Source organism: Miscanthus floridulus, chromosome 6 (assembly GCF_019320115.1).
Source record: "Miscanthus floridulus cultivar M001 chromosome 6, ASM1932011v1, whole genome shotgun sequence".
NCBI classification, from domain to species: Eukaryota; Viridiplantae; Streptophyta; class Magnoliopsida; order Poales; family Poaceae; genus Miscanthus; species Miscanthus floridulus.
In genome coordinates, this window is record NC_089585.1 from 132111721 (window position 1) to 132230698 (window position 118978).

A 118978-nucleotide genomic window follows, 5' to 3' on the forward strand; every position below is an offset into this window, starting at 1 on the left:
AATCTTGCGATACGTGCATAAAGCATTAAATGTAGACGAAAAAAAATTAATTGCACAGTTTGGTTGAAAATTGCGAGACGAACGTTTTGAGCCTAATTAGTCCATGATTGAACACTAATTGCCAAATAAAAACAAAAGTGCTACAGTAGCCAAATTTCCAAAATTCGCGAACTAAACACGCACTGAACTTCTTAGCCAAGGAGAGAGTTTGGCCAAGGTAAGTCACTCAAAGCACAAAAACTTGACAAAAAAAATTGGATCATCTCCGGAGCTAAAAGATTTTTTTTATTTAGTTCAGGAACAACAGGCCGATTGCTACTTGGGTGGTTACATGAGTGAACGAGTAGATAGGATAGGGTAGGATAGAATAGTGTCGTTGTACTCGCGGCTCATCAACAAGAACATCTGGATAGACGGAAGCTCTACAGGAAGTATTGCATACAGAAAATTGAGTGGCGGCTTGTAGTTGTAGCCCTTGCTAGAGGCCATTGTTCTGTTTTAACTACAACTACTTGTGGGGTTCATATGCAGGTAATTGTTTCTAATTAGAATATTTTTAGCATAAAATAGCTAATTTAAGCATTCAGCTGATGGTGGGTGTGGCAGGCGTGAAACATAAAAAGTGCAGCAACGAAAATCCATTTGTACAGAGAGCGCCCTACACCTATGTTTGCAGCAGTGAATTCAATCCGACTTAAGTACGGATATCAGCATGTAGTTACCAAGCAAAGCGACAATCGGCTCACAAGTTGCCACTTAGCATGTGAGATGAGAATATATACTTGCGTCTCAGCCTGCACCGCATGATGTGACGACATCCTAAGAATATTATTCTAACAGGACATGCAAAAGCATCCGCATGCTCCAATCACCTTTCGGCCAGCCATGGCTAAAGAGCCACCGTTGGTTTTACAGCGTTGAAGAACTCTAGACTGTTGCGCTGTATTGCTTGTCTTGTTGTACACACTAGTAAAGTAGTAATCGGCTAGGTATATTACACATGCATGGTCCAACACTCCCCATCAAGATGGTCAATAGCTATTTTACCATACATTTTTACTCTTAATTACATATTTTGTTAACTAGAAAGTCAGAAATTTTACAACCCAAGCTGGCCATGGCTTCAACATGCCAACATCTAATCTCATCTTGATAAAGAAACGACCTATCTCCACATATTTGCTCTATCCAGGGGAGGATTTAGGGGGTGGGGGAGGGATAGTGGAGCCCAAGTTTAAGTCATAGGAGAAGAAGAAGAAAACGGAGAAGGAGATCAATACGAAGAGGAGGAAGAAAAAGAGCAGGGAGAGAGGTGGATGGATCTCTCTCCTATCCATCTGTATTGCATTCATCGCCGACACTATCTAGAATCGGATTATTCGCATTGATATATGGCTGACTTCTTGTTGCACCCTTAAGGGGCTCTCTCTAAGCACATTCAACTTTGGGAAAAGATTTCATACCCATAATGTGCATTTCCTCATTCTAAGTGCATATCGCGGTTGAACAGGAGACTACTCATTCCTTCCTTGCTCCTTCATGACACTAAGTTTCCATAAGAAAACACACAATAGCCTGAAGTTGATCTCCTATCGTCAAGCCAATTCCCTCAATCAACATTCTAGTTTCTTGCTACATCGTTTGTAGATCAAACCATGCTCAAGGAGATTGCTTAAGACCAAACAAAGACTTCTTTAGTATACCTCCTTTTCAGCCACCTCGGTTTTAGAATAAGCAAGAGGAATCTCCATGTACACAAATTCTTGGAGACCACCATGCAAGAAAGCACCTTTTACATCCGACTGATGCAAAGGCCCTCTATTTTTTTGCATGAGAAATAAAAGCTCTCATTGTACCCATCTCCATTACCAATGCAAACATCTCTTTGTATGCTTTAAAAAAAATATGTTTGTAGTTTAGTTAATGACATATGTCTGCTGGCTATATACCCTTGCATTGATATTTGTATCAAGTCACAGTAAATCTCTAAATTACATAGGAAAGAATCTAAAAAAATAACAATATTCTATCAAGTCATTGCAACATTTTCTTCTCTAGTGGCTTTGGTCGACGTAGTCGGTGCTACATATGAAAAGAATTTTCAAATACCAAAGCCAGAATAAAGTCCTTATGCCGAATACACTAACCAACTCCAAAACCTTGGACATGACATAAGAACCAACATTCCGGGACCATAACGAAACACATCCAAATCGATGAAAGAACATCAGTGGTTAAATCACCGAGTACAGCACAGGCTGCAGATTCAACACTTCCAAGGCTCCAACCCTTGATCCATCAAGTTAGATGTATGATTCTCTCTGTGCCTATCTACGGTGAGGTCAACGCCCCGGAGTTAATCCCCACAAAGAGTGCTCCTGAGCACCCTTTTCCTTTCAGATAGTAACAACAAATTGATCTCTTGTTGATGAAATCGACTCCTGTAATGGTGACCACGTTGTGGCCATTGTTGAAGTCATATCCTGGCAAAACATTAGTGATGATTTCGCCGGTAGATTTATTTGGACTAGATCTAAAGAACATTAATTATACATGAGGTATTATATGGAGCCTCTCCTTGCCACCAGCGGCCTCGCTCATTTATAATCACTAGTAATTAGCTAAGCAACCGCTGACAAAGCCCAATTAGAAGAAAACCTAGCCCAGTAATCAAACGTCGGACTCTACCAGGGCGGCGACGCTTTCCCTTCAAGTGGTGATCGGCCATTGGCGTGAATGCGAATCGATCCTGCTCAGACTCGCGGACTTCTCGAGCACCGTTAAACGTCGTTAGTAGACCATGTGCTCGTAGTTGTGGAGCAAGGGAGAGCGCACTAGTTAATGCATTGGTCTTCATCATTGATATTTTTGGCCACATCGATGACCTACACTTCACCGAATTGAAAATACGAGAAAGTCAACTTCATTAGGTAGTAGTGGTGACATACTATGTTTGCATGAACTTTGAGGAGTACTTGGACATGTAGTGTATAATGACTTGTTTAAATTTATTATGGTTTGCATGAAATTTGATTGTGGGATGGATGATCATTGTAATATACAACATCTTACTTAATTAGTTTCACTCTTAATATGTGCATACAATATTCAATGCAAAGAAACTATAAAAGAAAAGAAAAAAAGAGACATTCCGTCCCGGTTGGTATGACAGCGCCTGGGGCCCGGGCTGGAGCCGCCTTTACTCCCGGTTGGTATTACCAGCCAAGACTAGAAGTCCCAAATCAATCCCGGTTGAGGGGACTGGGACTAAAGCCAGGTCTTTAATCTTGGATTGGCAGTCCCGGTTGGGAAACCGGGACTAGAAGGGGTTTCCCAACCGGGACTGAAACCCACTCCTACACTAGTGTAAGTTGTGTCTGGACTGCTCCTTCAGCCTACAGTGTCGGTCACCTCCCCCGACCACTCCCTCCTCTATTGACCACTTTGCCACCGATTCCCCCACAGGCCCGCCTCCGCCTCATGAATCATGACCCGGTAACATAATGCTCTCATCAAGGCGTTTGACTCTCCAGACAATGTGCTTCCTAGTCCACATCGCTCGCTCCTACTCATCACGCGCCCCAACAGCGACGCTCGCTCTCGTCCGCGCCCACGACGTAGCGCCCCGCCTGTGACACTCGCTCCCACCGGCGACGCCCAATGCCCTTCCTCTGTGGCCTTTCTCCAGCGTAGGGGAGTCGCACCGTGGGCACCGCACCTGACCGCCCGACCACCGTGGCCTTCTCCCGCGTGGGGGTCGCTCATCACAGGCACTACACTTGCCCACCCGTTGCACCCCACTTCGCACCGGCGTCGATCTCCATACCGACATCGAGCTCTATGAGATGACTAGCCTTAATTCATCCAAGCAGCAAGGTAACATTGTGCTAAAAGCACATGTTGTAAACGTATGTTTAAAGTGTTTCAGATATTTCAAAGGTATATTGTAAGTGCTTTATATCGATGTTGCAAAAATAGATCGGGATGTAGCATATGTTGCAATGGCTATACACGTATGTTTCAAATGTATGTTCCAAACATTTTATCTATTTCAGATGTATGTTGCAGGTGTTTCATTTGGATGTTGCAAAAGTAGATCTGGATGTTGCATATATATGCAAGTGTTTCAGGTGTTTTCATACGTATGTTGCAAATGTTTCATCTGGATGTTTGCATATGTTCACAATGGCTACACATGTGTTTTCAAGTTCTTTTAGTGTTTTTGCAAGTGTTTCTGATGTATGTTGCAAGTGTTTTTGCTGTTTCTGACGTATGTTATAAGTGTTTCATCTGGATATTGCAAACGTTGATCGGGTGTTGCACATGTTGCAATGGGAGCCACCTGCTGCAACTGTCATGCAGGGGCACCACCATGGGTCACCGTGCAGGCGCCTGAGGCTGGCAGACGCATCCTCGACGCGGCATGCACAGGTGGGGGCAGGTGCTCAGGCGAAATAGTTGCGTGGGGTCCACATGGTGGAGCGCGCAAAAACAGACGGTGTGGGCTTCTTTTTGCGTGCGACGGCCTCCCACGGGAAGGACGAAGGCGTCTGATATTTTGGACGGCTCCGGATGTCCGTCGCCAATAACACCCATCATGACCTCTTCAGCGCCGATTCCTCATAGGCCGTAGCCTCCCTCTCCCGTCGTCTCCCCTCCCAGCCTCTTCGTCTACGGTGCCGATTCCCCTCAAGCCGTAGCCACACCCTTCTGCCCCCTCCCTCCTTTCCTCAGCTTCGTCCTCCTCTGTCTCCCCTTCATGGTTAGGAAGCTTCCGGTTTAATGTGAATCAAAAAACCAAAGAATACCAAAGATGCTAGTTAGTCTAACAAGTCCAAACAATCTAAAAGTACCAGAAAAAGGTAATAATAAACACGCGGGCCCCTTTCCTTTATTCACGTCACGGTCTTATTCTCGTATACATAAGGTGCATCAGCATGGCATGCACACGCTACCACAAGTACATGCGTACGTGTACAAACGCATACATACTAGGACCGTGCGCAGTCGTGCACACACTCACACATACTATATGAGATGATGCATGCATTCAGCCATATATATAGCGACCTGTCAGGCAGGCAGAGCCAGTACGTGATGCGTGCTCAAGCGTAGTATTGGCCGGTGCACGAGTCGTAGCGCTTGCTCTCGCAGGCGTCGTACAGGCGGCCACCGTGGCCGTGCCCGTGAACGTGGTGCTGCTCACGGTGTTCCCCGAGGTAGCCACCATGGCAAGATCCCTCGTGCCCGCCATGGACGTGCGGTTGCTGCCGCTGTGGACGAGGTGGCCGTGGCCGTGGCCGTGGCCGTCGTGTCCCCTGCCGGCGCGTGCCACCTCGTCCCCTGCTTTTATAGCGTGCAAGCTAGCTCCCCGGCCATGCATTGTTGCTTTGCTAAATGACGGCGAGCGGCGTGCATGCATATTAGTGGAGACTAGAAAACTCAGCGCGGCTTTGCCGCGCCTCTTTGGAGTTCGCCGGTGTAGTTTTTTTATACCATTATTAGTGCAAAAGGTTGAGCTACGAGATCACCCACATTAGTAATATATAAGGATTTTGATGTTGAGCTAAGTTGTCATGGAGTCATGATTAATATTTACAGCAGTAGCACTATCAGGAGTTCAAATATTTCCTCAAAATATCACTCTGTGCCTTGCTCGATCCAACTGTGTTATACTACCTAAATTTGCATGCACATATATACGTTGTTGTGAGGTGTGAAAAATCTGTACTACTAATTCTCAGAGTTGAATAAGGCACTTGAACGGGACTGAAGCACCAAATAACTGACATAGGTCATACATTATACGACTGATTTCAGATACAAAATTAAAATAGAAACAAGGTATTGTTGAAAGAATCAATGTTTATAAAATCTAGTATTAGTTTGCTGGTAAAAAAAGCAATGCAACAGTACCGTTTCCTATCATTAATTAGAATGTGAGGCACTGAAAGACCATGCTAAGAACGCCGAATGGCCTTACAAGATTCCCAATGCACTTCAACATTGTACTAGCAGCCCCAAAAGATGATGTACTATTCCTGTGAGACAAATAATGTCGTGTTTGTACAGTAATTAACAAACTTGACTTGCAATTAGCAGAGCAAGTATTTTCAGACTAAGAAAGCAGTAGGAAAGGCAGTACATCAAAACTGAAACTACACATGAGAGAACGGCGAGGATGTCATCTTTTGTGTAATGCTCTGAATTCTGAACTATCTAAGGATTTTGAGTTATAGCATGTTCATATGATAGTGCTGCCTCATAGTTTTGGATGAACAGGCTCCGCACTGAGGAGCAGTCGTGGATCTAAGACAGGAATAGTATGATAGAACACATACTAAGTTAAATGGGATGCTTCAATTGTCGTAATTGAGAATAGTATGATATATACTAAGACAGGAATGGATGAAGAACATATTAAACCCCAACATGAATAGGTAATCTCGTGCATAGCTAGTCATTCACAAAGCATATCAGATGATCTATGTATCAATTGTCCACTAATATTTCTGCCAATGCAAAATCAAGCATGCTGAGTTGAATTTTACAACTCAAAACCCATAGAGTTGCAAACAAATTAAGCAGCATTTTCCACCTTTAACTCAAACACATTCAGACATAAGAAATCAACTGCGTGTATTCTCTGATTCAGGTCTGGAGTTTCATTTACCCATACTGAACTACAGTTTTACGTTTTATCAGAGAGTTTAAGATGGGATATTTTGGCGCACCTTTCCGGGATTGAAGTTTGCAGCTGCAATTGGAGCTGCGGGTACAGTGAATATCACCAGGCACAGGCCGCCGAGCCGGAGGAAGAAGGAGCCTAGGGTCTTTGCTCGAAGGGGACTTGGATCTCCAGCCCGAGGTCCCAACTCGGCCCGCCGACGACGAAGTCGCTGCGGCTGCCCTCCGCCTCCTCCTTCGCCCTACGCCGACGCAGCCTCCTCCTGCGTCGTCTACACCATCCTCACCTCCTGACCTAACCAAATCAGCGCCATGAGAAACAAAGTACGCCAACCCAACCCAATGTCGGGCAAAACGAATCAGTGCAAGGAGCATCTCTTACCTGCGTCTTGCTCGCGAATCGCTACACTGGCTGCTGGAGAGTCGAGGGCGGGAGAGACAGCGGCGCACGCGATAGGGCTGCGGGAGAGAGGCGGCTGCGGGGCTGTGGGAGTTTGCACGATAGGGTTACAGACAGGAGAGGGAAGAGGGATGCGGGGTTGATTTCGAAATAATTTGAGACGGTTTTTTGCAAAATATTTTGAGAAGGCCTCTAGAGCACGGGTTGATTTCCGAAAAGTTGAAGGGGTTTTTCGTAAAATGACCGCGGATCGCCCGATCTGACCTGTCCGCGCGTCCGATCGAACGGCCGCGAAAAGCCGGTGACGTGGCACGCTGTCTGGTCGCGGTTTGGGCGCAGGTTTCATATAGAAAGATGGGAATTTGTTCTGAAAGAGATACGTGCTCGCTCATGCTTTCTGCCAAGCCGTGCCACCTGCCCGTTCGGATCGAGGATGGAAGAAAACTCCAGACGCATGCATCATATTACAGAGACCCGTGTCTAGGAATTTTTTTTGATTGAAATCACAGGTAGAGAAACGACTTTTGATTCACTTCGAAATTTGGCTGTAGTCTCAGTATTTTTCGTGTCCGGGACTAAAGAAACCTTTAGTCTCGGTTGGTAGCTTCAACCAAGACTAAATATCCCTGCCCAACGGCTACTGTGTCAGGCTTTTGCTAGAGGGGACCTTTAGTCCCGGTTGGAGCTACCAACCGGGATTAAAGGTTCACTTTTACTCCCGGTTTGTATCTCCAACCGGGAGTAAAAGTCTACTCCCGGCTGGAGGCTCTGTCCGAGACTAGAAAGGGACATTTAATCCCCTCCTATATACCCCTTGTTCCTCCCCGAACCTGAGCCACTTCGAGCTCAGTGTTCTTGCTTCATCGTCGGCCTCTCTTCTTCGATCACAAGATTTTTTTCATTCCTCCATCGATTCTTCGGATCTAAAGGTTATCAACTTTATACTCTCATATTTCATCAGTAGCTTATTTCATTTTGTGGACTAGATATATGTGGTTTTTTTATGGTAGTTTTTTTTATTTGTAAGCCATTTAAGCTCAAAATCATTTTAAAGTTTGCATATTTGGATGAAGGAAGGTTAAAATAGTTATTCAAGACTAGTATTGAGCTTTCATTTCTAGCATGCATAGCGCACTTCATGTTTTAGAGATATAGAGAATTTTAGAATTTTTTTTAATTTTATTTGTTTATAAAATAAGAAATTTATATTATATTAAAAATGAGTATAGAGAGTAGATGGCAACTGCTTCCGGGTCCTCGGCCTCTCATCGGGTTACAAAGCGACTGAGGCTGGACCTCCCTCTCATTGCATGCGGCAAGTGTGAGGAGAAGATTGTGATGGAGTACCGGGTGAGGAAGGAGTGTCCCAACAAGGGCCGTATCTTCTATAAGTGTCCAGATCGCAATGTGAGTTATTTTGTCGCATTTGATGATTATGGTTAATTTATACTTATTTTTATGATGATTGTGATTAAAGTTCTAATTTTTTATTTTAATTTCAGTGAGATGGAACTGGATGTTCAGGCTGGTACTGGGAGGAAGGGTATGTTGAACACGTGCAAAACTCTCTTGCACAGGCGATTACGGTGGCTGATGAGGCAGTGATCCTGCGGAAGAAGCCCATAGATGTTGAACAAACGTATGATCTGTCTGTTTTAGTTGGGATTGGTCATGAAATCTTTATGCTGCTGAAGTGTATTTTAGCTTTAGTTTTTTTTAGTGGTAGTTGGAATTGTCTACATTGTAGCGAGACTTTCATAAATTAATACCTTATGTGGTGGCATGCATGTCGTATAATTAACTAATTATGTTCTAGGTTTTAATATGGTATGTATGTCATGTAATGCAGGTGAGACGGTATTGGATGTACAATGCTGATCGCAGCTCCCAAGAGTTCATTAAGGGTGTGCATTCTTTCTTACGTGTGGCCGAGACAAACAAACATGATGGTTTCATGTGCTGCCCATGTGCCATATGTAAGAATTTGAAGGAATATGCTAACTCAAGGAGTCTTCATTCACACTTGTTAAAGTCGGGTTTCATGCCAAACTATATTTGTTAGACGAAGCACGGAGAAACCGGGGTTATAATGAAAGAAGGTGAAGAAGAACAATGGAACGATGATGACATTATTGCTGAATATGGGGCCTTCAATGATACTGCAATGGAGGAAGCTAAAGAAGAGGTAGGGGCAGAAGATGAGCCCGCTGATGATCTTGGTCAGGTCATTCGTGACGCACAAAGAGAATACAAAAGTGAAAAGGAGAAGATCAAGTTCGAGTGCATGCTAGAGGATCATAAGAAATTACTATACCCAACTTGTGATGCGGGGCAGAAAAAGTTGGGTACCACACTGGAATTACTGCAATGAAAGGCAAAGAATGGTGTATCTGACAAGGGATTTGGGGAGTTACTGAAAATCCAAAAGATGCTTTCGAAGGATAACGAATTGCCCGCCACTACGTACGAAGCAAAATAGGTAGTCTGCCCTTTGGGATTAGAAATCTAGAAGATATATACATGTCCTAATGACTGCATCCTCTACCGTGGCGAGGAGTACGAGAAGTTAGATGCATGCCCGGTTTGTCATGCATCGCGGTATAAGATCAGGCGAGATGACCCTGGAGATATTGAGGGCGAACGTCCCACGAAGAAAATCCCTGCCAAGATTATGTGGTATGCTCCTATAATACCATGCTTGAAACGTCTGTTCAGAAACAAAGACCATACAAAGTTGTTGCTGCAATGGCACAAAGAAGACCATAAGGTAGACAATATGTTGAGACACCCTGCTGATGGGTCCTAGTGGAGAGCAATCGATAGAGAATTTCTGGAGTTTGCAAATAACGCAAGAAACTTAAGGTTTGCTTTAAGTACGGATGGTATGAATCCTTTCGGGGAGCAGAGCAGTAGTCATAGCACTTGGCCTGTTACTCTATGTATCTACAACCTTTTTTCCTGGTTATGCATGAAGCGTAAGTTTATTATGATGCTAGTGTTCATCCAAGGCCCAAGGCAACAAGGCAATGACATCGATGTGTACCTGAGGCCACTAGTTGGAGAACTTCTACTTTTGTGGAATAGACCAGGTGTACGTGTGTGGGATGAGCACAAAATGAGCACTTTGACCTACGAGCATTGTTGTTTGTAACAATCAATGATTGGCCTGCTCTAAGTAATCTTTCAGGACAATCAAACAAGGGATATAATGCGTGCACGCACTGTTTCGATGACATTAAAGGTATATTCTTGAAAAAATATCGAAAGGTCGTGTACCTTTGTCATCGTCGATTTCTTCCTATGAATCACCCCCTAAGAAAGAAAGGTAAGCATTTTAAAGGTAAGGCAGACCACCAGACCAAGCCGGGCAACCGAACTAGTGAGGATGTACTCAATATGGTCAAGAATGTGAAAGTAGTATTTGAAAAGGCACATGGCAGCGAACCTATTCCAAACGACACCGACGGTCACGCACCCATGTGGAAGAAGTCTATATTTTGGGAGCTATCCTATTGGCAAGTCCTAGAGGTCCGTAGCGCGATCGACGTGATGCACCTGACGAAGAATCTTTGTGTGAACCTGCTAGGCTTCATGGGTGTGTATGGGAAGCCTAAGGACACACTTGAAGCACGACAGGACCTACGGTGTTTGAAAGAACGAGACAACATGCATCCAGAGAAGACATATGATGGATGCCATTACTTAAGTCCTGCCAGCTACACTCTTAGCAAAGAAGAGAAGGAAAGCATGTTTGAATGCCTAGCAAGCATCAAGGTACCATCTGAATTCTCCTCGAATATAAAGGGTATAATAAATGTGCCAGAGAAGAAATTCCTAAACTTAAAGTCACATGACTGCCAAGTGCTCATGACATAATTGCTTCTCGTTGCATTAAGAGGAATTCTACCTCCAAATGTATGTCTAGCCACCGTGAAGCTATGTGCATTCCTAAATGCTATTTCTCATAAGGCAATCGATCCAATGGATCCAGCTAAACTATAGAATGATGTGGTTCAATGTCTTGTCAGCTTTGAGTTGGTGTTCCCTCCTTCCTTCTTTAATATCATGACACACCTCCTAGTTCACTTGGTCAAGGAGATTAGTATTCTCGGTCCTGTGTTCCTGCACAACATGTTCCTCTTTGAGAGGTTCATGGGAGTCCTAAAGAAATATGTTCACAACTGTGCTCGGCTAGAAGAAAGCATCGCCAAGGGCTATGGAACAGAGGAGGTCATTGAGTTTTGTGTTGACTGTATTCCCGACCTTGATTCGATTTGTGTTCCTGAATCACGACACGAGGGGAGACTAAGTGGAAAGGGGACACTAGGGAAGAAACCATATATTGGTATGCAGGACAATTATTTTAATAAAGCACACTACACAGTTCTGCAAAACTCCTCTTGGTGGATCCGTATATCGAGACACATAAAAAGTTGCTCCGATCCGAGTTTCAAGGGAAGTCTGAAGCTTGGATTACGCGTTAGCATATGGAAACTTTCAGCGACTGATTGCGAAAAGAATGTTAGGGTGATGAGAGTATTGATGAGCAACTTTATTTGTTGGCTAGACAGCCATTGTGGTATATCCTCACATACAAAGGGTACGAGATAAATAGGAATACATTTTACACAGTAGCCCAAGATAAAAGGAGCACTAACCAAAACAGTGGTGTCCGCATAGATGCCACCGACCCTAATGGAAATAAGCAAACACATTATGGCCGCATAGAGGAGATATGGGAACTAAACTATGCACCTACTTTTAAGGTACCTTTGTTCAAGTGCCAATGGGTAAAGGCGACTGGAGGCGGGGTAGCAGTCGACAACCAGTATGGAATGACAACCGTGGACCTCAACAATATTGGATACAAAGACGAACCGTTTCTCCTTACCAAGGATGTGAATCAGGTGTTCTATGTCAAGGACATGGCTACAAAACCGAAGAGAGAGAAAAACAACAACGACCCAAACAATGAGCCAAAGCGCCACATAGTTCTTTCAGGGAGAAGAAACATCGTCGGAATTGAAGACAAGTCAGACATATCATAAGATTATGAAAAGGATGACCGCATTCCACCCTTCACAGTGAATAAAGACCCAAGCATCCAGCTAAATGATGAAGACACTCTATGGTTACGGCATGATCATAACCAAGGGATATATGTTAAGAAGAAGTTCACTACTGTGCCCGCTTGATATATATAGTGATGTATTAAACCTATTATGTAATAATTGTGACTTTAGATTTTATTGTCGTGTTTTCATATTTTCTATGGTTTAAATGAATTTTCTGCTAGACGGTGGATTTCCCATGGAGAATGTGTGATGAAAAACCAAATGATGAACGTTAATAAGATGTGAAAACTAATTTCCTGTCGAAAAACAATAGTTTTAATAATTTTAATTAAGTAGTATATTTTTGCATGGTGTAAATTGTAATTATTATTTACACTATATCAAATATTTATACACTAAAACAAAAGAGTTTAGTTTATAAATTTCTATTGCGTATAATAATGCAAAACCAAGTCCAAGAATTTTTTTTATAATTTTTTGGATAATATTTTATTTATTAGGCAATTAATAACTCTCTACATATTTATATAAAAGAAATATATAAAAAAAGGAAAAAAACTTATGGTAATTGGAGAAAGACAACTGCAGCTCCACCTTTACTCCCGGGTGGATCAACCACCCGGGACTAAAGGTGGAGCTTTAGTCCCGGGTGTATCCACTAGTCGGGACAGATCCCCCTTTACTCCCGGGTGGATCAACCACCCGGGACTAAAGGTAGAGCTGCAGTTTTTGCAGCCCGCCCAAATGCCCTTTACTCCCGGGTCATGGGTACACCCGGGACTAAAGCTCAGACCTTTAGTCCTGGTTCTAATAATAGCCCGGGACTAAAGATTCTTTAGTCCTGGTTGGTAGCTCCAACCGGGACTAAAGGTATCCCTTTATAAACCACGCCCTAGTTCTCTTCTTCTCTGTTTCCGCCACGCCGTCGCCTCATCTTCTCCACCAGATCGATCCAGTAGTGCCGCCGCTCCCAGGCGACCACCCTAGCCTCGCCTCGTCAGCGCGCCTCTTCTCCGGCCAGCCAGCGCGCCTCGCTCGTCCTCGCTGGAGAGCACCATCCTTGTCTCCGGCCCCCACCTCACTCGTGCTCATTGGAGCGCGCCGAGCCTTCACCGCGCTGCCTCATCGGAGCTCGCCCGAGCCTTCCCCATGCGTGCTGCCTCACCGAAGGGCGGCCGAGCCTTCCCCGCGCTGCCTCACCGGAGCTCACCCGAGCCTTCCCCGCGCGTGCTGCCTCACCAGAGCATGGCCGAGCCTAGCTTGTAATTAGTTTATCTTGTATGTGCCTGTCAGTAGCATTGTATGTTTGAGCGTGTTTGAGTTTCTGTAAAACGCGACATGCGCTGCCTCACCGGAGGGCGGCCGAGCCTTCCCCGCGCTGCCTCACCGGAGCTCACCCGAGCCTTCCCCACGCGTGCTGCCTCACCAGAGCGTGGCCGAGCCTAGCTTGTAATTAGTTTCTCTTGTATGTGCCTGTTAGTAGCATTGTATGTTTGAGCATGTTTGAGTTTCTGCAAAACGCGACGTGCGGGACGGCGAAGAATTCGTGCTACCGACTCCACGTGGCTGCGGTGCCCAGCGGTGCGGCTCGTTTCCATCGGGAGCGCCAGGCAGGCGTCAGTCGTCATTCAACTCTACCGGTCATGGTTTTGCGGTTGTGTTGCTGTCTTGTGCACTTCGTTCGTACAATCGGAGCCCGAACAGCCGCCCTGACAGTTTTCGTTGCGTTGCTGCGGTCCGGGGTGCAATGCAACGCAATGACAATTGACAATGTGTTGCTAGGTCAAACTATGGTCGTTTCTATGGACTCCGCAACTAAACATTTTATTTTAACTTTTTATAAAATGAAAAACTTAGAAAATAGTTAGAAAATTGTAGAAAATCCGTACTAGTTGAACTTGCGGACCATGATCAGCTCGGCGAGCAAGTTCTCTGCCGGGCGGTAATGAACGTTAAGGAGGATCTTTGATTCTACGAGGGAGAGCGGCAACGGTCGTGGAAGACCGTGTTCCCTTCGTCATAGAATCGGAGCTCTTCCTTGGCCAAGTACGGTGCCGTCCGGTGGAGAAATGCTCGTCGAGATGATCACGTAAGCAAGGTCAACTAGTACGGATGGTTTTTTATTGAAACATGTTTTTGAGCTATAATTTGATGGATATTTGATAACTTTTGACCTATAAATGTTATCTACAAATGTTACTATCCTCGGCAACCTAAACGCCCGCGAGCTCGCCGATATCGAGCAGGTCACTTAGAATTATTTTTTTCATGAAATGAAATACTTAGAAATCATGCCTTTTATTTTTTTGAATTAATTTTTCCATGAAATGAAAAACTTAGAAAATAGTTAGAAAATTATAGAAAATCCGTATTAGTTGAATTTGCAGACCATGTTCATCTTGGCGAGCATGTTCTCTGTCGAGCGGTAACGGACGTCAAGGAGGAGCTTTGATTCTATGAGGGAGAGCGGCAACGGTCGTGGAAGACCGTGTTCCCTTCCTCGTAGAATCAGAGCTCTTCCTTGGCCAAGTACGGTGCCGTCTGGTGGAGAAATGCTCGCCGAGATGATCACGTAAGCAAGGTCAACTAGTACGGATGGTTATTTATTGAAACATGTTTTATTTTTTATAGATATATCTAGTGGAGTAAAAGCTAGATGGCTGCCCTGTGAGACAACATGGATGAAGAAATGATGAATATTATCAACACCGGCACTCAATTTGCCGATGGTGACCAGCAGGATGTAGATGACGGGAGTCAATACCTGGCTCTTGAAGAAAACCAAGAAAATATTGTGTAAGAAAATACTGGCGAGGTATATATATTTATATATATATTTGAATATTGTATATATATTTGAATATCTATCATCTATTATGTGTACACATGATATTTATTTATTCTTTTTTATACGTAGCCCTCTGGATCGATGACCACAACGGCGAAAAGCAAAAATATTCGAGGCCCGAAAAAGCCATTGGAGAGGCGCTACATAATATTGGAATTCAATATCGAGACAGGCGAACCACTTGGTCCACATGTAAGGAAATTCGTGCAACACTGTGGGTACCTTGTAAGGGACAGACTTCTGATCAGTGCCCATGAATGGAAGCAAAAGATCAATGAGCCTCATGTTAGTTTTGTCTCAGATCTTGATAAGAATTTAATTTGGGATGATATCCTTCAATATTTCACGTTGCAAGCGGATGATTATGATGATATCAATGATGATAAATTCAAGGAGCTAGTTCGAAAGTGGGCTATGAAGAAGATGGCCACATAATTCTAGACTTGAAAGAAATCCCTATACACGAAATACGTCAAGAAGAACCTAACGCCCAATTTGAATACTAGGGGCCCGCTCGTGAAGTTGAGGTTCTACTGAAATGATTTTGTATAATACAAGACATCGGAAGAGGGTGAGGAATGGGTGAGAAGGAACCAAGAGAATGCCCGACATAAGGTATACCACCATGGCATGGGATCTGGTAGCTACGCGACTGCCATTCCCAAGTGGAAAAAAATAGAAGCGGACATTCTTGCCAAGGGTATCACACCAGAATCACTCAATTGGCCCAAACGCGTGAAGAATTGTTTTTTTTGCTCATGGGAGAAGACTGGACCTAGAGACCGGGAAGCTGGTTCATGGCCCAAAACTCGAAAGAGCAACACAAATATTATCTTATGCTCTACAAGCTAAAGCTGTTGGTGCGTTCAGGCCCAATAGAGAGAAGGATGAACTGACGTATGCCATCGGGACTACCGAATACAGTGGCCGAACAAGAGGTTTAGGACAGAACATTTCTTGGGAGCATGGTTTCCCTATCGATAGAGATACCTACTAATAGGAACGGGGATCTCGATCTTCTGTCAGGTTCAAGATAAACAACAATTTGTTCGGAAAGCGACACACGGATTCGGCTTCAGATCACAAAGACCCAAACCCTGCAACCTTAGCACCACGTCTCCTCTGGTTATCAACAGTGTCACAATCCGGTTGACCTCACCAAGAAGGCTAATCCCTGCTATGAATCGAAGAACACAAGCAAGAACAAGATAAAAAGCAACTCAATTAAAGTGACAATTGCAGATGAATGATTAAGCACTCGAAGTTGGGGTCTTGCAAACCAATAATGGCGACTGTTCAATGATAGATTGATGTAAAACAAAACCAAAACCTAAAGTAGGTGGTAGCTACTGATTATATAGTCTAAGGGACGTCCAAGGATCCCTCTTCATGTCCTAAAGGTGTCCCAACACGTTACAAGGCCCAACGGCCCAAAAGACGACGATGCAGCACCGTGGCAGATTTTGGATGTCAACTTATTTCGACAATTTCCATTGATTCTGATGGAATTTTGATATGGGACCACTTCCATTGGTTTCCTTATGAAATTATCTTTCCATCCATATGTGGATCATAAAAAACGGAGTCCGTATGCGACCTGGACGTCCGTTTTACTACACGCTGGTCCTAAAGCCTGAGATGGACTCGAACTCAAGTTGGACTGGGCCTCCGGCTTGGCTTGGACGTCCTTGCTGGCCTCCTAAGGTGGTGGCACACAAGTCAGTGACAGACAGCAATATTGAATAAATGTCTAGAGCACTTGTCCTAGTTGCTGGCCTATACGTGTTTCTATCACCAGTTGTGATAAACAAGAGAGAAAACAAGGATGAAAGGAAACAAGTATTAAAGGTAGCAACGGATATAAACAAGGCAAAAGATACCACAAACAATAGAGCTATTGAGTATTCCTTATGTGCTCTATTTCGATATCTTCTATTCTCTTTTACTATTTTTTTTTATTTTTTTGTCCAATCTTCTTTTTTCTTGCTTTTGCTCTTTTGATATTTTTTTCTCAGCAAGGAGCACACAAGAATAAACCACAAAAAATTTGAGCTCAATTGAATAAAAGATGTAGCCTATAGAAAATTAGGATTGTGCTCTAAAAAGCATACCAAAACTTGTGGGCTCAGAAACTCAATTTTTCTAATCGAATTTCACAAATCTAATTTTTGCAAACCTAGCAACGCTGGGATGAAATAGATCTAAAATTTTCTGGCATTCTCCGTAGATATAAAATTTTCCCCGTTTCGAGTTCGGATGCAAAAGTTATGACTGTTTTAAAGAAGCTGCTCGAATCAGGGTTTTAGTAGACACAAGATGCAAACCGATGGTGATACGGAATAGCGATGGGTGAAGGGATCAACACAAACTAGAAAAGAACACAATCTAAACCAGCAACAAAACTTTGACCTAGGACACAAACTCAACAAAGCGGACTCTGAAATTGAATCATGCAAAGGCTATGGCGCGGATGGTTATAGGACAGGAAACAAATATGGCATTGGACTATGGGATAAAAGAAAAAACACTCGAACTAAGGGTAAGATGCGAACTTGACGGTATACCTGAAGCTCTGATTACCACATAATTGGAACAGGGATCCCAATCTTCCATTAGGTTCAAGATAAACAACGATTTGTTCGGAGAGCGACACACCGATCCGGCTTCAGATCATAAAGACCCAAACCCTGCAACCTTAGCACCATGTCTCCTCTGATTATCAACCGTGTCACAATCCGGTTGACCTCGCCAAGAAGGCTAATCCCTGCTACGAATCGAAGAACACAAGCAAGAACAAGATAAAAAGCAACTCAATTAAAGTGACAATTGCAGATGAATGATTAAGCACTCGAAGTTGGGGTCTTACAAACCGATAACGGCGACTGTTCAATGACAGATTGATCTAAAACAAAACCCAAAACCTAAAGTAGGTGATGACTACTGATTATATAGCCTAAGGGACGTCCAAGGATCCCTCTTCACGTCCTAAAGGTGTCCCAACACGTTACAAGGCCCAACGGCCCAAAAGACGACGATGCAGCGCCGTGACACATTCTGGATGTCAACTTGTTTCGACGATTCCCATTGATTCTGATGGAATTTTGATGTGGGACCACTTCCATTGGTTTCCTTATGAAATTATCTTTCTATCCATATGTGGATCATAAAAACGGAGTCCGTATGCGACTTGGACGTCCATTTTACTACACTCTAGTCCTGAAGCCCGAGATGGACTCGAACTCAAGTTGGACTGGGCCTCCGGCTTGGCTTGGACGTCCTTGCTGGCCTCCTAAGCTGGTGGCCAAGGAGGAGGACGTCCAAGGGCTTTCTTGGTGGGTTCTCCAAGTCCTTGGGGTGTGCTCCCACTTGGGCCAGGGTCCCAAGGATGAATAACAAGCCCATAACGACAGTATAGCTCCTAGCAGAAACAATGATAGAATATTTTAATGGTTTGGAGGCCTTGCTGATGTGATATTGAGATGAGACCAGATCTATTTGAGATCTTATCAAACAAGCTTTCCATCAAGTGCTCATTGACCTCGATCGCACTCCAGATGGCTAAGTTATGGCCTTCCCAATGATGCACTGTCGAGCTACCGATGAACCGAAAATTTAACTTTGATGAACTTGCACGTTGAGACATATTTATACCTACATTCAAATAACGACATGTACATGTAGAACCAAGTGAATTGTACCAAAAATCACTATGCAAATGTAGGAACGAGCTCACCTTATAAACAATGGTCGTATCCAATGGTGTCATGTCCTCATCACCTACAGAAGCCGGCAGAGAAGGAAGGATGAGTAAGCAGCGCGGATCAGCAGGTTGGAGGAATATGTTCGTGAGCCACGAGAGGTGTTGCTTCAAGCACAAGAGCGCAAAAAAAACATGCAAGCTAGAATGCAAGACGAAATCATAAAGCAAGTGCAAATAGCAATGAGTGCCCAAAGGCAGGCATCAGATGCAGGAATCAACATTAATATTAGCCCCCTGATCAGTTGAAAAGCAGTTGCGCTTCCACGGAGTTGCCAAATCAAGATGACGCAATGCTACGTTTCCCTATGGATGACATCACTGCACCATTTACATCATGTGAGCTACATATTCCAAAAGATAATGCCACAATCATGGTGGCTCTCGGTATTTTTTCTCCTCCAGATCCTACCAAGACACCAAGAATCCATAGGGCAATAATACCACCTGGATATGTTAGCATCTCAGTGGATAGAGTTAACAAAGGTTTTAGTGATATGGCTCTTGACATTCCAGGAGGTGATGGGGAGAAGACTCTAGGAGAAGCAGAGAAGACATTCATACTATGGCGCAAGCGCTACATCATTATTCCCGGGGTCTCTAGTCCACCTCCGCTTTCTCAATTGCCAGACAATAGGTGCGGACAAAAGTGACAAAAAAAATTTCACTAATTTTCTATTGACATGCATGATTAAAAATAACAATTTCTTATACCTAACTATTCTTTTTTGTACTCACAGAGCAGGGTCTCCGCCAACCTAAGTCCAATTATCTAATCTCCAGATCATCATAATGCTCCGGGAAAAATGCCGCCACCACCGCCACCTCCAAGGAGGTCTCCAACGCCTCTAAAGAGGTCTCCAACGGCTTCCCCGCCTCCCTTGATGACTAAGAAGAAGCCAGCTCCTAAGAGGTCCGCCCCGCAAACAAAGTCGTTGGCCCACCAGCCGGCAAAGAAGAAAGCTACATCTAATCCAGTTATTCCCCAAAAACTATCTTACGAGAAAAGTGAAAATGAATTAAATGCTACAGTACAAAAAGATATGGACAGTTTCTTCAAAAAAGTGAAAAAGCAACGAGGAGCGAGGGAGAACCCGGAGAAACTGTACTTCTACCTACCTCTAGATCTTCTAAGAAAGAAGGTGGACCAGAAAAAGTGGGAATCTCAAAAGACCCTGCCAAAATCGGACTACGACTGCTCTCTCACCAAGTCATTTGAGGCGGCGCAGAAAAAAACTAGACCAGGGAAAGGTGTTGCACAACTCGGACAACAATCACAACAATCAGTCCCCCCTCTTGTCGTTCGTAATGAATATGGTTCGAACTTAGACTTAGACGTCAATTTTGAGGAGCTGGCTTGGTTTTACGAGGAAACTGGTTTGGACCTTGCCCAAGTACTCGCTGAAGGACCATCTGCTCCAAAAGTAGATCCTTGGAAGAAATTTGAACATGAAAAGAGTCTATACAACCCTGAGGCCTTAGGTGAACTGGGTACGCAAATATACCTGCTAAACAAGTGGTACATGGCGGCGTGTGAACAGGGAGAGACCTTTGTTCCTGTCAGAGTTAGAAATCAACATTACTTCCGTGGCGATAACGTTATATATGTCGAGTTTGTAGAATTACATCAACTATGCCACCTGGACTCTCTCGACAAAAGTCTCATTAGCTGCTATTGTCTGTAAGTGTGATTATTTTCTACTATTAAAGTCTATATATATAAAGCTACATGTATATATATAAATTATATATCCTCACACTATATTTTTATATATGCAGATATGAGATGACAGAACTCAGAAAGAGAAAGGATAATGATGTTGGTTTTATTTATTCAAATGTCGTATTCAAACACCCTAACCCCCCGCCTCAATGGAAAGCTGAACTCGAGAAAAATCTTATGAGGTTCTTAGTGAACCAACAAAACAAGAACATACTCTTCCCCTACAGCTTCAAGTAAGTGTTAAATAATTAATATCGATCATATGGACATTTGTTCAATTATTTGCTTACTAGCTAAGTTATCTCCCATATATATATATATATATATATATATATATATATATATATATGTGTGTGTGTGTGTGTGTGTGTGTGTGTGTGTGTGTGTGTGTTGACTCTAGTTAATGTCGATTATATTTATGTATAAAAACATATGCAGCAATCACTGGATATTGATGATCATCGATATGGCCAATAGTCGGTTGAGCATCTTAGACTTGTTAAGAAAAGAGCAAACAGAGTACCAAGACATGATAGATATTATCGAAGGGTAATTTGGTCTCTCTAGCAACTATATATACCCCGATCTCTTAACTGCAATAATTATTAAAGACCAAATTAATTTTTTATTTTATTGGGCGTAGTGTTTGGAAAAGTTTCATTGAAGAACACCACATGAAACATTGCAAAGCGCCACTGGATATAATCGCACATAAAGTAAGTACTAGCTACATATATATATATATATATATATATATATATATATATATATATATATATATATATATAATTCAATTAACACCATGTATGCTTTCAATTCACCGGATCTTTTTTCTCGTAAAAGTGGGTTCTGAGGCAAGAACAGGGGAACAACTACTACGGATACTATGTTTGCGAGTTCATCATGGCGTACGCAAAAAGAACTCCTGAAGAGATCCTCAAAGTACGTTATATAAATATATTCATATATTCACAATTTCTTTTGTTGCTCATATATATAAGTAATCACGTGACCAACACATATATATATATATATATATTAATACTTTTCCTTTAACTTTTATTAAAGACTCTATGGTTGAAGGAAAAAGTCATACGACGTGACCAACTGAAAGCAATTCAAGAGACCATAGCAGGATTTCTTAATGACCCGGTCCTCAACCCCGCCGGCGAGTTCTACAATGACGTCAATGAAACATGGAAGCCAAACCAGATGGAGTGAATTTGTTATCCCAAGGATATGATAGAATATACAATGCAAGCTTTATTTGTAATATATATATATATAAACATATTATATGTACATAAAATAACATACATTATATGTATATGCATGTAATATATAAGTTAGTTTCATACTTTAGTTTGTACAAAATGTTCGAACATTATAAACGTGTAGAATACATATATTACTAGCAGTGTAAAATGCATATTCGAAAACATATTCGAAAACTAAAACGAATCATCAATTGAAAATAGAAACAAAAAAAGAAAACCTTTACCAACCGGGACTAAAGAGCCGCCCCACGTGGCCAGGCCGGGAAGCCTCTTTAGTCCCGGTTGGTCTTACCAACCGGGACTAAAGGTGCACCTTTAGTCCCGGGCGAGAAACTGGGACTAAAAGAGGAGCCTTTTAGTCCTGGATTCGTGCTCCCGGTTGGAAAACTAGGACTGAAGGGGTTTCCTAACCGAGAGTAAAGCCCGTTTCTGTACCAATGGATATAAAGCTTGATCAGGCTATATCTATGGATTGAAGCAAACTAGAGTGTAAATGGAATACCAAAAGGGCTTGAATGAAATGATAGACGGGTACCAGTGAAGATATGTCCAAGGCAAGTGCAAATGTGTGTGTGTGTACTCTCTTCAAGAAGTTACATGTTTACTATATATACTTCAAGAAAAATGATAGAAAAGCCAAGTGTTTATACGGTTTATTTACATTTGTTAATTTGTCACTGTAAAACAGTACGGTTTTTTCTGTTTATATGTGCTAGTAATTCTACACTTTATGTTGTAGGATATATGTTTTATATGATTAGAACCAACGCTAAACAAAAAATTCCCAATATTGATATTTTTGCTGAAGAACAAGAACAAATTGACGTATATAAGAGTCAACTATATATAACTTGGTTAAATTGAATGTGGGGGAGCGAGTCCAGCTGCAAAACTACTGAAATCGAATTTTTGGAACAAGAATTATATTAAATTTTACAGAAAACATACAGCGTCATTAGTGCTTTAATCAATGTAGTGCAGGTTCAAGTGATTTTGCTGCAACTTTTTGTCCACTGGACCTTTTTTCCCTTTGTACAAGATTGTTTAGATGAATTTGAATTTGGTTATATCCTAATATTTCATCCATGAACTACCGACAGGTACACACACTGCAGAGACGACCGAGAGGATACGAATAAGCGCGCCATTTGTTTGTGTATATGATGAGAGATATTGCGATAACCAACTTTGTGTTAAATAAAATGCACACCATCTAGAATCTTATAAATATAACTCAATATTAATTTAGAGCGAATCAAAGCAAGATTGACCCTGGATTCGTGTTCTTTTCACTTGGCAAGGGCTTGAATTTCAGAGTTTTTAATAATGGTCGCTTGTTGGATATATTGTAAGCATAATAAAACATGCAGTAGTTCGGGCGGACGTTGACTGCTGTATCAGCTTGCATTCATATGCATAAGACTTCTCGACCGTTCGACATATATACGGTGTAAAGTTTACAATACCAATCTTGATCATATAGACGATGGTCCGCGAGATTCACATCAAAACGCATATTGTTCATCTCATGTTGCGCCCTGTGTCAAAACAGCTTTTTACAGCACGGAGAACCTGCTTTATTCAGATCACGAGCTTATTTTTACGTCGTTCGTACAGGGGCTAGCTGCATGCGTGCGTGCACCCACGCTCGCGAAGTGAGTACATACATACGTATGAAGATCGACACGTACATACGTACGTGATACATACACACACATATATACGTGGCTCAGGGTCCAGTCCTGGTTCAGATCATGAAACGTGCGTCGATCGAGCCCGGCCGCGTGAAGAAGCTGGTCATCAGTTGTCGGCCTTGAGGACGAAGTTCTCCTTGCGCTCGTGGAACTCGCCGGTGCAGGTGTTGACGTCCTCCTCGAACTTGGACTCGCGGGCCTCCAAGTGGCCGTGGCGGCCGCCGGCGCGTGAGACGCTGTCGACCTCCTCGAACTTCTCCTTGACGACGTGCTGCTGGACACCGCCGTGGCCGCCATGATGGCGACCAAAGCCGGCAGGGCGGCCGGCCACCGACTTCACCTCCTCCGAGCAGTAGTCCACCTCCTGGTAGTGAGCCATTGGTGATGCTTGGTGTTTGTGTGCAGTGCCTGTGCCTGTGCTTCGAGAAGCGGTTGTGATTTGTGAATGTGTGTGAGACTTGTGTGCTGTGGATGCTAGGGTTGGGTGGGCTTTTATAATGTAAAAGAAGAAGTGTATGAGTGGAGTAGTGAGGAATAATCTGATCACGACTCATAGGGGAAAACATAGCTGTCATCAACTGCTTTATTCATGCAAGCTTTCTTGCGCTTTTTAGCACCTCTAGAACAATTTGGACTATATTGGCCAAGATTCGATATTTTTTATATTTTTTTTTCCAAAACCGACGGCTGGACTCTGCACGGCCTGTATTATGATATAGAAGGGGTTTTCAAAACAAAGTAGAGATGCTAATTTACAGGTGCCTGAAAAGTAGTCAGGAAATCAGGCGATGCTTCACAGTCGTCGGATTTGATTGAATGGCTGGATCATCGTCTTCAATCTCTAGCGTTAGCTGCTGCAAGGTCATTAACCACCGATGGGGCAGTCTAATGCAGCAAGCCAGCAAGGTGAGGCTCCACCGCAGGACACACGTACGGCCACTCGTCCACTAGTCTATGCGACTCAGCGCCTGTGGTCCGCAGGGTGGGCGAAAGCAGGAAGCAAGTAGCAGAGCTGCATCGCCTGAACATGACTAAAAACTCAGTCGGAAGCAAGTAGCAGAGCTGCATCGCCTGAACATGACTAAAAACTCAGTCGCTGATAGATAGGAATTCTGATAAACCTATTTAGGCCACATTTAGTTTCAAAAAGTTTTCCCAAAAAGTGCTACAGTAGTTATCACATCGAATCTTGCGATAGTGAATGGAGCATTAAATGTAGACGAAAAAAACTAATTGCACAGTTTGGTTGGAAATTACGAGACGAACGTTTTGAGCCTAATTAGTCCATGATTGAATACTAATTGTCAAATAAAAACGAAAGTGCTACAATAGCCAAATTTCCAAATTTTGGCCAACTAAACAAGGCCTTAACAGAAAAATAAATGAATGCATCGCCTGAACAGGATCAAAAACTCAGTCGCTGATAGATAGGAACTGTGATAAACCTATTTAAGAGAAAAATAAATGAGTGCTTGTTTAGTTTCCAACCAAATTCTCAAAAAGTGCTACAGTAGTCATCACACCGAATCTTGCGATACGTGCATGAAGCATTAAATGTAGACGAAAAAAAACTAATTGCACAGTTTGGTTGAAAATTGCGAGACGAACGTTTTAAGCATAATTAGTCCATGATGGAACACTAATTGCTAAATAAAAACGAAAGTGCTACAGTAACCAAATTTCAAAAATTCACGAACTAAACACGCACTGAACTTCTTAGCCAAGGAGAGAGTTTGGCCAAGGTAAGTCACTCAAAGCACAAAAACTTGACAAAAAAAATTGGATCATCTCCGGAAGTAAAAGATTTTTTTTATTTAGTTCAGGAACAACAGGCCGATTGCTACATGGGTGGCTACGGGCCCTTCTAAGCGGCCTAGCCCGAAAAAAGAACCCCAGCCTGCTACTATATATGTGTGAGCATTTATAACTTCGCTATAAATATTTTTTGGCGTGGTTAGCACTCGGACGTTAACCTCTATCCAGACATCCAGGCCTATACTTGGCCAAACCGGCCGTCCGGCACGGTATGGGCACGGCTAGGCACGACACTACGCGGCATAATAGGTTAGCCATGCCGTGCCTGTTAGTGCCACAGTGCCGGAGTACCGGCCCTGGCACGGCACTATAAGTGCTTAGGCGTGCCGTGCCATGACACTGAGCCGTGCCATGAAACGAGTGGACGAGCAGATAGGATAGGATGGAGAAATGAGTGAACGAGTAGATAGAATAGGGTAGGAAAGAATAGTGTCGTTGGACTCGCGGCTCATCAACAAGAACGTCTGGATAGACGGAAGCCCTACCGGAAGTATTGCATACAGAAAATTGAGTGGCGGCTTGTAGTTGTAGCCCTTGCTAGAGGCCACTGTTTTGTTTTAACTACAACTACTTGTGGGGTTCATATGCAGTTAATCGTTTCTAATTAGAATATTTTTAGCATAAAATAGCTAATTTAAGCATTCAGCTGATGGTGGGTGTGGCAGGCGTGAAACATAAAAAGTGCAGCAACGAAAATCCATTTGTACAGAGAGCGCCCTACACCTATGTTTGCAGCAGTGAATTCAATCCGACTTAAGTACGGATATCAGCATGTAGTTACCAAGCAAAGCGACAATCGGCTCACAAGTTGCCACTTAGCATGTGAGAATATATACTTCCGTCTCAGCCTGCACCGCATCTCACCTCAGATCAGTAGGGATCGACACCACTAGTCGCCATGATGTGACGACATCCTAAGAATATTATTCTAACAGGACATGCAAAAAGCATCCGCATGCTCCAATCACCTTTCGGCCAGCCATGGCTAAAGAGCCACCGTTGGTTTTACGGCGTTGAAGAACTCTAGACTGTTGTGCTGTATTGCTTGTCTTGTTGTACACACTAGTAAAGTAGTAATCGGCTAGGCATATTACACATGCATGGTCCAACACTCCCCATCAAGATGGTCAATAGCTATTTTACCATACATTTTTACTCTTAATTACATATTTTGTTAACTAGAAAGTCAGAAATTTTACCACCCAAGCTTGCCATGGCTTCAACATGCCAACATCTAATCTTATCTTGATAAAGAAACGACCTATCTCCACATATTTGCTCTATCCAGGGGAGGATTTAGGGGGTGGGGGAGGGATAGTGGAGCCCAAGTTTAAGCCATAGGAGAAGAAGAAGAAAACGGAGAAGGAGATCAATAAGAAGAGGAGGAAGAAAAAGAGGAGGGAGAGAGGTGGATGGATCTCTCTCCTATCCATCTGTATTGCATTCATCGCCGACACTATCTAGAATCGGATTATTCGAATTGATATATGGCTGACTTCTTGTTGCACCCTTAAGGGGCTCTCTCTAAGCACATTCAACTTTGGGAAAAGATTTCATACCCATAATGTGCATTTCCTCATTCTAAGTGCATATCGCGGTTGAACAGGACACTACTCATTCCTTCCTTGCTCCTTCATGACACTAAGTTTCTATAAGAAAACACACAATAGCCTGAAGTTGATCTCCTATCGTCAAGCCAATTCCCTCAATCAACATTCTAGTTTCTTGCTACATCGTTTGTAGATCAAACCATGCTCAAGGAGATTGCTTAAGACCAAACAAAGACTTCTTTAGTATACCTCCTTTTCAGCCACCTCAGTTTTAGAATAAGCAAGAGGAATCTCCATGTACACAAATTCTTGGAGACCACCATGCAAGAAAGCACCTTTTACATCCAACTGATGCAAAGGCCCTCTATTTTTTTTTGCATGAGAAATAAAAGCTCTCATTGTACTCATCTCCATTACCAATGCAAACATCTCTTTGTATGCTTTAAAAAAATATGTTTGTAGTTTAGTTAATGACATATGTCTGCTGGCTATACCCTTGCATTGATATTTGTATCAAGTCACAGTAAATCTCCAAATTACATAGGAAAGAATCTAAAAAATAACAATATTCTATCAAGTCATTGCAACATTTTCTTCTCTAGTGGCTTTGGTCGACGTAGTCGGTGCTACATATGAAAAGAGTCTTCAAATACCGAAGCCAGAGTAAAGTCCTTATGCCGAATACACTGACCAACTCCAAAACCTTGGACATGACATAAGAACCAACATTCCGGGACCATAACGAAACACATCCAAATCGATGAAAGAACATCAGTGGTTAAATCATCGAGTACAGCACAGGCTGCAGATTCAACACTTCCAAGGCTCCAACCCTTGATCCATCAAGTTAGATGTATGATTCTCTATGTGCCTATCTACGGTGAGGTCAACGCCCCGGAGTTAATCCCCACAAAGAGTGCTCCTGAGCACCCTTTTCCTTTCAGATAGTAACAACAAATTGATCTCTTGTTGATGAAATCGACTCCTGTAATGGTGACCACATTGTGGCCATTGTTGAAGTCATATCCTGGCAAAACATTAGTGATGATTTCGCTAGTAGATTTATTTGGACTAGATCTAAAGAACATTAATTATACATGAGGTATTATATGGAGCCTCTCCTTGCCACCAGCGGCCTCGCTCATTTATAATCACCAGTAATTAGCTAAGCAGCCGCTGACAAAGCCCAATTAGAAGAAAACCTAGCCCAGTAATCAAACATCAGACTCTACCAGGGCGGCGACGCTTTCCCTTCAAGTGGTGATCGGCCATTGGCGTGAATGCGAATCAATCCTGCTCAGACTCACGGACTTCTCGAGCACCGTTAAACATCGTTAGTAGACCCTGTGCTCGTAGTTGTGAAGCAAGGGAGAGCGCACTAGTTAATGCGTTGGTCTTCATCATTGATATTTTTGGCCACATCGATGACCTACACTTCACCGAATTGAAAATACGAGAAAGTCAACTTCATTAGGTAGTAGTGGTGACATACTATGTTTGCATGAACTTTGAGGAGTACTTGGACATGTAGTGTATAATGACTTGTTTAAATTTATTATGGTTTGCATGAAATTTGATTGTGGGATGGATGATCATTGTAATATACAACATCTTACTTAATTAGTTTTAATCTCAATATGTGCATACAATATTCAAAGCAAAGAAACTATAAAAGAAAAGAAAAAAAGAGACATTCCGTCCCGGTTGGTATGACAGCGCCTGGGGCTCGGGCTGGAACCGCCTTTACTCCCGGTTGGTATTACCTACCGAGACTAGAAGTCCCAAATCAATCCCAGTTGAGGGGACTGGGACTAAAGTCAGGTCTTTAATCCCGGATTGGCAGTCCCGGTTGGGAAACTGGGACTAGAAGGGGTTTCCCAACCGGGACTGAAACCCACTCCTACACTAGTGTAAGTTGTGTTTGGACCGCTCCTTCAGCCTACAGTGTCGGTCACCTCCCCCGACCACTCCCTCCTCTACTGACCACTTTGCCACCGATTCCCCCACAGGCCCGCCTCCTCCTCATGAATCATGACCCGGTAACATAATGCTCTCATCAAGGCGTCTGACTCTCCAGACGATGTGCTTCCTAGTCCACATCGCTCGTTCCTACTCATCATGCACCCCTACAGCGACGCTCGCTCCCGTCCGCGCCCACGACGTAGCGCCCCACCCGTGATAATCGCTCCCACCGGCGACGCCCAATGCCCTTCCTCTGTGGCCTTTCTCCAGCGCAGGGGAGTCGCACCGCGGGCACCGCACCTGACCGCCCGACCACCGCGGCCTTCTCCCGCGTGGGGGTCACTCATCACAGGCACTACACTCGCCCACCCGTTGCACCCCACTTCGCACCGGTGTCGATCTCCATACCGACATCGAGCTCTATGAGATGACTAGCCTTAATTCGTCCAAGCAGCAAGGTAACATTGTGCTAAAAGCACATGTTGCAAGCGTATGTTTAAAGTGTTTCAGATGTTTCAAAGGTATATTGTAAGTGCTTTATATCGATGTTGCAAAAATAGATCGGGATGTTGCATATGTTGCAATGGCTATACACGTATGTTTCAAATGTATGTTCCAAACATTTTATCTGTTTCAGACGTATGTTGCAGGTGTTTCATTTGGATGTTGCAAAAGTAGATCTGGATGTTGCATATATTTGCAAGTGTTTCAGGTGTTTTCATACGTATGTTGCAAATGTTTCATCTGGATGTTTGCATATGTTCACAATGGCTACACATGTGTTTTCAAGTTCTTTTAGTGTTTTTGCAAGTGTTTCTGATGTATGTTGCAAGTGTTTTAGTTGTTTCTGATGTATGTTGCAAGTGTTTCATCTGGATATTGCAAATGTTGATCGGGTGTTGCACATGTTGCAATGGGAGCCACCTGCTGCAACTGTCTGCTGGGGCGCCACCATGGGTCACCGTGCTGGCGCCTGAGGCTGGCAGACGCATCCTCGACGCGGCATGCACAGGCGGGGCAGGTGACTGGGATCCACATGGGTTCCTACGTGTGGGCACGGTGCTCAGGCGAAATAGTTGCGTGGGGTCCACATGGTGGAGCGCGCAAAAACAGATGGTGTGGGCTTCTTTTTGCGTGTGGCGGCCTCCCACGGGAAGGACGAAGGCATCTGATATTTTGGACGGCTCCGGATGTCCGTCGCCAATAACACCCATCATGACCTCTTCAGCGCTGATTCCTCATAGGCCGTAGCCTCCCTCTCCCGTCGTCTCCCCTCCCAGCCTCTTCGTCTACGGTGCCGATTCCCCTCAAGCCGTAGCCACACCCTTCTGCCCCCTCCCTCCCTTCCTCAGCTTCGTCCTCCTCTGTCTCCCCTTCATGATTAGGAAGCTTCCGGTTTAATGTGAATCAAAAACCAAAGAATACCAAAGATGCTAGTTAGTCTAACAAGTCCAAACAATCTAAAAGTACCAGAAAAAAGGTAATAATAAACACGCGGGCCCCTTTCCTTTATTCACGTCACGGTCTTATTCTCGTATACATAAGGTGCATCAGCATGGCATGCACACGCAACCACAAGTACATGCGTACGTGTACAAACGCATACATACTAGGACCGTGCGCAGTCGTGCACACACTCACACATACTATATGAGATGATGCATGCATTCAGCCATATATATAGCGACCTGTCAGGCAGGCAGAGCCAGTACGTGATGCGAGCTCAAGCGTAGTATTGGCCGGTGCACGAGTCGTAGCGCTTGCTCTCGCAGGCGTCGTACACGCGGCCACCGTGGCCGTGCCCGTGAACGTGGTGCTGCTCACGGTGTTCCCCGAGGTAGCCACCATGGCAAGATCCCTCGTGCCCGCCATGGACGTGGCGGTTGCTGCCGCTATGGACGAGGTGGCCGTGGCCGTGGCCGTCGTGTCCCCTGCCGGCGCGTGCCACCTCGTCCACCTCCTCGTACTCCTTGCGGATGACGGCGTAGCGCTCGCCGCCCTCGCCGTGGCAGAACCCCGGCTCGGCGTACGGCCTCCTCGCCTCCTCGGCGCAGTAGCTGGACTCCGAGTAGTACGCCATAGTGCTGCTCTACTCAGTGGCCTTTGTTTGCTGCCTCGCTCGTGTGCAGTGATCTGCAATGCTGAGACCTAGCCTGACCGATGAAGGATACATGGACGGCCCCCTGCTTTTATAGCGTGCAAGCTAGCTCCCCGGCCATGCATTGTTGCTTTGCTAAATGACGGCGAGCGGCGTGCATGCATATTAGTGGAGATGGGAATTTGTTCTGAAAGAGATACGTGCTCGCTCATGCTTTCTGCCAAGCCGTGCCACCTGCCCGTTCGGATCGAGGATGGAAGAAAACTCCAGATGCATGCATCATATTACAGAGACCCGTGTCTAGCAATTTTTTTTTGATTGAGATCACTGGTAGAGAAACGACCTTTGATCCACTTTGAAATTTGGCTGTAGTCTCGGTATTTTTCGCGTCCGGGACTAGAGAAACCTTTAGTCCCGGTTGGTAGCTCCAACCGGGACTAAACGTCTTTGCCCAACGGCTACTGTGTCAGGCTTTTGCTGGAGGGGACCTTTAGTCCTGGTTAAAGCTACCAACCGGGGTTAAAGGTTCACTTTTACACCCGGTTTGTACCTTCAACCGGGAGTAAAAGTCTACTCCCGGCTGGTGGCTCCGTCCGGGACTAGAAAGAGACATTTAGTCCCGGTTTCTGTCTACAATCAGGACTAAAGGTCCCCTCCTATATACCCCTTGTTTCTCCCCGAGCCACTTCGAGCTCAGTGTTCTAGCTTCATCGCTGGCCTCTCTTCATCGATCACAAGATTTTTTTCATTCCTCCATCGATTCTTCGGATCTAAAGGTTACCAACTTTATACTCTCATGTTTCATCAGTAGCTTATTTCATTTTGTGGACTAGATATATGTGGTTTTTTTATGGTAGATCTTTTTTATTTGTAAGCCATTTAAGCTCAAAATCATTTTAAAGTTTGCATATTTGGATGAAGGATGGTTAAAATAGTTATTCAAGACTAGTATTGAGCTTTCATTTCTAGCATGCATAGCCCACTTCATGCTTTAGAGATATAGAGAATTTTAGAGTTTTTTTTAATTTTATTTGTTTATAAAATGAGAAATTTATATTATATTAAAAATGAGTATAGAGAGTAGATGGCAACTGCTTTCGGGTCCTCGGCCTCTCATCGGGTTACAAAGCGACTGAGGCCGGACCTCTCTCTCATTGCATACGGCAAGTGTGAGGAGAAGATTGTGATGGAGTACCGGGTGAGGAAGGAGTGTCCCAACAATGGCCGTATCTTCTACAAGTGTCCGGATCGCAATGTGAGTTATTTTATCGCATTTGTTGATTATGGTTAATTTATACTTATTTTCATGATGATTGTGATTAAAGTTCTAATTTTTTATTTTAATTTCAGTGGATGGAACTGGATGTTCAGGCTGGTACTGGGAGGAAGGGTATGTTGAACACGTGCAAAACTCTCTTGCACAGGCGATTACGGCGGCTGATGAGGCAGTGATCCTGCGGAAGAAGCCCATAGATGTTGAACAAACGTATGATCTATCTGTTTTAGTTGGGATTGGTCGTGAAATCCTTATGCTGCTGAAGTGCATTTTAGCTTTAGTTTTTTTTAGTGATAGTTGGAATTGTCTACATTATAGCGAGACTTTTATAAATTAATACCTTGTGTGGTGGCATGCATGTCGTATAATTAACTAATTATGTTCTACGTTTTAATATGGTATGTATGTCATGTAATGCAGATGAGACGGTATTGGATGTACAATGCTGATCGCCGCTCCCAAGAGTTCATTGAGGGCGTGCATTCTTTCTTACTTGTGGCCGAGACAAACAAACGCGATGGTTTCATGTGCTGCCCATGTTCCATATGTAAGAATTTAAAGGAATATGCTAGCTCAAGGAGTCTTCATTCACACTTGTTGAACTCGGGTTTCATGCCAAACTATATTTGTTGGACGAAGCACGAAGAAACTGGGGTTGTAATGGAAGAAGGTGAAGAAGAACAATGGGACGATGATGACATTATTGCTGAATATGGGGCCTCCAATGATACTACAATGGGGGAAGCTGAAGAAGAGGTAGGGGTATAAGATGAGCCCGCTGATGATCTTGGTCAGGTTATTCGTGACGCACAAAGAGAATGCGAAAGTGAAAAGGAGAAGATCAAGTTCGAGCGTATGCTAGAGGATCACAAGAAATTGCTATACCCAACTTGTGATACGGGGCAGAAAAAGTTGGGTACCACACTGAAATTGCTGCAATGGAAGGCAAAGAATGGTGTATCTGATAAGGGATTTGGGGAGTTACTGAAAATCCAAAAGAAGATGCTTCTGAAGGATAACGAATTGATCGCCACTACGTACGAAGCAAAACAGGTAGTTTGCCCTTTGGGATTAGAAATCCAGAAGATACATGCATGTCCTAATGACTGCGTCCTCTACCATGGCGAGGAGTACGAGAAGTTAGATGCATGCCCGGTATGTCATGCATCGCGGTATAAGATCAGGCGAGATGACCCTAATGATGTTGAGGGCGAACGTCCCATGAAAAAAATCCCTGCCAAGATTATGTGGTATGCTCCTATAATACCACGCTTGAAACGTCTATTCAGAAACAAAGACCATGCAAAGTTGTTGCGATGGCACAAAGAAGACCGTAAGGTAGACAATATGTTGAGACACCCTACTGATGGGTCCCAGTGGAGAGCAATCGATAGAGAATTCCCGGAGTTTGCAAATAACGCAAGAAACTTAAGGTTTGCTTTTAAGTACGGATGGTATGAATCCTTTCGGGGAGCAGAGCAGTAGTCATAGCACTTGGCCTGTTACTCAACCTTCCTCCCTGGTTATGCATGAAGCGTAAGTTTATTATGATGTCAGTGCTCATCCAAGGCCCAAGGCAACCTGGCAACGACATCGATGTGTACCTGAGGCCACTAGTTGAAGAACTTCTACTTTTGTGGAACAAACCAGGTGTAGTGTGTGGGATGAGCACAAACAGAAGCACTTTGACCTGTGAGCATTGTTGTTTATAACAATCAATGATTGGCCTGCTCTAAGTAATCTTTCAGGACAATCAAACAAGAGATATAATGCGTGCACGCACTGTTTCGATGACATTAAAGGTATATTCTTGAAAAAATATCGAAAGGTCGTGTACCTTGGCCATCGTCGATTTCTTCCTGCGAATCAGCCCCTAAGAAAGAAAGGCAAGCATTTTAAAGGTAAGGTAGACCACCAGACTAAGCCGAGCAACCGAACTGGTGAGGATGTACTCAATATGGTCAAGGATGTGAAAGTAGTATTTAGAAAGGCACATGGCAGCGAACCTGTTCCGAACGACGCCGATGGTCACGCACCCATGTGGAAGAAGAAGTCCATATTTTGGGAGTTACCCTATTGGCAAGTCCTTGAGGTTCGTAGCGCGATCGACGTGATGCACCTGATGAAGAATCTTTGTGTGAACCTGCTAGGCTTCATGGGTGTGTATGGGAAGCCTAAGGACACACTTGAAGCACGACAGGACCTGCGATGTTTGAAAGAATGAGACAACCTGCATCCAGAGAAGACAGATGATGGACGCCATTACTTAAGTCCTGCTAGCTACACTCTTAGCAAATAAGAGAAGGAAAGCATGTTTAAATGCCTAGCAAGCATCAAGGTACCATCTGGATTCTCCTCGAATATAAAGGGTATAATAAATGTGCCACAGAACAAATTCCTAAACTTAAAGTCCCATGACTGCCACGTGCTCATGACATAATTGCTTCCCGTTGCATTAAGATGAATTCTACCTCCAAATGTACGTCTAGCCACCGTGAAGCTATGTGAATTCCTAAATGCAATTTCTCAAAAGGCAATCGATCCAATGGATCTAGCTAAACTACAGAATAATGTGGTTCAATGTCTTGTCAGGTTTGAGTTGGTGTTCCCTCCTTCCTTCTTTAATATGGGGCGATGATGACATTATTGCTGAATATGGGGCCTTCAATGATACTGCAATGGAGGAAGCTGAAGAAGAGGTAGGGGCAGAAGATGAGCCCGCTGATGATCTTGGTCAGGTCATTCGTGACGCACAAAGAGAATACAAAAGTGAAAAGGAAAAGATCAAGTTCGAGTGCATGCTAGAGGATCACAAGAAATTGCTATACCCAACTTGTGATGCGGGGCAGAAAAAATTGGGTACCACACTGGAATTGCTGCAATGGAAGACAAAGAATGGTGTATCTGACAAGGGATTTGGGGAGTTACTAAAAATCCAAAAGAAGATGCTTCCGAAGGATAACGAATTGCCCGCCACTACGTACGAAGCAAAACAGGTAGTCTGCCCTTTGGGATTAGAAATCCAGAAGATATATGCGTGTCCTAATGACTGCATCCTCTACTATGGTGAGGAGTACGAGAAATTAGATGCATGCCCGATATGTCATGCATCGTGGTATAAGATCAGGTGAGATGACCTTGGTGATGTTGAGGGCAAACGTCCCACGAAGAAAATCCCTGCCAAGATTATATGGTATGCTCCTATAATACCACGCTTGAAATGTCTATTTAGAAATAAAGACCATGCAAAGTTGTTGCGATGACACAAAGAAGACCGTAAGGTAGACAATATGTTGAGACACCCTGCTGATGGGTCCCAGTGGAGAGCAATCGATAGAGAATTCCTAAAATTTGCAAATAACGCAAGAAACTTAAGGTTTGCTTTAAGTACGGATGGTATGAATCCTTTCAGGGAGCAGAGCAGTAGTCATAGCACTTGGCCTGTTACTCTATGTATCTATAACCTTCCTCCCTGGATATGCATGAAGCGTAAGTTTATTATGATGCTAGTGCTCATCTAAGGCCCAAGGCAACCTGGCAATGACATTGATGTGTACCTGAGGTCACTAGTTGAAGAACTTCTACTTTTGTGGAACAGACCAGGTGTACGTGTGTGGGATGAGCACAAACAGGAGCACTTTGACCTACGAGCATTGTTGTTTGTAACAGTCAATGATTGGCCTGCTCTAAGTAATCTTTTAGGACAATCAAATAAGGGATATAATGCGTGCACGTACTGTTTCGATGACATTAAATGTATATTCTTGAAAAAATATCGAAAGGTCATGTACCTTGGCCATCGTTGATTTCTTCCTACGAATCACCCCCTAAGAAAGAAAGGCAAGCATTTTAAAGGTAAGGCAGACCACCAGACCAAGCCGGGCAACCGAACTGGTGAGGATGTACTCAATATGGTCAAAGATGTGAAAGTAGTATTTGGAAAGGCACATGGCAGCGAACCTATTCTGAACGACACCGATGGTCACGCACCCATGTGGAAGAAGTCCATATTTTGGGAGCTACCCTATTGGCAAGTCCTAGAGGTCTGTAGCGCGATCGACGTGATGCACCTGATAAAGAATCTTTGTGTGAACCTGCTAGGCTTCATGGGTGTGTATAGGAAGCCCTTACACACTTGAAGCATGACAGGACCTACGGTGTTTGAAAGAACGAGACAACCTACATCCAGAGAAGACAGATGATGGACGCTATTACTTAAGTCCTGCCAGCTACACTCTTAGCAAAGAAGAGAAGGAAAGCATATTTGAATGCCTAGCAAGCATCAAGGTACCATTTGGATTCTCCTCAAATATAAAGGGTATAAAAAATGTGCCAGAGAAGAAATTCCTAAACTTAAAGTCCCATGACTGCCACGTGCTCATGACACAATTGCTTCCCGTTGCATTAAGAGGAATTCTACCTCCAAATGTACGTCTAGCCACCGTGAAGCTATGTGCATTCCTAAATACAATTTCTCATAAGGCAATCGATCCAATGGATCTAGCTAAACTATAGAATGATGTGGTTCAATGTCTTGTCAGCTTTGAGTTGGTGTTCCCTCCTTCCTTCTTTAATATCATGACACACCTCCTAGTTCACCTGGTCAAGGAGATTAGTATTCTCGGTCCTGTATTCCTGCACAACATGTTCCCCTTTGAGAGGTTCATGGGAGTCCTAAAGAAATATGTTCACAACCGTGCTCGATCAGAAGGAAGCATCGCCAAGGGCTATAGAACAGAGGAGGTCATTGAGTTTTGTGTTGACTTTATTCCCGACCTTGACCCGATTGGTGTTCCTGAATCGCGACACGAGGGGAGACTAAGTGGAAAGGGGACACTAGGGAAGAAACCATATATTGGTATGTAGGACAATTATTTTAATAAAGCACACTACATAGTTCTGCAAAACTCCTCTTTGGTGGATTCATATATCAAGACACATAAAGAGTTGCTCCGATCTGAGTTTTAAGGAAAGTCTGAAGCTTGGATTACGCGTCAGCACATGGAAACTTTCAGCGACTGGTTGCGAAAAGAATGTCAGGGTGATGAGAGTATTGATGAGCAACTTTATTTGTTGGCTAGGCAGCCATTGTGGCATATCCTCACATACAAAGGGTACGAGATAAATGGAAATACATTTTACACAGTAGCCCAAGATAAAAGGAGCACCAACCAAAACAGTGGTGTCCACATAGATACCACCGACCCTAATGGAAATAAGCAAACATATTATGGCCGCATAGAGGAGATATGGGAACTAAACTATGCACCTACTTTTAAGGTACCTTTGTTCAAGTGCCAATGGGTAAAGGCGACTGGAGGCGGGGTAGCAGTTGACAACCAGTATAGAATGACAACCGTGGACCTCAACAATATTGGATACAAAGACGAACCGTTCCTCCTTGCCAAGGATGTGAATCAGGTGTTCTATGTCAAGGACATGGCTACAAAACCGAAGAGAGGGAAAAACAACAACGACCCAATCAATGAGCCAAAGCACCACATAGTTCTTTTAGGGAGAAGAAACATTATCGAAATTGAAGACAAGTCAGACATATTAGAAGATTATGAAAAGGATGACCGAATTCCACCCTTCATAGTGAACAAAGACCTAAGCATCTAGCTAAATGATGAGGACACTACATGGTTACAGCGCGATCATAACCAAGGGATATATGTTAAGAAGAAGTTTACTACTATGCCCGCTTGATATATATAGTGATGTATTAGACCTATTACGTAATAATTGTGACTTCAGATTTTATTGTCGTGTTTTTATATTTTCTACGGTTTAAATGAATTTTCTGCTAGACGGTGGATTTCCCGTGGAGAATGTGTGATGAAAAACCAAATGATGAACGTTAATAAGATGTGAAAACTAATTTCCTGTCGAAAAACAATAGTTTTAATGATTTTAATTAAGTAGTATATTTTTGCATGGTGTAAATTGTAATTATTATTTACACTATGTTAAATATTTATATAGTAAAACAAAAGAGTTTAGTTTACAAATTTCTGTTGCGTATAATAATGCAAAACCAAGTCCAAGAATTTTTATAATAATTTTTTTGGATAATATTTTATTTATTAGGCAATTAATAACTCTCTGCATATTTATATAAAAGAAATATATAAAAAAAGGAAAAAACTTATGGTAATTGGAGAAAGCCAACTGCGGCTCCCCCTTTACTCCCGGGTGGATCAACCACCCAGGACTAAAGGTGGAGCTTTAGTCCCGGGTGTATCCACTAGCCGGGACAGATCCCCCTTTACTCCCGGGTGGATCAACCACCCGGAACTAAAGATAGAGCTGCAGTTTTCGCGGCCCGCCCAAATGCCCTTTACTCCCGGGTTGTGGGTACACCTAGGACTAAAGCTCAGACCTTTAGCCCGGTTCTAATAATAGCCCGAGACTAAAGATTCTTTAGACCCGGTTGGTAGCTCCAACCAGGACTAAAGGTATCCCTTTACAAACCACGCCCTAGTTCTCTTCCTCTCTGTCTCCGCCACGCCATCGCCTCATCTTCTCCACCAGATCGATCCAGCAGTGCCGCCGCTCCTAGGAGACCATCCTAGCAGCCTTGCCTCGTCAGCGCGCCTCTTCTCCGGCTGGCCAGCGCGCTTCTTCCCCGGCCGGCCAGCACGCCTCGCTCATCCTCACTGGAGCGCGCGTCGTCCTCGTCCTCGGCCCCCTCCTCGCTCGTGCTCACCGGAGCGCGCCGAACCTTCACCGCGCTGCCTCACCGGAGCTCGCCCGAGCCTTCCCTGCGTGCGCTGCCTCACCGGAGGGCGGCCGAGCCTTCCCCGCACTGCCTCACCGGAGCTCGCCCGAGCCTTCCCCACGCGCGCTGCCTCACTGGAGCGTGGCTGAGCCTAGCTTGTAATTAGTTTCTCTTGTATGTGCCTGTTAGTAGCATTGTATGTTTGAGCGTGTTTGAGTTTCTATAAAACGCGACGTGCGGGACGGCGGAGAACTCATGCTGCCGACTCCATGTGGCTGCGGTGCCCAGTGGTGCGGCTCGTTTCCATCAGGAGCGCCAGGTAGGCGTCAGTCGTCGTTCAGCTCTGCCGGTCATGGTTTTGCGGTTGCGTTGCCGTCTTGTGCACTTCGTTCGTAGAATCGGAGCCCGAACAGCCGGCCTGACAGTTTTTGTTGCGTTGCTACGGTCTAGGGTGCAATGCAACGCAATGACAATTGACAATGCATTGCTAGGTCAAAATATGGTCGTTTCTATGGACTCCGTGACTAAACATTTTATTTTAACTTTTTATGAAATGAAAAACTTAGAAAATTGTAGAAAATCCGTACTAGCTGAACTTGCGGTCCGTGATCAGCTCGGCGAGTATGTTCTCTGCCGAGCGGTAACGGACGTTAAGGAGGAGCTTTGATTCTAGAGGGAGAGCGGCAACGGTCGTGGAAGACTGTGTTCCCTTCCTCGTATAATCGGAGCTCTTCCTTGGCCAAGTACGGTGCCGTCCAGTGGAGAAATGCTCGCCGAGATGATCACGTAAGCAAGGTCAACTAGTATGGATGGTTTTTTATTGAAACATGTTTTTGAGCTATAATTTGATGGATATTTGATAATTTTTGACCTACAAATGTCATCTACAAATGTTACTATCATCGGCAACCTAAACGCCCGCGAGCTCACCGATATCGAGCAGGTCACTTAGAATTATTTTTTCCATGAAAAGAAATACTTAGAAATCATGCCTTTTATTTTTTAGAATTAATTTTTCCATGAAATGAAAAACTTAGAAAATAGTTAGAAAATTGTAGAAAATCCGTATTAGTTGAATTTGTGGACCGTGTTCATCTCGGCGAGCATGTTCTCTGCCGAGCGGTAACGGACGTCAAGGAGGAGCTTTGATTCTATGAGGGAGAGCGGCAACGGTCGTGGAAGACCGTGTTCCCTTCCTCATAGAATCAGAGCTCTTCCTTGGCCAAGTACGGTGTCGTCCGGTGGAGAAATGCTCACCGAGATGATCACGTAAGCAAGGTCAACTAGTACGGATGGTTATTTATTGAAACATGTTTTATTTTTTATAGATATATCTAGTGGAGTAAAAGCTAGATGGCTGCCCTGAGATACAATATGGATGAAGAAATGATGAATATTATCAACACCGGCACTCAATTTGCCGATGGTGACCAACAGGATGTAGATGACGGGAGTCAATACCTGGCTCTTGAAGAAAACCAAGAAAATATTGTGTAAGAAAATACTGGCGAGGTATATATATTTATATATATATTTGAATATTGTATATATATTTGAATATCTATCATCCATTATGTGTACACATGATATTTATTTATTCTTTTTTATACGTAGCCCTCTAGATCGACGACCACGACGGCGAAAAGCAAAAATATTCGAGGCCCGAAAAAGCCATTGGAGGGGCGCTACATAATATCAGAATTCAATATCGAGACAGGCGAACCACTTGGTCCACATGTAAGGAAATTCATGCAACACTATAGGTACCTTGTAAGGGACAGACTTCCGATCAGTGCCCGTGAATGGAAGCAAAAGATCAACGAGCCTCATGTTAGTTTTGTCTCAGATCTTGATAAGAATTTAATTTGGGATGATATCCTTCAACATTTTACGTTGCAAGCGGATGATTATGATGATATCAATGATGATGAATTCAAGGAGCTAGTTCAAAAGTGGGCTATGAAGAAGATGGCCACATAATTCCAAACTTGGAAGAAATCCCTATACACGAAATATGTCAAGAAGAACCTAACGCCCAATTTCAATACTAGGGGCCTGCTCGCGAAGTTGAGGCCCTACTGGAATGATTTTGCATAGTACAAGACATCGGAAGAGGGTGAGGAACGGGTGAGAAGGAACCAAGAGAATTTCCGATAGACGGTATACCACCATGGCATGGGATCTGGTGGCTACGCGACTGCCATTCCCAAGTGGGAAAAAAGGAAGCGGGCATTCTTGCCAAGGGTATCACACCAGAATCACTCAATTGGCCCAAACGCGCGAAGAATTGGTTTTTCGCTCATGGGGGAAGACTGGACCTAGAGACTAGGAAGCTGGTTCATGGCCCAAAACTCGAAAGAGCAACACAAAGATTATCTTATGCTCTACAAGCTAAAGCTATTGGTGCGTTCAGGCCCAATAGAGAGAAGGATGAACTGACGTATGCCATCGGGACTGCCGAACACAGTGCCCGAACAAGAGGTTTAGGACGGAACATTTCTTGGGAGCATGGTTTCCCTAACAACAGAGATACCTACTAATGGTAACAGGGATCTCGATCTTCCGTCAGGTTCAAGATAAACAATGATTTGTTCGGAGAGCGACACAACGATCCGGCTTCAGATCATAAAGACCCAAACCCTGCAACCTTAGCACCACGTCTCCTCTTGTTATCAACCATGTCACAATACGGTTGACCTCGCCAAGAAGGCTAATCCCTGCTGCGAATCGAAGAACACAAGCAAGAACAAGATAAAAAGCAACTCAATTAAAGTGACAATTGCAGATGAATGATTAAGCACTCGAAGTTGGGGTCTTGCAAACCGATAACGGCAACTGTTCAATGACAGATTGATCTAAAATAAACCCAAAACCTAAAGTAGGTGGTGGCTACTGATTATATAGCCTAAGGGACGTCCAAGGATACCTCTTCACGTCCTAAAGATGTCCCAACATGTTACAAGGCCCAACGGCCCAAAAGACGACGACGCAGCGCCGTGATAGATTTTAGACATCAACTTGTTTCGACGATTTCCATTGATTCTGATGGAATTTTGATGTGGGACCACTTCCATTGGTTTCTTTATGAAATTATCTTTCCATCCATATGTGGATCATCAAAAACGGAGTCTGTATGCGACCTGGACGTCCGTTTTACTACACGCTGGTCCTGAAGCTCGAGATGGACTCGAACTCAAGTTGGACTGGGCCTCCGGCTTGGCTTGGACGTCCTTGCTGGCCTCCTAAGGTGGTGGCACACAAGTCAGTGACAGACAACAATATTGAATAAATATCCAGAGTACTTGTCCTAGTTGCTGGCCTATACATGTTTCTATCACCAGTTGTGATAAACAAGAGAGGAAACAAGTATTAAAGGTAGCAACGGATATGAACAAGGCAAAAGATACCACAAACAATAGAGCTATTGAGTGTTCCTTATGTGCTCCTTTTCGATATCTTCTATTCTCTTTTACTATTTTTTTCTTTTATTTTTTGTCTAATCTTTTTTTTCTTGCTTTTGCTCTTTTGATATTTTTTTCTCAGCAAGGAGCACACAAGAATAAACCACAAAAAATTTGCGCTCAATTGAATAAAAGATGTGGCCTATAGAAAATTATGACTGTGCTCTAAAAAGCATACCAAAACTTGTGGGCTCAGAAACTTAATTTTCCTAATCGAATTTCACAAATCTAATTTTTGCAAACCCAGCTATGCTGGGATGAAATAGATCTAAAATTTTCTGGCATTCTCCGTAGATATAAAATTTTCCCCGTTTCGAGTTCGGATGCAAAAGTTATGACTGTTTTAAAGAAGCTGCTCGAATCAGGGTTTTAGTAGACACAAGATGCAAACCGATGGTGATACGGAATAGCGGCGGGTGAAGGGATCAACACAAACTAGAAAAGAACACAATCTAAACCAGCAACAAGACTTTGACCTAGGACACAAACTTAACAAAGCGGACTCTGAAACTAAATCATGCAAAGGCTATGGCGCGGATGGTTATAGGACAGGAAACAAATATGGCATTGGACTATGGGATAAAAGAAAAAATACTCTAACTAAGGGTAAGATGCGAACTTGACGGTATACCTGAAGCTCTGATTACCACTTAATGGGAATAGGGATCCCGATCTTCCGTCAGGTTCAAGATAAACAACGATTTGTTCGAAGAGCGACACACCGATCCGGCTTCAGATCACAAAGATCCAAACCCTGCAACCTTAGCACCACGTCTCCTCTGGTTATCAACCGTGTCACAATCCGGTTGACCTTGCCAAGAAGGCTAATCGCTGCTGCGAATCGAAGAACACAAGCAAGAACAAGATAAAAAGCAACTCAATTAAAGTGACAATTGTAGATAAATGATTAAGCACTCGAAGTTGGGGTCTTACAAACCGATAACGGCGACTGTTCAATGACAGATTGATCTAAAACAAAACCCAAAACCTAAAGTAGGTGGTGGCTACTGATTATATAGCCTAAGGGACGTCCAAGGATCCCTCTTCACGTCCTAAAGGTGTCCCAACACGTTACAAGGCCCAACGGCCTAACAGACGACGACGCAGCGCCGTGACAGATTCTGGACATCAACTTGTTTCGATGATTCCCATTGATTCTGATAGAATTTTGATGTGGGACCACTTCCATTGGTTTCCTTATGAAATTATCTTTCCATCCATATGTGGATCATCAAAACGGAGTCCGTATGTGACCTGGACGTCTATTTTACTACACGCTGGTCCTGAAGCCCGAGATGGACTCAAACTCAAGTTGGACTGGGCCTCCGGCTTGGCTTGGACGTCCTTGCTGGCCTCCAAGGTGGTGGCCAAGGAGGAGGACGTCCAAGGGCTTTCTTGGTGGGTTCTCCAAGTCCTTGGGGTGTGCTCCCACTTGGGCCAGGGTCCCAAGGATGAATAACAAGCCCATAACGATAGTGTAGCTCCCAGCAGAAACAGCGATAGAATATCTTGATGGTTTGGAGGCCTTGCTGATGTGATATTGAGATGAGACTAGATGTATTTGAAATCTTATCAAACAAGCTTTCCATCAAGTGCTCATTGACCTCGATCGCACTCCAGATGGCTGAGTTATGGTCTTCCCAATGATGCACTGTCGAGCTACCGATGAACCGAAAATTCAACTTTGATGAACTTGCACGTTGAGACATATTTGTACCTACATTCAAATAATGACATGTACATGTGAAACCAAGTGAATTGTACCAAAAATCACTATACTAATGTAGGAACGAGCTCACCTTATAAACAATGGTCGTATCCGATGGTGTCATGTCCTCATCATCCTCCCCTTCTTGACAACAAACCGTCCTCGGTTTGGGATTAGCTGAAGTAAACGTTGTTGGTAGTAGCCAACATTGCTCCCCTTCTTGAAATTTAACATGTTTCTTTATAACAAAATTAGGGGAACTCGACATGCCAAGATTATAGCAATTGCAATCCTTTGGTTGATCATACTTTTGCACAATATAAGGAGATTTCAGATTTGAACAAATATAGACACGATGCACCATATACTCTCCTTTACAATTATATTTTCCAATAAAATGATATGTACAAGTAGACAACCATGACAATTCAACACATTTAAGTTTCTCTTCTAAACTACTAAGAGCATATAAAGTATCAAACTCAATATAACCCAAAGTATTTGAAGAATACAATAATTTCTTTTCATCTTTTTCGGTAGCAATGGGAAGCAATTTTTTATGTTCAGCATAAGTAATTGGTTCCAAAGCCAAAGCATCATACTCATTCACTAGTTGTGGCATACGTATAATAAAAGCATTTTCACACAGCTCTTCTTTATCACTAGCATTATTAGAATAATTATTTTTTGACAAAGGCAATTTAGATTTAACATCCAATTCTTTCCTTCCATTAGCAGCTCTATCTCTATTAGTTTGTGCATTTTCAGCATGGTTTAAAGTTTTACCAGACTCCAAAGTATGTGTGGGAGGAGGTGGTGGTGAAGATGTTGTTGTAGTGGTGAAAGTAACCACTCGCCTTTTTATCACAGTCTCAACCTTCGCAAATGGTTGCTCCACCCTTACTAAAATCTGGTTGAGGTTGTCACCAATGTTGGTATGGTTCTTTTGCTGACATTCCTGCAATTCTTTTTCTGCAAGCATAGCAAGCTGGAACAAACGTTTGAGAGTATGAAATTCTATATGGAAAACAATATCTTGTATTTCATGCCTCAAACCACCAAAAAAATGAACAATGGTATCTTCCATGTCCTCTACTATCCCACAACATATTGCACACTTTTGAAACTCTGTATAATATTCTTGGACAAATATATTGCCCTGCTCTAAGCACTGTAATTTGTTATGCCATTCATGTTTATAAGAAGGAGGAATAAAACGATCACGCATAGCTATCTTAAGTTCTTTCCATGTACCAGGTAAAACATCCTCTGCAACTAGCCCATACCACCAAATAATGGCAAAGTCCTTAAACTCACTAGTAGCTTGTCGAACTCTATATTGCTCAGGTATAAGGTGGGCACTAAACTTTTGTTCTACCATTATCTCCCAATTAAGGTATCCTTCAGCATCATAATGACCCGAAAAGGATGGTATGGTCAATTTACCTCTCATACCTTGATGATTATAGTCTATGTGAGGGCTCATTGTTCTTTATCCGGTCCATCCTTGCAAACTTCTAGTCCATGATTTCCTATAATTCACTCTTAAACAGAAACTCGTTGTTTGATATTGTTAGAAATTAATATAAATCCCCTATCAACTATTTATGGGTAAGTGGAATCACACTCTCACACATCTTACCAAGTTCTTACAAGGTTCTTACCAACGCAAAGCAGTGAACGGTACAACCGGTGGCTAGTTCGTGATACCTGTGAGGGTGTGACACCAAGATTACAAGGGTCTTTTTCTGTACCGATCTGAAGTATATGTGGAGCTTGGGAGGCACAAAAAAGAACAAATATATATATATATGTGGCACACAAGTCAGTGACAGACAACAATATTGAATAAATGTCCAGAGCACTTGTCCTAGTTGCTAGCCTATACGTGTTTCTATCACCAGTTGTGATAAACAAGAGAGGAAAAAAGGATGAAAGGAAACAAGTATTAAAGGTAGCAACGGATATGAACAAGGCAAAAGATACCACAAACAATAGAGCTATTGAGTGTTCCTTATTATCTCCTTTTCGATATCTTCTATTCTCTTTTACTATTTTTTTCTTTTATTTTTTGTCCAATTTTTTTTCTTGCTTTTGCTCTTTTGATATTCTTTTCTCAGCAAGGAGCACACAAGAATAAACCATAAAAAATTTGAGCTCAATTGAATAAAAGATGTGGCCTATAGAAATTAGGACTGTGCTCTAAAAAGCATACTAAAACTTGTGGGCTCAGAAACTCAATTTTCCTAATCGAATTTCACAAATCTAATTTTTGCAAATACAGCAACGCTGGGATGAAATAGATCTAAAATTTTCTGGCATTCTCTGTAGATATAAAATTTTCCCCGTTTCGAGTTCGGATGCAAAAGTTATGACTGTTTTAAGGAAGCTGCTCGAATCAGGGTTTTAGTGGACACAAGATGCAAACCGATGGTGATACGAAATAGCGGCGGGTGAAGGGATCAACACAAACTAGAAAAGAACACAATCTAAACCAGCAACAAGACTTTGACCTAGGATACAAACTCAACAAAGCGGACTCTGAAACTAAATCATGCAAAGGCTATGGCGCGGATGGTTATAGGACAGGAAACAAATATGGCATTGGACTATGGGATAAAAGAAAAAACACTCGAACTAAGGGTAAGATGTGAACTTGATGGTATACCTGAAGCTCTGATTACCACTTAATGGGAACAGGGATCTCGATCTTCCGTCAGGTTCAAGATAAACAACGATTTGTTCAGAGAGCGACACATCGATCTGGCTTCAGATCACAAAGACCCAAACCCTACAACCTTAGCACTACGTCTCCTCTGGTTATCAACCATGTCACAATCCGGTTGACCTCGCCAAGAAGGCTAATCCCTGCCACGAATCGAAGAACACAAGCAAGAACAAGATAAAAAGTAACTCAATTAAAGTGACAATTGTAGATGAATGATTAAGCACTCGAAGTTGGGGTCTTGCAAACCGATAACGGCGACTGTTTAATGACAGATTGATCTAAAACAAAACCCAAAACCTAAAGTAGGTGGTGGCTACTGATTATATAGCCTAAGGGACGTCCAAGGATCCCTCTTCACGTCCTAAAGGTGTCCCAACACGTTACAAGGCCCAACGGCCCAAAAGACGACGACGCAGCGCCGTGACAGATTCTGGACGTCCGTTTTACTACACGCTGGTCCTAAAGCCTGAGATGGACTCGAACTCAAGTTGGACTGGGCCTCTGACTTGGCTTGGACATCCTTGCTGGCCTCCTAAGGTGGAGGCCAAGGAGGAGGACGTCCAAGGGCTTTCTTGGTGGGTTCTCCAAGTCCTTGGGGTGTGCTCCCACTTGGGCCAGGGTCCCAAGGATGAATAACAAGCCCATAACGATAGTGTAGTTCCCAGCAGAAACAACGATAGAATATCTTAATGGTTTGGAGGCCTTGCTGATGTGATATTGAGATGAGACCAGATCTATTTGAAATCTTATCAAACAAGCTTTCCATCAAGTGCTCATTGACCTCGATCGCACTCTAGATGGCTGAGTTATGGCCTTCCCAATGATGCACTGTCAAGCTGCCGATGAACCAAAAATTCAACTTTGATGAACTTGCACGTTGAGACATATTTGTACCTACATTCAAATAACGACATGTACATGTGGAACCAAGTGAATTGTACCAAAAATCACTATGCAAATGTTGGAACGATCTCACCTTATAAACAATGGTCGTATCCATTGGTGTCATGTCCTCATCACCTACAGAAGCCGGCAGAGAAGGAAGGATGAGTAAGCAGCGCGGATCAGCAGGTTGAAGGAATATGTTCGTGAGTCACGGGAGGCGTTGCTTCAAGCACAAGAGCGCAAAAAAAACATGCAAGCTAGAATGCAAGACGAAATCATAAAGCAAGTGCAAATAGCAATGAGTGCCCAAAGGCAAGCATCAGATGTAGGAATCAACATTAATATTAGCCCCCTGATTAGTTGAAAAGCAGCTGCGCTTCCACGGAGTTGCCAAATCAAGATGACGCAATGCTACGTTTCCCTGTGGATGACATCACTGCACCGTTTACATCATGTGACCTACATATTCTAAAAGAGAATGCCACAATCATGGTGGCTCTCGGTGTTTTTTCTCCTCCAGATCCTACCAAGACACCAAGAATCCATGGGGCAATAATACCACCTGGATATGTTAGCGTCTCAGTGGATAGAGTTAACAAAGGTTTTAGTGATCTAGCTCTTGACATTCCAGGAGGTGATGGGGAGAAGACTCTAGGAGAAGCAGAGAAGACATTCATACTATGGCGCAAGCGCTACATCATTATTCCCAGGGTCTCTAGTCCACCGTCGCTTCCTCAATTGCCAGACAATAGGTGCGGACAAAAGTGAACAAAAAAATTTCACTAATTTTCTATTGACATGCATGATTAAAAATAACAATTTCTTATACCTAATTATTCTTTTTTGTACTCACACAGCAGGGTCTCCATCAACCTAAGTTCAATTATCCAATCTCCAGATCATCATAGTGCTCCGGGAAATCAGGTGGCAACGCCGCCACCGCCGCCACCTCCAAGGAGGTCTCCAACGCCTCCAAAGAGGTCTCCAATGGCTTCCCCGCCTCCCTTGATGACTAAGAAGAAGCCAGCTCCTAAGAGGTCTGCCCCGCAAACGAAGCCGTTGGCCCACCAGCCGGCAAAGAAGAAAGCCACATCTAATCCAGTTATTCCCCAAAAACTATCTTACGAGAAAAGTGAAAAGGAATTAAATGCTGCAGTACAAAAAGATGTGGACAGTTTCTTCGAAAAAGTAAAAAAGCAACGAGAAGCGAGGGAGAACCCAGAGAAATCGTACTTCTACCTACCTCCAGATCTTCTAAGAAAGAAGGTGGACCAGAAAAAGCGGGAATCTCAAAAGACCCTGCCAAAATCGGACTACAACCGCTCTCTCACCAAGTCATTTGAGGCGGCACAGAAAAAGACTAGACCAGGGAAAGGTGTTGCACAACTCGGACAACAATCGCAACAATCAGTCCCCCCTCTTATCGTTCGTAATGAATATGGTTCGAACTTAGACTTAGACGTTGATTTTGAGGAGCTGGCTCGGTTTTACGAGGAAACTGGTTTGGACCTTGCCCAAGTGCTCGTTGAAGGACCATCTGCTCCAAAAGTGGATCCTTGAAAGAAATTTGAACATGAAAAGAGTCTATACAACCCTGAGGCCTTAGGTGAACTGGGTATGCAAATGTACCTGCTAAACAAGTGGTACATGACGGCGTGTGAACGGGGAGAGGCCTTTGTTCCTATCAGAGTTAGAAATCAACATTACTTCCGTGGCGATGACGTTATATATGTCGAGTTTGTAGAATTACACCAACTATGCCACCTGGACTCTCTCGACAAAAGTCTCATTAGCTGCTATTGTTTGTAAGTGTGATTATTTTCTACTATTAAAGTCTATATATATAAAGCTACATGTATATATATAAATTATATATCCTCACACTATATTTTTATATATGCAGATATGAGATGACAGAACTCAGAAAGAGAAAGGATAATGATGTTGGTTTCATTTATCCAAATGTCGTATTCAAACACCCTAACCCCCCGCCTCAATGAAAAGCTGAACTCGAGAAAAATCTCATGAGGTTCTTAGTGAACCAACAAAACAAGGACATACTCTTCCTCTACAACTTCAAGTGAGTGTTAAATAATTAATGTCGATCATATGGACATTTGTTCAATTATTTGCTTACTAGCTAAGTTATATATATATATATATATATATATATACTCTAGTTAATGTCGATCATAATTGTGTATAAAAACATATGCAGCAATCACTGGATATTGATGGTCATCGATATGGCCAATAATCGGTTGAGCATCTTAGACTCGTTAAGAAAAGAGCAAACAAAGTACCAAGACATGATAGATATTATCCAAGTGTAATTTGGTCTCTCTAGCAACTATATATAACCCGATATCTTAACTGCAATAATTATTAAAGGCCAAATTAATTTTTTATTTTATTGGGCGCAGTGTTTGGAAAAGTTTCATTGAAGAACACCACATGAAACATAGCAAAGCGCCACTGGATGTAATCGCACACAAAGTAAGTACTAGATATATATATATATATATATATATATATATATATATATATATATATATATATATATATATATATATATATATATATATATATATATATATATATATATATATAATTCAATTAACACCATGTATGCTTTCAATTCACCGGATCTTTTTTCTCGTAAAAGTGGGTTCTAAGGCAAGAACAGGGGAACAACTACTGCGGATACTATGTTTGCGAGTTCATCATGGCGTACGCAAAAAGAACTCCTGAAGAGATCCTCAAAGTACATTATATAAATATATTCATATATTCACAATTTCTTTTGTTGCTCATATATATAAGTAATCACATGACCAACACATATATATTAATATTTTTCCTTTAACTTTTATTGAAGACTCTATGGTTGAAGAAAAAAGTCATACGACGTGACCAACTGAAAGCAATTCAAGAGACCATAGCAGGATTTCTTAATGACCAGGTCCTCAACCCCGCCGGCGAGTTCTACAATGACGTCAATGAAACATGGAAACCAAACCAGATGGAGTGAATTTGTTATCCCAAGGATATGATAGAATATACAATGCAAGCTTTATTTGTAATATATATATATATATATATATATATATATATATATTATATGTACATAAAATAACGTACAATATATGTATATGCATGTAATATATACGTTAGTTTCATACTTTAGTTTGTACAAAATGTTCGAACATTATAAACGTGTAGAATACGTATATTACTAGCAGTGTAAAATGCGTATTCGAAAACCAAAACGAATCATTAATTGAAAATAGAAAAAAAAAAAACCTTTAATCCCGGTTGGTAATACCAACCGGGACTAAAGGGCCGCCCCACGTGGCCAGGCCAGGGGGCCTCTTTAGTCCCGGTTGGTCTTACCAACCGGGACTAAAGGTGCACCTTTAGTCCCGGGCGAGAAATCAGGACTAAAGGAGAAGCCCTTTAGTCCCGAATTCGTGCTCCCGGTTGGGAAACTGGGACTGAAGGGGTTTCCCAACCGGGAGTAAAGCCCGTTTCTGTACTAGTGGATATAAAGCTTGATCAGGCTATAGCTATGGATTGAAGCAAAGTAGAGTGTAAATGGAATACCAGAAGGGCTTGAATGAAATGATAGACAGGTACCAGAGAAGATATGTCCAAGGCAAGTGCAAAAAAAGGGGTCACACACACACATATATATATATATATATATATATATATATATATATATATATATATATATATATATATATATATATATATAGGAAGTGTATATTCGGTAGTCAGCTATAAAATAAGTTATTCTGTAGCCACCTCCATTTATGATAATTTTATATACTAATTTACGATAGTTGGGTTACTATAACACATGGGGATATTTACCATAACATTATAGTAAACCACTTAATAAGGAGTTACTATAATCTCGTAAATTAACATAGTAATTATCGTAACTCAAAGTGGCTACAAAATAAGTTATTTTATAGCCAGCTACAGAGTAGTAGTTCTCTCTCTCTCTCTCTCTCTATATATATATATATATATAAATATATATATATATATATATATATATATATATATATATATATATATATAGAGAGAGAGAGAGAGAGAACTACATGTTTACTATATATACTTCAAGAAAAATGATAGAAAAGCCAAGTGTTTATACGGTTTATTATTACATTTGTTAATTTGTCACTGTAAAACAGTACGGTTTTTTCTGTTTATATGTGCTAGTAATTCTACACTTTATGTTGTAGGATATATGTTTTATATGATTAGAACCAACGCTAAACAAAAAATCCCCAATATTGATATTTTTGCTGAAGAACAAGAACAAATTGACATATATAAGAGTCAACTATATATAACTTGGTTAAATTGAATGTGGGGGAGCGAGTCCAGCTGCAAAACTACTGAAATCGAATTTTTGGAAGAAGAATTATATTAAATTTTACAAAAAAACATACATCGTCATTAGTGCTTTAATCAATGTAGTGCAGGTTCAAGTGATTTTGCTGCAACTTTTTGTCCACTGGACCTTTTTTCCCTTTGTACAAGGTTGTTTAGATGAATTTGAATTTGGTTATATCCTAATATTTCATCCATGAACTACCGACAGGCACACACACTGCAGAGACGACCGAGAGGATACGAATAATCGCGCCATTTGTTTGTGTATATGATGAGAGATATTGCGATAACCAACTTTGTGTTACATAAAATGCACACCATCTAGAATCTTATAAATATAACTCAATATTAATTTAGAGCGAATCAAAGCAAGATTGAACCTAGATTCGTGTTCTTTTCACTTGGCAAGGGCATGAATTTCAGAGTTTTTAACAATGGTCGCTTGTTGGATATATTGTAAGCATAATAAAACATGCAGCAGTTCGGGCGGACGGTGACTGCTGTATCAGCTTTCATTCATATGCATAATACTTCTCGACCGTTCGACATATATACGGTGTAAATCTTGATCATATAGACGATGGTCCGCGAGATTCACATCAAAACGCATATTGTTCATCTCATGTTGCGCCCTGTGTCAACACAGCTTTTTACAGCACGGAGAACCTGCTTTATTCAGATCACGAGCTTATTTTTACGTCGTTCGTACAGGGCTAGCTGCATGCGTGCGTGCACCCACGCTCGCGAAGTGAGTACACACATACAGTCATACATACGTATGAAGATCGACACGTACATACGTACGTGATACATACACACACATATATACGTGGCTCAGGGTCCAGTCCTGGTTCAGATCATGAAACGTGCGTCGATCGAGCCCGGCCGCGTGAAGAAGCTGGTCATCAGTTGTCGGCCTTGAGGACGAAGTTCTCCTTGCGCTCGTGGAACTCGCCGGTGCAGGTGTTGACGTCCTCCTCGAACTTGGACTCGCGGGCCTCCAAGTGGCCGTGGCGGCCGCCGGCGCGTGAGACGCTGTCGACCTCCTCGAACTTCTCCTTGACGACGTGCTGCTGGACGCCGCCGTGGCCGCCATGATGGCGACCAAAGCCGGCAGGGCCGCCGGCCACCGACTTCACCTCCTCCGAGCAGTAGTCCACCTCCTGGTAGTGAGCCATTGGTGATGCTTGGTGTTTGTGTGCAGTGCCTGTGCCTGTGCTTCGAGAAGCGGTTGTGATTTGTGAATGTGTGTGAGACTTGTGTGCTGTGGATGCTAGGGTTGGGTGGGCTTTTATAATGTAGAAGAAGAAGTGCATGAGTGGAGTAGTGAGGAATAATCTGATCACAAGTCACGACTCATAGGGGAAAACATAGCTGTCATCAACTGCTTTATTCATGCAAGCTTTCTTGCACTTTTTAGCACCACTAGAACAATTTGGACTATATTGACCAAGATTCGATATTTTTTATCTTTTTTTTTTCCAAAACCGACGGCAGGACTCTGCACGGCCTGTATTATGATATAGAAGGGGTTTTCAAAACAAAGTAGAGATGCTAATTTACAGGTGCCTGAAAAGTAGTCAGGCTCTCAGGCGACGCTTTACAGTCGTTGGTTGAATGGCTGGATCATCGTCTTCAATCTCTAGCGTTAGCTGCTGTCATTAACCACCGACGGGGCAGTCTAATGCAGCAGGCCAGCAAGGTGAGGCTCCACCGCAGGACACACGGCCACTCGTCCACTAGTCTATGCGCCTCAGCGCCTGTGGTCCGTAGGTTGGGCGAAAGCAGGAAGCAAGTTGCAGAGCTGCATCGTCTGAACATGACTAAAAACTCAGTCGCTGATAGATAGGAATTGTGATAAACCTATTTAAGAGAAAAATAAATGAATGCATCGCCTGAACAGGACTAAAAACTCAGTCGCTGATAGATAGGAACTGTGATAAACCTATTTAAGAGAAAAATAAATGAACTTCTTAGCCAAGGAGAGAGTTTGGCCAAGGTAACTCACTCAAAGCACAAAAACTTGACAAAAAAATTGGATCATCTCCGGAAGTAAAAGATTTTTTTTATTTAGTTCAGGAACAACAGGCCGATTGCTACATGGGTGGCTACGGGCCCTTTTAAGCGACATAGCCCGGAAAAAGAACCCCAGCCTGCTACTATATATGTGTGAGCATTTATAACTTCGCCATAAATAATTTTTGGCGTGCTCGGACGTTAACCTCTATTCGGACATCCAGGCCTATACTTGGCCAAACCGGCCGCCCGGCACGGCACGGGCACGGCTAGGCACGACACTACGCGGCACAATAGGTTAGTCATGTCGTGCTTGTTAGTGCCGCAGTGCCGAAGTACCGGCCCAGGCACGGCACTATAAGTGCTTAGGAGTGTCGTGCCATGACACTGAGCCATGTCATGAAATGAGTGGACGAGCAGATAAGATAGGATAGGAAGGAGAAATGAGTGAACGAGTAGATAGGATAGGGTAGGATAGAATAGTGTCGTTGGACTCGCGGCTCATCAACCAGAACGTCCGGATAGACGGAAGCCCTACAGAAAGTATTGCATACAGAAAATTGAGTGGCGGCTTGTAGTTGTAGCCCTTGCTAGAGGCCACTGTTCTGTTTTAACTACAACTACTTGTGGGGTTCATATGCAGTTAATTGTTTCTAATTAGAATATTTTTAGCATAAAATAGCTAATTTAAGCATTCAGCTGATGGTGGGTGTGGCAGGCGTGAAACATAAAAAGTGCAGCAACGAAAATCCATTTGTACAGAGAGCGCCCTACACCTATGTTTGCAGCAGTGAATTCAATCCGACTTAAGTACGGATATCAGCACGTACTTAAGAATATATACTTGCGTCTCAGCCTGCACCGCATCTCACCTCAGATCACTAGGGACCGACACCACTAGTCGCCATGATGTGATGACATCCTAAGAATATTATTCTAACAGGACATGCAAAAAGCATCCGCATGCTCCAATCACCTTTCGGCCAGCCATGGCTAAAGAGCCACCGTTGGTTTTACAGCGTTGAAGAACTCTAGACTGTTGCGCTGTATTGCTTGTCTTGTTGTACACACTAGTAAAGTAGTAACCGGCTAGGCATATTACACATGCAAGGTCCAACACTCCCCATCAAGATGGTCAATAGCTATTTTACCATACATTTTTACTCTTAATTACATATTTTGTTAACTAGAAAGTCAGAAATTTTACCACCCAAGCACATTCAACTTTGGGAAAAGATTTCATACCCATAATGTGCATTTCCTCATTCTAAGTGCATATCGCGGTTGAACAGGACACTACTCATTCCTTCCTTGCTCCTTCATGACACTAAGTTTCCATAAGAAAACACACAATAGCCTGAAGTTGATCTCCTATCGTCAAGCCAATTCCCTCAATCAACATTCTGGCTAGTTTCTTGCTACATCGTTTGTAGATCAAACCATGCTCAAGGAGATTGCTTAAGACCAAACAAAGACTTCTTTAGTATACCTTCTTTTCAGCCACCTCAGTTTTAGAATAAGCAAGAGGAATCTCCATGTACACAAATTCTTGGAGACCACCATGCAAGAAAGCACCTTTTACATCCAACTGATGCAAAGGCCCTCTATTTTTTTTTGCATGAGAAATAAAAGCTCTCATTGTACTCATCTCCTTTACCAATGCAAACATCTCTTTGTATGCTTTAAAAAAATATGTTTGTAGTTTAGTTAATGACATATGTCTGCTGGCTATATACCCTTGCATTGATATTTGTATCAAGTCACAGTAAATCTCCAAATTACATAGGAAAGAATCTAAAAAAATAACAATATTCTATCAAGTCATTGCAACATTTTCTTCTCTAGTGGCTTTGGTCGACGTAGTCAGTGCTACATATGAAAAGAGTCTTCAAATACCGAAGCCAGAGTAAAGTCCTTATGCCGAATACACTGACCAACTCCAAAACCTTGGACATGACATAAGAACCAACATTCCGGGACCATAACGAAACACATCCGAATCGATGAAAGAACATCAGTGGTTAAATCATCGAGTATAGCACAGGCTGCAGATTCAACACTTCCAAGTCTCCAGCCCTTGATCCATCAAGTTAGATGTATGATTCTCTCTATGCCTATCTACGGTGAGGTCAACGCCCCGGAGTTAATCCCCACAAAGAGTGCTCCTGAGCACCCTTTTCCTTTCAGATAGTTACAACAAATTGATCTCTTGTTTATGAAATCGACTCCTGTAATGGTGACCACGTTGTGGCCATTGTTGAAGTCATATCCTGGCAAAACATTAGTGATGATTTCGCCGGTAGATTTATTTGGACTAGATCTAAAGAACATTAATTATACATGAGGTATTATATGGAGCCTCTCCTTGCCACCAGTGGCCTCGCTCATTTATAATCACTAGTAATTAGCTAAGCAGCCGCTAACAAAGCCCAATTAGAAGAAAACCTAGCCCAGTAATCAAACGTTGGACTCTACCAGGGCGGCGACGCTTTCCCTTCAAGTGGTGATCGGCCATTGGCGTGAATGCGAATCGATCCTGCTCGAACTCGCGGACTTCTCGAGCACCGTTAAACGTCGTTAGTAGACCCTGTGCTCGTAGTTGTGGAGCAAGGGAGAGCGCACTAGTTAATGCATTGGTCTTCATCATTGATATTTTTGGCCACATCGATGACCTACACTTCACCGAATTGAAAATACGAGAAAGTCAACTTCATTAGGTAGTAGTGGTGACAAACTATGTTTGCATGAACTTTGAGGAGTACTTGGACATGTAGTGTATAATGACTTGTTTAAATTTATTATGGTTTGTATGAAATTTGATTGTGGGATGGATGATCATTGTAACTTAATTAGTTTCACTCTTAATATGTGCATACAATATTCAATGCAAAGAAACTATAAAAGAAAAGAAAAAAAGAGACATTCAGTCCCGGTTGGTATGACAGCGCCTGGGGCCTGGGCTGGAGTCAATCCCGGTTGAGGGGACTAGGACTAAAGCCAGGTCTTTAATCCCGGATTGGCAGTCCCGGTTGGGAAATCGGGACTAGAGGGGGTTTCCCAACCGGGATTGAAACCCACTCCTACACTAGTGTAAGTTGTGTTTGGACCGCTCCTTCAGCCTACAGTGTCGGTCACCTCCCCCGACCACTCCCTCCTCTATTGACCACTTTGCCACCGATTCCCCCATAGGCCCGCCTCCTCCTCATGAATCATGACCCGGTAACATAATGCTCTCATCAAGGCGTCCGACTCTCCAGACGATGTGCTTCCTAGTCCACATCATATCGCTCGCTCCTACTCATCACGCGCCCCGACCGCGACGCACGCTCCCGTCCGCGCCCACGACGTAGTGCCCCGCCCGTGACACTCGCTCCCACCGGCGACGCCCAATGCCCTTCCTCTGTGGCCTTTCTCCAGCGCAGGGGAGTCGCACCGTGGGCACCGCACCTGTCCGCCCGACCACCGCGGCCTTCTCCCGCGTGGGGTCGCTCATCACGGGCACTACACTCGCCCACCCGCTGCACCCCACTTCGCACCGGCATCGATCTCCATACCGACATCGAGCTCTGTGAGATGACTAGCCTTAATTCATCCAAGCAGCATGGTAACATTGTGCTAAAAGCACATGTTGCAAGCGTATGTTTAAAGTGTTTCAGATGTTTCAAAGGTATATTGTAAGTGCTTTATATCGATGTTGCAAAAATAGATCGGGATGTTGCATATGTTGCAATGGCTATACATGTATGTTTCAAATGTATGTTCCAAACATTTTATCTGTTTCAGACGTTTGTTGCAGGTGTTTTATTTGGATGTTGCAAAAGTAGATCCGGATGTTGCATATATATGCAAGTGTTTCAGGTGTTTTCATACGTATGTTGCAAATGTTTCATCTGAATGTTTGCATATGTTCACAATGGCTACACATGTGTTTTCAAGTTCTTTTTGTGTTTTTGCAAGTGTTTCTGATGTATGTTGCAAGTGTTTTAGCTGTTTCTGACGTATGTTGCAAGTGTTTCATTTGGATATTGCAAACGTTGATCGGGTGTTGCACATGTTGCAATGGGAGCCACCTGCTGCAACTGTCTGCTGGGGCGCCACCATGGGTCACCGTGTAGGCGCCTAAGGCTGGCAGACGCATCCTCGACGCGGCATGCACAGGCGGGGGCAAGTGACTGGGATCCACATGGGTTCCTACGTGTGGGCACGGTGCTCAGGCGAAATAGTTGCGTGGGGTCCACGTGGTGGAGGGCGCAAAAACAGATGGTGTGGGCTTCTTTTTGCGTGCGGTGGCCTCCCACGGGAAGGACGAAGGCGTCTGATATTTTGGACGGCTCCGGATGTCCGTCGCCAATAGCACCCATCATGACCTCTTCAGCGCCGATTCCTCATACGCTATAGCCTCCCTCTCCCATCGTCTCCCCTCCCGGCCTCTTCGTCTACGGTGCCGATTCCCCTCAAGCCGTAGCCACACCCTTCTGCCCCGTCCCTCCCTTCCTCAGCTTCGTCCTCCTCTGTCTCCCCTTCTTGGTTAGGAAGCTTCCGGTTTAATGTGAATCAAAAACAAAGAATACCAAAGATGCGAGTTAGTCTAACAAGTCCAAACAATCTAAAAGTACCAGAAAAAGGTAATAATAAACACGCGGGCCCCTTTCCTTTATTCACGTCACGGTCTTATTCTCGTATACATAAGGTGCATCAGCATGGCATGCACACGCTACCACAAGTACATGCGTACGTGTACAAACGCATACATACTAGGACCGTGCGCAGTCGTGCACACACTCACACATACTATATGAGATGATGCATGCATTCAGCCATATATATAGCGACCTGTCAGGCAGGCAGAGCCAGTACGTGATGCGAGCTCAAGCGTAGTATTGGCCGGTGCACGAGTCGTAGCGCTTGCTCTCGCAGGCGTCGTACAGGCGGCCACCGTGGCCGTTCCCGTGAACGTGGTGCTGCTCACGGTGTTCCCCGAGGTAGCCACCATGGCAAGATCCCTCGTGCCCGCCATGGACGTGGCGGTTGCTGCCGCTGTGGACGAGGTGGCCGTGGCCGTGGCCGTGGCCGTCGTGTCCCCTGCCGGCGCGTGCCACCTCGTCCACCTCCTCGTACTCCTTGCGGATGACGGCGTAGCGCTCGCCGCCCTCGCCGTGGCAGAACCCCGGCTCGGCGTACGGCCTCCTCGCCTCCTCGGCGCAGTAGCTGGACTCCGAGTAGTACGCCATAGTGCTGCTCTACTCAGTGGCCTTTGTTTGCTGCCTCGCTCGTGTGCAGTGATCTGCAATGCTGAGACCTAGCCTGACCGATGAAGGATACATGGACGGCCCCCTGCTTTTATAGCGTGCAAGCTAGCTCCCCGGCCATGCATTGTTGCTTTGCTAAATGACGGCGAGCGGCGTGCATGCATATTAGTGGAGATGGGAATTTGTTCTGAAAGAGATACGTGCTCGCTCATGCTTTCTGCCAAGCCGTGCCACCTGCCCGTTCGGATCGAGGATGGAAGAAAACTCCAGACGCATGCATCATATTACAGAGACCCGTGTCTAGGAATTTTTTGATTGAGATCACTAATGGAGAAACGACATTTGATCCACTTCGAAATTTGGCTGTAGTCTCGGTATTTTTCGTGCCCGAGACTAGAGAAACCTTTAGTCCCGGTTGGTAGCTCCAACCGGGACTAAACGTCCTTGCCCAACGGCTACTTCGTCAGGCTTTTGCTGGAGAAGACCTTTAGTCTCGGTTGAAGCTACCAACAGGGACTAAAGGTTCACTTTTACTCCTAGTTTGTACCTCCAACCGGGAGTAAAAGTCTACTCCCGGCTGGAGGCTCCGTCCGGGACTAGAAAGGGACATTTAGTCCCGGTTTCTGTCTACAACCGGGACTAAAGGTCCCGTCCTATATACCCCTTGTTCCTCTCCGAGCCCGAGCCACTTCGAGCTCAGTGTTCTTGCTTCATCGTCGGCCTCTCTTCTTCGATCACAAGATTTCTTCCATTCCTCCATCGATTCTTCGGTTCTAAAGGTTACCAACTTTATACTCTCATGTTTCATCAGTAACTTATTTTATGTTGTGGACTAGATATATGTGGTTTTTTATGGTAGATCTTTTTTATTTGTAAGCCATTTAAGCTCAAAATCATTTTAAAGTTTGCATATTTGGATGAAGGAAGGTTAAAGTAGTTATTCAAAACTAGTATTGAGCTTTCATTTCTAGCATGCATAGCCCACTTCATGCTTTAGAGATATAGAGAATTTTAGAGTTTTTTTTAATTTTATTTGTTTGTAAAATGAGAAATTTATATTATATTAAAAATGAGTATGGAGAGTAGATGGCAACTGCTTCCGGGTCCTCGGCCTCTCATCGGGTTACAAAGCGACTGAGGCCGGACCTCCCTCTCATTGCATGCGGCAAGTGTGAGGAGAAGATTGTGATGGAGTACCGGGTGAGAAAGGAGTGTCCCAACAAGGGCCATATCTTCTACAAGTGTGCAGATCGCAATGTGAGTTATTTTATCGCATTTGATGATTATGGTTAATTTATATTTATTTTCATGATGATTGTGATTAAAGTTCTAATTTTTTTGTTTTAATTTCAGTGGGATGGCACTGGATGTTCAGGCTGGTACTGGGAGGAAGAGTATGTTGAACACGTGCAAAACTCTCTTGCACAGGCGGTTACGGCAGCTGATGAGGCAGTGATCCTGCGGAAGAAGCCCATAGATGTTGAACAAACGCATGATCTATCTGTTTTAGTTGGGATTGGTCGTGAAATCCTTATGCTGCTGAAGTGCATTTTAGCTTTAGTTTTTTAGTGATAGTTGGAATTGTCTACATTGTAGCGAGACTTTCATAAATTAATACCTTGTGTGGTGGCATGCATGTTGTATAATTAACTAATTATGTTCTACGTTTTAATATGGTATGTATGTCATGTAATGCAGATGAGACGGTATTGGATGTACAATGCTGATCGCCGCTCCCAAGAGTTCATTGAGGGCGTGCATTCTTTCTTACGTGTGGCCGAGACAAACAAACGCGATGGTTTCATATGCTGCCCATGTTCCATATGTAAGAATTTAAAGGAATATGCTAGCTCAAGGAGTCTTCATTCACACTTGTTGAACTCGGGTTTCATGCCAAACTATATTTGTTGGACGAAGCACGAAGAAACTGGGGTTGTAATGGAAGAAGGTGAAGAAGAACAATGGGACGATGATGACATTATTGCTGAATATGGGGCCTCCAATGATACTACAATGGGGGAAGCTGAAGAAGAGGTAGGGGTATAAGATGAGCCCGCTGATGATCTTGGTCAGGTCATTCGTGACGCACAAAGAGAATGCGAAAGTGAAAAGGAGAAGATCAAGTTCGAGCGCATGCTAGAGGATCACAAGAAATTACTATACCCAACTTGTGATACGGGGCAGAAAAAGTTGGGTACCACACTGAAATTGCTGCAATGGAAGGCAAAGAATGGTGTATCTGACAAGGGATTTGGGGAGTTACTGAAAATCCAAAAGAAGATGCTTCCGAAGGATAACGAATTGTCCGCCACTACGTACGAAGCAAAACAGGTAGTCTGCCCTTTGGGATTAGAAATCCAGAAGATACATACATGTCCTAATGACTGCGTCCTCTACCATGGCGAGGAGTACGAGAAGTTAGATGCATGCCCGGTATGTCATGCATCGCGGTATAAGATCAGGCGAGATGACCCTAATGATGTTGAGGGTGAACGTTCCATGAAGAAAATCCCTGCCAAGATTATGTGGTATGCTCCTATAATACCACGCTTGAAACGTCTATTCAGAAACAAAGACCATACAAAGTTGTTGGGTTGTTGCGATGGCACAAAGAAGACCGTAAGGTAGACAATATGTTGAGACACCCTGCTGATGGGTCCCAGTGGAGAGCAATCGATAGAGAATTCCCGGAGTTTGCAAATAACGCAAGAAACTTAAGGTTTGCTTTTAAGTACGGATGGTATGAATCCTTTCGGGGAGCAGAGCAGTAGTCATAGCACTTGGCCTGTTACTCAACCTTCCTCCTTGGTTATGCATGAAGCGTAAGTTTATTATGATGCCAGTGCTCATCCAAGGCCCAAGGCAACCTGGCAACGACATCGATGTGTACCTGAGGCCACTAGTTGAAGAACTTCTACTTTTGTGGAACAAACCAGGTGTACGTGTGTGGGATGAGCACAAACAGAAGCACTTTGACCTGCGAGCATTGTTGTTTATAACAATCAATGATTGGCCTGCTCTAAGTAATCTTTCAGGACAATCAAACAAGGGATATAATGCGTGCACGCACTGTTTCGATGACATTAAAGGTATATTCTTGAAAAAATATCGAAAGGTCGTGTACCTTGGCCATCGTCGATTTCTTCCTGCGAATCAGCCCCTAAGAAAGAAAGGCAAGCATTTTAAAGGTAAGGTAGACCACCAGACTAAGCCGAGCAACCGAAATGGTGAGGATGTACTCAATATGGTCAAGGATGTGAAAGTAGTATTTGGAAAGGCACATGGCAGCGAACCTATTCCGAACGACGCCGATGGTCATGCACCCATGTGGAAGAAGAAGTCCATATTTTGGGAGTTACCCTATTGGCAAGTCCTAGAGGTCCGTAGCGCGATCGATGTGATGCACCTGATGAAGAATCTTTGTGTGAACCTGCTAGGCTTCATGGGTGGGTATGGGAAGCCTAAGGACACACTTGAAGCACGACAGGACCTGTGGTGTTTGAAAGAATGAGACAACCTGCATCCAGAGAAGACAGATGATAGACGCCATTACTTAAGTCCTGCTAGCTACACTCTTAGCAAAGAAGAGAAGAAAAGCATGTTTAAATGCCTAGCAAGCATCAAGGTACCATCTAGATTCTCCTCGAATATAAAGGGTATAATAAATGTGCCACAGAAGAAATTCCTAAACTTAAAGTCCCATGACTACCACGTGCTCATGACATAATTGCTTCCCGTTGCATTAAGAGGAATTCTACCTCCAAATGTACGTCTAGCCACTGTGAAGCTATGTGAATTCCTAAATGCAATTTCTCAAAAGGCAATCGATCCAATGGATCTAGCTAAACTACAGAATGATGTGGTTCAATGTCTTGTCAGGTTTGAGTTGGTGTTCCCTCCTTCCTTCTTTAATATCATGACACACCTCCTAATTCACCTGGTCAAGGAGATTAGCATTCTCGGTCCTGTGTTCCTACACAACATGTTCCCCTTTGAGAGGTTCATGGGAGTCCTAAAGAAATATGTTCACAATCGTGCTCGACCAGAAGGAAGCATTGCCAAGGGCTATGGAACAGAGGAGGTCATTGAGTTTTGTGTTGACTTTATTCCCGACCTTGACCCGATTGGTGTTGCTGACTCACGACACGAGGGGAGACTAAGTGGAAAGGGGGCACTAGGGAAGAAACCATATATTCGTATGTAGGATAATTATTTTAATAAAGCACACTACACAGTTCTACAAAACTCCTCTTTGGTGGATCCGTATATCGAGACACATAAAGAGTTGCTCCGATCCGAGTTTCAAGGGAAGTCTGAAGCTTGGATTACATGTCAGCACATGGAAACTTTCAGCGACTGGTTGCGAAAAGAATGTCAGGGTGATGAGAGTATTGATGAGCAACTTTATTTGTTGGCTAGGCAGCCATCGTGACATATCCTCACATACAAAGGGTACGAGATAAATGGGAATACATTTTACACAGTAGCCCAAGATAAAAGGAGCACTAACCAAAACAGTGGTGTCCACATAGATGCCACCGACCCTAGTGGAAATAAGCAAACATATTATAGCCGTATAGAGAAGATATGGGAACTAAACTATGCACCTACTTTTAAGGTACCTTTGTTCAAGTGCCAATGGGTAAAGGCGACTGGAGGTGGGGTAGCAGTCGACAACCAGTATGGAATGACAACCGTGGACCTCAACAATATTGGATACAAAGACGAACCGTTTCTCCTTACCAAGGATGTGAATCAGGTGTTCTATGTCAAGGACATGGCTACAAAACCGAAGAGAGAGAAAAACAACAACGACCCAACCAATGAGCCAAAGCGCCACATAGTTCTTTCAAGGAGAAGAAACATCATCGGAATTGAAGACAAGTCAGACATATCAGAAAATTATGAAAAGGATGACCGCATTCCACCCTTCACAGTGAATAAAGACCCAAGCATCCAGCTAAATGATGAGGACACTCTATGGTTATGGCACGATCATAACCAAGGGATATATGTTAAGAAGAAGTTCACTATTATGCCCGCTTGATATATATAGTGATGTATTAAACCTATTATGTAATAATTGTGACTTCAGATTTTATTGTCGTGTTTTCATATTTTCTATGGTTTAAATGAATTTTCTGCTAGACGGTGGATTTCCCATGGAGAATGTGTGATGAAAAACCAAATGATGAACGTTAATAAGATGTGAAAACTAATTTCCTGTCGAAAAACAATAGTTTTAATGATTTTAATTAAGTAGTATATTTTTGCATGGTGTAAATTATAATTATTATTTACACTATGTCAAATATTTATACACTAAAACAAAAGAGTTTAGTTTATAAATTTCTATTGCGTATAATAATGCAAAACCAAGTCCAAGAATTTTTTTTATAATTTTTTGGATAATATTTTATTTATTAGGCAATTAATAACTCTCTGCATATTTATATAAAAGAAATATATAAAAAAAAAGAAAAAACTTATGGTAATTGGAGAAAGCCAACTGCAGCTCCACCTTTACTCCCGGGTGGATCAACCACCCGGGACTAAAGGTGGAGCTTTAGTCCCGGGTGTATCCACTAGCCGGGATAGATCCCCCTTTACTCCCGGGTGGATCAACCACCCGGGACTAAAGGTAGAGCTGCAGTTTTCGCGGTCTGCCCAAATGCCCTTTACTCCCGGGTCATGGGTACACCCGGGACTAAAGCTTAGACCTTTAGTCCCGGTTCTTATAATAGCCCAGGACTAAAGATTCTTTAGTCCCGGTTGGTAGCTCTAACCAGGACTAAAGGTATCCCTTTATAAACCACGTCCTAGTTCTCTTCCTCTCTGTCTCTGCCACGCCGTTGCCTCATCTTCTCCACCAGATCGATCCAGTAGTGCTGCCGCTCCCAGGCGACCACCCTAGCCTCGCCTCGTGAGCGCGCCTGTTCTCTGGCTGGCCAGCGCGCTTCTTCTCCGGCCGGCCAGCGTGCCTCGCTCGTCCTCACTGGAGCGCGCGCCGTCCTCGTCCCCGGCCCCCTCCTCGCTCATGCTCATCGAAGCGCGCCGAGCCTTCACCGCGCTGCCTCACCGGAGCTCGCCCGAGCCTTCCCCGCGCGCGCTGCCTCACCGGAGGGCGGCCGAGCCTTCCCCGCACTGCCTCACCGGAGCTCGTCCGAGCCTTCCCCACGCGCGCTGCCTCACTGGAGCGCGGCTGAGCCTAGCTTGTAATTAGTTTCTCTTGTATGTGCCTGTTAGTAGCATTGTATGTTTGAGCGTGTTTGAGTTTCTATAAAATGCGACGTGCGGGACGGTGGAGAACTCGTGCTGCCGACTCCACGCGGCTGCGGTGCCCTGCGGTGCAGCTCGTTTCCATCAGGAGCGCCAGGCAGGCGTCAGTCGTCGTTCAACTCTGCCGGTCATGGTTTTGCGGTTGCGTTGCTGTCTTGTGCACTTCGTTCGTAGAATCGGAGCCCGAACAGCCGGCCTGACAGTTTTCGTTGCGTTGTTGCGGTCCGGGGTGTAATGAAAAGCAATGACAATTGACAATGCGTTGCTAGGTCAAAATATGGTCGTTTCTATGGACTCCGCGACTAAACATTTTATTTTAACTTTTTATGAAATGAAAAACTTAGAAAATAGTTAGAAAATTGTAGAAAATCCGTACTAGTTGAACTTGCGGACCATGATCAGCTCGGCGAGCATGTTCTCTGCCAAGCGGTAACGGGCTTTAAGGAGGAGCTTTGATTCTACGAGGGAGAGCGGCAACGGTCGTGGAAGACCGTGTTCCCTTCCTCGTAGAATCAGAGCTCTTCCTTGGCCAAGTACGGTGCCGTCCGGTGGAGAAATGATCGCCGAGATGATCATGTAAGCAAGGTCAACTAGTACGGATGGTTTTTTATTGAAACATGTTTTTGAGCTATAATTTGATGGATATTTGATAACTTTTGACCTACAAATGTCATCTACAAATGTTACTATCCTCGGCAACCTAAATGCCCGCGAGCTCGCCGATATCGAGATGGTCACTTAGAATTATTTTTTCTATGAAATGAAATACCTAGAAATTATACCTTTTATTTTTTAGAATTAATTTTTCCATGAAATGAAAAACTTAGAAAATAGTTAGAAAATTGTAGAAAATCTGTATTAGTTGAATTTACGGACCGTGTTCATCTCGGTGAGCATGTTCTCTGCCGAGCGGTAACGGACGTCAAGGAGGAGCTTTGATTCTATGAGGGAGAGCGGCAACGGTCGTGGAAGACCGTGTTCCCTTCCTCGTAGAATCGGAGTTCTTCCTTGGCCAAGTACGGTGCCGTCCGATGGAGAAATGCTTGCTGAGATGATCACGTAAGCAAGGTCAACTAATACGGATGGTTATTTATTAAAACATGTTTTATTTTTATAGATATATCTAGTGGAGTAAAAGCTAGATAGCTGCCCCGAGAGACAACATGGATGAAGAAATGATGAATATTATCAACACCGGCACTCAATTTGCCGATGGTGACCAGCAGGATGTAGATGACAGGAGTCAATACCTGGCTCTTGAAGAAAACCAAGAAAATATTGTGCAAGAAAATACTGGCGAGGTATATATATTTATATATATATTTGAATATTGTATATATATATATTTGAATATCTATCATCTATTATGTGTACACATGATATTTATTTATTCTTTTTTTATACGTAGCCCTCTGGATCGACGACCACAACGGCGAAAAGCAAAAATATTCGAGGCCCGAAAAAGCCATTGGAGGGGCGCTACATAATATCGGAATTCAATATTGAGATAGGCGAACCACTTGGTCCACATGCAAGAAAATTCGTGCAACACTGTGGGTACCTTGTAAGGGACAGACTTCCGATCAGTGCCCGTGAATGGAAGCAAAAGATCAACGAGCCTTATGTTAGTTTTGTCTTAGATCTTGATAAGAATTTAATTTGGGATGATATCCTTCAACATTTCACGTTGCAAGCGGGAGCTAGTTCGAAAGTGGGCTATGAAGAAGATGGCTACACAATTCTAGACTTGGAAGAAATTCCTATACACCTATACACGAAATACGTCAAGAAGAACCTAACGCCCAATTTCAATACTAGGGGCCCGCTCACGAAGTTGAGGCCCTACTAAAATGATTTTATACAGTACAAGACATTAGAAGAGGGTGAGGAACGGGTGAGAAGGAACCAAGAGAATGCCCGACAGAAGGTATACCACCATGGCATGGGATCTGGTGGCTACGCGACTGCCATTCCTAAGTGGGGAAAAATAGAAGCAGACATTCTTGCCAAGGGTATCACACCAAAATCACTCAATTGGCCCAAACGCATGAAGAATTGGTTTTTCGCTCATGGGAGAAGACTGGACCTAGAGACCGGAAAGCTGGTTCATGGCCCAAAACTCGAAAGAGCAACACAAAGATTATCTTATGCTCTACAAGCTAAAGCTATTGGTGCATTCAGGCCTAATAGAGAGAAGGATGAACTGACGTATGCCATCGGGACTGCTGAACACAGTGGCCGAACAAGAGGTTTAGGATGGAACATTTCTTGGGAGCATGGTTTCCCTAATGACAGAGATACCTACAGAAGCCGACAGAAAAGGAAGGATGAGGAAGCAGCTTGGATCAGCAGGTTGGAGGAATATGTTCGTGAGTCACAGGAGGCGTTGCTTCAAGCACAAGAGCGCGAAAAAACATGCAAGCTAGAATGCAAGACGAAATCATAAAGTAAGTGCAAATAGCAATGAGTGCCCAAAGGCAGGCATCAGATGCAGGAATCAACATTAATATTAGCCTCCCTGATAGTTGAAAAGCAGCTGCGCTTCCATGGAGTTACCAAATCAAGATGACGCAATGCTACGTTTCCCTATGGATGACATCACTGCACCGTTTACATCATGTGAGCTATATATTCCAAAAGAGAATGCAACAATCATGGTGGCTCTCAGGGTTTTTTCTCCTCTAAATCCTACCAAGACACCAAGAATCCATGAGGCAATAATACCACCTGGATATGTTAGCGTCTTAGTGGATAGAGTTAACAAAGGTTTTAGTGATCTAGCTCTTGACATTCCAGGAGGTGATGGGGAGAAGACTCTAGGAGAAGCAGATAAGACATTCATACTATGGCGCAAGCGCTACATCATTATTCCCGGGGTCTCTAGTCCACCGCCGCTTCCTCAATTGCTAGACAATAGGTGCGGACAAAAGTGAACAAAATTTTTTTTACTAATTTTCTATTGACATGCATGATTAAAAATAATAATTTCTTATACCTAATTATTCTTTTTTTGTACTCACACAGCAGGGTCTCCGCCAACCTAACTCCAATTATCCAATCTTCAGATCATCATAGTTCTCCGGGAAATCAGGTGGCAACGCCGCCACCGTCGCCACCTCCAAGGAGGTCTCCAACGCCTCCAAGGAGGTCTTCAACGCCTCCAAGAAGGTCTCCAACGGCTTCCCCACCTTCCTTGATGTCTAAGAAGAAGTCAGCTCCTAAGAGGTCCGCCCCGCAAACGAAGTCGTTGGCCCACCAGTTGGCAAAGAAGAAAGCCACATCTAATCCAGTTATTCCCCAAAAACGGTCTTATGAGAAAAGTGAAAAGGAATTAAATGTTGCAGTACAAAAAGATGTGGATAGTTTCTTCGAAAAAGTGAAAAAGCAATAAGAAGCGAGGGAGAACCCGGAGAAACCATACTTCTACCTACCTCCAAATCTTCTAAGAAAGATGGTGGACCAGAAAAAACGGGAATCTCAAAAGACCCTGCCAAAATCAGACTACGGCCGCTCTCTCACCAAGTCATTTGAGGCGGCGCAGAAAAAGACTAGACCAGGGAAAGGTGTTGCACAACTCAAACAATCGCAACAATCAATCCCCCCTCTTGTTGTTCGTAATGAATATGGTTCGAACTTAGACTTAGACGTCGATTTTGAGGAGCTGGCTCGGTTTTACGAGGAAACTGGTTTGGACCTTGCCCAAGTGCTCGCTGAAGGACCATCTGCTCCGAAAGTGGATCCTTGGAAGAAATTTGAACATGGAAAGAGTCTATACAACCCTGAGGCCTTAGGTGAACTGGGTACGCAAATGTACCTGCTAAACAAGTGGTATATGGCGGCGTGTGAATGGGGATAGGCCTTTGTTCCTCTCAGAGTTAGAAACCAACATTACTTCCGTGGCGATGACATTATATATGTCGAGTTTGTAGAATTACACCAACTATACTACCTGGACTCTCTCGACAAAAGTCTCATTAGCTGCTATTGTCTGTAAGTGTGATTATTTTCTACTATTAAAGTGTATATATATAAAACTACATGTATATATATATATAAATTATATATATCCTCACACTATATTTTTATATATGCAGATATGAGATGACAGAACTCGGAAAGAGAAAGGATAATGATGTTGGTTTCATTGATCCAAATGTCGTATTCAAACATCCTAAACCCTCGCCTCAATGGAAAGCTGAACTCGAGAAAAATCTCACGTGGTTCTTAGTGAACCAACAAAACAAGAATATACTCTTCTCCTACAACTTCAAGTGAGTGTTAAATAATTAATGTTGATCATATGGACATTTGTTCAATTATTTGCTTACTAGCTAAGCTATATATATATATATATGTGTGTGTGTGTGTGTGTGTGTGTGTGTGTGTGTGTGTGTGTGTGTGTGTGTGTGTGTGTGTGTGCGCGCGCGCATGTTGACTCTAGTTAATGTCGATCATATTTGTGTATAAAAACATATACAGCAATCATTGGATATTGATGGTCATCGATATGGCCAATAGTCGGTTGAGCATCTTAGACTTGTTAAGAAAAGAGCAAACAGAGTACCAAGACATGATAGATATTATACAAGGGTAATTTGGTCTCTCTACCAACTATATATACCCCGAAAGGCCAAATTAATTTTTTATTTTATTGGGCGTAGTGTTTAGAAAAGTTTCATTGAGGAACACCACATGAAACATTGCAAAGCGCCACTGGATGTAATTGCACACAAAGTAAGTACTAGCTACATTTATATATATATATATATATATATATATATATATATATATATAATTCAATTAACACCATGCATGCTTTCAATTCATTGGATCTTTTTTCTCGTAAAAGTGGGTTCTGAGGCAAGAACAGGGGAACAACTACTGCGGATACTATGTTTGCGAGTTCATCATGGCGTACGCAAAAAGAACTCCTGAAGAGATCCTCAAAGTATATTATATAAATATATTCATATATTCACAATTTCTTTTGTTGCTCATATATATAAGTAATCACGTGACCAACACATATATATATTAGTACTTTTTCTTTAACTTTTATAGAAGACTCTATGGTTGAAGGAAAAAATCATACGACGTGACCAACTGAAAGCAATTCAAGAGACCATAGCAGGATTTCTTAATGACCAGGTCCTCAACCCCGCCGGCGAGTTCTACAATGATGTCAACGAAACATGGAAGCCAAACCAGGGAATGAATTTGTTATCCCAAAGATATGATAGAATATACAATGCAAGCTTTATTTGTAATATATATATATACATATTATATGTACATAAAATAACATACAATATATGTATATGCATATAATATATACGTTAGTTTCATACTTTAGTTTGTACAAAATGTTCGAACATTATAAACGTGTAGAATACGTATATTACTAGCAGTGTAAAATACGTATTCGAAAACATATTCGAAAACCAAAACGAATCATCAATTGAAAATAGAAACAAATAAAAAGGAAACCGTTAGTCCTGGTTGGTATTACCAACCAGGACTAAAAAGCCGCCCCACGTGGCCAAGCTGGAAGGCCTCTTTAGTCCCGATTGATCTTACCAACCGGGACTAAAGGCACCTTTAGTCCCGGGCGAGAAACCGGGACTAAAGGAGGGGCCCTTTAGTCTCGGATTCGTGCTCCGGGTGGGAAACCGGGACTGAAGGGGTTTTTCAATCGGGAGTAAAACCTGTTTCTATACTAGTGGATATAAAGCTTGATCAGGGGATTGAAGCAAAGTAGAGTGTAAATGGAATACCAAAAGGGCTTGAATGAAATGATAGACGGGTACCGGTGAAGATATGTCCAAGGCAAGTGCAAAAAAAACGGGGTCATATATATATATATATATATATATATATATATATATATATATATATATATATATATATATATATATAGCCATCTCCATTTACGATAATTTTATATACTAATTTACGATATGTCAATATATTTTTATGATAGTTGGGTTACTATAACACATGAAGATATTTACCATAACATTATAGTAGACCACTTAGTAAGGAGTTACTATAATCTCGTAAATTAACATAGTAATTATCATAACTTAAAGTGGCTACAAAATAAGTTATTTTGTAGCCAGCTACAGGGTAGTAGTTATATATATATATATATGTATATATATATATATATATGTATATATATATATATATGTATATATATATATGGGGTTACATGTTTACTATATATACTTCAAGAAAAATGATAGAAAAGCCAAGTGTTTATACGGTTTATTTACATTTGTTAATTTGTCACTGTAAACACAGTACGGTTTTTTCTGTTTATATGTGCCAGTAATTCTACACTTTATGTTGTAGGATATATGTTTTATATGATTAGAACCAACGCCAAACAAAAAATTCCCAATATTGATATTTTTGCTGAAGAACAAGAACAAATTGACATATATAAGAGTCAACTATATATAACTTGGTTAAATTGAATGTGGGGGAGCGAGTCCAGCTGCAAAACTACTGAAATCAAATTTTTGGAACAAGAATTATATTAAATTTTACAAAAAAAACATACATCGCCATTAGTGCTTTAATCAATGTAGTGCAGGTTCAAGTGATTTTGCTGCAACTTTTTGTCCACTGGACCTTTTTTCCCTTTGTACAAGGTTGTTTAGATGAATTTGAATTTGGTTATATCCTAATATTTCATCCATGAACTACCGACAGGCACACAGACGACCGAGAGGATACGAATAATCGCGCCATTTGTTTGTGTATATGATGAGAGATATTGCGATAACCAACTTTGTGTTAAATAAAATGCACACCATCTAGAATCTTATAAATATAACTCAATATTAATTTAGAGCGAATCAAAGCAAGATTGACCCTGGATTCGTGTTCTTTTCACTTGGCAAGGGCATGAATTTCAGAGTTTTTAACAATGGTCGCTTGTTGGATATATTGTAAGCATAATAAAACATGCAGCAGTTCGGGCGGACGGTGACTGCTGTATCAGCTTGCATTCATATGCATAATACTTCTCGACCGTTCGACATATATACGGTGTAAATCTTGATCATATAGACGATGGTCCGCGAGATTCACATCAAAACGCATATTGTTAATCTCATGTTGCGCCCTGTGTCAACACAGCTTTTTACAGCACGGAGAACCTGCTTTATTCAGATCACGAGCTTATTTTTACGTCGTTCGTACAGGGCTAGCTGCATGCGTGCGTGCACCCACGCTCGCGAAGTGAGTACACACATACAGTCATACATACGTATGAAGATCGACACGTACATACGTACGTGATACATACACACACATATATACGTGGCTCAGGGTCCAGTCCTGGTTCAGATCATGAAACGTGCGTCGATCGAGCCCGGCCGCGTGAAGAAGCTGGTCATCAGTTGTCGGCCTTGAGGACGAAGTGCTCCTTGCGCTCGTGGAACTCGCCGGTGCAGGTGTTGACGTCCTCCTCGAACTTGGACTCGCGGGCCTCCAAGTGGCCGTGGCGGCCGCCGGCGCGTGAGACGCTGTCGACCTCCTCGAACTTCTCCTTGACGACGTGCTGCTGGACGCCGCCGTGGCCGCCATGATGGCGACCAAAGCCGGCAGGGCCGCCGGCCACCGACTTCACCTCCTCCGAGCAGTAGTCCACCTCCTGGTAGTGAGCCATTGGTGATGCTTGGTGTTTGTGTGCAGTGCCTGTGCCTGTGCTTCGAGAAGCGGTTGTGATTTGTGAATGTGTGTGAGACTTGTGTGCTGTGGATGCTAGGGTTGGGTGGGCTTTTATAATGTAGAAGAAGTGCATGAGTGGAGTAGTGAGGAATAATCTGATCACGACTCATAGGGGAAAACATAGCTGTCATCAACTGCTTTATTCATGCAAGCTTTCTTGCGCTTTTTAGCACCTCTAGAACAATTTGGACTATATTGGCCAAGATTCGATATTTTTTATCTTTTTTTTCCAAAACCGACGGCAGGACTCTGCACGGCCTGTATTATGATATAGAAGGGGTTTTCAAAACAAAGTAGAGATGCTAATTTACAGGTGCCTGAAAAGTAGTCAGGAAATCAGGCGATGCTTTACAGTCGTTGGATTTGATTGAATGGCTGGATCATCGTCTTCAATCTCTAGCGTTAGCTGCTGCAAGGTCATTAACCACCGATGGGGCAGTCTATGCAGCAAGCCAGCAAGGTGAGGCTCCACCGCAGGACACACGGCCACTCGTCCACTAGTCTATGCGCCTCAGCGCCTGTGGTCCGCAGGTTGGGCGAAAAACTCAGTCGCTGATAGATAGGAACTGTGATAAACCTATTTAAGAGAAAAATAAATGAACTTCTTAGCCAAGGAGAGAGTTTGGCCAAGGTAAGTCACTCAAAGCACAAAAACTTGACAAAAAAATTGGATCATCTCCGGAAGTAAAAGATTTTTTTTTTTAGTTCAGGAACAACAGGCCGGCCGATTGCTACATGGGTGGCTACGGGCCCTTTTAAGCGACCTAGCCCGAAAAAAGAACCCCAGCCTGCTACTATATATGTGTGAGCATTTATAACTTCACCATAAATAATTTTTGGCGTGGTTAGCACTCGGACGTTAACCTCACATCCAGGCCTATACTTGGCCAAACCGGCCGCCCGGCACGGCACGGGCACGGCTAGGCACGACACTACGCGGCACAATAGGTTAGTCATGCCGTGCCTGTTAGTGCCGCAGTGCCGAAGTACCGGCCCAGGCACAATACTGTAAGTGCTTAGGCGTGTCGTGCCATGACACTGAGCCGTGCCATGAAACTAGTGGACGAGCAGATAGGATAGGATGGAGAAATGAGTGAACGAGTAGATAGGATAGAGTAGGATAGAATAGTGTCGTTAGACTCGCGGCTCATCAACAAGAACGTCTGAATAAACGGAAGCCCTATAGGAAGTATTGCATACAGAAAATTGAGTGGCGGCTTGTAGTTGTAGCCCTTGCTAGAGGCCACTGTTCTGTTTTAACTACAACTACTTGTGGGGTTCATATGCAGTTAATTGTTTCTAATTAGAATATTTTTAGCATAAAATAGCTAATTTAAGCATTCAGCTGATGGTGGGTGTGGCAGGCGTGAAACATAAAAAGTGCAACAACGGAAATCCATTTGTACAGAGAGCGCCCTACACCTATGTTTGCAGCAGTGAATTCAATCCGACTTAAGTACGGATATCAGCATGTAGTTACCAAGCAAAGCGACAATCGGCTCACAAGTTGCCACTTAGCATGTGAGAATATATACTTGCGTCTCAGCCTGCACCGCATCTCACCTCAGATCAGTAGGGATCGACACCACTAGTCGCCATGATGTGACGACATCCTAAGAATATTATTCTAACAGGACATGCAAAAAGCATCCGCATGCTCCAATCACCTTTCGGCCAGCCATGGCTAAAGAGCCACCGTTGGTTTTACAGCGTTGAAGAACTCTAGACTGTTGCGCTGTATTGCTTGTCTTGTTGTACAAACTAGTAAAGTAGTAATCGGCTAGGCATATTACACATGCATGGTCCAACACTCCCCATCAAGATGGTCAATAGCTATTTTACCATACATTTTTACTCTTAATTACATATTTTGTTAACTAGAAAGTCAGAAATTTTACCACCCAAGCTTGCCATGGCTTCAACATGCCAACATCTAATCTCATCTTGATAAAGAAACGACCTATCTCCACATATTTGCTCTATCCAGGGGCGGATTTAGGGGGTGGGGGAGGGATAGTGGAGCCCCAGTTTAAGTCATAGGAGAAGAAGAAAACAGAGAAGGAGATCAATAAGAAGAGGAGGGAGAGAGGTGGATGGATCTCTCTCCTATCCATCTATATTGCATTCATCGCTGACTATCTAGAATCGGATTATTCGCATTGATATATGGCTGACTTCTTGTTGCACCCTTAAGGGGCTCTCTCTAAGCACATTCAACTTTGGGAAAAGATTTCATACCCATAATGTGTATTTCCTCATTCTAAGTGCATATCGCGGTTGAACAGGACACTACTCATTCCTTCCTTGCTCCTTCATGACACTAAGTTTCCATAAGAAAACACAGAATAGCCTGAAGTTGATCTCGATCCTATCGTCAAGCCAATTCCCTCAATCAACATTCTTGTTTCTTGCTACATCGTTTGTAGATCAAACCATGCTCAAGGAGATTGCTTAAGACCAAACAAAGACTTCTTTAGTATACCTCCTTTTCAGCCACCTCAGTTTTAGAATAAGCAAGAGGAATCTCCATGTACACAAATTCTTGGAGACCACCATGCAAGAAAGCACCTTTTGCATCCAACTGATGCAAAGGCCCTCTAATTTTTTTTTTGCATGAGAAATTAAAGCTCTCACTACTGGAAACAGAGACTTTGCCGAGTGTAAATTTCTTTGCCGAGTGTCAAAAATCGGACACTCGGCAAAGATCTTCTTTGCCGAGTGCTGCACTCGGCAAAGAATTACACTCGGCAAAGATTTCTTTGCCGAGCGCCGGGCACTCGGCAAACACAGGCACTCGGCAAAGGACTTCTTTGCTGAGCGCCAAACTCTCGGCAAAATCTATACACTCGGCATAGGCTGCCCGTGAAACGGCGCCGTGCCACGTCCTTCTTTGCCGAGCGCCTGCGGTTAGGCACTCGGCAAAGATTTTTTTTTTAATTTCTTTGCCGAGTGCCCCAGATCTGATATCACATGTGGAGATGTCCTGGTTTGTAAGCATCGTACGTGACAACGTGCACGAAATCTTCTGAAATTTTTATCATAGCCTCCACATATGATATCACGACATCTCAACAAGTTTCATGATTTTTGGACTTCGTTTGCATTTTATAGAATTTATAAACACTTCACACGCAATTTCGCGGACATGTTTCGTGAACGAGATATCCGAAATTTTGGGTCCGTTCCTGGATACGGCCTCTCATAACACACACTAACATGACTATCAATTTTCGAATCATTAAACTCCATTATTCGTACCACGTGCAGTTCAAATTTCTAATTTCCAGAAAAATTCAAGTAAACGAAATAAAGTAACTAAATATAACAAAAAGCCACAAAAAAATCTTCAAATTGTAACTAGGAGTTCCTGGTGCTTTAAAAAGGCTGCACAAAAAAATTGGAGGCCAAAAACAAAAAAAACAAAAAAACTTTGCCGAGTGCCGGGGCATGGCACTCGGCAAAGGGTGTCTTTGCCGAGTGCCAGCCCTCAGGCACTCGGCAAAGAATGTTTTAATTTTTTTTTAAATTTTCCTCTTTGCCGAGTGCGTACACAGGAGCACTCGGCAAAGAAATAATTAAAAAAAAAATTTAAATCTTTGCCGAGTGCCGTCCAGGGAGCACTCGGCAAAGTATTTTAAAAATAAAAAATTTTTCTTTGCCGAGCGCCAGATCTGAGACGCTCGGCAAAGAATTTAAAAAAAATAAAAAAAAATCTTTGCCGAGCGCCAGATCTGGGGCACTCGGCAAAGAAATTAAAAACAAAAAAAAAATCTTTGCCGAGTGCCTCCCTGATCCGGCACTCGGCAAAGCCGCGGACACCCGGTTTTTGACCGGCCGGGCAGTCACTGCCAGGCAAACCGCGCCAACGCCAGCCCGGCCCACGCTCGCCAGCGCCGCCACCGGCGCCCCCGCCCGCGCGCCCGCGCCGCCCGGGCCTTGCGCCCGCGCGCCTGCCCGCAGCCCACATGCGCCCGAGACGTCCGAGCGCGCTCCCCCTTACCCCTTCATCCCCCCCGGCGTCCTCCGCGCGCCTGCCGAGTCCGCGACGCCCGCGCGCCCTGCGCCCGACGACGGCCGCGACCGCCCGCTCCGCCGCTTCTGCCGCGCTCGCCCCCCTGCGACCGCGCCAGACGTTTCGCCGCTGCCCGCCCGGATCGACTCGGCGCACGCGCCGACCGCCCGCGCTCCCGGCCGCCCGCGTGCCGCCTTCCCTCCTGTGCACCGCGCCCGGCCGCCCGCGCGCCGTGCCCTCGGCCGGCCCTGCCCTCGGCCAGCGCCGCCCGCTGCCTTCGCGCCCTGCCGCCGGCCGCGCCGTGCCCCGGCCGGCCCTTCCCCCAGCCGCGCCGCCCTGACCCCGGCCGGCCCTGCGCCCCGGCCGCGCCTTTTTTCCGGCCTTGCCCTGCCCCCGGCCGCGCCCCGTGGACCACCCGCCCCGACGCCATCCGTGCTCGACCCCATCCCTGACTCCGCCCGATCCCGACGCCGCCCGCCCCTACCCCGTCGCCCGTCAGGTATGCCTTCTCACTTATTATTGTGGAGGTAGTGGTAGTTGTAGTAGTATTAGTTGTACTAGTGGCAGTATTAGTACAACTAGTGGTAGTATTAGTAGTAGAATTAGTGGTAGTAGTAGTAGTAGAAGTAGTGGTAGTAGTAGTACAAGTAGAGGTACTACTTGGATATATTCTTCTACATGGATTGATATCCAAACTACATGGCTTCTGTTGAGCCATATGTGCTTGTCGGCCATCGTGCCGTTGTTTTTTGCAGGTTTTGGAAACCTCACCGTGCAGGGGAGGTTCTGCCGATTTTTTTTGTAAATAACAGTATTTTGTTCCATTTTTGTAGAGAAGAGCCCGTCAGAGTTGAGTCAGAGTTCTCGCCACCGTGTCGGTCTGCCTGCACCGCGTCGTCTCGCCACTGCACTGACCCGCCACGGCCCCGCTAGCCTGACTCCATCGCCACCCTAGGTATAACCCCTCTTTTTATATCATTGTCGTAGATCGCGTAACCCAGTTAGGCGTCTCCCGTTCGAAAGAGATACGGTTGGAGGTATGCAGATCTTTGCATATCTATGACCGTATCTATTTCGGATTGTCCACGCTTTTTGGACAGCCCGCGGATGCGTAGATGGGTTAGTTTCCATGTTCTGCTCTAGTCCGAGACAGACTTTCGGCATCACCTCCCTGTTGTTCTCCGGATACACACTCTTCTTTGGTAGGACGTGTATCTGGAGAACAGCGGGGAGGTGCTGCCGAAATTCTGTCTCGGATAGGAGTAGAGCATGGAAACTAACCTCATCTACACATCTGCGGGTGGGATTAGGACCTATCCTCACCTATTAGACAGTAGGAACACCATGTACATGCAATTAATGGTTACATTACTCGCCGATACATATGTTAGAGGATGGATGACCGTCAGTGGATGTACACGGGCTGGAGAAGTCAGAGTGATTACACCACGGAATGGATGAACAAGACCGATGCTTTCTTGAACAGTGCATTTGGCAACGCTGCTAAAGGACATTGCCTAGTTTTGTGTCCCTGCAGCAAATGTGGAAACAGGAGAAGGGTAAACAAGGAGGAAATGGGTAAACATCTTGTGAAGAATGGATTTACGCCGGACTACACCCGGTGGGTCCACCATGGTGAAGCCCATCGTATGAGAGAGGAGGTGGTGAGACCACGGGTGGAGGCTTTTGATGCTGATGCCGGGGTAGCAGACATGTTAGATGACTTTCACCAAGGACAGTTCGATGAGGGACGTGAGAAGGAGGAGATGGAAGCAGCCGCACAGGCATTCTACGATATGATGGACTCGGCACAGAAACCCCTTCACGATCGGTCAACGGTGTCTCAACTGGATGCCATTGGACGCTTAATGGGGTTGAAGTCCGAGTTAAACTTAAGTCGACCTGGCTTCGATAAGATGTTGGCCGTGATTGGCACCTTGCTTCCGGAGGGCCACATTCTGCCGAAGAGCATGTACGAGTCACAGAAACTCCTTCGAGCACTTAAGATGCCGTATGAGCAGATACATGCTTGTCCGAAAGGGTGTCTCCTATTTAGGAAAGAACACGAGCATGCAAAGTTCTGTCCAAAGTGTAAATCCTCCAGGTACCTGGAGGTAGACTCTGATGATGGCCAGAAGAGGCAACTTACGATCCCCATGAAAATCCTACGGTACCTTCCGTTCCTACCGAGGATTCAACGGCTATACATGACCGAGGAATCCGCGAAACAGATGACATGGCACAAAAATGGCAAACGGTACAATCCTGACAAGATGGTACATCCATCCGATGGTGAAGCTTGGATCCGCTTTAATGACAAACATCGTGACAAAGCAGATGAGGCTCGTAATGTACGTGTCGCGTTGGCAACAGATGGGTTCAATCCTTATGGAATGATGGCTGCCCCATACACATGTTGGCCCGTCTTTGTTATCCCCCTTAATCTTCCCCCCGGTGTCTCCTTTCAACGACATAACGTATTCTTGTCGTTGATAATTCCTGGACACCTAGGGAGTAATATGGGTGTGTTCATGGAGCCCGTATTTGATGAATTGGTCCGTGCTTGGGACGAAGGGGTATGGACATACGATCGAGCTACAAAGACAACCTTCAAAATGCACGTTTGGTACCACTACTCCCTGCATGACTTCCTGGCGTATGGGATATTCTGCGCCTAGTGTGTTCACGGGAAGTTCCCATGCCCAATATGCAAGGAAGGTGTGAGGTTTATTTGGTTGCAGAAGGGTGGCAAGTATTCGTCGTTTGATAGACATCGTCAATTCCTACCTCTTGACCATCCATTCAGACAAGACATCAAGAACTTTACGAAAGGCGTCAAAGTGACAAACCCTGCACCGCGGATGATGAATGGTGCCGAGGTTCATGCTCAGATAGGTGCTCTCGTGCCCAATGAAGAAGGTGGTTTTGTGGGATATGGTGAGCAGCATATGTGGACTCATATCTCGGGCATGACGAGGCTCCCCTATTTCGATGACCTTCTTCTACCACATAACATTGATGTAATGCACACTGAAAAGAATATCGCCGAGGCACTTTGGGCAACACTCATGGACACTGAAAAGTCTAAGGACAACCCAAAGGCTAGAGTAGACCTGGCAACGTTGTGCGATAGACCAAATCAAGAGATGCAACCTCCTAGTCGTGGCAAGACTTGGAGAAGGCCTAAGGCTGATTTTGTCTTGAAAAAGGACCAAAGGAGGGAAGTACTTGAATGGATCAAGAAGCTAATGTTCCCTGATGGGTATGCAGCGAATCTAAAGAGGGGAGTTAACTTAGGCACTCTGCGAGTCAACGGGATGAAGAGTCATGACTACCACATATGGATTGAGCGGCTTCTTCCGGCGATGGTTCGAGGCTATGTCCCGGAGCATGTCTGGCAAGTGCTGGCAGAGTTGAGCTACTTATTCCGCCAGCTTTGTGCCAAGGAGCTCTCTCGGACCGTCATTGATGACTTGGAAAAAGCGGCACCTGTGTTGCTCTGTAAGTTAGAGAAGATCTTTCCACCCGCCTGCTTCTTGTCGATGCAGCATTTGATTGTGCACCTCCCGTATGAGGCACGGATGGGGGGGCCCGTGCAGAACCGTTGGTGCTATCCAATCGAGAGATGTCTGAAGACTCTTCGTAAAAAATGTAGAAATAAAGCCAGAATTGAGGCTTCCATTGCAGAGGCATACATTCTAGAGGAGGTGTCGAACTTCACAGAGAAATACTACACTGAGAAACTTCCTAACGTTCATAATCCACCCCCTCGTTACAATGCTGGAGAAAATGAATCGAACCTCAGCCTTTTCCAAGGGCAACTTGGAAGCGCCAGTGCATCGACCATTAAGCAATTGAAAAATGAAGAGTGGCACAGTATCATGCTGTATGTGTTGACCAACCTTGTCGAGGTGCAACCGTTCATTCGGTAAGTTCTAAACGAACTTGTTTCATTTCGCCGTATGTCCTTGTTTCATCGTTCAACCCCCTTGTTTCTCGTTGGTACAGGGAATTTCTTCGTCAATCCTGGCATGGATCAAGGCAACCTACACCGCAAGAAAATGATACCCTTCTTTCACGGGGTGCGGGACTAGGGAGCCCCGATTTCATTTGTTGGTTCAAACAGAAAGCCCAAACTGATGCGCCTATAAGTGATGAGTTAAGACAGGTTGCAAATGGCTGTGCCGTTAGGGTCAAGTCATTTACCGGTTATGACGTGAATGGATATCGTTTTCACACAGCAAGCTACGAGCAGAGTCGGCCCAATCGACAAACCACAAACAGCGGAGTTGTTACGCCCGGCACTGATGGACTCGACTATTATGGAAGAATTGAAGAAATCTACGAAATATCATTTTATGGTTCCAAACCTCTTACTCCAGTCATATTCAAATGCCACTGGTTTCATCCTGGTGTAACGAGACGGAGCCCTAAGCTTGGGCTAGTCGAGATTCGACAGGATTCCGTCTATCCAGGAAAAGATGTCTACATTGTGGCTCAACAGGCTGTCCAGGTTTATTATACGTCATACGCGTGCAAAGACGCCGAGCATCTTAAGGGTTGGTCTATTGTGCACAATGTATCGCCACACGGTAAACTACCTGTCCCAAACGATGAAGATTATAACTTCAACCCAAACACATATGATGGAGAGTTCTATCAAGAAGAGGGGCTATAAGGGAGGTTTGACATAGACTTAACCGAAGAGATAGGAATGGAAGTAGATAATGAAAGGGATGATGACGAGGACGCTGGAGACGAGGTGCGAAATCTGAAGGATATACAAATGCTTGAGCGATTACATTTCGGCAATGACAATGAAGACAACATTCCTCCTTCGGATAGTGTTGATGAGTTGGACAATGTTGATAGTGATGACGAGACCTATGATCCATCTAATTTCAATCATGAAGATTATTTCTAATACATGTAATACTATATTTTTTGTAATTATGTTTTGTTCATTTTTGCATATATTTCTAATACATGTAATACTATATTTTTTGTAATTATGTTTTGTTTATTTTTGCACCTATTTCTAATTATGTCTTGTTTTTCTTTTTTATTGCAGGTGATTGAACAAAGATGGCGGGCGACCGTCATAGGTCTGTGAACTCGATTTACCAAAGACAACGCCGGTCGCAGGAGGGGGCGGAGGGGGCAGCAGAGGGATCGAACAGGAGGAGGAGGACCGCTAGCCGCAGGAGGGGGCCGTCTCCTCCCACGCCACGTGAGGAGGACCGCCAGCCGCAGGAGGAGGTGGCGCCCGTGGACGAGTCAGACGAGGAGTTGGTTCGGCAGACGGACGAGGAGGAGGAGGAGGAGGAGGAGGAGGAGGGGGAGGCGGCAGGCATGGGTTCTGCTTCCTCCAACTCCTCTTCGAGTGTCTACTTGCGAGGTCCCGCGAGTCTCCCACAGGTTCCGCTTCGTCACCAATGCCCACTGATTCGCCCCGAAGGACAAAAGTAAGTAACTGTATATGTTATCACCACTACTTCATATGATATGATGAAAAAAACTAATAATTTTTCTTAATTACTCGTGCAGGAACTGGGTGGTTGTGTCGGGTGGTAGCGCACGGCTAGTCAACGGCATCCTGGGTCTTCTGTGCAGGCAGCACTTCCCCGGCATTGTCACGTACGCATCGAAGACGGAGCCGGCCTACTCGTTTGACCACTACGTCGTCGCCTCCGATGCGGAGTACCCCAACAAGGCGGCGCGGGTGAAGGCAGAGTTTTGGGTAAGTCTCCCTTGCACAACATTGCTCAATACGTCGCATTCATTAGACTTTTCTTGAAATAATGAATCGATACATCGCTTTTGTATGCAGACTTATTACAGATGCGAGGAGGGATTTGAGGCCAGGGCGGAGCAGGCGACTACCAAAGCCTGTAAAAAACTCGTCACCGACATGCATCACGAGGCACGCATCCAGGCCATCGTAACCTACTACGGGTCGAAGCTTGGAGAGAAGAAAACCAAGAAAGACGCAAGAGAGATGCAGCTGACCCGGGAGCAGTACCTTGAGATAAATGAAGAACATCAACATTGATTCAATTTGAGATTAAGTTGGTTTAATTTGATCTTCTTATATGTCCAATACTTGATGACGTGTAGGTGATTCCCTGGTGGTGCCAAGCGTATCCCGAGTGTTGGGCGATGATGGTGGACAGGTGGTTCACGGAGGAGTACCTCAAGATGCATAGGGATGCCCGGGACCGTCGTTTACTGATGCAAGGTCCAGCACACCATCAAGGCAGCCGCAACCTCGCCGGATACAAACAAGCATGGGTACGCGAATTGATTTATCTATTGTCACGCTCAGTTCTGTCTGATTTCTAATCATCGTGCTGTCTTTTTCGCAGTCGGCGTCACATAGTGGCCAGGCTTGCTCGGACTTCCAGGCATGGTGTATGGCCCACAAGGGTAAGGCGACGTCCGACGTCTCCTTCAACCTGGAGGACCCGCCCGAGGCATACACGAACCCGAGCGTCCACTCTCGCATCAGTGAGTACACTGAGGTGGCGAGGTCGCTCCATGGGGCAGACCACGATCCGAGCACCCAGGACTTCGATGGAGAGGCCGTCATGAGGGCGGGGCAAGGCAAGAAGCATGGACGGTTCTGGCTTGGCGACGGCGTCATCGACACGGCCTCTACTCCCTCTCTCTCCCAGATCCGAGCACGGAGCACGAGCGAGAGCCCGGCCATTCGCACACGGCCGACCGCTGCACAGCACCGGGTCGACGCACTCGAGGTTATTCCTGTTTTACTCGTCATACATTGATCTTTACACACCTTAATTAGCTTTGCATTACTGAAACATTGGAGTGAAATATTGCAGGCCCGGCTAGAACAAGAAATGAAGGAACGTCAGGAGCTGGGGGCCCAGTTGGAGGCCGAGCGGGCCGAGCGGCAGGCCCAGGCGCAGAGGCTGATGGACATTACGGATTTCCTACAAGGGCTTGGGCAACGTATGGGCTTGTCTCTGCCACCTGGGCTGTTGGTTCCACCTCCGCCTCCGCGTCCTGCAGCTGCAGCTACTCCTGTGAGTATCAAAGTTTTTTACTTTCACTTGTGCTTTGCTTGTATGGCCTCTATCGTCCTAGATTAGCTATCAAAATAATTTTGTCTCACATGCAATCTTTTCTCCTTTGTGCAGTCTCCATCTGACGGTGGTTCGAATAATCCACCTCATGCACCTACGAATGATGCACCTGGGCCTTCACCACAGTCGCAGTGGCCGAGATGAGTGCATGTTGTATTTTTTACATTTGTTGTTCACTTGGTGATGGACTTGTGATGCACTTGTGGACTTTGATGAACTTGTAAACTTATTTGGATGGACTTGAGCACTTATTATTACATATTGTGATGGATGTGTTATGGGCGGATGGATGTGTGGATGGATGAGATATATATGTGATGGATGAGATATATATGCGATGGATGAGATATATATGTGATGGATAAGATATATATGTGATATATGTTTGTATGAATGTATTTGTCATGATGGAACGCAAAAAAAAAATTATTTGCCGTTTTGGGTCACTTTGCCGAGTGTTGCACTCGGCAAAGGACCCCTTTGCCGAGCGCAATGGTCAAAACACTCGGCAAAGCTGGCAAAATGGGCGACCAGAAAACAGATTTTCCAGCTTTGCCGAGTGCTATGACTATAACACTCGGCAAAGAAATTTAAAAAAAAAATTTAAACTTTGCCGAGTGCCTGGAGTGGTGGCACTCGGCAAAGAAAATTTCCAAAAAAAATAAAAGCTCTTTGCCGAGTGTCTGCCGGGTTGACGCTCGGCAAATAATTTTTAAAAAAAAAATAAAAAATCTTTGCCGAGTGCCTGGAGGCTTGGCACTCGGCAAAGAAAATTTCCAAAAAAAAATAAAAGCTCTTTGCCGAGTGTCTGCCGGGTTGACGCTCGGCAAATAATTTTTTAAAAAAAAAATCTTTGCCGAGTGCCTGGAGGCTTGGCACTCGGCAAAGAAAATTTCCAAAAAAAATAAAAGCTCTTTGCCGAGTGTCTGCCGGGTTGACGCTCGGCAAATAATTTTTAAAAAAAAATAAAAAATCTTTGCCGAGTGCCTGGAGGCTTGGCACTCGGCAAAGAAAATTTTCAAAAAAAAAAATAAAAGCTCTTTGCCGAGTGCCTTCCGGGTTGGCGCTCGGCAAAGAATTTTTTAAAAAAAAGGCTTTGCCGAGTGCATGGAGGTTTGGCACTCGGCAAAGAAAATTCTCAAAAAAAAAAATAGAAGCTCTTTGCCGAGTGCCTCACGTGTTGGCACTCGGTAAAGAAAGTTTTAAAAAAAATTTAAAAAAATCTTTGCCGAGTGCCGGCAGGGTTGACACTCGGCAAAGTGACCGTCAACGGAACCGGCGCCGTGACGGTCGCTTTTCTTTGCCGAGTGTTTCCGGGGCACTCGGCAAAGCCTTTGCCGAGTGCCCGATAAAATACACTCGGCAAAGAGTGCTTTGCCGATCAATTTTTTGCCGTGTGTGCTTTGCCGAGTGCCACACTCGGCAAAGTCTTTGCCGAGTGCAATATAGCCTTTGCCGAGTGCCTCAGGCACTCGGCAAAGAACCTGAATCCAGTAGTGTCTCATTGTACTCATCTCCATTACCAATGCAAACATCTCTTTGTATGCTTTAAAAAAATATGTTTGTAGTTTAGTTAATGACATATGTCTGCTGGCTATATACCCTTGCATTGATATTTGTATCAAGTCACAGTAAATCTCCAAATTACATAGGAAAGAATCTAAAAAAAATAACAATATTCTATCAAGTCATTGCAACATTTTCTTCTGTAGTGGCTTTGGTCGACGTAGTCGGTGCTACATATGAAAAGAGTCTTCAAATACCGAAGCCAGAGTAAAGTCCTTATGCCGAATACACCGACCAACTCCAAAACCTTGGACATGACATAAGAACCAACATTCCGGGACCATAACGAAACACATCCGAATCGATGAATGAACATTAGTGGTTATCGAGTACAGCACAGGCTGCAGATTCAACACTTCCAAGGCTCCAACCCTTGATCCATCAAGTTAGATGTATGATTCTCTCTGTGCCTATCTACGGTGAGGTCAACGCCCCGGAGTTAATTCCCACAAAGAGTGCTCCTGAGCACCCTTTTCCTTTCAGATAGTAACAACAAATTGATCTCTTGTTGATGAAATCGACTCCTGTAATGGTGACCACGTTGTGGCCATTGTTGAAGTCATATCCTGGCAAAACATTAGTGATGATTTCGCCGGTAGATTTATTTGGACTAGATCTAAAGAACATTGATTATACATGAGGTATTATATGGAGCCTCTCCTTGCCACCAGCGGCCTCGCTCATTTATAATCACTAGTAATTAGCTAAGCAGCCGCTGACAAAGCCCAGTTAGAAGAAAACCTAGCCCAGTAATCAAACGTCGGACTCTACCAGGGCGGCGACGCTTTCCCTTCAAGTGGTGATCGGCCATTGGCTTGAATGTGAATCGATCCTGCTCGGACTCGCGGACTTCTCTCCTTGTTTCCGTTCCTTCTCCCTTCCCTCATTCCCTGCGTAGTTGTGCGGCGGGGTGCATTCTTTGCCGAGTTCCCGTCGTCGTCTCCGTGACTCCGCCAGTGTCGTTGGTCCGTTGCCTGCCGGCGGCCGGCCTGCCATATGAGCAGTCCCAGGCTCCCAGCAGAGCTGATTAGCGGGGCAGCGAGCAGGGACGGGAAGTTGGAAGCTGCAAGCTGAAGGCTGAAATCTGGAAACGGTGCTACGCCACTACCGCAGCAAGCCAGTAAGTTAATGCAGCGTGACACTACAATAGTACACTAGTGGTAGTTTATATTTTCTATCCATTATCAAATAATCAAATTAGTGAGATGTAATGGAAATACATTGCCTTAATTTTGTATTACAAGACATGCTATATTATTTTGCTATACGCGTTATGATTGAATTGATATAACAATAGATATACGCATGTATAATTATATTTATTTTTTACTTCATATTTCTTTTTATTGTTCCCTAAATTTTGTCAATGTTCGGTGCCTTGGCGGGTTGGCCCCCCTGTATATAAATCCTGGCTCCGCTCTGCCACATGTATAGTAGTCACTACCAGAGATGGCTTCTTTACCGAGTGTCCCAGATTTTGCCGAGTGTTTTTTATCGGGCGCTCGGCTAAGAGGCTATTTGCCAAGTGCGAGAGAGAAAACACTCGGCAAACAACTGGCACTCGGCAAAGAGATAGTTTGCCGAGTGCCGAGCATTCGGCAAACAATAACACTCGGCAAAGACCAGGTTTGCTGAGTGTCGGGCACTCGGCAAACCAGAACACTCGGCAAAGGGCCGCCACCGTTAACGGCTGGCAGCCGCTGTTAACCCTTTCCCGAGTGTCTTCTCCTGACACTCGACAAAGCCGAGTGTCAATTTTTGACACTCGGTAAACCATATTTTTTTCACTTTTGACCTCCATACGACCTCGGCAGGACACTTCACACCACCGAGTGGAGGCACTCGAGGTTATTCCTGGTTTATTCGTCGTTCATTGGTTTTTTCATACCTTCCCTTTGCATTATTGTAACATTGGGGTGAATATATTATATGCCCAGCTGGAACAAGAGAGGAGGATACGGGAGCAGATGCAGGCAAAGATGGAGAGGGTGGAGGCCGAGCGGGAGGCCGAGCAGCGGAGGATGGCGGACATTCTTCAGTACATGCAAAGTCTTGGCGCCGCTACGGGTGTAGTTCCGCCACCTTCGCTATTTGCTCCACCTACACCTACACCTCCTCACTATTCTACTTCTGTGAGTATAAATGTTTTAGTTTGTATGTTCATGCTTACGGTCAAACCTAGTGGAGTATGAAAGTTTTATTCATGTATGGTATATATTTATCTTGTCTCACACATGCAATCTCTTCTCCTTTGTGCAGAATCAATCGGCGGCATCGAACGATCCTTATGCTTTAGCGAATCCTTCACCAAATAAGTCTCATTGGCCATCTTGGTGATGATGCTTGTGGTTGTTAATGGTACTTCTATTTGCAATTGTGGTTGTGGATGATGGAGCACTTGGATTACTTGTGAACTTATTTGTGATATATTGTGAGACATGTGACGTTTGTGATATATGTGGTGTTGGTGATATATATGTGATGTTGGTGATGTTTGTTATATATATCTTCTGTTTGTTTGGATGGGATGTAAAAAATAAATAAAAAAGACTGTTTTCAGTCACTTTGCCGAGTGCAATGGCCATGACACTCGGCAAAGTCACTACCTAGGAACATGCTTTGCCGAGTGCAAAGGCCATTGCACTCGGCAAACATCACAAATTTGCCAAGTGCCACAGGCAAGGTACTCGGCAAAGGTCGCCTGTTTGCCAAGTGTCTTACCGGTGGCACTCGGCACAATGGTCACCTTTGCCGAGTGTCTGAGTCAACAGCGCTCGGAAAAGCGTTGACCTTTGCCGAGTGCTTGACCTTGACACTCGGCAAAGCCGCTGTCGACGAAATATGGTCGGCAGTCTACCTAGGGGTATGCCCAAGGTAGTAGATTGTCGGCAGACAGATGCGCAAGCCACAAACAAGACGGTGACGCAAGACAGACACGAGGTTTTATCCAGGTTCGGCCGCCAAGAAGGCATAATACCTACGTCCTGCGTCTGATTTGTATTGTTGTATGTCAATGAGAGATGATTTTTAGAGGGATCCCCTGCCCGCCTTATATAGTCCGGGGGCAGGGTTACAGATCTGGAAACTAATCCTAGTCAGTTACAATTGCCATATGTGGCCGGATAAGGATTCCTATTCTAACCGACCAGGATCCTACTTGATCGCCAAATCCGCCTTGACTCCTTGTGCGGGACTCCGATCAGGCTAGCTGGGCCACACGTCGTCTTTCGGGTGGACCGGACCCATCGATCCGGGCCGGCCCGAGCTTAGCCATAAGGGTATAGGGGTTAATACCCCCACAGCTAGTCCCCGAGCACCATGTATTATGCTGCGACACGCTATTTTAACCTTCTCCGACAAGTAAGGCTTGAGTTCTTGACATCTTTGACCACCGTTGTCGCCGGAGAAGTAGGTTGTCCGAAGAATGTATGGTGCTCTTAAGAAAAAAGAAAAAGATTTCCGTCCTAAGAAGTGTGCCCACTTGTATTTCTAGAAAGAAATGTAAGTGGTCTTGAAGCATAGCGTCCTTGAACATCAGAGTTGTAGGGGTCGAAAAAACCAACACATTCACTGCAAGGTAAAGTGTGCCCACTTAGCCCCCGAGCCTGGTAGTAGGTGACGTAGGCACGTGGTGCCAGGGTCTAAAAAGAATTCCCAGTTAAGTTGAGAACCCAATTGTGGGACAAACAAAAACGAGATGCACTGGCAGGTGCATCATACCGACGTAGTCCCCGAGCTTGCTGGAAGGCGAGGTATGAACCTTGTAGCAAGGTCTAAATAAATGTCTCTCAACTGTATGTGAGTACAACTCACATGTACTTGAGGAGAACCATTCTCTGAGCAGTGATCGGGCAGTCCCCAAGCACATTGATAATCCTTACAATCATTCAAAGCATAGGGGTCGATTAAAACACATTCACCGTAAGGTGAAGTGTGCCCACTTAGTCCCCGAGCCTGGTAGTAGGTGACGCAGGCACATGGTGCCAGGGTCTAAAAAAGAATTTCCACCGAAGTTAAGAATTCAATCGTTGTACAGGTGATATGAGATGCACCGGCAGGTGCATCGTACCGACGTAGTCCCCGAGCTTGCTGGAAGGCGAGGTATAAGCCTTGTAGCAAGGTCTAAATAAATGTCTCTCAACTGTATGTGAGTACAAATCACATGTAGCCGAGGAGAACCATTCTCCGAGCAGTGGTCGGGACAGTCCCCGAGCACATCAGTTGTCGGAGCAGTCCCCGAGCACGGCGGTGGTCAGAGCAATCCCCGAGCAGGGTAGTGGTCTTGGCAGTCCACAAGCACAGCCATGGTCTGGGTAGTCCCCGAGCATGGCCCTGGTCTGGGCAGTCCCCGAGCATTGTAGTAGTCTGATCCATCCTTGAGAACAAGACCTGCAACGAAAATACAAACGCCACTTGTATATTATTTGGTGTATTTATTAATCTCCTTTCTCTGCCAAGTCAAGTCTGGCACGTTTGGTCAAAAAAGCAGATGGGTATAGTATGTCACTCTATCTTCTTGCTCTTTTATGGCAAACAGTCGATTGACACCTGTATGGAGGTGCGTCAGTGTGGGCCCTCCTACACTATCAACGAAGAGGCGTGTACACTGGTAACGAAGGGGCACGTTTATTGGCGTAGATCTCGAGGTTGTGTGAACAACCGTCTGTGGTGCATGTGCACGTCCCCCAATAATCTCGGGTGGACGAAACGACAGAGCTCTTTGTTATTTATAATGTAGATCTGGTAAGTTACTCATACCGTTCCCCATTGTCATTCGCCGCCGCAACCTTCTTCTTCCTCTTGCCGAACCCTATTCCCCCAAAAATCATCACCAATCCCCCCTCCACCGCATCCACTCCCTTAACAAGGGCAGATTAATGGCGAAGAGAGATGCCTAGAAGAAAGGCGGAGTCATGGTGAAGGAGTGGTGGAAGTCAAGGAGCAATGAGCAGACCATTGAAGACCTCGTCGCCATGGGAGTGCTTCACAACAAGGCACTCGTGGGATGGCGTGCGCTGGAAGGAGAAAGCTTCCCCGACCCACAACCAGGTGAGATTGTGGTGTTCGAGGATTTCTTCAAACGGGGTTTTGGGGTTCCAGTGCACCCTTTCCTTCAGGGTCTCTGCTTGTATTATGAGATTGGGATTTGCAATCTGCATCCCAACTCGATTCTTCTTGTCTCCACCTTCATCCATCTCTGCGAGGCCTATGGTGGCTTCCAGCCCCATTTCGACCTCTTTCGCCACCTGTTTTGTCTACGGAAGAAAGGGAGCAGTGGCTCGAAGATAGCCGGAGGCGTCTACCTGAATCTGCACGATGGTATGAAAGCCCAGTACTTGCACTGCCCCTGGAACACCTCACTAGACGAGTGATACAAGAAGTGGTTCTACATCCATGAAGAGCCAAACACAATCACCCTGTGCGACGTGGGGCTGATTCCGGAGAAGAAAAACAGCTGGTCGGAGAAGCCCGAGAACTTGGAGCAGATCGCAGAACTGCTCGGGATGATCCCGTGGGGAAGGCTAGATGGCCCAAGTGTGGTCAGTAACTTCATCAGCCGAAGGATCCAGCCTTGCTAGAAGAGGGTACATCCTAGCTTCGAGTACCAGGGGAGTGCAGATCCAACGAGGACCAGGAAAGAGGCGCTCGACAAGATAGAAGTCAAGACTAGGATTGGGGAGCTATTCAACCTGGCCAATCCCAATTATGTCAGGTTAAATGACATCGAGCACGCCTTCAAGCTGGCCCGACCTCCCCCAAAGGTAAATGATGCCTCCTTGTAACTGTAGAATCATGTTGTAACAAGAAATTGATTGTTGTCCCCGTTATGTGTCTCAGAGTAATGGTCGTGACCGGGCAGCAGTGTTCGTGTCTCCGCCCCCTAGTGTGGATTGGCCGCAAGTTGCCGGCCCAGCCGCCCAGACCAGCGCTAGGACCGACGACGTCCACTGGGCGGCACTCGAGGCTATGGAGGATGCATCGACCAGAGCTGCTGGCAAGCATCTAGCTGCCAACAAACGACGCCAAGCCATCTTCCCCCTTTCGGACGACGAAGCAGAGGATGCGGACATCTTCTGGCTCGTCTCTCGAAAGAGGAGGAGACAAATGGGGTCGACGGAGCAGGGTGGCTCCTCTATGCCAGCAGTGATCACATCACCGACCACTGCAACACAGAGGACAACCGAGGGAAGTGTCGAGCATCAAACCCCGACGCCTGTTCCGGTGGTGGAAAGAGGTCCGGTGGAACCTGCCGAGCACGCGGAGTAGGGGCGGTCAAAGAGATGCTCCTTCGCCACATCATTCCGAGCTTCGAAGCTGTAAGTATCTATAACTTTGACGTAAGCTTATAATTTGTAAGTATACTATTATCTTCTGAACTTTTCTCTGATATATTAGGTCGGCGTCCACCGAAAATCCTGACCAGCTAGCCAGGTGCGGCACGACTTCGCCAGCAATGGTGGGAAAAACTGCCCAGCAGCCAGCCGTGGAGGAACCTGTAGAAGGAACTCCGCTGGGACCTCAGCAGGCGGACGACCAGACATCAGTCCCCAAGAGGCTGGTCGAGAAGACAGCCGAGCAGAGTACAAGTGCTCTGAGCACAAACCCTGCTGAGGTGGATCAAGCCGAGGAGCAGCAGCCGGAGGTGGCACAGAGCACTCTTGCCGATGCAACGGCTCGTGGGAAAGCCATGGTGGTCACGGAGACTACAGACTCTAGACCAGCGCCGCCCCCTGAACAGGAGGCTGAATAGGATGAAGTAGAAGAGGTCCTGGGCCGTCCCCAAGATAAGCGACAACATGTATATGTGTCGCGCTGGCAGAACGACGAATGGGTTATGCACGAAGAAATCCCAGAGGTCGAAGAGACCCTAAGAGTCAAACGGGCGGCGAAGCGTCTAGTGACAGAAGTCTAGGTATGTTTGGCTTGACCACTTGACTCTATTATGTAGTCGATCTGACTGACTTAGCTTATTTATATGCAGGACTTGATGAAGACCGCGAAGTACAGAAAGAGGTGCTTCGACCAGATTGAGGGAATCACGGCGAATAATAAAGAACTGGTGGCCGAGGTGGAACACTTGCGCCGCCAACTTGAAGCCACCAACCAGAAGAGGGCAGAGCTAGAGGCACAGAACCAGAACCTGGTCGGCCAGCTTAATAACAAAGAGCGGGAAAGAATAAGTAAGTTGTCACTTTATCACAGCAGGTGTGTAACACGTATTGTTGTGTTGTTGGTAGTGACAGCTATAATGCAGGCTTAGAAGCTGAAGTAACCCGCCTCCAAGAGGGGAATTGCCGCGTGACTACAGAGTGTGGTCGTCTGAAGGAGGACAACGAGAAACTAGCATGCAGCCAGTCTCAACTCCAGGACCACACCACCAAAATGAAGGAGGAACTAAAAAGTAAGTATTCCAGACCACCTTTCTCATTCTGTTGCCCACCTTGTCTTGTCGTGCCATAACATTTTGATGTCTTGTACGGTGTTCAGTTTTAAAAGTCAATGCCAAGAGGCGTCTGGAGGCCGTGATCAAAGAGCGTGACGGCTGGAAAGCACGATGCCTCGAGGCCACCAAGGAGCGGGACACGTGGAAGAAACGGTGCCAAGAAGTGGCAACTGGCTTTGTCCCCGTCCTCGACCTTATTGACCCGGCGCTCACAGAGGAAGAGCCAAGGATGCCCCAGCTCGGACTGGTCGAGAGATGCAGACAAGCGGGGGGATGGTTCCAAGAGTTCATGAAGGAGGCGGGTGAGTACACAGGTGCCCATGTACTAAGCATGGTACGTGCTCACTACCCCCTGATCGATCTCAAGCGCCTGGAGGCTGGGCACTCGAAGGAGGTAGACCCAGACAAGGCGGAGGAGCTTCGGACGGCCCAGCTGGACTTGTCATCAAAGATAATTGGCGACATTAACCTATGTGGAGGTGGGACAGCACCTGTACAGGGTACGCCATTGACGAGTCAGCTGGAAATGCCATCAGTTGCAAACCAACCAACGAAGCCTGCGGTCTCGACCAGCCAGGCATCGGTGGGGCCATCCCCTTTAGCTTGACTAGCACAAGAGTCCCCGAGACTCGAGTAGGATGTTGGAATCGGCGAGCAGTAAGTGCCACGTGCCCCGACCAGCCAATGAAATAGGCTTAGAGCTGTAGAAGGAGGACATAGTTGTGTTATTGTAAACTTGAGCCTCTTCAGGCAAGCTTGTAATAACGTAACTGTATATCATTATAAGCTTGTTTGCTTTGTATAAAACGTATTTAAGCTTGAAACTTTATGTTGGTGTAACTAAGTGAGAACATGTTAACGTTCTGTTTAGTTGTACCATTTTGCTCGACACATCATCCTGAAAAGTTTGTGCGGCCCTAGCTTGCCATGTGGTCGGAGTGTGAGGTACGATGACTTGAGCACACGTAGACGCGGACAAGTCAAACCAAGGGGGACCTGCCGATCACCTGTAACGTAGAGAGCGGATCCCATGCACGTGTTGGGAGGAACCGAAGACAGGGCCTGCTCCGAAAACCGTAGAAGGAGTGGTGGTCGGCTTTTACTGGCTAAGTTAGAATAACCATAAAATTCGAAGTGACACATTAGAGTGGTCGGAGGAATCATAATTGCTTTATTGAAGTAAATCAAAAGTACAAGAGGAGTACATATCTCAGTAGTTAAGCATAGAAACGTCTAAGCTTATCGATGTGCCACGAGTTTGGTACGTCCGTACCGTCCAGGTGAGCTAACCTGTAAGACGTTGGTCGTGTGACTTCCTTGATCATGAAGGGTCCCTCCCATGGGGTTGCGAGTTTATGGACACCAGCCTGGTTCGTCTTCCACTTCAGGACTAAGTCCCCGACCATGAAGAACCGCTCTTTAACGTTCTTGTTGTAGTACCTGCGCAAAACAGCAAGGTATTTGGACGTACGTACACAAGAATCGAGCCTTTTTCTCTTCTGCGCTGTTCACTTCTAGCTCCCATACTTCATTGACCTTGCCTTCGTCGAAGTTCTCTACCCGTGCTGATCGGAAAGCTATATCTGGTGGGAGAACTGCCTCAGCGCCGTAAACCATAAAGTATGGTGATACGCAGGTGTTACGACTGGGCTGTGTTCTGAGGCCCCAGACCACTGCTGGTAACTCTTTGAGCCATCTTCCAGGAGCTTTATCGTTTTCTCTATACATCCTCTTCTTCAATGCGTCCAAGATCATGCCATTTGCCCGCTCGACTTGTCCATTAGCTCTAGGGTGCGCCACCGAGACGTATTTTACTACTATGCTCCTTTCATCGTAGAAGTCCCAAAAAGCGTTCCTGGTGAACTGAGTTCCCAGATCGGTGATGATGCTGTTGGGTATGCTGAAACGGTGGATGACCTGGTCGAGGAACGTGACAGCCTTCTCTGAAGATGCCTGTACCAGAGGCATGTATTCTATCCACTTAGAAAATTTGTCGATCAGCACAAAGACGCATGTAAATTTCCCAGGAGCCGGCTTGAAGGGCCCGATCATATCCAGTCCCCAGCATGCGAAGGGCCAGGAAGCTGGTATTGTCTGGATCTCATGTGCTGGTACGTGGATTCTCTTGGCGAAGTCGTCTTCGTAATTACGACGTCCGCCACCCTTTTTAACGGTATTGACCTCACCGTCGTCTTCCCGAGCACGCTTGCTCCTGTAATCGTCACGACGGTTACGCCGCTGATTACGTTGGTCGCAGTGATCGCGGGAGTCGTTGCGCTGGTTGCGGTGGTCAAAATTGTCGTTCCGACCACGGTTGTCACGGTAGTCGTCGCGGTGTGGGGGGTGGTCGGAGCGTGGAACCCTTGCTGCTTCTTCAATAATTATCTTCTTAGCGTCGTCGGCGTTCGCATATTTCTTAGCGGTGGATAGGAGCGCTGTGACCGATTCAGGTCTCTTCCGGAGGAGCTTGTCTCTTAGGGCGTCGTGGAAGCGGAGGCCAGTGATGAAAGCCTCGATTGCCTCGTTGTCGGAGATTGATGGGACCTTGATGCGCATCTCTAAGAAACACCGGACGTACTCGCACAGTGGCTCATCTTTCCGATCTCAGATCCGTTGAAGATCGTACTTGTTGCCCGGTTGTTCACAAGTAGCGATGAAATTGTCGATGAAGGCTTGCTTAAGCTCCTGCCAAGAATTAAAGTAGTTCACCGACAAGCTGACCAGCCATTGGTGACCTGCACGGCCAACAGCGACTGGGAAGTAGTTAGACATGACGTGCTCGTCAGCCATGGCTGATCTACACGTGGTTTCATAGAGCATGACCCATAATTCGGGGTTTTCCTTGCCGTCGTACTTCTGAAGTTTCTCGAGCTTAAAATTCTTAGGCCATATGACTTGGTGAAGGTGTGGAGTAAACTGCTTCAAACCCGGCGGACCGTGGGCAGTGTCATACTCCATGTGGCGATAGCTTTCGTAGGATGCTCGATCGTCGGCTCTCTGGTTGATGCGAGTGCGCAGATCGCGTCCACCGAGGTAATGGCGGAGATCGTTATTGCCATCGCGGCGATCTCGATCGCCACCTAGATTAGCCCTGCGGCCACGGTTATCACGGCGATTGTCGCGGTTGCCACGGCGATTGTCGTCTCGGATGTTGCGACGGTTGTCCTCCCGACGGCGGTTGTCATCCTGACCACCATCATGGCCACCGTTTCCGCCTTGACGGTTGTCTGATGGGTCGTTGTTGCGCAAGCCGCGTGGGTTGAGTGGCTGTGAGCGACTTGGGAGCTGGCGGCTGTGGCTTGACTCGACTGAGACAGATGGAGCCCAGACTTGATTTACAATCTCTGCGGTCTGGGCCATGGCAGCCGTCAGATAGGCTTGTATTTCATCGCAAACCGCTTGGGTTTCCAGGGTGTTGGGTAGCCGTTGCATTGTCGCCATGGCGACGGCTACGTCGGCACTTGGAGTCCTGAAGTCCTGTTTGTCCCCCACCCTGTCGAACGCATCGTTGAGGTCGCGTGGCTGGACCCTTATGCGTCGCGCCTCCTGGTCTGCTTCGGCTTCGATTTGCCGGCGATTAAACCGGTCAATATTGCGTGCTTCGCGCGCAGTCCTTTCTTGTTTTGTTTCACCAACCACTGGCAGTTCGTCATTGCTGACAACATGGATCAAATCCCCTCGTCTTGGCGGGAAAGACGGGAATTGTGAAAACCCCGGGGCGTGGTCTGGCAGATCCAGATCGTACTTGGTGCCGTCGTCTTCGTGATGTTGAAGCTCGGTGTGGACAGATGCATTAGATGCGATGCCAGACGAGGAGCTGGAGTCGCCCTCTTGGACTGTGTGGATGGATCCTTCTTGATAATCTTCAGTCCGGATCATGTTGACGAAGTTGCGTGGCTTCGGCCGAGGTCGGTGCATAAAACACAGATCCAAGCGGCGTTGTAGGTTATACGCGTAGCTAGAGGCAGTGTTTCACAGGCCGTAGGGCTGGACCTGGTGGTTTTCCGTTGAGGCTTCGTACTCGGAGAGCCGGAGACCCGTCGCGGAGGCTGGCCGGCGACGAGCGGAGCGCCCTTCAGGAGTAGATATGACCACAAGATCTATACCAAGTCGTGCAGGACGACTGGTCCGAGCTGGTCGGGTAGATCTGTTGTGGGGAGTGGTTACCTGCTCGTTAGGTTGACTTTGAATCATACTTACCAGAGCTAGGGTTTCAGCGAGTTTGGTGCCGACCCGATCGATGGAGTCGAGCAGGTCGGTGTTGTCGATCTGCTTCCCTTTGTAGCGGAGAAGCGGACGACGAGTCGTCGGCATGGCTAAAGATGATGCAGGCGTGGTCGGAGCCAGATGTACCGTGGTCGAAGCCAGGTCCATTGTGGTCGGAGCCGTACCCGTTGTGGTCGGAGCCGTAGCCGACGCAGGTGAAGAAGTGGTCGGCGCAGACTGAATCCATGCCTCCTCCGTGGCCATGGCGATGAAGTCGTCGGAGCCGGTGGTCCAGGTGATCTGGCCGACGGTGAACGTGAGGCCGTTCGGCGTATCCATGGAGCCGGAGACGATGACCATCTTGTTTGCTTGGAGAGCAGTACGCACACCCCCTACCTGGCGCGCCACTGTCGACGAAATATGGTCGGCAGTCTACCTAGGGGTATACCCAAGGTAGTAGATTGTCGGCAGACAGATGCGCAAGCCACAAACAAGACGGTGACGCAAGACAGATACGAGATTTTGTCCAGGTTCGGCCGCCAAGAAGGCGTAATACCTACGTCCTACGTCTGATTTGTATTGTTGTATGTCAATGAGAGATGATTTTTAGAGGGATCCCCTGCCCGCCTTATATAGTCCGGGGGGGCAGGGTTACAGATCTGGAAACTAATCCTAGTCAGTTACAATTGTCATATATGGCCGGATAAGGATTCCTATTCTAACCGACCAGGATCCTGCTTGATCGCCAAATCCGTCTTGACTCCTTGTGCAGGACTCCGATCAGGTTGGCTGGGCCGCGCGTCGTCTTTCGGGTGGACCGGACCCATCGATCCGGGCCGGCCCGAGCTTAGCCATAAGGGTATAGGGGTTAATACCCCCATAGCCGCCGTCACGGTGACGCTCGCCGTCACGGCGACTTTTCTGTGTCAAGTGTCATATTAGCACTCGGCAAAGAGGTCTTTGCCAATAAACTGTTTACCGAGCGTCCTTTGCCAAGTGTATCGGCATTTGCCGAGTGCCTGAGGCACTCGGCAAAGAAGCTGAATCTGGTGGTGAGTATAATATTTGGAGTATACCAATCGAGATGATCCGGTCCACATCACAAATTAATCCCATGTTCACTTTGGAGTAGGGTTGACACAGTAATAATGCACATGTATGTAGTACTCCTAGTACGGAGAAAGCTTTAATTTATTCATCAGGTCACGAGCTTATTTTTCGTAGTAGTAGTTCGTAGTTTCGTACGAGAGGCTTTGCATGCATGCACGCCAGCAGAGTACGTTCGCGGATATAGTAGTATTGACCTTGCCCATAAACTTATATACTACTAGGAGAACACGTATAACATATTATACGTGATGATACGTGCCTCAGTACGTAGTTCCAGTAGTCCAGATACGTGTACGTATTTGCGTCCATCGCGAGGCCGGCCGTGTATGCCTGCAGCTAGCTGATCAGCAGCTCGTCGTCGTCGGTCATCTCGAACATGTCGGCCTTCGTGCGGCGCGGACCTCACCGGTGCACTTGTTGACATCCTCCACCTCTATGCTCGCGCGCGCCTCGTGGTGGCGGACGCCGGTACGTGAGACAGTGTCAACCTCCACGATAGCCTCCTTGACGTCGAGGTGGTGGTGGTGGCCGGTCGGGGTGGCCACCACCTTCTTCGTCTTCGAGCCGTTGTCGGACACCTTGATCTTCTGCTGCTCCATGACGGTGGTGGTGCTTGGCTTTGTAGTGCCTGTGCCGCCTGAAGTGCTTGTGTGTACTGGATTCGTAGGCTTGGGTGGGCTTTTATAGCGTGGAAGGGCAACATGTGTGTACACACGAGTAGGGATGAAAATGATACGGATATTTTTCGACCGTATTCGAAACCGAATCCGTTTAGAGGGGTTGAGATATGTCCGTATCCGAGTCCGGATATCTAATATCCGATACCGTATCCGTATCCGAATACTCAAATCGCATATTTATGATATCGATATCCAATCATATCCTATCCAACATAGTTGACACTATCGGTATTCGAATCCGAATCCGGACAGAAATATGAAAACAAATGTAATATCGGTGATATCCGTCCGTATCCAATCCGTTTTCATCCCTACACACGAGTGTAGATCAGAACGATGAGGAATAATCAGAAATACTTCCTCCAGGTCGTCAATCCGTGACTCTGCGTCTGGACGTGTTTCTCCAGGAGCAGGCCCCAAACAAAAAAAAACAAATCTCAATTCCCTTGTGCTTATTATCCCATCAGCCTGTCCCTACCGAGCCCACACCCCACTACTTCATGCTTATCCGTCCGATTCCAAAGCAGCGTGGCTGCTCATCCGTCCACCCCCTTCTCCAGCGCACGCTCGTTGGGCTGCCGCGCCGTTTCCTATCCTCGTCGCCGGCCGTGTCGCGCGTCCTCTTGCTCCCTACACTACTCACCTGCGTGGCAGCCACCTGTGTCGCTTGGCTACTCGTCCGTCCGCCCCTTTCCCCACCGCGCGCTTGTCGGGCTGCCGCGCCGTGCCCTTCCCCCATTGCCAATCGCGCTACGCGCCGTCGCTCCCTGTGCCGCTCACCTACGTGGCAATCACCTACGTCGCTCGCTCCCTCGTCGTTCGTCCGTCGCCCATCGTCGTTTGGGCGCGCCGCTGACCTTGTCATGGGCGCTGGGGCACACGTGTTGTGGCGCCTCAGGACTTCCCCTGCCGAGCCAAGGGCACCGACAAGCGTGGCCAATGCTAGTGGTGCTCGCGCGCCACAGCTCGCCGCCGGCTCCCACCCCGACGACCGGAATCGACTGGCCCGATCTTCCCTCCTCCATGTTGCATATGTATGTTTCAAGTGTTTCAGACGTTTCAGATGTATGTTGCAATTATTTCCATCTTGATGTTGCAAGTAGATTGGCTATGTTGCACGTGTTACATATGTTGCAAATGTTTCAGAGGCATCTTGTAAGTGTTTGTTCAAACCATTTTATTTGTTTCCAGAAGTATGTTGCAAGCGTTTTGATCTGGATGTTGCATATGTTTTCACACATATATTGCAATGCTCCAAAATGTTTCATCTGTTTCAGTCTTCTGTTGCAGCAAGTGTTTTTATGTTGCAAGTTGCAAGTGTTCTATATGGATATTGTATGTGTTTTCACACATATGTTGCAAGTGTATGTTCCAAATGTGTCACCTGTTTCAGACATGTATTACAAATGTTTTATTTAGATGTTGCATATGTTGCAGTGGTTATACACATATATTACAAACGTATGTATTAATTGTTTCACTTTGTTTCAATATGTTGCAACAGGTGCTACTCCCCACACGCGCTCTGACTCGTGGGCAAGTACGCACTGCACCAGCATGTGCGTGTTTCAAAAAAAAAGCAGCATGGACAGGCATCCGGGTGCGCGGGTCCATCTGGACGTCCGGGCACTAGCATAGCCCAGGAATAATATGTCGTTGGGGCGATAGTTGTGTGCATCAGTGCATGCAACTGTGTCCTTTATTTTATTCGCTTTTTAGCTTTGATTTGAAGTATGTGGACTATATTATTATTGGCTCGGGTAGATACTTGGGTTGTGGCTAGGTACATTTTAAATTGCAATTGTTCATGTTTATATGTGGTTCTTGCGTTCTAGTTATTAGGATACTTTTCATTATATTAGAGGAAAAAGGAGCGCGAGACACTATGGGTGGGGAAATATATATTGTGGAAAATAACAAGGAAAAAAAGATGCATATTATGAGCATGTAATGCAGAAAATCCAATGAAATTAGCTGCTTGTTTGTAAAACAGCGTGAGTTCAATTCCAGTGCAAGAAGACAAATATCAGGCCTGATGGTAATTAGCAAAAAGTTATTATATCTTTTCGTCCAAGTAATATAACTCTACCTGTCGGGTTCATAAACCTGGGGTCCCTCGGGGACCGGCTTCCACGCCAGGGCTCGGCATAGGAAAACGGCATTTCTTTCTTCTGAACCGGCCTGAAAGTCTAAAACCAACAGACCGGAGCACTTGCTTCAGGCCCAGGCCGCCTTCGGCTCATCTCTCCGACCGGAGCACTAGCTTAGGCTCAGTCCAGCTCCGAACGGCCTCTCCGATCGGAGCGCAAGCGTCAGGCCCCGGCTGCCTCCGCACGGCGTCCACTCGGAAAGCCTGACCTGAGGACCGCCTCCGACTCCGACCCCGTGTCTCCGACCGGGATTCATAGAAAAACACCGCCATCACTATTCTCCGACTAGCGCGCCAGAACCGACTGGGGACCATCCGACCGGGGACGCCCGCTCGGAAAGAACCAGAAGGCATGCAGAGAAAGGCAAGGCATGACTCACAAGTCAACACCAATGTACCAGGGACCATACCCTGCACGAAGCAGTGCTCTGCAGCCACCCTGACACAAAGTATTGTAAGGGCCGCTAGAAACTCCCATATGGTAAGCCCCCTGCGTGTCTCTGGACATCGATCGTGGTATGGGCTCCAGGATTTATCATACCGGGTGAACATAGCACGGCTCCTCACATGCCACTAGGCATCGAGAAGTATCTTGCAGGTACCGGCGTCATCCTTCCTAAAGAAGATAGCTCGACCTCCCATGCACATCCGACATCCTACAGCGACATCAACAGTATTGGGGGCTTCAACCATTATCCAGTTTTCATCACCGTAGGCAGCAAGACTTAGAAATATCTGTACTCTCCCCCTCTCACCTGTAAAGCCATCCCCTTCATCTATAAAAGGGGATGCGCTCCCTCCCCCAAAGGGGAGATCGATTTCTTCAAGCCCAGACTCACTAGATCGACATCAACGCTCCCAACCACAGGACCGCCAAGTTCCGACCGCGACCCTTCCAGTCGGAGCCGACCGAACCTCTTGTACACCCCCTTCTTCCTCCTTCTCGTTTGTACCCCCACTATAGACTTTGAGCACCTGGGCTCAGGAATAAAGTCACCGACCGACCCCGACTGGATATAGGGCACGTTGCCTGAACCAGTATAAATCCTGTGTCATTGAGTGCTAGGCCACCTCCGATCACAATGTACAGCAAAACTACAAATATTTACTAGTTGGTCACTTTCTGCACCGACAGTTCGCGCCGTCCGTGGGGAAGACGTTGTACGTTCAACACCTTTTGATCATCGGATGGCCCATTTTTTCGCCACTCCCGCCATGGCGGGCTCCGACGATACAATTCGTTTTGGCTCGCTGGAGTTCCCCGCAGTCTCGCCCGTCGGGATGCGGGTTCCACCCATCTTCGAGCCATTCCAGGCCTTCCGCTTTGGGAGCCCGGACTTCGTCGCAGACCGGCTCGGCGTACTCCACCTCCGCGAGGAGGCTCGCAACCCGGCACCCATCGGAGGAACGTCCTCCATCGACTCCGGGATGCGCGATTTCGACGGCGCGGCATCTGCGCTTTATTCTGAGCAAACTCTCTGCTCAAACCCCACTATAAGTAATATGCATGCTACTCACTCTTTATTTGCTATCTCTCACCAGTCACCCGGAGGAAATGTACCGCCCATGCCACAAACACCATACGATCGGTTCCCCTACGGCCTTGCGTCCTCCACGGACGCCTATGCTCGGGGGCTCCGAAGGATACTGGCACCATCCCCCCTCACGTTCGAGTTCGTGGGAGTAGTGGGCTTCGTTCCTACCATTCCTCACAAACTTCCGGATGGTGATGGTGAGAGCGACGGTTCAAGCATTGGTGACATGGCACCCCGCCACTGTCCGTCTCGGGAGTGCGCTATGGCGAACGGTCCGCGACAACCGCTGGTGGTTGTGGAGTCTGTGCAGACTCACACCCCTCCAGACCCACGTGCGGGAGCCCTCGCGTCTGTGCAAGCAGACGCTAAGGAATTACGACAACGACGGTAGAATCAGCCGCCGTCTGCACCGACGCCGTCGGTACAGCACGTTGTGCCCCACGCGCCTAGCCTAGCGGGTGGCGCCCGGGGTCGCGCTCGTCAGGTTCAGCACGACATCGTGAGCGAAGGGAATGATGTCCCACAATTCGCCCGGGCCAGCCAGAATATCGCTGTTGCAGCCATGCTTCTCCATGGTGTTCCCGAGCCCGTCGACCCTCAGGAGCGGGCAGTCTACCGAAACCTCCGGGTTCTAGTAGAGGCCACCGCCGTCCAACAGGCGGAAAGCTCTGCATCGTGACTCCAACCCTCGCCCTCTCTCCCCACTGGGGGGACAGGGACGCACCAGCCGGATCAATCCGTTCGCTCGCTGCCGCAGCCGGTAGGCTTGGCTCAGGGAGTGGCAGCCGTGCCACGGTCCAACCAGGTGCCTGCTCCACACCGACCGCACCGAGACGCTCGTAGCATTGATAGCAACCATCGTCGAGCCCAACACGGTAACGATGTCCACCATACGGCAGCAGGCGACATGGACCCTAGCCGAATCATTGAGGGAAGCGGAGAAACACGCCCTAGGCGCGATCGCCAGCCAGATGACCAGAGCCCCAGCCCTAAGGGCCTAGGGCCACGGGCCTTCAGCCGGCGCATCCGGAGAGTGTCGTTTCCACAGCGTTTCTGGCCTCCCACCAACATCACCAAATACACCAGGGAGACAAACCCAGGCATTTGGCTTGAAGACTTCCGGCTCGCCTGTCGAGCCGGAGGAGTGGATGATGACTTTTTCATCATCCAATATCTTCCCATTTGCATAGGGGAGCATGTTCAGGCATGGCTCGAATTCCTTCCACATGATAGTATCCATGACTGGACAGACCTCAAGAGGGTCTTCGTCGGGAATTTCCAGGGGACGTATGTCCGCCTAGGAAACTCCTAGGACCTCAAGAGTTGCCAGCAGGAGCCCAGCGAATCCCTGCGGGATTACATCCATAGGTTTTCCCAAAATTGTAACTCCCTCCCGGATGTCGTCGACACAAACATCATCAGCGCTTTCCTCTCCGAAACAAACTATGAGTCCCTGATCCACAAGCTTGGCTGCCTAAAACCCCGCACCACCCGCGATCTACTCGACGTCGCCACCAACCACGCCTCTAGCGAGGAGGCAGTCGGAGCAGTCATCAGTGGAGGTCAGGACAAAGGCAAGCCCAAGCGCATGGATCCAGACGAAGGCCCCTCCACTCAGAGGGGCAAAAAGAACAGGAAGGATCGGCGCCGGACGGACGACACCGCGTTGATCACCGTAGCTGATCACGCACCTAGGCAGCCCCAACAGGGACTGCTTGACCACTTCAACAAACTCATGGATGGTTCGTGCCCCAACCACAACTATCCCATCAACCATCTCTACAAGGACTGCCAGCTCCTCAGGCGCCTACTTAGGTAGGCCGATAGGCTAAGGGAAGAAAAAGGCGAGGAGGTAGCGACCAAAGAAGGGGGCGTAGTGGACAAGAATCCAGACGACTAGAGCATGAAGGGATCCGACCGGAAGCCTACCAACTAAAGGACAACGACGACGACGCTCTCTCCGACGACCTTGGAACGGCTATGTCTCTTCTTCTCTTTCTAAGTTTCAGTCTTACCTTTACTTAGCGAACGCTCCCATAAGAGCACCCTGACCTGAACACTTTTCGGCTCGGGGCGCTCGGGGGGGGCTCCACTAGGGGGCTCTACTACCCCTTTGTTTTTGTTTTTACCTTAAGAACTCTTTTGGTTTTGTATGAAGAAACTCCTTCCTACCTGAACAAAAGGGTAGTTTGTTCCTTTATTTTACCTTACATAACTTTGCTTTAGAACATTCCGACTGATCGCACCCCTCCTTTTCCTACGGTTACGACTGGTCGAGCCTCGCGGGCCACGCCCTGGGCTCGCAAAGTTGTGACCTACGGAACAAACGGGTAGGTACGAGATAGAAAGAAATTTAAAACAAAATTATGCTAAGGGAAAACTAAGGAACGAAAGGGAACAAGCTTCCCCAAACGGAGCGACTCCATCACAAGAACAAAAACCAATTACAGTCATTAAAACACACCATGAAACGTCTTACACGGAGGCTTCCCCACGAACTTAAAACTTCCTACATTTGCTAACTACTATTATATTTTTACATGCTATTCGGCCGACCCGGCGACATTCGACGACGGTGCAACCGATGAAGGCTCGAGCTGCTCACTTCCCGATGATGCGGCATCCGGCTCGGCCAAGACAGGGGCGACATTCACCTCCAATCCGACATCACGCTCTGGGTTTGCAAAAAGATCCATGAGTCCTCCCCCTCGCTCACTCTTCCTCTCACTAAGGAACCACCGCAGCGTACAGGCACTCTCGGTGAGAAAGAAGAAGGAAGGAAGAGCAAGGAATCTCCACCAGAAGAGACCACCAGACCTCCCTGAGTCGATCGAGTCACCCAGGAGAGATCAACCAGCCTCCTAAGTCGATCGATTCACTCAGGATAAGCACCTGAGATACAGGTAGGAAGCGAAGGGGCGCCCCATGCGGGCCATGCTAACCCTGTCTCGAACGACGAGCATGGGTCCCGGTCGGACATTTCTGACTGAAGCTCTCCGAACCCCGTCTCTCAGGTCATCAAGGTCTCGGACGGGTGTTTCCGATTGGAGCTCTTCGAACCCCGTCGCTCTAGTCTTCAAGGTAAAACACCATCAAAGCCCCTCTATTTCATTACAAATCATTCATACATTCATACGTGCATTCATCTCATACGCCTGAACCCCCGGACGGTTAGGGCATGAACCGCCCGAAGGCTCGGGAACTAAGCATCGCACGTGCAGCGAAATGCACCAAAATGCTCCATGTTGCGCCACGAAGCGGTGGCTTGCCTCATTCGACATGAGCAACCAAACAGAGCTAGGGGAGAAAACCATAGATGAGCACCGTGCGGCCTTTGCCCGATCTAGCAAACCAGGTCATCTCAACCTTCTCGTTCGATCCTGAACCTCTCGCTAAGCCCACAGAATCTCCATCGAATGGGAGGCCGTCAGGCCACCCGGGTTGGTCTATGGAATGACCTAGGCATCTGTCGGGCTATAGGTAAAGGAGTAGTGGAATGTCACAAGAGGGCTATACCAACCCCGTCACAAACGACGGACCTAGATTCCACTCAATCACACCCGTTAGCGAGCTCACCGAGCTAGTCTTCAAGCTCGAGCAATCGGGACAGGCGAGGAAACTCAGCCCTCCGGTTGTGAGGAACCGGATGGGGTAGCTCAAAAATGACTCATAGCCCCACGAAGGCCCGACAGGGCTCGGTGAAAGGTCCTTGATTGGTTTTGGTAATTGAGTGACAATTTAGGTGGACTAATTGTGTTTATGTGAGATACACAGGTGATTAGTCCACAGGTACATGTGTGTGAGCAACATATGCCATGAAGGTGAAAATGGCTTGGAGATGTTGCAAAGCTCACACATGTGATGATGAAGGAGCTTAAATGCACATGAGACATGACATTGAGTCATGTGATCAAGGTGGAGAAGATCAAGACAAGACTTGGCTTGATGGACCGGTTGCAAGCGTGAAGGGCAAGTCAAAGGCTTTAGAGTGATGGACCGCATGGCGGTGAAGCTTGAGCAAGACTTGGCGCCGATGGACGATGGCAACGGCAAAGAGCAAGTAGAGTCAAGATCGATGAACCAATATGATCAGATGATGATATGAAGTGGATCATATCATTGTTGATCGTGTTGGTGCATGTGTTGCATCAACATTGGAGGAGATGGAATGGAATGCGCAAGGCAAAGGTATAACCTAGGGCATTTCATTTCACCGGTCATAGGTGTGTAGAGAAGTTTATGATCGGGTTTAGGATAGATGGCCGTACTATCAAGAGGGGCAAACTTGTTTGCATATCGGTCATCTAGTGCCACTCGAGTGATCTAACTTTGCATTGTCGCTAGGATCGAGTGGCGTGGCAAGTTGAGTGGCTAACATCCTTTGGGAAATGATTGTGAAAATGCTAACACACATAACACATGGTGGTGTACACTTGGTGGTGTTGGCACATTTACAAAGGAGGTGGTGTTTGCAGGGGTGAGATGGTGTACACTGGGTTTGGAATGCCTATTTTCTATTGCACCGAATGCAAATTCTTTGTGGTTGGCACATTGGAGCAAGGGTGAAGAGAATGGAGAAGATGCTGGCGTCGGTCAACTGACCGGATGCTGGATCTGAATGCACCGGACGCTGGCAGGCTGTGTCCGGTCGCGCTGACGTGGAATGTAGCAGTAGCTGGAGAGTGACCGGACGCTGGTGCTGCGTCCGATCGCGTTCGACCGGACGCGTCCGGGAGCTTACTGGAAACGACCGGACGCTGAGGGTCCAGCATCCAGTCAGTTGAAGCTGGAGCGTCCGGTCAGGTCAAGTGACCGTTGGAACCGGGACACGTGGTCGTCTGCGAGCGACCGGACGCTGGGGTCCAGCGTCCAGTCAACACGACCAGAGCGTCCAGTCAGCCCGACCGTTGCCCAGTGAAGGGGTAACGGCTAGTTTAGCCCTTGTGGCTATAAATAGAAGTGGCCTTCGGCCATGGCTGGCGCTGAGCACCTTGGGGGACTTTGTGTCCATGCTTGAGAGTGCTTGGGAGCCCTCCATCACACACATACTTGATAGTTATCATTCGATTGTGTGAGTGCGCGATTCTAGTGCGATTGCATCGTGAGGCTGCATCGAGTGGCACTAGGTGATCGAGTTGCAAGCCGGTGGTGCTTGTTACTCTTGGAGGTTGCCACCTCCTAGACGGCTTGGTGGTGGTCTCCGTCGAAGTGCGCAAGAAGCTTGTACGGCGCTCCGAAGAAGTGCTTGTGAGGGGCATTGTGCTCGCCCCGCGGGAGCCGCGAAGAGCATCTCTAGTAAAAGCGTGTCATTGAGCTACCCTCACTCAAGGGGTTGGTTCTTGCGGCGCCCGACATGCGGGCTTAGCGGGTGATGCTAATTAGCCGCCGAACCACCAAGTGAGCGGTCGACACAATGGGGACTAGCGTGTTGGCAAACACGTGAACCTCGAGAGAAAAATCATCGTGTCAACCTTGTTCTTCCCGTTGGTTTGCATCCCCGTTACACAAGCTTGCGTTTACATTCATATACATTAAGCTTGTGTTGTTGCTCTTGTAATTAGATAGCTTGTGTAGCTTGCTAATTACCTTCTTGCTTGTGTAGCATAGAAGTAGCTCCCTTGCGTGGCTAATTTGGTTTTAGTAACCTTGTTAGTCACATTGCTTAGTTTGTGTAGCTAAGTATTTGTGCTATCTAATTAGGCATTGGTTGCCTTGTTATTGAGCATTGCTAGTGAGCTTAGTTAGCTTTGTGCTTTTGCTTACTAGCATGTGTAGGAGCTCCCTTGTTGCTTAAAGTACTAGTGGCATAGGTTTGTGTAACCTTGCTCCTAGAATTGTTTAGGAGAGCTCTAGCTAGCCCGGCACCTTTGTTGCATAATTGTTATCTTTGCAAGGTGCTAGTGAACATATATAGTGGGGTATAGTCTTGGCTAGACCGATAGTTTTAATTCCGCATTTGTATCGGTTAGCCGACACGATTAATTTTAGAAAAGACTATTCACCCCCCCTCTAGTCCGCCATCTCGACCCTTCACTCGGGGGTTTAAACGCCATGGGACCACGACTCCAATTCGCGTCGATGGGATAGGCGACATCCGACTACGTCTTGGGACCGCGACTCCTTAATTCGTGTCGACGGGATAGGCGACATCCGGCTACGGCTTGGGACCGCGACTCCTTAATTCGCGTCGACGGGATAGGCGACATCCGGCTACGGCTTGGGACCGTGACTCCTTAACTCGCATAACGGCTTCAGACGGCTTCACTAACTAAAACTAACTCTTTCGATCCACGGCGAGCACCGACGCCTAGGTCTACTCGCGACTCCACCTTACCTGATCCCACGGCACTCACCGACGCCAAAGATCGAGCTCTGTTGCATCCGAAACTAAGTTATTTCCGTTCATGGCGCACGTCGACGCTAGGGCTTGTTTCAAAAACTAAAAACTTCCTTGTCCGATCCCCGGCGCGCACCGACGCCAGGATCATTAAGTTCTGTCTCAATCCAATCCCCGTGCTTAAAAACACCTCGGCTGCGCAACGACGCCATGGTTAAACAAAATTCCGTCTCAAACTAAAAAACATGCATACACGCCTGCTGAGACAACACCCCCAACCGGTTCGGCCCGAACCGCCTGGGGCTCGGGGGCTACACCCGCAGGTGTGCTTGCGCGCACCCGCCGGCAAGACAAAAATCCCCCGGACGATTCTGCCTGAATTGCCGAGGGCTCGGGGGCTCCTGTCGGGTTCATAAACCCGGGGTCCCTTGGGGACCGGCTTTCATGCAAGGGCTCGACCTAGGAAAACGGCCTTTCTTTCTTCTGGACCGGCCCGGAAGTCTAAAGCCAACAGACCAGAGCACTCGCTTCAGACCCAGGCCGCCTTCGGCTCATCTCTTCGACCGGAGCACTAGCTCAGGCTCAGGCCAGCTCCAAACGGCCTCTCCGATCGGAGCGCTAGCGTCAGGCCCCGGCTGCCTCCACACGGCCTCCACTCGACAAGCCTGACCCGAGGACCGCCTCCGACTCCGACCCCGTGTCTCCGACCGGGATTCATAGAAAAACACCACCATCACTATTCTCCGACTAGCGCGCTAGAACCGACTGGGGACCATTCGACCGGGGACGCCCGCTCAGAAAGAACCAGAAGGCGTGCGGTGAAAGGCAAGGCATGGCTCACAAGTCAACACCACTGTATCAGCGACCATACCCTGTACGAAGCAGTGCTCTGCAGCCACCCTGACACAAAGTATTGTAAGGGCCGCTAGAAACTCCCATATGGTAAGCCCCCCCCCCCCCGCGTGTCTCTGGACATCGATCGCGGTATGGGCTCCAGGATTTGCCATACCGGGTGAACATAGCACGGCTCCTCACATGCCACTAGGCATCGAGAAGTATCTTGCAGGTACCGGCGTCATCCTTCCTAAAGAAGATAGCTCGACCTCCCGTGCACATCCGACATCCTGCAGCGACATCGACAGTATTGGGGGGCTTCAACCATTATCCAGTTTTCATCACCGTAGCCAGTAAGACTTAGAAATATCTGTACTCTCCCCCTCTCACCTGTAAAGCCATCCCCTTCATCTATAAAAGGGGATGCGCTCCCTCCCCCGAAGGGGAGATCGATTTCTTCAAGCCCAGACTCACTAGATCGACATCAACGCTCCCAACCATAGGACCGCCAAGTTCCGACCGCGACCCTTCCGGTCGGAGCCGACCAAACCTCTTGTACACCCCCTTCTTCCTCCTTCTCGTTTGTACCCCCACTATAGACTTTGAGCACCTGGGCTCAGAAATAAAGTCGCCGACCGACCCCGACTGGACGTAGGGCACGTTGCCTGAACCAGTATAAATCCTGTGTCATTGAGTGCTAGGCCACTTCCGATCACAACGTACAGCAAAACTATAAATATTTACTAGTTGGTCGCTTTCTGCACCGACACTACCAATACACTTTTATAGAAGTGGATTTTAGCAATGGACGATCGATGGCTCACACGTCATCTGCAAAACATTGTATGTAAAAGATCTAGACTTGTTGGGGGAATATATACCTGCACCGTATTTCACTGAACTCGAGATTAGGAGCAGGAGCCACCTTCCAGCCGACAGCGCACGGCTCATGGGACACAAAAAGAATCAAAATTCCTTCACGATGTGATGACATTCTGAGAAGATATGCAGAGCGTCTGGATAAAGGATTGCATACACCAACTGAGATTGTCTTCTGATGTGGCATCCATGTAAATGTACGCTCCTTGTATTCGTATCTAATGAACCAGGATACTCCTTTTTTCTCATATAAATTCATTTGAAAACTGAACGTTTCTCTTAAATTTATTGTTTTATTTGATGTCTGTTCATAACCAAAATTGATAATTTTGTGCAATCTAAAAAAATGGGTGATCTAGTATTAAATACCGGATGGTCCGCTTCTCTTAAATGCATTTGTGGAACGACTAATTTAGAGTCGAAATGAGGGAATTACAGTCTCCGGAAATTTTCTTCTCAAAATTAGGGATCCGGGTATTGTGTATATACCGGATGTTTTTGGACAGTTCAGATCGAGTTTGAGTCACTTTTAGTTGCAAATCTTGATGAATTTCTGTTGATCTTTCTTTGGATCGACTAGAGTAGATCTAGGCGGATGAACTCATAGATCCATGAAACACATGCACATTTAGACCTAGAACACTACACCGAGAGGGAGATAGGGGAGAGAGGGCTGGTGATGAACCTGAGCCTCCAGATGATGTCGCGGTTGTGCTAGCCATCGCGGGTTCGGTGATGGAGGCAGCACACGGGCAGCAACGGGTGGAGTAGAGGTTGCACGGACGTCGATGCAGTGCGGTCGGGCGTAGCAGTGGCGACGACGAGGATCAGCGGAGCTTCCCGTCGCTGGCTGCGTGCCCTCTCGAGATCGGTCTAGGGTTTGTCGGTGGGGTTTGCGGCTCACGGCGAACCTCGTACTTTGAGCCGCCGGCCCCCACCTCTTTATATAGCGCAGTGCGACGGGGGCCCACCAACCATGTAGGGTTGGGCGCCCCCGATCAGGGCGCGAGACCAAGGCCCAATAGGCCGTTGGGCTTATTGGTCAGGAGATCAATCTAACATTCTCCCCCTTGATCTCACTATTACTTTTATCTTTAAACTTTAAAACTTCAATCCTTTTATCCTTACTCATTTCTTCACAGATGATGCATAGAGCATGTCTCATCGTCACGGTCAATCGCCGATAGATTTAACAGCTACAATGCACGTCTCTGATCTGAAATAGTTACTTTAACTTTTGGGCCCTTTATAGTCCAGGAATCATAGGCTTTCCCTTAAACCCATGCCGGCTATATGTTCTCTGAACACGTTGGGTGGTAAGCCTTTTGTAAGCGGATCCGCGAGCATCTTTTCGGTACTTATATGCTCAAGACTTATCATTTGATCCCGGACTTTATCCTTCACAACATAATACTTTATGTCAATGTGTTTGGCAGCACCACTTGACCTATTGTTGTGAGCATACTGTACTGCTGGATTATTATCGCAATATAATTTCAGTGGTCTATTGATGTCGTCAACCACCTTCAAACCGGGTATGAACTTCTTTAGCCAGTTCACCTGCCCCGTTGCCTCATAACACGCTACAAACTCGGCATACATTGTGGACGATGTAGTGACGGTTTGCTTTGAGCTTTTCCATGAAATAGCTCCCCCTGCGAGAGTAAACACATATCCAGACGTGGATTTTCTATTATCTCCCGCATAGTCAGAATCTGAATATCCCACTATATGGAGTGAATCAGATCTTCTATACGTCATCATGAGGCCTTTCGTTCCTTGCAAATAACGCAAGACTTTCTTTACCAATTTCCAGTGTTCTATTCCAGGATTGCTCTGGAATCTGCCAAGTAACCCGGTAACAAATGCCAAGTCAGGGCGCGTACACACTTGAGCATATTGCAAGCTTCCGACAGCTGAAGCATATGGAACCACTTTCATTTGATCGATCTCATATTGGTTCCTGGGGCATTGAAAATCCCCATATCTGTCGCCCTTGACTATAGGAGCAGGTGAGGGACTACATTTGTGCATACTGAATTTCTTTAAGACTTTTTCTATGTATGCCTTTTGTGACAGTCCTAATATCCATTTACTTCTATCTCGGTGAATCTCGATCCCTAGAACGAACGAAGCTTCACCAAGATCTTTCATATCAAACTTTGAGGACAAAAACTTCTTTGTTTCCAGTAGTAGACTGACATCACTACTAGCAAGTAAGATATCATCCACATACAGGACAAGGAAGATAAACTTCCCATTCTTAAACTTTGCGTAGACACAATTGTCCTCAACATTATCTTTAAACCCAAAATTCTTTATTGTCTGATCAAACTTCAAGTACCACTGTCTTGAAGCTTGTTTTAATCCATAAATGGATTTCTTTAGGCGGCATCCCAAATGTTCTTTTCCTTCTATGACAAAACCTTTTGGTTGTGCCATGTAAACATTTTCTTCTAAGTCTCCGTTGAGAAATGCCGTCTTTACATCCATCTGATGTAATTACAAATCGTAATATGCCACTAATGCCATTATGATTCTGAAGGAATCCTTACATGAGACTGGAGAAAAGGTCTCATTGTAATCAATCCCTTCTCTTTGTGTAAAGCCTTTTGCCACAAGTCGGGCTTTATATCTCTCTATATTCCCTTGAGAGTCAAGTTTTGTTTTGTAGACCCATTTACAGCCTACTGTTTTGGCTCCTTTAGGAATTATCTCCAAATCCCAAACTTTATTTGCATTCATTGATCTCATCTCATCTTCCATGGCCTCAAGCCACTTTGATGAATGGTCACTTTTCATGGCTTCTTCAAATGAGGTGGGATCATCCTCCATTTGAAATTCTTCAGTGTTGTACACTTCATAATCAGCAGGAATAGCTGATTTTCTAACTCTTTGAGATCTTCTAGGGACCTCCTCAATTGGCACATTTTCTGTTTGAGGCTGTTGTTGCTCCCCCTCATGTGTGGCAATAGGTTCTATAGGATCCTGAGCCACAGATTCCTCATCATCATTCATTGTTGCCACAGGCGAGATAACAACAGGTGCTGGCACCACAGTGTCTTGTACTGTTGGTGCAGCAACAGCAGGTAGTGAGAAAAATGGCTCATGAATGATCGGAGTGGGTGCATACACCCGCTTCTCTTCAAGGTCAATTTCTCGAGCTACCATGCTCCCCCTAATCATTTCATCCTCTAGGAAGACAGCATGTCTCGTTTCCACAAACTTTATATGTCTGTTAGGATAGTAGAAACGAAAACCTTTTGACTTTTCTGGGTAGCCAATGAAATGGCAACTCACTGTTTTGGGATCTAGCTTCCCAATGTTTGGGTTAAAAACTTTAGCCTCAGCAGGGCTCCCCCACACACGCAAGTGGTTAAGTGAGGGTACTCTTCCTGTCCATAACTCATACGGTGTTTTGGGCACCGACTTACTTGGTACTCTATTGAGAATATGAATGGCGGTTTTTAACGCCTCCATCCACAGACTCGTGGGTAAAGTGGAGTAACTTATCATACTACGCACCATATCCATCAAGGTACGGTTACGCCTTTCAGCTACTCCATTCTGCTGAGGTTCGCCCGGTGTTGAATACTGGGCGACTATACCATTCTCCTGTAAGAACCTTGCAAAAGGTCCAGGAACTTGTCCATATGGGGTATGCCGACCGTAGTACTCTCCTCCACGGTCAGACCTGACTATCTTAATCTTTAAATCATGCTGATTTTCAACTTCTGCTTTAAATATTTTAAATTTATCCAACGCTTCTGTTCTTTCTTTAATTGGATAAATGTAGCCAAACCGAGAGTAATCGTCTGTGAATGTTATGAATGAATCATAACCATCCACACTTTTCACAGGAAAAGGACCACATATGTCTGTGTGAATAATCTGTAGAATTCCTGCGCTTCGTTTGGCATTTTTCTTAATTTTCTTTACATACTTTCCTTTTATGCAATCTCTACATTGTTCTAACTCTGAGAGCTCTAATGGAGGAAGAATATCATTCTTAACTAGTCTTTCTATTCTCCCCCTCGAAATATGGCCTAAACGACAGTGCCATAATTTCGACAACGCATCTTGAGCTCTCTTTCGTTTTCTGTTTCCATTGTTCGATGAGGATACATTTTCATTCACATCACATACGGAATTAACATTTTCACGAAGTGATAACAAATAAAGCTCGTCTTGTCGGAAGGCAAGACCAATATATTTATTATTAAACAATATCTGACATTTGCCATTTCCAAAATGGCAATCATAATCATCATGGTCCAACTTTGAAACACTAATCAAATTTCTTTGCAAAGAAGGTACATAAAGAACATCTCTAAGAATAATTATGAAGCCATCAGCAAGCTCTAACGGAAGATCACCAACGGCCTCAACTTCTGCTTGTTCTCCATTTGCGACTTTAATGAAACTTTCGCTTCTTTGCAAAGTTCTCATCGAACGGAATCCCTGTAATGAATTAGCAACATGAATAGTTGCACCTGAATCAATCCACCAAGTAGATTTTGAAAACTTTACATACAAGGATTCATTTACGAACGTAATAATGTTCTCACCTTTATTCTTCATAATCATCTTTAAGAAATCAGGACAATTCTTTTTATAATGTCCTGTCTTCTTGCAGTGGAGACACTGGTCTTTAGCCACCGGGAATTGCTGGTTCTGAGACTGTTGCATGGGACCTTTTCTAGATGATTTGGAGGAAGAACTGTTATTATAGTTCTTTTTCTTATCTTTTAGGTAGTTGACAGAACCACCTTGTGAAACTTTTATTCTTTCCTCCTCCTGCACACACATGGCTATGAGCTTTTCCAAATCCCATTTTTCAGGCTGTATGTTGTAATTAACAACAAATATGTCAAATTCTTTGGGCAAAGAAGCAAAAATCAAATGAATAAGAAACTCATCCTTGAGTGCCAAATCCATTGGTTTGAGCTTAGATGCCAGATTGCTCATTCTCAGTATGTGCTCTCTAATGCCACTGCCGCCACCAGAGTACCTTTCTGTGACCAGCTGCTTGATCAGCTGGGTTGCATATGTCTTTGAAGAGCCAGTGAACTGACTCTTTATTCTGTCTAGGTACTCTATGATCGTGTCACAGTCTGGAATTGAGCCCACTATAGCAGGCTCAATCGTGTTCTTTATCACTGCCAGACACTTCTTGTTGGCAGTGACCCATTTCCTATGCTCAAGGTCATAGGACATCTTTACGGGAGCAAAATCCCGCTCTCTGTTCTGCCATGCAGCATCAGTCTCATCTGTCTCCCTCACCGGTGCCACAGGTTCTTTAGGGCACGGTGTGGTGACAACCCAGTCCACCTCAGCGAGGATAAAGGCCAGGTCTATCTTTTTCTTCCACTCAATATAGTTATCACCTTTTAGAGTGCGGATTTCTTTGATACAACTCATCAAGTTGTATCCTCCTGTAAACATAATTCAAATAGGGTGAGAACAGAAATAACAACAATAATTGCATGCCTTAGTTTAACGTTGGTCAAAATTAAAACATACAATTATTTTCTACACTAATTCTACATCACCGTTGGGCAGAAATAGAATTAATGTATAACAAAAAATATTATAATATTGTCATTAATCAACGTTGGTCAGAATAACAACAACATTATAATCAATTTAAAACATATCCATTTTTCAAAATTAAATTCTCTCGTTGGTTCGAATTTAATAATGAAAATCACATCTTTAAATACGCAGTGGAAACTTTAGCATTTAATAATATTTTTCCTATTTTCCAGAAGCAAATTTACTATTTACTGAACAAAAAATATCGTTGGATAAATTTTGTACAGAAAATTATCATAAAAAAAATCAATTCAAATTGATCAAACTGTTTTCTGGAAAATAGGAAAAACAAAAACTGTGACTTTTCTATTCATTTTCCCATTTCGGCCCAGCCAGCACATGCGCGGCCCACGGCCTGCTCATGCGCGCGCGCGCGCCAGCGAAACCGGCCCAGCAGCCGCGGCCCATCCGCGCGCTCAGCGCAGCCCCGCGCCCAGCCGTGCGCGCTCTCTCCCCCGCGCCCAGGCCGCAACCTGGGCCTGGGCCGGGATTTCGGCCTTGTGCCCTATCCCGCCTGGGCTGCGGCGCTAGCCCAGTCGCCCGTGGCCGTCCATCTCCATCCGACGGCTGCCCGCGCGCGTCGCGAGATCAAAACCCCAGCGACCGGCGCGGCGCCCTTGACCTAGCATCATTCGGCTTCGCTCTCTCTCTCTCTTCGCCCCTCTCTCCTCTCCACTCAGTCCCGCCGCAGCAGAAACCGAGCGAGGAGCTTCGACAGCGAGAGAGCTCAGCAAGCCCCGGCGCCGTCTCCGGCCCCCTCGCCGGCGTGCGCGCTCCCCAGTGGGTGAACGCGCCGCCGTCGAGCGGCCTGGTCGCGGCGCCCTAGTGGCCGTTCCGGCGAGCAGATCACCCCCGGCCGACCCTTTCTTTTCCCCGCGCGGCGGCGTGCACGACGGTGAGGTGAGCCGTGCCGAGCCACCCTCTTTCTTTTCTTTCCCCTTTCTATTTCTTTGATTCGGATTTGGCCCGATTTTCAGATTAGGGTTAGGGTTTGCTTTTCCGATTTGAAATCGGTTCTTTTCCCCTTCTCAGTCAATCACCGAGCGGGTTAGGGTATGGGTTGGAGACGGCACTGTTTTCTTTTCCCCGAATCACCTTCGGGTTTTAGGGTTCGTTCTTTGCATGAAAACCGAGCCCTTCTTCTTTTCTCAGATCCGACGGATCGAGTTAGGGTTCAACCGAACGTCGGGTGACCTCTTTTCAGCTTAGATCCACACTGGATCTAATCAACTTTTCCTTTTCTAATCGGTACCCGTTCTAGATCTACGTGCCAGTAGGCTCTGGTACCATTGTTGATCTTTCTTTGGATCGACTAGAGTAGATCTAGGCGGATGAACTCATAGATCCATGAAACACATGCACATTTAGACCTAGAACACTACACCGAGAGGGAGATAGGGGAGAGAGGGCTGGTGATGAACCTGAGCCTCCAGATGATGTCGCGGTTGTGCTAGCCATCGCGGGTTCGGTGATGGAGGCAGCACACGGGCAGCGACGGGTGGAGTAGAGGTTGCACGGACGTCGATGCAGTGCGGTCGGGCGTAGCAGTGGCGACGACGAGGATCAGCGGAGCTTCCCGTCGCTGGCTGCGCGCCCTCTCGAGATCGGTCTAGGGTTTGTCGGTGGGGTTTGCGGCTCACGGCGAACCTCGTACTTTGAGCCGCCGGCCCCCACCTCTTTATATAGCGCAGTGCGACGGGGGCCCACCAACCATGTAGGGTTGGGCGCCCCCGATCAGGGCGCGAGACCAAGGCCCAATAGGCCGTTGGGCTTATTGGTCAGGAGATCAATCTAACAATTTCAACTCAAACTTGGAGATATAGATCTCCCATCCTATAAATACAAAGGGTCACGTCGATTCAGGTATCCAATCAATCACTCAATACGACTTTTACTATTTTGCCTTTATCTTTTTTCCTTTTACTCTGTTTTTGTCATCCATAGATTATTGTACTTCCTTCATCTCTACGATTTTTGAAGGCGTCGTAACTGGTCTGCTAACGCTAAGGCATCCCAAAGTGCGCTTGGCCAAACAGAGTCCATCTCGAGCAAGCATTTGTTGGTCTGCAAAATGATGGATATCGTCGTCAAAAGCCCAAACCAAGTACTATCTAGTTGACTTGCAAACTTTGTATCCGATACATATATAATATACCTCAGTCTCAT

General features: G+C 45.6%; 5 protein-coding genes and 1 long non-coding RNA gene across 6 annotated transcripts; 1 reads left to right on the top strand and 5 right to left on the bottom strand.

Moving 5' to 3' along the window:
• Positions 1-23310: 23310 nt before the first annotated feature.
• On the bottom strand, positions 23311-23939 carry LOC136459667 (uncharacterized). Its single transcript, XM_066459508.1, has one exon. It carries the CDS (start codon positions 23838-23840, stop codon positions 23568-23570), a length of 273 nt encoding a protein of 90 aa, XP_066315605.1. The 5' UTR covers positions 23841-23939; the 3' UTR covers positions 23311-23567.
• A 6330-nt stretch (positions 23940-30269) lies between these two features.
• LOC136459669 (uncharacterized) lies at positions 30270-30962 on the bottom strand. Its single transcript, XM_066459509.1, has one exon. The coding sequence runs from the start codon at positions 30866-30868 to the stop codon at positions 30512-30514; it is 357 nt and encodes a 118-aa protein (XP_066315606.1). The 5' UTR covers positions 30869-30962; the 3' UTR covers positions 30270-30511.
• Positions 30963-52722: 21760 nt separating this feature from the next.
• Positions 52723-53346, bottom strand: LOC136459670 (uncharacterized). The gene has a single exon (XM_066459510.1). It carries the CDS (start codon positions 53251-53253, stop codon positions 52981-52983), a length of 273 nt encoding a protein of 90 aa, XP_066315607.1. The 5' UTR covers positions 53254-53346; the 3' UTR covers positions 52723-52980.
• A 5371-nt stretch (positions 53347-58717) lies between these two features.
• Positions 58718-59413, bottom strand: LOC136459671 (uncharacterized). The gene has a single exon (XM_066459511.1). It carries the CDS (start codon positions 59320-59322, stop codon positions 58960-58962), a length of 363 nt encoding a protein of 120 aa, XP_066315608.1. The 5' UTR covers positions 59323-59413; the 3' UTR covers positions 58718-58959.
• A 13353-nt stretch (positions 59414-72766) lies between these two features.
• Positions 72767-73391, bottom strand: LOC136459672 (uncharacterized). The gene has a single exon (XM_066459513.1). The coding sequence runs from the start codon at positions 73295-73297 to the stop codon at positions 73025-73027; it is 273 nt and encodes a 90-aa protein (XP_066315610.1). The 5' UTR covers positions 73298-73391; the 3' UTR covers positions 72767-73024.
• Positions 73392-82725: 9334 nt separating this feature from the next.
• On the top strand, positions 82726-83297 carry LOC136459673 (uncharacterized). Its single transcript, XR_010760247.1, has 3 exons — positions 82726-82836; positions 82919-83111; positions 83202-83297. It is a non-coding gene; the product is annotated as an uncharacterized lncRNA (long non-coding RNA).
• The last annotated feature ends 35681 nt before the right edge of the window (positions 83298-118978 follow it).

Excerpts from the sequence above, each read along its gene's own strand:
- LOC136459669 (XM_066459509.1), bottom strand. The coding sequence starts at position 30,868 with ATGGCGTACTACTCGGAGTCCAGCTACTGCGCCGAGGAGGCGAGGAGG.
- LOC136459667 (XM_066459508.1), bottom strand. The coding sequence starts at position 23,840 with ATGGCTCACTACCAGGAGGTGGACTACTGCTCGGAGGAGGTGAAGTCG.
- LOC136459670 (XM_066459510.1), bottom strand. The coding sequence starts at position 53,253 with ATGGCTCACTACCAGGAGGTGGACTACTGCTCGGAGGAGGTGAAGTCG.
- LOC136459671 (XM_066459511.1), bottom strand. The coding sequence starts at position 59,322 with ATGGCGTACTACTCGGAGTCCAGCTACTGCGCCGAGGAGGCGAGGAGG.
- LOC136459672 (XM_066459513.1), bottom strand. The coding sequence starts at position 73,297 with ATGGCTCACTACCAGGAGGTGGACTACTGCTCGGAGGAGGTGAAGTCG.